The sequence below is a fragment of the Clarias gariepinus genome, chromosome 9 (genome assembly GCF_024256425.1).
Source record: "Clarias gariepinus isolate MV-2021 ecotype Netherlands chromosome 9, CGAR_prim_01v2, whole genome shotgun sequence".
Taxonomy (NCBI): Eukaryota; Metazoa; Chordata; class Actinopteri; order Siluriformes; family Clariidae; genus Clarias; species Clarias gariepinus.
The window spans coordinates 7,293,654-7,437,832 of NC_071108.1; positions in this window are offsets into that span (position 1 = coordinate 7,293,654).

Below are 144,179 nucleotides of genomic sequence, written 5' to 3' on the forward strand. Positions count from 1 at the left end.
GACTGAAGGTACATGGTTGAAAGATTCTCAAGAAGCTAAACGCCCTCTCAAGAGCACAGTCTAATTATATGTGAGATACCATTAATTATCAGTGATTAACTCTACCATGGAGACAAAACAATCTGGGTCGAAACTAAGTGATGGTGACTGCTCTTCCTGAAGACATTATAATCTGTAAGAAAAACTCAGAAGTCACGTACATAATGTAATACAGTAATACAATTAATACAAAGGAACTGTTGCTCTGCTTCACCGCTACTGTACATGATTTATCAATGTCATTCGCTGTGAGTAATTATTTACCTCAGTGTCATGAACTGCGTATAGTTTTATTATGACTTAATCTGGTGATTTTATATTATTACGGTGCTCAGCTGATCAGCAGGCTCTAAAACAGATGGGATCAACTATGTCTCCATCAAGATCAACATTTTATGAATTCAGTGAACTAGAAGGAAACTTGCATTAGTTGTGGTTCTCTGGGCATTAACCAAAAGGATGGGTGGATAAAGCATTTCCTATAAACCCACCAGCCCTGTATCTGTTTGTCATTTTCATTATCATTTTTTAAAAGACAACCTCAATTTTAAGGTTTGGGTTTACTGCCTAGTAAAAAAAAAAAAAAAAAAGAAATGCAATTTTAAAAGGGTAAAATGATTGCCCTCTATCATGCAGCACAAACATTGAAATTGAAGAGGAAGAAATGTGGTTGAAAAAAAAAGAGATTTGACTCTTTTTTTTTAATATTGTTGCGTTTTTACGCCGGAAAGAATGCTGGAGAGACGAGTGAGCTTATTTGCTGCCCAATGCAATGGCTGGGAGTACATCCAATTCAGCGTCAGCCTGAACTGGAGCACATTTCACACGTCACCCACCCCCAACACACACACAACAGGGCCGAAGCTACTAACCCAAACACCTTTCCCCATCATGGTGAACACACCGACATCCCCGCAAGGCATGCTGGTCGTCAGCCGCCGCCCCGCCCACGCCACACTATGAAATCACTTAAACGCCAAAGTCAAGTCAAGTAGGCTTTATTGTCATTTCAACCATATATTGTACGTACAGTTTAGTACACAGTGAAACGAAACAACATTCCTCCAAAAAAGAAGTAGAAATCACAACTAAGTTGAATTTAAGAACATTTTGACATACACAAGAGCATAAAGACTTTAAAGCAATTAAAAAATGTCATGTGGTCTGATGAGTTCAGATTGACCCTATTCCAGAGTGATGGCTTTGTCAGGGTAAGAATGAAGCGCGTAAAGCAAGGCATCCATCATACATAGTGGTCACTGTACAAGCCTCTGGTGGTAGTGTTTTGTTCTGCGGTTGCTTTAGTTGCTCAGGTCTCGGCTCGGCAACATTATGTGGCAATAAAATGAAGTCAGTTGACGACCTGAATGTCAAGAGTGAATGGCAAGATGATCACATTTATGAAGATGTTTCCTTCTTGATGACACAGGCATACTGTATGCCAGGATTCAAATTTTACAATTATTGTTGCTTAAATCCTTGTCATTATACTGTACTTAACAATAAACTCCAATTAATAGTTCCATTTATCATAAATTATTATTTTATCAAGGAGCACAAAACCCAAAAAGATTTAAGCTGAATATACTGTACTGTAGTTAATCACCCTGAAGCATATATTTCTTTTAGGAATTAATTAAATATAGTAAGTTAGTACAATAGGAAAGTAGTTGGCAATTGTGAGAGTAAAGTTGTCTAAACTTTACTAAGTAGAATTTAGTTATTATATATCTGGAATTGGTTTACAAAATGTGTAGGACTTAAACGTATACAATTTAAATAATAATTAAAAAAAAACTTCTTGTGAATTTAATTGAGTGCTAGCATTCTGGCACTGAACTTTATTTTGTATTTTATTGTGTATTGTACAGTACCACGTATTTTGTCTTTCCTTTTTTTAAATACAGTATAACCTTATTGTACAGTATATGACTATTCCCTGTTGTGTTATGCTCAATATTGAAACTTTTAATTTACACCTATACAGTACTGTAGGTATAAATTTGCTTTGCCTTGGACTGTCTAACATGACCAAGGGAAAAAAAATATGTATGTAAAAATGTCAAACTAAAATATATACTATGACTAACAATTGACAATTTGTGTTGTTCTCTCTAAACTATCTGGATCCAGAATGAACTGTATACTGTAAATCAGTGCAAAACATTGCATTTGATTAAATATAATCCATCACCAACAATGGTTTAATCTAAACCATAAAGTACTTTAAAGTTTATCTAAAAGGAACACCCTAAGAACAGAGAGCTTCGCTTTCAGAGAAGGTTACAAAATCAATTGTTCAAGAATTTCGCTTTCCTAGAATTTGGTACCAATCTCTGCAATGTAAAGCCTTTACTGGCAGTGTTACTTGTGGCCCACAAAAGGTAGGCATGATGGTATTTTCCCTGAGGGGAAAAAAAAAATCAAGTAAATGTACTATTTTCCTGAATCTTTGCTTCTCTCTTATCGGTTCAAGACCTATCCAGAGTGAGAGAAATTTATATGGATGAAGGGAATAATGTGAAACTCCACACAGACAGTAATCCAAACTCAGGATTGAAACTGTGACCCTAGAGGCACCCTATACTTAAAGTTCTATGTTATATATAACTATACATACTGTAAGTAAAAAGTAAAAAAAAAATTCCCAGTATAATTAAATCTAAGGATGACACTCAGTTAATCACCAGGGCTCCACCTAGAGCAAAGACAACACAGTGCAAATAACATGGTTCTATTTTATATCACTGTTTTTCTGCTGTGTTGTTGCACTGCATCTTCTAAACTGGCATTCTAATTCTTTTTTAACTGACCTCCTTTCCACTCTTCCAGAAAGTGGAAAAGAAACAGCAGTGATTCAGCAGTGATCGATTTAGCATCAGACTTGACCTAATGTGGGGATCAGTGAAGTTACTGAGTTACATCAGGTAGGCCCGGTGTTTTGAGTGTCTCCAAAGCTTAGCCTTGATTCCACAAAGGTCAAATCTGAGTCGAGATCAGACATGCAGGAGTACTTATTATATCCTCTAGTTAATTATCAGAGTGGCCTCATTAGAACAAGCTCTGTGGGAAATTATCTGGTGAGTCATACCCTGTGAATCCCACAAATGCCTAAGAGAAAGAAAGATAGTTTGTCTAAACTTTCTCTAACCTCAGTAATTGTTGGGAGACCACTAACAAGCTGGAATCCTAATTGTTCTCTCTGACAATTGCAGGGAAGCTTCAGAAAACAATCATATTGAGAAAGTCTAATTTTCAAAATTGAAGTAAAAGAATCAGCTTGACTTATTGTTACGAACCGTACACTGTTTTTCCCTTGTGTGTGTGTTCTATGTTCTTTTTAGCGCTTCTAGGTGCCGCCTACTTCAGGACACTATTGGTGGTTCTCCCTGTCAATCATCGTTGGTCACTTGTGACGTCGTGTGGTCTCCGCCAATGGTGATCTGTTCTGATGCCTTAAAACGGAAGCGGCAACGGGAAGATGGAGGCTGCTTGACTTGGCGTGTCGCTGTTGTGTTGCGTGTGTTGCGTTGTGTTATTTTATCCGTTTCTGCTACTACTTTAATCGCTTGTGGTTAAAATGATCCGGGTCACGGCACCACATCTCAATGTTACTCCTTTTTAAATTCCTAGACAAAAACTTCCATCAAAGGTCGTAACATTTAATGGGGGCTCTTCCGGGATGTTTTAATAATTTTGGGATAGATATTACCGGATGGATTGTTAAACCCTTGGGAGGTAAACTAAAATGACCAAGGATATAGCTACGGTGGTGGCAATAGAATTGGTTGACTGGTTAGTAGGGTGTCATAGTAAGTACAGTAGCAGTTTTTTGTAGCACTTTGAGCACGTGACACATCATTTTAAAAAATGTTCAGTTTAGAGGAATTTGTTAAGAGTCCGTCCTTGGAGCTGCTTAACGTTTGTCGGAAACAGGACCTGTTTTTGGTGGCTGATCATTTTAAATTGATGATTAATAAGCAGGATCGTAAAGCTGAAATTAAGCAAAAGATAACAGACCAGTTACTCGAGCTTAATGTACTTCTCACGCCAACTGTTGAAATGGAGGAGGCGGCTGATCGGCAAAAACCTGGTGATGAGGTGTTTGCTCCTTTTGGATTAGGAGATGAGAACGTATGTAGTGGCAGAACTGAGGCAGATGCAGGGGTGGAGGCCGTTGCAGATGCTGGGATTGGACTGCCACCCTTTGAACCGTTCTCTCCGCTTTCTGTGGGTTCACGAGACGATGCGCGGCTGAAAGTTCGTTTGGCACGTCTATATTATGATTCCCAAGAGCACACCTGTCGGGCTGAACTTGATCTACGTTTGCAGATACGCAAACTTGAAATCGAGGCTGAGACGCAAGTGAGGCTGCGCCAGCTCGAATTGGAGGTTTCAAAGAAGGCTGCGGAGGCTAATCAGCCAGATCCAGTTTCTCCTTCAAATGTTCCTTCAGTGTCGATCTCACCTCGTCCCAATTTTGACGTGAGTAAGCACATTGCTCTTGTTCCACAATTCCGAGAATCAGAAGTTGACTCGTATTTTAATGCGTTTGAACGGATTGCGACTTCTTTGCATTGGCCACTCGAATTCTGGTCTCTGTTACTGCAGAGTAAACTTGTGGGGAAAGCTTTAGAGGTGTACTCCACTTTGTCACTTGATGAAAGTTTGAAGTATGATTCAGTCAAATCAGCGATACTTCGTGCATATGAACTAGTTCCAGAGGCATACAGACAGAAGTTTAGGTCGCTCAGAAAAACTTCTAATCAAACTTTTGTGGAATTTGCTAGAGAGAAGGGCATGCTTTTTGATAAGTGGTGTGTAGCTAACAATGTTGCAGATTTTAATTCGTTGCGTGAGCTGGTTCTCCTGGAAGAATTTAAGAATTGCTTACCAGAGAAAGTGGTTGTTTACCTAAACGAACAAAAGGTAAACTCTTTATCACAGGCCGCTGTTTTAGCTGATGAATTCATTTTAACCCACAAAAATGTCTTTGTTCATTCACGTATGGAAAATACACCCGCTGTTTTATCTTTATCTAACACACAATTCGTGCGTTCGAAAAGCATTGCACCTAGAGTTAGTGAGGATCGTGACTGTTTTTATTGTCACAAGAAAGGACACGTTGTGGTGGATTGTCCCCGACTTAAACGAAAACAAAACTCGCAAGCTAAGCCGGTAGGTTTTGTAAAGACGTGTAAACAGACTACAGCTGTATGCTCCAAGGTGGATGTGGATAAAACGTTCCGTCCTTTTATTCTTAAGGGGTTAATTTCTTTGACTGGTCGTGATGAAGATCAAAAAGAGATCACAATGCTTCGTGACACAGGTTCTATGCAAAGTTTTATTGTTGAAAGTGCAATGAAATTTTCTGATAAGACTTCATGTCATTCCAGCGTATTAGTGCAAGGAATTGAAATGGGATGTGTAAAAAGGCCCTTGCATAATCTGCATTTGAAAAGTGACTTGTGTTCTGGATTTGTCCGTGTTGCAGTTTGTACTTCGCTGCCGATGAAAGGCGTAGATTTAATCCTAGGCAATGATTTAGCCGGAGGGAAAGTGATGCCATTATTGGAGGTTCTGGACAAACCGACAGAATGTGCATCTGATGAGGTTGGTAAAGCGTATCCTCATGTTTTTCCTGCCTGTGCTGTTACTCGTGCACAGTCGCATAAAGAGATTGCTTTGAATGACACTTTCTTTTCTTCTGTCATAGACGGAGAGGAAAATTTGGACTGTGAGAAAAAGAAACCGGAAAGGGTGAAAAATTCTTATTTAAATGACACGAATTCGTTGATTTTAAAAATCACACGGGACGAATTAATCACTGCACAGAAAAAAGATGAAACTTTGACTACACTTTTTAAATCTGTAATTCCGCACGATTTGGCTAAGACAAAACAAAGCGCCTATATTTTAGAAAATGACGTGTTGATACGTAAGTGGGGTTCATCACCTGACCAAGCCGAATGGGATGTTTTTTATCAGGTTGTGGTTCCTGTCCCATATCGCCCACATGTGTTGTGCTTGGCTCATGATCATCCACTGTCGGGTCATTTGGGCATAAGAAAAACTTACAGCCGGATTTTAAAACACTTTTTCTGGCCTGGACTAAAAACTGATGTAACGCTCTATTGTCGATCTTGTAACGTATGTCAAATTGCGGGAAAGCCAAATCAAGTTGTTCCCCCAGCGCCGCTAAATCCAATACCTGTTCTTGGTGAACCATTCGAACATGTCCTCATTGACTGCGTAGGTCCTTTAAAAAAGTCAAAAAGTGGTAATCAGTTTCTACTAACAGTGATGTGTCTAGCCACCCGATTTCCTGAAGCAATTCCTTTAAGAAAAATCACTACACCCGTTGTTCTTAAGACACTAGTTAAGTTTTTCTCGACATTTGGTTTGCCTAAAGTGGTGCAAAGCGACCAGGGCACAAATTTTACGTCCAAGCTTTTTAATCAAGTCATGCAGATTTTAGGAATTACACATCGTACTTCCACTGCGTTCCATCCAGAAAGCCAAGGCGCCCTGGAACGTTTTCACCAAACGTTAAAGTCGATGTTGCGAAAATATTGCATGCAGACTGGTAATGAGTGGGATGATGGCATTCCCATGCTGATGTTTGCTATCAGAGAAAGCGTTCAAGAGTCGCTGGGTTTTAGTCCAGCTGAACTAGTTTTCGGACACCAGGTTCGTGGTCCGTTGAAAGTTTTAAAGGACCAAATTTTGGAAAAAGACAGTTTAAAAACGAATGTACTGGAGTATGTAACGAAGTTTCGGAAGCGGTTGCATACAGCTTGCTCAGTCGCAAGAGAGTCTCTTGCCGATGCGCAAAAAGGCATGAAACGAACATTTGACAAAAAGGCTGTTACAAGATCTTTTAAGCCTGGTGACTCAGTTCTGGTTTTCTTGCCTATTCCGGGTTCTTCACTGTCAACTCGATTTTTCGGCCCTTATGTGGTGAAGGAGAAATTAAATGAAACTAACTATGTTATTTGTACTCCTGATCGAAAACGAAAAACTCGCGTTTGTCATGTAAACATGCTGAAATTTTATCATTCGAGACCACAAACTGATGTAATTGACAGAGTTCCAGACACTGCTGTTGTTTCTGTTGCGGTCGTGACGGAAAAGCCCATTACTGATACTGAAGAAGACGGGGTAATGTTTCAGAATATTTCTCAGACGACGGTGAGGTTGTGCAATTCTGAAATATTGAAAGATCTTGATTCACATTTAACGAATTTGTCTATTGATCAGAAGAGTGATATGGTGAGGCTCATTTCTGAATTTGAGTGTCTGTTCAAAGACGTACCTGTGCTAACTAATGTCATTCAGCATGATATTGATGTTAAAGATGCTAGACCAATCCGACAGCATGCATACAGAGTGAATTCGGTTAAGCGTTCAGTTATGCGACAAGAAGTTGAGTACTTGTTGAGGAACAATCTTGCTAAGCCTAGCTCTAGTCCATGGAGCTCTCCATGTATTTTGGTACCGAAACCAGATGGTTCTTTTAGGTTTTGCACCGATTTTAGAAAAGTAAATTCACTTACGGTTCCTGATAACTATCCACTTCCTAGGATGGAGGATTGCGTAGATAATGTGGGATATGCAAAGTTTGTGAGTAAGTTAGATATGCTTAAAGGCTACTGGCAAGTACCACTTACACCCAGAGCTTCTGACATTGCTGCTTTTATCACTCCAGATTCGTTTGCACAATATACGGCCATGGCGTTCGGACTCCGAAACGCGCCTGCTACCTTTCAGAGGTTGGTAAACACTGTTTTAGCTGGCATTCCTAATTGTAGTGCTTATTTGGATGATGTTGTTGTTTATTCCAGGGATTGGGTTGAACACATAAAGTCATTACGTGCTGTGTTTGAGCGTTTTGCGAGTGCTTCCTTGACCCTTAACTTGGCCAAGTGTGAGTTTGGTCAAGCTAAAGTGAGGTATTTGGGAAAAGAGGTAGGGCATGGTCAAGTTCGACCAGTTGAAGCGAAAGTTGAGGCTATATCGAAGTTCCCAGTTCCCACAACCCGACGTGAACTCCGAAGGTTTCTCGGAATGGCTGGATATTACCGCAGCTTCTGCAGAAATTTTTCGTCTGTGGTTAATCCTTTAACTTCACTTTTAAGTCCTTCTACTGCTTTTGTGTGGAATACAGAGTGCCAATATGCATTTGAGAGTGTGAAAACACTATTAAGTAGTTCACCTGTTCTTGCAGCTCCTGATTTAGAACGTCCATTTAAGCTTGAGGTGGATGCAAGTAATGTTGGGGCTGGTGCTGTCTTATTACAGGATGATGAGCAGGGTATAGCTCATCCAGTAAGTTATTTCTCTAGGAAGTTTAACAAGAATCAGTTAAACTATTCAGTCATTGAAAAGGAGACGCTTGCTCTAATTTTTGCATTACAGCATTTTGAGGTTTATGTTGGATGTAGTGTGCAACCTTTGGTAGTTTTTACGGATCACAGTCCTTTGACATTTCTTTCAAAGTTGTACAATCATAATCAGAGATTGACGCGCTGGTCACTCTTTCTGCAGAGTTACAATTTAGATATCAGACACAAGAGGGGCGTTGAAAATGTCTTAGCGGATGCTCTTTCAAGAGTATAAACTTTTTTGTTTTTCCAAAAGAGTTTATTCTTAAGTGGGGGAGTGTTACGAACCGTACACTGTTTTTCCCTTGTGTGTGTGTTCTATGTTCTTTTTAGCGCTTCTAGGTGCCGCCTACTTCAGGACACTATTGGTGGTTCTCCCTGTCAATCATCGTTGGTCACTTGTGACGTCGTGTGGTCTCCGCCAATGGTGATCTGTTCTGATGCCTTAAAACGGAAGCGGCAACGGGAAGATGGAGGCTGCTTGACTTGTCGCTGTTGGCGTGTCGCTGTTGTGTTGCGTGTGTTGCGTTGTGTTATTTTATCCGTTTCTGCTACTACTTTAATCGCTTGTGGTTAAAATGATCCGTGTAACGTTGTCTCTGGTGACATCGGTGTTCTTGTCAAATGAGTGCTTTCGATACTTTTAGCCCGCTTAAGCTCCACTTAAACTAACTGCCGTTTTTCAGACAACGGAGACGTGGAACAGCCTAGTAAGTCACGTGACATACATACCTAGCACGCAGGAGTTTTCTTTATGTATTAGACACACTAGTATAGCGAAGTGCGCTAACTATGTACTTTTGTGTTTTTAGTTAGAGTAAGTTCAGGGCGCATTTGCGCTGAAGACCTTTTGTTTCACATTTTTGTTTGTTTATTTAGAGGATTGGGAGGAGATAGTGGGGATTCTTTTTGTTATGTTTATTTCTTTGAGTTTCTAGCGCCACTTCTCGTTCCCTCTCCCGTTTGTCTTGATTATCTAATTTATTGTTGTTTATTATTTGTGTTTTCAATGTTTGTTAATATTCATTTAATGGGAGCAATAAACCTTTTGCGGCGCTAATTTGAGTGTCTCATGTTTCTTTTTCTCACAGTCCAAATTTTCCTAACACTTATACAGAACTATGTAATTGTTTGTTTGTTTTTCAAACTGCAGGTGACAAGGTGGTGTAGAAGTTGTCACTGTGGCCTGGCACCTCCAGGGCAAAGTCTGTGTGCGTGGAGTTTGCATGTTCTCCCTGTGCTTGGTGGGTTTCCTCCCACCGTCCAAAGACATTGCAGGTTACACTACAAATTTCCTTGTAGTGTTTATGTGTGTGCCCTGTGATGGACCGGCACCCTATCCAGGGTTTACCCCGCCCTAAGTCACCTGGGATAGGCTCCAGGCCTCCTGCGACACTGTACATAGAATGAATTAATTAATTTAAAACTGCCAAATAAATATATACAGTAGTAGTGTGATTCTTCAGAGGAATAATAAATTGAATGTTTTCAAGCGTTTGGCTGAACCGAAATGAGAAAAGGTGCCCGATAGGGGACAGCACACTAACAGAAAACAACATAAGGAGTGAAATCGTTAAAGGTTTCATGGACCTCATTACAAATACCTCATACACATTATATGTCATCATATGTCCTCGGTACCTTGTAGGATGTTTTGACGAAAGGAACTGAGAAAAGCTGCAAAAATGTAGGACAGCTCTATAATAGAAACCAATATGAAGAGTGAAGAAAATTGTGTGAGCCTAAATATACAGTAAGAGTGCATACGTGTCCAAAAAAACAATACGAATGAATCCTTCAGACATATACAATGATGTGCATGTGTTTTTCATTTTTAATGTACTGTTAAATCAAAATGATATTCAACTCCACATCGTTTTTTGCAGGAAGCAAACAGTAAGAGGAGAAAGGAGCAAGGTCAAACTGTAAAAAAAAAGAAAAAAAAAAAGAAAAATCTATTCATGCATTGTTAATAATGTATGCAATTGAACTACTGTACAAGCTGCTGTTGTGTAGGTTGTATAGATGAGTTTCATTAGACTTCAGCATCCAGCAAGCAGCCCTTAAAAACATGCACACACCTGAAGGTCATGCTCTACATGCAGATGCTCACTCTATTACTGTACAACACATCATTTACATTTGAACTGATGGCACTTTATGACACCTTTATCCCGAGCGACTTATATTTATCTCATTTTTTAAATAAAACTGCAGTTGAGGGTTAAGAGCCTTGCACAAGAGCCCAGCAGCAGCAGCTGGCCAGTGCTAAGATTTGAAATCATGACCTCAATCAGTAGTCCACCTTTTTAACTTCTGAGCTACCACTGCCTTTACTGAATACGTGTGTGATTTATGGATTAAATAACATCCACGCAGCAGGAAAGGACATCAGCGAGACCTGCTTTATAAAGTCAATAGTCCATTTACGGAGTAGACCTGACCACCCATATCAAATGCATTAAGGTACATTCAAAAACTCAAACTGATGCATGCTTGATTCCTTAATCGTATGTTCCTTAGAAAAAGATCCATAAATCTGTCATTTTATGAAATTAACAATAAAGAAAAGAGGATGAGGAGATCAAGGAAAAAAGATTACAAGGAAAACTATATGCAAATAAGCACCACAAGTAGATTAATAATAATAATAATAATAATAATACAATGAATACAACTTAAAAAACCTTGAATAAAACTCAGCTGATAAGCTAATATTTAAGGGTGGTATTAGTTCCATGTGAATACCAATACCAGTGTCGGGTATTGGTCTGATGCACTGAACATATCTATTCATACTGTACATGTACTCTTAAAACTTTTAAAATAGGTATGTACCAATACCACTTTAACTATGGCAAAAGTACCTAAACTTTGATTTGAAAAAGAAAGCTGAACTATCTTTCTGGGCAAAGTTTACTGTCCACGTTTACTGTCAGCAATTTAAAGTAAGGTTAATTTGATGCACTAGCACATATTGTGTATATCTCTCTCGCTCTAGTCTGTCTGTCTTGCTATGCTTCAGTAGCTTAGCATCTTATCTCTTGGTCTGTCTGTATCTTACTTGCTTGCCAGCCACTTCCAGAGCTGTGTTCTGTGACAACATTGGCAAAAATGAGAATGAAATGAAACTATAAATGCAAACAGGTGACAGTGTTATAAAAGTTTCTCCATATGCGCCCACACGAGATGAAACTAGCGTCCGTGTATGAGAAACAGTGTTACCATAACTAAGCCAGGCCTTTTCAATACTGACTGTCATGTATGCCATCCCTAATTAAAGACAGGGCGACTGAAGATGATTCGTGCTTTAAATATAAAATATGTTTGCGTAGTTTACGTTAAGACTTTAGCAGTGACGTTGCAATGCAGATGTTGTTTACAAGCAGTTGCCATGGTACTGAAGGACCACAAAGAGAAGGAGGTGATTTCTTGCTCAGTGTAATGTATTTGCCGTTTATTAAAAAAATCAGATATGTAATAAAAGCTTTATTTTGGTGTAGTTGTTGGCCTCACATCTCCAGGTTTAAGGGGTTGAGTCCTACCTCCCCGTGCTTGAATGGGCTTCCCCAGGTGCTCCAGTTTCCTCCCACAGTCCAAAGACATGCAGATTAAACTAACTGGCTTTCCCAAATGGACCCATGTTGTGAATTTGTGCATGTGATGGATTCTCGCCCCATCCAGGGTGTACCCTGCCTCATGTTCTATGTCTCCTGGCATAGGGTCTGAGATATCCAAACATATAATATATGGATCAGCAGTGTCAGTCCAATTTAACTGCACAATGGATTGATGAGGATTTTACTCTACAGAGGTTCATTCTACATGCAAAGCCATAGAGAGTACTTGTGCTTGATTTTTCAGTGAGCAACAATGCGTGATTTGGGAAATCTTTATTTCTCCCACCCTTCATTTCTTTTCTTTTCTTCCTTTCTCCACTTTCTCAGTAGAAGGAGCTAAGAACTTTTAAAAGAGCAATTAAACAAATGTGACTCACCCTTTCCCACAGAGGCAGAGAACAGAGTATAAATAAAATATTGTGTGCTGATTCCTGTTCCACATTCTAAGGACTCGAACTGCTTGAAAACACACATTGCTAAGGCTTTTGATTTTACTTAAATGAGCGTGTAAACAAGTTCGACATTTTAATTACGCTTGATGGTATTTACAAGCTCTGTTGTTACTGTAGTTAAATTGATTTGTCAGTTACAAAGATTCCTAATTGGAGGTTTATTAGGACAACACCCCATCATTAAACTGCCTGGCTGCGAAAAGTACATTTTCACAAATTTATTGATTAAATATTAAATTATTTGCTAAATAGAAGAAGCTTTGTAAGCTTCAAAGAGAGAAAAAGTTTGCCTGCATTGTGTTATTATTTTTAATCATACAGTGAATTACCTCTGATGCTGCAAGTCACATCGACACCTCACAGGACTTCCAGATTTACCCTGAGCTCAGGTTTCTGTCATTTCTGTCTTTTGCATTGCCACATAGTTCCTTCAGGTTCTCTGCTTTCCCCATACCTTTCAAAAACATGGCAATAGGAAAATGCATATATTGTACCCTGCACTGAAAAGGCATAACATTCATGGTATAGTCCTGCTTTTCAACCAGCATTCCTGGGTTGTGCTCAGGATTCAAAGTGGTGCTGTCCAGGATAAAACACTTTTAAATAAAAATAAAAATTAGATACCTCTATGTCATAGATTTTGAAGGTGGGGGAGCACCTAACCTCTGCTCCCCCACCGCCCAGCACTAAGTCTGTGGCTTCCAATTTCTGTTGCAGCATCTGAGGGGTCTCTGCACTTAGCACCATGATTCTAAAAGGGCTCACCCATTTGGCACTAATGTCCACTCCCAGTAACATACTGGATGTAATCAATCTTCCCAACCTTCGGGGGAATTTTGGAATCTACAGATCTACTGGGATTTTCATGCACAGCCATCTCTGAGTTCTCTGAGGAGAATGGTCTGTAAAAGAGCAGCCTTGTTGATGCCAGAAATCGGGGAGAATGGGCACATTATAAAGGTAACATTAACACAAATAACATCTCGTTACAACCAAGGTATGCCAAGGAGCATTTCTGAATGCACAATATGTCAAATGTTGAAGCAGATGGTCTATCGCCGAAGAAGACCATACCAGGTGCCATTCCTGTCAGCTAAGAACAGGAAAGTGAGACTACACTTCACATATGCTCACCACAATCAAGAGAAGAGAACATTGAAGAAACAAGAGAAGATTGGAAAAACTTTGCCCAGTCTATTTCTGCTGTGACATTCGGAAGGTAGAGTCAGAATTTGACATAAACAACACAAAAGTTTAGATCCATCCTGCTTTGTAATAACATTTCAGGTTGCTGGTGTAATGGTGTGGGGGATAGATTCTTGGCACACATTGGGCCTCTTAGTATCAACTGAGCATGATTTTAATGCCATTAAATTGCCTACCATGCCAATCCCTTTATGACCACAATATAATAGACCATGTCACAAAGCTAAAATCATCTCAGACTGGTTTCTTGAGCATAACAATGTACTCAAATGACCTCATCAGTTACCAGATCTCAATCCAATATAGCACCTGTGGGTTGTGGTGGAATGGGAAATTCAGCTCATGGATGTGCAGCTGACAAATCTGCAGCAGCTGCATGATGCTGTCATGTCAGTATGGGTTGGAATGTGTAAAGAATGTTTTCTTGTTTTCTTTTAAGAAAGGTCAACTTTTGTTAGGCATAAATGTGTAGCAAACTAAAAGTACTATATAAAAAAACAAACAGTTACAACTAGGGATGCACCGAAATGAAAATTCTGGGCCGAAAACGAAACCGAAATTTTTGGATGTACTTGGCCGAAAACCGATACCGAAACCGAAACCGAAAATGGCTTCATTAAAAAAACATGTTTAAAATATTTTCTTTTTGTTTGTATTAAAAAAATGTTGCATATTGCAACTTTGCTGTCCTCATCTGAAACTTTGAAGTGCTTCCAAACCGCCGACATACTCCGTGTTTGATGCGTAATGACAGCGCGAACGAGACAGGAGGATGGGAGAGGCGTGGCGACAATTTCGGCTTTTATTTCCGGCGCTTTCTTACGTTTCGGCCGAAACCGATAATGCTATTTCGGCCGAAAATTTTCGGCGGCCGAAATTTCGGTGCATCCCTAGTTACAACATCTGGTGGCACATGGTGTAGTGGTTAGCACTGTTGCCTTGCGCCTCCAGGGTCCGGGTTCGATTCCCTGCCAGATTTAATTTCCATATCTGTTTGCATGTTCTCCCCGTGCTTGGTGGGTTTCCTCCTGTGCTCTGCTTTCCGCTTAAAGACCTCCAGATTAGGCTAATTGGTGTTCTTAAATTGCAAGTAGTGTGTGTGCCCTGTGATGAATTGGCACCCTGTCCAGGGTGTACCCTGCCTCGTGCCCTAAGTCTCCTAACATAGGCTTTAGGCCCATCGCAACCCTGAATACAGGATAAAGCGGTAAAGACGATGTGAGAGTAAATTACACCAACTGACTATTTTTGGTTGTTCAAGGCTACTACAAATTTTAAGTTTAAATTCAATTATCATCATCATCATCAGTCGGCTGCAAATATTATGAGTTTGCAGGCGTCAACAAGCTTGCACCATTCCGTTCTGTCTCTTGCTGTTGTTCTCATTTCGTCGACTGTTGGCGGTGTCTCACTGTTGATCAACTTTTCCCTCTATCAATTGAGGCGAATGCCTTCTTAAAATCTATGAAGGTGATATAGAGTGGCAGATTTTTTTCACTTCCAATTAGTCTGCGTACGATGTGTACTCGATCAGTGCAACTTCTCCCTCGTCGAAAGCCAGCCCCATTGGATCTTATTGGTCTATGGGCTCTCGTATTCTATTGAAGAGGATTTTGTTGTACACTTTCGTTGCCATGGACGTGAGACTGATTCCTCTGTAGTTTGTCATTAGAGTAAGATCACCTTTCTTGACAAGAGAAACTATGATATTCGTTGTTAGTTGTCTTGGCGTGGTTTCTTGATTGTATACATCATTGCAGATTTGATGAAGGATTTCAATTATTGCTGGTCCACCATATTTGAGCGCTTCAGGTGTTATTGAGTAGTCGCCTGGTGCTTTGCCGTTTTTCAGCTCTTGAACAGCATCATATGTCTCTTGATATGTGATGGGACCTACATTTATGTCCAGGTCTTCTAACTGGTGTTGTTGTACCAGTTGCTATTGAGCTGGAGACTTTGTTGTGCAATTTGCAGAAGTAGTTTTTACATTCTTTGCGCAAGTCATTTTTGTTGTTTTATTCGACTTCCGTCTGCTCTTTTTATCTTATGCTGTTGTTAAGCCATGTTCTTACCGCCAAGTTCAGTGACGATCTCCCATGTAGTTCTTTGTCGACCAGAGGCTGCTGCTGATTTAAGCTGTTGTAGCTTGCCTTCTAGACGTTCCACTTGGTCATTTACATAGGATGATTCAAGCTGTTTGTTGAGCTCTTGCCAGACTTGTTTGTCTCTCGGGTCACGACTGCTTTTAAAGGTTTTCTTTGCTTGATTTCTCGCGCAAGAAGGTCTATTGTTGACTTGGAAACCCAGTGCTTTGTTTTTGGTTTCTTGAGCTTGCCGAGCAGCTCGTTAGCTGTTTCTTCAACTGACCTCTTGAAGCTGTCGCATTTTGCTTGCAAGCCACTGTCTCTGCATTCTTCTTGGAGCGCATCGAAGAGATTCCTCATGGCTACGTTGAACTGAGCCTGTCGCTCTACTCGTAACTTGATCTTGATTCGGCCGCTGACAATTCTGTGGTCTGACCCACACTCGACCATATTGTAGGCTTTTGTATTTTCTACCGACATGATCCACTTTCCGTTGATAAGAATGTGATTAAGCTGAGCCCTATTTCCGTCATCTTTGTCCCTGTTGCTTGGATGTTGCCAGGTCCAAATTCTTGGGAAACAATTCTTGGTCCAAATTTCTCTGCGGAAATCTTGCTTGCACTGGTCTCATGTTGGCCATTTCACAAAAGTCGACTAGCCTCTTACCGTTTTTTGTTGCTTTCTTCGTGGAAGACGTGAGGCCCGATCATTTTGGGGTTGGTCAAGTGGTTGTCTTTGCCGATACGAGGATTGAAATCCCCTAGAATGATGAGGACGTTGTGAATGGGGATGTCTTTGTTACACTTTTGAAGATCACGATTCGTAGAACTTGTCTTTCTCAGAGTCGCTTTTGTCCTCGGTTGGTGCGTAGGTCATAATCAATGTTGTAACTGGGTTTTTCAAGTTTGAGTATTTCAAGATGGATGTCGACTTGTTGATTTGTTTGCCACCGATGTTCTTGTATGGCGACAATTTCGAATCCTTGTTCGATACAACCGTGGGTTAGCTGGTGTAGTTTGCCCGGATTCCTAAGTGTTCGAACATTGTATGTTGACATGATTGTGGCCGATTTCTGTAAAAATTGGGCCTTGATGTTTTGGTCTACTTGTTGTTGTTGTTGGTTTTGTTTTCGAATGACCATTGCGTTATCGAGAGCATTTGAATGCCCTGTTATAGGCTGGAATCTTTGGTGAGCGCTTTTGTTGCCCGTAATAGGTGCTTCATTTGTTGGTTCCAGAATCATTTATTGTTTTTACATGGACCCCGATGATTAGCCCTGAGTCCACAACCTGGTGCTAGGAAGAACTGGCTGTACCAGTTGCACTCCTATGGTAAGGACAAGATGTTCAGTCGGCACATGTCTGGCCGAATTTTTAAAAATATTAAATTTAATATTGAAATAAAATGGTTCTAATCAAAACATCGCTTGCTCTGAATATCTAAATCATGCTTTCAAGTTTTATGTCTAGTGTACATGTTTCTAATATTGTGAAATCAAAGCTTTTATAATTAGCACTGTTGCAGTATGTCGCTCTGTTCAGTGTTTTCGACCCCCCCTCTCACCCCCTTGAAAAAAATACAGCACCCATCAAAAAAAAATGTTGGTCCCTGCTTTATGTAATCCCAGGACATGTGGACATCTAGTCGTATGACCTTTTAATCTAAAAAGTGGTGGATTGTTTTTATTAGTAGTTCCCTAAGAACTTAGATTTTTGCTGCTTCACAGGGTTCTTTGGAGCCCATAACTGTCAAGGGTGTAGCTTTGAAACATTACAGTACCTTTTAGGCATTTATCACAGTCCAGTGTTTTTTTTTAATTAAGGTCCCTCACAAAAGATGCATTTGTGGATTTTAAGTGTTTTTTTTATGTCTTTTTAAACTGGAAGATTTTCCAATTGTGTTTTTCCTTGAATCGTTTTTGTAGGCTCTAGAGAAAAAAAAAAAATCTTAAGAGGCATTGACTTGATGCCTCGATATGCCCTTTTTATCTTTTAAAGTGTACTACTTTTAGACAAGTAAATGAGCTTAGTGACAGAAATAACCACAGCCACAGGTTTAACCCATTTCTTTTTCTCTTCCTGCGAACAACCATTACAACCTCCATGTGACAGTATACTAATACAAAATCCCCCCTTTGTGCATCTTATGGGCTGTTTTGTATACTCTGCAATTTATTACATTATTCCTAATAGTCCATTTCGCTTATAAGCAAAATATAAGTCAGGTCGCTGTCATCCTATATGGTGTGTTTTTGGTTGGAGAAGCGTGTGTGTGTGTGTGTGTGTGTGTGTGTGTGTGTGTGTTTGTGTGTGTGTGTGTGTGAAGTGAATTCGTGCTGAGAGTGCTGGTTTCCCCATGATGACCAGAATGTCACCTGCCATTATCATCCACATCAACGAGGTGTGCACACAGTAAGAGGTAAATAGTCTGCACACCAGAACATATGTACACACAGGACCATGCAAACAAAAGGTCAGAGGTACTAATATGTGCCTGTTTTTAGGTGCAATCGGGGTGCATTCTGTGTGATTTTGTTTTCAGAAATGGCGGACAAGCTTAAAAGTACAGTATCATCAATGTGCACATGGCAACATGCAGAATGCACTTGTCGACTAAAATTGCATGGGAAAGATGCATGGTTGTGCATTTCAGGTTAGTGTACAAGTTTAAAAAAATGGGAAGTTCAGCTGATTACAATAAAGTAAAGCCATTTTTAAAAATATTATTACAACAAATATTTTAATAATTAAATTATGAGATTCTTAGCTGCAGTAAAGAATTTGAGTAGTGCAAGTGTTTTAATGTACGTCATTGGATAATGATGGTGACACCGAGCCCACTGCAGTCATAATTGTAGAATTCCAAGGCCAATTTGTCGAAGAGACGCATTTGTCTGTGCAAACTGTTCACACAATCATTCACCAACACCACTTGCACCTTACAAGTTCTCCTATGGGAGTTATTTCTACATCTCCTATACAGTCCTGACCTCATCCCAAGCCATTTCCACATGGTTATGGTGTTAAAGGAGTTCCTGTGAGGCTAGTGTTTTAGACAGGAAGTCAGATCATGGCTCCGGCTAAGCACTAGTGAAACACTGGGATAAGTGCATATGTGTAGCAGGGGATTATATAGAGAAATAAAGTCATAACTTTATTGTTCTGTTGTTCTGTACGATCAAAAGTCCTGGTTTGACTTGGGTCCCATAAGTGTTTTGGGGATCCTTTTCATTTAGATCTGGCAACCCTTGTACAAAGTCTGAAACTTTCCTCATATGTAACAAATAAATCCAACAGTACTTTTGCAAAAGTGACAGTCTTTTTTTTAAATATTTTTATTCAATTCAATTATAATAAGATGATTAGATGTATTAATCCCCTCTACACCAATTTCCTTACAGTCTATATGTAAAAAGAAATAAATTGACACATCATCTTCATCACTACATATTCTTGTTTGTCTTGAGGTTTTTGACATTTCTCTGATTGACCACTGCAGTTTTGTTAATCACACATAATGGAGTTAGTAGGTGGTTCCTGTTGACACACTAATGCAGAAAACCCTAAGATAAGACATCAACAAGTTGTTGAGAACACAGTTTTTCCTGGTTAAAAAAAAGGAATTAAAATAGACAAGACTAAATTATATGCCTAATTACATTTACACATGATTCTTTTCACTTTTTTTTTTCACCCGAGCCATTAGTCAAAGAACCAAATCAATATGTCAAATGATGTGAAGTTGATGATGTAATTAAAAAAGCATATGTCTTCTCAGTCTAATAAGTGTCAAGTACCTGGCATTTGTCAAATAATTGTCAACTAGATGGCTTATGCAATGCTAGCTAGCGTACGTGCATTGTGGAGAATTAAAAAGTTATTCTCAGGCTTGCACAGTAGGAGTTCATTACACGGATATTTGATGGATGCCTGAACATTGGCACATAGACACTCTCCGTATGTTCTGTGTATTAACAAGCGCAAATATACCTGATCTAAAACAAAGCAATGGAAGAAAAAAAACCTTAGCTGCTTTTAGAAATTAGGTAGTTTGTATGACGGGTGACCACACTTCTAAATGTGATCGTAAATGTGTTTAAATGTAAAAAGATCACGAAACTGAGAAGAAACTGAGACATGCATAAAGTTCTTACCTAAACAAAAAGTATTGTTATAAAGTCCTCAACTAATAAGCTTCGGGAATAGATAAATATATTGTGGCGTTTTTACGCCCGAAAGGATGGTGGAGAGACGAGTTATTAATTTGCTGCCCAATGCAAATGGCTGGGAGTATTTTATTTACTCACACAGGGTAACCAGCAGCATAACAACACACACACACATCACACATATCCTGGCTGAAGCCACTAAACCAAATACCTTTTCCCAACAGGGTGAACACATAACAGCCCCTCCCGCAAAGCATGATGGTTCCCAAGCGAAACCCCGCCCCCGTCACACTGCCCCCACCCGAGCTGTGACCGTCCCCGGTCACCATGGCTCAGTCCAACAGACGTGACGGTGGTCGGCGCCGGCGTTGGGAACGCCGGAGTCTGGTTGCGGAGGAAGAGGGCCCGTCGCCCTCCTCCTGAGGCGGACTGGCCTCCACAGCATCCGACGATGCCCTGGCGTGGGGCTGATAAGGAGCCAGACGATCCCGGTGGAGCACGACCAGTCGCGACCGCCCCGACAACCGCACCCGGTAGACCACGTCAGAGAGCTGTGCGACGACCGTGCAGGGGCCCACCCAGTGCGACATAAGCTTAGGTGAGAGCCCCCTTTTCCTTCCGGGGGAATACACCCAAACTTGCTCCCCAGCAGCAAAGTCTCGCCCCCGGCTGTGCGTATCGTACACACGGCGCTGCTTAACCCCAGCGTCCGCCAAGTGTCTACGCGCCAATTCGTGGACACGGAACAGTTTGTCTTTTAATAAACAAAAATACTCCACACCTGGTTTCGTGGGTAAATCCACTTGTGGAGGGGACCCGAACACTAGATCCACAGGCGTGCGCAACTCGCGACCGAACATCAACGCAGCTGGCGTCAGCTGCGAGGACTCCTGCACCGCTGTACGATACGCCCAAAGCACGAGAGGCAAATGCTCGTCCCAATCTTTTTGCCGGTCGCTGGTAAGCACGGCGAGTTGGGTGGTGAGTGTTCGGTTGAACCGTTCCACGAGGCCGTCACTTTGTGAATGCAGGGGCGTGGTGCGGGTCTTTTTTACTCCGAGGCGCTCGCACACCGCCGCAAACACCTCCGCCTCGAAGTTACGCCCCTGATCGCTGTGCAACTGCTCCGGGACGCCGAATCGACTGAACACCTCGTCCACCAGCACTCGAGCCGTGGTGGAAGCGCTCTGATCTGGAACAGCGAACGCCTCTGGCCACTTCGTAAAATAATCCATGGCCACCAGCACATAACGATTCCCGCGATCAGAGACGGGAAACGGCCCCAGAATGTCCACGCCCATACGTTCCATGGGCGCCCCCACCCGAAAGTCTTGCAAGGGTGCTCGTGAGCGCTGGGTAGGGCCCTTCTTTGCCGTGCAGACATCGCATCTGTGAACAAAAAGTTCGCTATCAGTATGACAACCCGGCCAGTAGAACCGAGCACGCAACCGCCGCAGTGTCTTAGTTACCCCAAAGTGTCCCGAACCTGCGTGCCCATGAACCATCCCCAGCACACATGCCCGCAAAGTCCGCGGCACCAGCAGCTGAAAAGATTCGCCAGCGCCACACGGCCGTTCCCACTGGCGGTAGAGTAAGCCCCCCCGCAACGCTAGTCGGTGAAACTGCGAGTGGAGAGCTTTTTCTTCTGGACCCAGGTGGGCAATGGCGGCATAATCCGGTCTCTGGCCCGCGTTAACCCAACCTAATACCCGCTGCAGCGCCGGGTCCTTCTCCTGTTCGACCATTAGCTGCTCGCAGTCCATCTGTGGCACAGGCGAAGCGACCACCGGCGATGGTTTAGGTGCCGCAGTGACTCGGCTGCACGCCGGCTCGGACGGCCGATTACCGACGGGGGCTTCGGAAGACTGCGCAGGGAGAATGTTCTGGTTCACGGGGGTCGGGGTGTGTTCGCTGTCGTGACCACCCACACGCTCTTCAACCCGCTCGCAGTGTCGACAACGCTCTTTGCTACACGGCCGGCGGGATAAAGCGTCCGCGTTACCATGCAGTTTTCCAGCTCGGTGCTGGACGGTAACCGCTCTAACCAGCGCGCCAACTGCCCCTCGGGCTCTTTAAAACTAAGTAGCCACACCAGCGAAGCGTGATCGGTCCGCAGCGAGAAGGATTGCCCGTATAAATATGGCCTAAAATGTTTTAGAGCCGCGACGACCGCTAGCAGCTCGCGCCGCGTGACGCAGTAATTCTTCTCCGGTCCAGACAACGCGCGGCTGAAGTAAGCGACAACACGCTCTTCGCCCCCGGCAACCTGAGACAGGACGGCTCGCAGCCCTACATCGCTCGCGTCCGTGTCGAGAATAAACGTACGAGCTATATCAGGATACTCGAGAACGGGCGACGTAACCAGAGCTTTCCGTAACCGAGTAAACGCACGCGCGTGCTCCCTGTCCCAGCGAAACGGCTGGTTCTTTCTCGTGAGCGCGTGCAGCGGGCTGGCGATCATAGCAAAATCCCTCACGAACCGGCGATAGTACGACGCTAACCCGAGAAAAGTGCGCAGCTGCGACACATTTGACGGCTCAGGCCAATTCCGTACCGCGGCAATTTTGGCTGGATCGGTGGCAATCCCTCGAGCGCTAATGACGTGTCCCAGAAAGACAGTTTCTTGCCGCAACAACTGGCACTTTTTGGGATTGAGCCGCAAATTCGCCCGCCGGATAGCTAGAAACACCTCCCGTAGGTTAGCTAGCGCGACCGCAAAATCCTTGCCGTGCACCAATAAATCGTCTAAGTAGACGACACAACGGTTGCGAGGGATCTCTGCCAATACTCTCTCCATCAACCATTCGAACGTAGCGGGAGCGTTGCAGAGGCCGAACGGCATGCGCCGAAATTGCCATAGCCCTTGTCCGATAGAAAACGCGGTTTTGGGTCGTGCTTCCGGGGCGAGCTCTACTTGCCAGTACCCGCTACGCAGATCCAACGAGCTAAACCACGCCGAGCCCGCAACGCGTTCCAACGCATCATCTATTCGCGGCAACGGATAAGAATCTTTACGCGTCACCTCGTTTAACCGCCGGTAGTCCACACAAAACCGCCACGATTCGTCCTTTTTACGCACAAGTACAACGGGTGAAAACCACGGTCCGGATGCTGGCTCTATGACGCCCGAGTCGGCCATCTCACGCAGCTGCTGCTCGGCTATAGCTCGTTTAGCTAACGGGAGGCGTCTCGGATGTAACCGAACAGGAGCGGCGTTACCTGTATCGATGTGGTGCTGCACCAAATCGGTATTCGTGCACTCGCGCTCATCCACTGCGAAAATATCTGCGAACTCGTGCAAAAGGGACTTCACAGCGTCGGTCTGCGTCTGATTTAGCCCCACACTGCTACGCTGCATCAGCTCGGCCATTATTCTCGCTCGGACAGCTACCGGATGTTTACACGGCGCGTCCACCGGAAGTTCCGCCCCCTTGGTGCGTGCTACTAACCCGTCCGGCTGCGCTTTGGGCACTAGCAACCTAGCTAAACCGAAACTACCACGCAGAGTCCCGTCCGCGAGATTTAGTACCGCACCCCACCTTTCCAAAATGTCTAATCCCAAGATACAATCATCCTCTATATCCGCCACAAAGAATGGGTGAAAAAGAATGATTGCACCTACTTGTATTCGCACTGTGCGACAGGCCCGTATCCTCAGATAACTCCCCGACACGGTGCGAATGTTCACGGCCGGGTCCGGCAGCACACGACCGCGCTCTCCATGCTCCAACAATCCCCCGCGCAGCAGCGAAACTGTAGAGCTGGTGTCCACGAGCGCCCGCAGCGAAACGTTGTCCAGGCCGCAGTCCACATAGACCCCCGCGCGATTTCCGACACGTCCCGACCGGAAGTTAAATCCGGCAGTTGGGGAAACAAAGATGGCTGTGGGAGGCGGTTTCCCCTCGACGCCCCCCGAAGCTAGTTTAACGGCGGCTGGGGTACGCTGTCCTCCGGCCGGAGAACGTTGCAGCGGTGGTCTGGCGGTCCCTGGCCTCGGCGTCGTCGCGGAAACTCGGAGGCTGGGTCGAGGCCTAGCCGTGACGGGTAGCCCTGTCCCCGGCTAGGTTCACCTACCCAGCGGCCGCGAGCCACCGAAGATCGCTCGGCTCTCTCTCCGCGGTGTTCAGCCAAGATGGGCTCGGCGCGCTCGGCCTCGCGCAGCGCCTCGGACAGGAAATCCGGATAGCCCTGGCGCGCGAGAGATCGCAGGTCCATGGCGAACGCCCCTAGTGGCTCAGAGGCGCTCCGCACGCGGGTTGCCAACTCCTCGCCCGCGGCCTCGTTACGATCCCCTGCGCCGAAGCGGAAACAGAGCGACTGCTGCAGCTTCACCCAATCCCCCCGCTCATCAGCCCGGAGATCTTGCAACGCCCGCAGCGCTTCACCCTCCAACGAGAGGGCCACCCGGACAGCTGTTTCCGCCGGGGACCAGCCCGCGAATTTGGCGGCTAGCTCTACCTGGGCGATGAACGCGTGGGGGTCGCCGGCGCCGTTGTAGGCCGGCAGGCGTAGCTGCAGGTCGCTTCGCTGGCGGACGGAACACGGAGCTGTAGCTTGCTCCGGCGTCGGCGCCGTGTCACTGGAGGAATCCGCTCCGAGGTCCACCTGGAACGCGCCGCTCCGCTCCGGTCGCCGCTCATTGCCCGCGCTGGCCCCGTCAGGGAGGGTCTTCTTCCTCCTCAGCTGCTCCGCCACTCGGCGGCCTATTTGGATCCTCCGGATTTCCTCCGGGGTGCGCTCTAACTCGCGACTCTCCATCCCACTTCTGACACCAAATGTGGCGTTTTTACGCCCGAAAGGATGGTGGAGAGACGAGTTATTAATTTGCTGCCCAATGCAAATGGCTGGGAGTATTTTATTTACTCACACAAGGTAACCAGCAGCATAACAACACACACACACATCACACATACCCTGGCTGAAGCCACTAAACCAAATACCTTTTCCCAACAGGGTGAACACATAACAGCCCCTCCCGCAAAGCATGATGGTTCCCAAGCGAAACCCCGCCCCCGTCACAATATATTTTAAAACAGCTTCAGATCAACCATCTACTATTAAACCTATATTCACACCACCTACTAAAGTAGTTCCCTTTGCTGTTGCTGAAGTAGAGGATAAGGGCTAAAGATGAGGGTCCTATAATAACTTTTAGGACCCTCATCTTATCTTTTCATTTACTTAATATAACCTGAGACCCGGATTATTCTGTTGGGTTCATTGTATTTTCTCCTCAAATTAAGGGCAGAATTTGAATTTTAGTTACAGAAACAGAAATAAATAATGGTACAATTGGTATGTTTATATTAAACTCATTCAGAGTGCATTACACATTTAATTTATTTTAGTAACATAGACATAACATCAATTAAAAATGTAAAAACCACATAAGGGCCAAAATGACTTATCCCTGGAATCCGGTTAACAGAGCTAATATTCCAAGGCAGAATAAGTGGAAATATAAATAATTTTAACTTACTTTAACTTTAACTTAGAGAAACTTTCGAAATTTAAGAGGACTGTCTACCATGATTTATTCTCCTCACCTTTTGGATACATACAGTACCAGTAAGAATTTAAAACAACTTCACACTCACAACTCTCAGTCACCAGCTCTCCCAGTCACGGTGTGTTTAAGTCCGCCAGTCCCAGGAGGATATATACTGTCAACTGTACAACTGGAACCTAAGTGGAGCTGGGGCTCAAACAAACAACCTTTCGATCAGTAACTCAAAGCTTTAACACACCGAGCCACCATCGCTTGACCACTGACTTATATAAGTCTATCTATAAATATATAGTTTATTTATAATAGTCTATCTATTTTCTATAACACTAAACTTTCATTTTAAACATTTCCTAAACATTTCGTTTAAGAGTTTTATTTTCGAGTTCAAGAATCATTTCGTTTTGCTGAAGCAATACTTCTGTCCACGTTTTAATGGCCAGATTTTCATTAAGAAAGAGCAGTTAACTTCCAACCAAGCAGAGGTTTGGGGGCAAACAAGAGCTTACATTTATCCAGCTTAAGACTTACATCACTGGTTTGCAAATGCAGCTATACACTACTGCTTGAATCCCATTCCAGAAAAAGTGTTTCCAGTGGTCTTACACACTTGATTTAGCACACGAAGGGCTTGATAATTAACTTGATAATTAGGTTTCTGCTGCAGGGAAGACATTAAGCTGTGCAGTTCTCAAGGACTGTAACCGAGATATGCTCTATAATGGAACAATTTCTTCGCTTCACATTAGATTACAAGTGATACGTAAAATGAAACAATGACGATGGGGTCAAAGAGTAAAATGTCAGCTGTAATTTGAGGGTAATTACATCTATATTGGGTGAGCCTTATAGGACTCTACATGTTCTTCTATCTCTTCTGTTGAAAATCTTTTTGCATGTTGTGAAATGAACATTTTACTGTGCTGTCTAATAGACTGTTGTTCTATTGGTTATCGTTCGATGCATGTTTTACTGTATTTTTATTGTCGTAGCGGAAGTTCTTTTCAGGGCTGAGATTGCAATAGCCTTTTCCGGATTATTCACCAGGGTGTTGAAAAGGAATTTTACTTCTGTCTAGGGATCTTTTTTTTCTTTCCCTTTTTTAATGCATGGTGTGATGACACAACCTCCAGGAGATTCTTGCACGCTCTGACACATTGGGTTTGTCACAAGCTTGCACCTCTGCTGAGCTGGGCTAATAGCATGACCATCTCCTACTGCAATATGGGATACTCTGACATTTGGAGCTTCAAAGCTCATTTAGCAAGGAAGGTCACAGAGTCTTTCGTATGCTTTCTGCTTCTCGAACATCCTAGCAACCTTTGAGTACGTTACATTTATTTAAAACAGAAATAGAAGATTTTAAAACAATGGCGAGTCATAATATAATTATATACAGTAATACACTGCCTGGCTGGAAAAAAAGTCACTATTTCCAAAGGGTCAAATTATTGGGCTGTATCAAGCAAAGAAAACAAGTACACTCTAAAAAATAAAACTGTGCTGTACTCAATTTTTTTGGTGAAACATTTTTACACTTAAAAATATTGAGTAAATATAAAAAAATATAAAAATCATGTAAAATATACTTCATGAATTGAGTACAAGTCAGTAAAAAAATTAAGTAGACCTGAATAACTATATTTAGTACAATGATGTACAAAATTGAGTAAATGTAATGAAAATTAGAAGTTAATGAAAAGTGAAAATGAGTAAAATAATTGAGTAGATATAATTGAAACGGAAGGTAGAAGATACTGAAAATTATACTATTATTTAATAAACAAATGTGCTACATTTACTAAATATTTTAACTAAATGAAAGAAACAATACACACATTTTCATTTTAATTAAACATTTATTTGCCAAACTTGACAAGACATGAAGTCTAAACTCAACCTGGTTTACTTTGCAAATGACATGTAACAAGATCATAAACAAAGAGCTGAATTTATGTTATTAGTAAACAGTTTCAGAAACAATACTCCTGCCACAAGTATTATACAGTTAACACATGGAAAGTAGACTATTGTATTAGAATCTAATAAGTCACATTTTACATCTGAAAGATTGCACACCTTCACACTTCAGTTTCCTGCAAACTGTGGGATCCATACAAATGTATGTGCAGACCTTCTCAGGTCTTAAAGAAGCAATGACAGTCTAAATGAAGACAGGACACTAAATATCCATGACCAACAGTCCCATGCTTCACTCGGTAATGATCGAAATTTCTTTTGATGATACGACAAATGTGCAGAGCCTTACACCGCCATCCCATAAGCTGGCACCTGAAAAAGGAACAATAGTATACAAGTAAGTACAAGTGTGACTGTTAATATAAAGTCTACCAGACTGGTAAAATAGTACTTCCATTCAAATACATACTTTTTGGACTAATAGTCTATTTCTATCTTTGATTCAATGGTTACACATTTAATACTTCTGTAACATTTAAAAAAGTTGACATTTACCTCCTGTTTTATCTCTATTCAACTTCTCTTCATTAGTGGTGTTGGTGCTGTGAAAGAGATATAGAAAATATATAACATGTTTCACACAAACACACAAACACCAAATCAATCAGTTTTAGGTTCTTTTACTTACATATCAGAACATACATAATGTTTCACTTCAATATTTTAATTTCATATTACTTTCTCCCAATTCTAATTCTGAGAGAAATGTTGTATTTTCACTAAATCTTTATATTTCATAGCTTTAAGTATTAGTACAGTACTTAGCACATTTATTTTATAACATCTGCTGCTGCTTGCTCGGTGTTTATTTATGTTAAAAATACTTATATACAGTAACGTATAAAACAGTACCAGAGTCCGGACACTGCACCTCATTTCTGCTGTTTAAACCTGCTTTGTTCTGAGTTTCTTTCTTAAAGTGTCGGAGTGAAACGAGCAGACTCGCGGTTCATTGTGTGAGGTGGACCGGTACACATGCGTTAATTATTTGAACATGTTAGTTTTATATCCTCTCCACAGTGGCGGTAGGCTGCGCAAAATCACCGCATTTGGCGGGAGAAATTCAAATATTGCGGCACAACCGCCGCCGTTTACACCGAGAAACCCGGAGGAAACCCGGACATGCACGCGCTGCTGCTCGGTGTTAAATCTCTCCTTTTACACCAGAGTTTAAGTGTCTGTATTAACGCCGCTTTAGCTGAGCAGTTTGGTGGTTGGAACAAACAAGCTAAATCACACTGAACCCCAGGACTGGCCTGTTGCTAGCTATCGTTAGCTCTGGAGCTCGGCTGTGACAGGATTCAGAACAGTAACTCACACCCTATAAAGTTGTGTGTGCAGGCAGACAGAGTCATTATTACAGTAACTTGTGTTAGCTGTTTACTCACCAGGATTTGTAAGGAATGTTCCAGAATGTCCCAGATGCTTCATGTCCATTCTCACATCTTCACAGCCTTCTTGTCTCTGATGTTACACCAGACTTCCCATGAGCACTTGCACAGGGCAATTTACTCAATTATTTAAGTTTTTGTTGTTAAAAATAAAGAATATTGAGTTGGAATAATTTATCTTGAAACTAATCAGTACAATTACTCCATTAACAGATATTTTGATTGAAATGTATCAAAAAATATTAAGTGCATGTTAAAAATATAATTCAGTTAGTCAAATACTGATTTTTACTAGTGAAGTAAACTTAAATTATAGTGTAAATTTAAGACAAAATGAATAATTGTTTTTTTAAGCATTTATTTTGATTTGTCTAACTCAAACAATCATGTATGTGACTTTTAGAGATTTTATTAAGGTAACATAACTTTTTTATAACTGTGAAATTTACAAGGCCACAGAATCATTTTTTAGAGTGTAAGGAGATTTAAGAACCCTTTAATACATTATGACATAAAAATTAAAACATGGAATTTAAAGCATGGAATTATAGTGCTGAAGTGTAAATGAAAAAAAAAAAAGGCATGAATGGTGATCACTTGGTAAAGTTCCATGCTAAAAAAATCAACAGTAAAACCTTTGTTTAATAGTGCAAGTAAAAGCTTTTCCATATGCACATAATGTGATGAGGACTAAATAACTATGTGGCCATTAGAAAGCCAATTGTTATTGAGACTAATCAGAATAAAAGGCTTTAACATGCTGGGAAGCAAAACAGTCAGTCAAGTCTAGGCTCAGCATCCTTATGGGGCAACAAAATGGAGTCACCTAATGACCTGAGTGTACTGAATGACCAGATTATCACATCTATGGAGTTTTTCTTCCCTGATGGCATGGGTATATTCCAGGACTCACATTGTGAAAGGTGTTTTTTTCTGGGAGCTTGGGGAATCATTTTCACATGAACTGGCCACCACATTGTGTGCTGTAATTAAAGCTAAAGATGACTAAATGAAATCTAAATGAAACTAAATGAAATCTATACTTTTTTTGACCAGACAATGAATAACTATTACACAATAAATATTAGATGAGAGCAGTTAGTAATATTCATTAAAAGCTTGGCAGTAATAAAGATCCAGACATCTACTATCTATCAGTAGCATGCCAACAATAGCTATTAAGGTTGGGCAGTGCATTTTATCAAAGGAACATGATCTGAGGTGATAATAAGAATGATCTGAGGTGTCATGCATAATAAGTCATTAATTCAAGAAATGGTCATTGTAAAAAAAAAAAAACGATTGTAAAAAAAAATGCGTACTAAAATTTGTCATTAAATTCTCTTTTTTTTGTTGCAGAAAAAAACCCTGCATATTTAAAACTGCTTGAAAAAAATTTGAGTATATTTGTGTTGTTTATTGTAAATTTTAAAGATGGTAGAAGAAACAGAAAAGAAATTCTGTTATCATACTGTACATGTGGGCATCTGGAATAATTTGAAGGCTCAGGCTTCAGTCGAAATGCTCCAGCTTCATGGGTTGTCAGAAAACCAGCCTGACATGAGCTCTGGTCAAACCGTTAGAGTGGAAACGGCAGCAATAGTATTGTCTTGCATGTTAGGAGACGAAGAAAGATCTGGCATGTTAAATATATCAGTCTAGTTTCCATTTGAACTGGGAATGTTTTTTTTCACGCTTACTGCCTTCCGTTAATGCTTTTCTGTAGGTCTTGTCCTACAGTAATTGCCGTATTTTTCTTAGATGCTGGTGAGAAGAAGAATGGAAAATTGGCTCTTGTTTGCTGGTGGAACTTTAAAAGGTGATAACACATTAAAGTTATATTAGTACTAGAGAGGGCAGAAGTCATACCTGGCTGGAATACCTATTTCCTATTTTTTTTTGCCATTTCAACATTTTGTATTTTGCAGGGCTATAGCTCAAAAATTTCAGGTCATTGCCCTGTTTATATTCAAAGACCTTCCACAACAAGCCTGTAGTTTACGGTCGATTTAGAATGCCTAACCTCTGCATACATAATTAGACAGCCTTGCCCCTGATCGCTCACAAAATTGCTGTTTTTGTTATTGTTAGTGATTTATCATATCGTAATTACCTCAGATGATGTACAAATATGTCATTCCTCTTGGGTTTGGGGACATTTTCTGTTGTTGGCTCATTCGTGTTTTTGTTCAAGAGGATGCTATGGAATATGCTTTGCCTTACACTTTATAAAATGATGTGCAAGTAACAATTTCAAGCTTCCTAATGAAAAGCTAACTAACTGGTCCAGCACTGAATCCCAAATAGCATAAAATGGAATGCTAGTGCATTATGTAGGGTATAGATTCCCTTGTTCCACACACCAAGTGCCCTTGATTAGCAGTTAGAGAGGGATTTAGGATTTCTATTTAACTGTAGTAATTGGGGAATGTGAAACATTCTGGATTTTATTTTGACATGTCTCTTCCTGCTATTCCTTTGGGTGTTGGGTGGATGGTGGTGGCTGGGGTTCAGGAGGGGGGGGGGTGTACTACATGGATTGAGATCCCAACCCCCAATGTTGAATCCGATAATCTCGACCAAAGAGCAGTACACTACACCCAACTGGTTGACAAAATAAATAATAATAATTAAAAAAAATAATAATAAAAAAGCTTTAGCTCTACAAAACCATGTCATTAATGCACTCACATTTAGACATGTCCAAAAAAATGGTAGTGATGCAACTGGAATATTGTTGTACACTTCAATGAGAAGAAAAGTGCTTGTTAAACACATTCGTTCAAAGTCAGATTAGTTTGCCTTTAGTTTTACATGATTGAAATAGAGTATAAATTATGTATGCCTAAAAAGCTCTGTAATTATTAACAAAAAATCCCCTCTCCATTGTGGACAAGAGTTTTAAAAAAGTTAAATTTGAATAGCTTTGAGTAGACTGAATTTATAGTGGAGTGTTCCACATCTGGTCGTCACAGTAGTGTTGTGGTTAGCTAGTCAGTATTGGGAGTTTAATGAAGCAGGTCCGTGTGCATGGAGTTTGCATGTTCTTCCCATGTTTGGTGGGTTTCCTCATGGTACTCTGGTTCCTCCAACAGTCCGAAGTCATGGGGTATAGGCTTAATTAGCTTTCCAAAACCATTGTATATTAGTGAGTGTGTGAGTGTGTGTGCATTGTGTTGGATTAGCATCCTGTCCACGGTGTACACCACCTTGTGCCCAAAGTCTCCTGCGATAGACTTTATTTATTGTGACCCTGCACACAGAATAGATAGTATAGAAAATGAATTAATGACTCTTCTAAATCTGCTTTACAAGACAGATGTAGCGGTGTGCACTTTGTCTAGTTCTTTTGGAGTAGCAATAGTACAAAGATTAGAACTCTTCTTTAAAAGTGCCCTTGGGCTTGAGATCGTCTGCTTTTTTTGTGAAGGATGTTCAGTGCTTAATAATAAGTTTGGGTTCCAAAATAAATTTGTAGGCCTTGAGGACAGCATTGCTATCCAAAAAAGTATTTATCACTAGTGCCAGTTTTCTGGATTTACCTTTAACAGCTCCATTAATCCTGTAAGACATTAAAACCTGAGCTTTTAAGGAGTGGCAATGATGTGAAGGAGCTTTAAAACTCTTTTGGCTCAGATAATTACCCATTAAACACAATTGTGCATTTTCAATGGAGATTTCCTAAACATTGCTCATTAAAATAAAAAAAACAAACAAACAAATAAATAAACTTAAAGACTTTTGGTCTTTAAGTAATTCTGCAATCCAGGTTTAAAGCAGTCAAGTACCTTGTTAAACACATAAAATCTAAAAGCACATGGGAATTTATCACAGTGATGTTGTTCGTGTTTATTGACATTTCAATAAGTGCAGGCAGCCAGCTGATGAACCTAGTTGAGAGATGATTAACCTTTATAATCTTCCTTTTTCCCCCCATGATTTTCTCCCTAATTTAGTCGTATAAAATTCCTCTCTGCCACCAGGGGGCTCCCACATTAAGGCTACTACTACCAATTAGTCAGGGAGCGCCAAAAGTCAGGAAAGACAAACGCGTATTTCAGCCGACCACTTCCTTTCGAACTGCTCGGCTGTGCACCGTTGGGGGCGGTGTAACACACTCAGAGGACAGCGCTGTCCATTGCTTCCGCTTGCGTGAAGACTCCCATGATTGGCTGTAGATTGATGTGAGAGCACTGTGTGCCTCGCATCCCACGCTCCTGAGAGAGCTCGGCCAATCAGCTCTCTCTAGGCCTTCAGCTGCGAGAGGCTACATCATCGCCTGGGAATCAAATCAGCGATCTTCAGATGATGTATTGTGTTGATAAGTGTGACACACCACATTTTGGTATGTGTTAGATTATGGTAAAAGCGGTTTGCTAATAAACAAATTGCACTTTCATTATATTAGAGGGCTGTCACACTGAGCCAGAATGTCCTCAAAAAAAGTGGATGCAGAAGAACTTGTATAACTTGGCAGGAATGCTGTAGAAATTGTTTAGGATGTAGTAAGCACATGTTAAGTGCCTGGTAAGAGTGTAGTGCGATTTGATCAGTACTAGTAATAACTCTGTTCTCAATAGATCTAATAACCACAATATTATGTGATTGATATGAAGTTAGTGACAGTACGATGGACATATTAAGAAGCTTACAGGGGCATGGCTATAGGACGTAGTAGGAAGCAGTATGAACTTGACAAATGCACCATTTTCCATTTTGACACTGTTCCCGCTGTGTCCTTCTCAGCGCAACAGCTTGTAGACATCAAACAGTTATTAAAAAAATTAAGGAATATGCTTGTTTCAACCCTGGGGTGGTACAATAAGAAGCAATTGTAATGACTAAACACGATAATAGTGCAATAATTGCACGAAACAGTTATTTATTGTGTTATATTTGGGTGCATATACATACTCACAAGATCTCCAGTGTTCTGCCTCAATGACTGTGTCAGTTGCACTCACACCTGCCATAATAAAGTGCTGGTCATTGGGCATGTCAAGATCCCTCTGCCCCCCTCACTGGACCCCCTGCAGTGCACTTGTCGTGCCAACCGTTCAACAGAGAGGAGGTGCAGCAGCTTATATATAGTAAATGAATAGATAAATAGTTGTTGACTTCAGTGGAGCACATCAACAGTTCCTTCATGGAGATCAAAATTATTTGATGGTCACCTCAAAAAACCTCATCTGGTCACTAAACACCAGCTCCAGAAACAGGAAAGCCCATTAACATCTCTACGTTCTGGAAAGGCTGATAAAAGCCTTCCTCCCTCTTCCCACTTCACTACACCATCTAGAGATGAAAAAGAGAAAGCATCCTGAACAGATGTATTGCTTCCTGGATGAGAACTTCATTGCATTAGCTTGGCGGACCCTGCAATTGGTAGCGATGACTGCTGAGAAGATCATCGAGATCTCTCCTCCCTACATCACACGTTGCATGTGCAAGGCCACCAGCATTGTGGATGACCACACACTTATACCTCTCACACACTCTTTACTCTTCTGCCATCTGGAAAAAGTGAAAAAAAGATACTAAACAACCAGGCTGTGCAATAGTTTCTTCCCACAAGCCATCAGATTCCTGAACAACCAAGGACTGAACTGAGACACACACTCACACATGAACACACACTAAACTGGATGTTTTTTTCATGCAAGTTCACTTTTTTCACATTATTGAACATGAAAATACTGTACTTCATTAGTCTGCACTATGGCTGCCAAGCAGCATGTCATGTCAATAATCATCACATTTATTAAAAAATATATTGCAAAATCTTGTGGTTGGTGTCTTATTTTTATTATAACTCCATACTAGTTGACGCTGCACTGTTTTTAACTGTACACGTTGTCCCGTACATTGTCTTAATGTTCAACTTGCACTTCTGCACTTTATGTTTTTAGAGTCTTAAGTGTTTAGTGTTGTTTTTATGTAGCACTATGGTCCTGGGGAAGCATTGTTTTGTTTCACTGTCATTTCTGTTGAACTGTATATGGTTGGAAGGGCATCAAAAAGTGACTTTGATTTTGACACTGAACAGTACATAGTTAGCTGTTCTGTATGTTTTGCTAACCACCAACACCTCATAAATACATGTGGAGATAAGTACATATTGATTGGAACATATTGATTGGAACATTAACCATCTGAAGATTAAAACAGAAGATATTTACAGTCATGGATGCCATCAAGGTAGAAAGTTTTCTCAGTTCACCAGAGCCATGATTGGATGGGCTGCATCATGTCTAGGAAATCCTTTAATGAGCCAAACTTATGGAAAGCGAGGTCAGGACCGAATGCAAGTTGACGACAAGTAACTGTTGATTTTCAAGGACTGCAGTGGACTCCGAGCCACCTCGGCTGGGTCGTCATTCACAGAAGTACAGCCTGTTTAATACTTTTGCACTATTAAAATGTTTTACTGCGGCTAAAAGTCTTATCATTGTACTCTTCTAGAAGTCTTCTCTAAATCCCGAATAGTTTTACGCTTTAATTATGTCCTGGATTGACTTGAACGGCCCTCATAAAAACAATAAAATCAGAGACCAAAGATTAAGCAGCCCAGTACTGACTATCCACAAGGACATACTACAAACCTTATCTGGTTATCTTACAAATACAAAATATTCCATGGAAAAGCACGAGTTCTCTTGTAAATTACGTTAAAATGTATTAGAGATGATTTCATTATGCTAGGGCTAGCTAATCCTCCCAGATTAACGCTAGTCTGTATTCACTAACTACACATGCTAGCTACAGAAACCAGAGTGGAATGTTATGTCAAGTATATGTGCAGGGTCACTGGTTACAAAGAAAATCAGGTAAGGAATTTATGATGGTTAAATATCTCGAATTTTATATTTAAGATTTAAATTTGTTAATTCATTACCTTTACTCACTCATCGTCTATACTGCTTTATCCTGGAAACAGGGTCGCGGAGGGCCTGGAGCTCATCCCAGCAGACTTGGGCATGAGGCGGGGTACATCCTGGAGTGCCAATCCATTACAGGGCACACACACATACAGTACACACACTCATTCTCCCACTGCGAACAATTCAGGAACACCAGTTAGCCTAATCTGCATGTCGTTAGACTGTGGGAGGAAACCCGGAGGAAACCTACCAAGCATGGGGAGAACTTTGGGAATCAAAACTAAACCACTAAGACACCGTGCTGCCATTGATTAATTATAAAAAAATATGTTTTATATAATTAAATATTTTTAAGGTCAGGTGAATACAAGATTTTTTTTACAGTGTTTAATGTAAGAGTCCTGTAATGATATTACACCATTTCCACATACTGTAAACTTAATACAGACTGAATCGATCATAAAGACAAAGGAGCCAGATAGCGGCTCAAGTGTACCAATGCAGGCTAATAAAAAGAATAACAAGAGCCATGTCAGATACTCCAGCTGACAGAATCGTGATTTCTCTCACACAGTCCATCCTAAAAAAAAAAATGCCACAAATCCACATATATTTGATGATTGTAGCTGCAGAGATACAACTATTCTGTGAAAAAGTGGTGATGGGACACAGCTGGTATTTGTAGCTCCTCGCCCCAGATGGTATCTGTATAATTCTGTACAGCCAGACTGGCTTTTATCGATTTGCTGTAGTCCAGTACCACAATTCAATTTGAAGGACATTATGGGTGTTAAATTGCTGATGGGCTGCAGATGGTTCCAATAATTTTCGACTGGCCCCTTTCCCCTCTCTGATTTAATTGCACACTCTGCATATTATATACGTATTTACAAGATTATGCTGCGAGGATTAATAAATCTACAGTGTAATGTTATAACAATTCATTATTTATTTAATACCGACATCTCAGAGTCATATGTCTGCCAAGCGTTATTAGAAGACATATTTCCAAATGGGATTTAGAATTATAAATCATGGATGACATATAGTGAGTTAAATTTACTTTATGAATATTTTCTTGTCTCAGTTGGAATGAACAAAAGACTGAAAGAGAGAATCGTTATCTTAGATGTAAGATCTGTTGTATGTATGCCGTTGTCCAAACATGTTGCATAAAGTAATAGGAAATGAGCTTGCATTGAGTGCATTGAGTTTTTCGTGAGAAGGAACTCGGTCTATTCTCTCTCTCTCTCTCCTTTATGGCTTCTCATGTCAGCTGACTTCAAAGCCTGCTATCTCCAGGTTTCGGCTCTGGATTAAGGGCTTGAGTTGATTAGGTGTGAAATGGCTTGGAAGTCTACATAAGGCTGGCCCTTTGAAGTGTGTGTACGCTGTCTGAACAGCATTGTGTTTTCGGTCTCCTCCAAATAAAAGACAAAAAGAAAATAATGCTCACAAAGGAAACTCACAGGGTTGATGTGCACACAATTTTACGTCCTGCTATAGTTGATGAATGAACCGTGTATGTCCTAGGGGAAAATTGTAAATGTTTCTGATATCTTGGCTTCATCAGACATGGTTTCAGTATGCACGTTTTTTTTTTTTTCAGTTTAGCTTTAAAAATTGAATGTTTTCTTTTAAAAATTCTTAATTTTCTCTGTATCTGTAAATTGTAAAGACGAGATGGTGGCATAGTGGATAACATTTTGGCCTCGCACCTCTAGGATCATGCCTGTGTGTGTGGAGTTTGCATGTCCTTCCCATGCTTGGTGGGTTTCCTCCGGGTACTCCGGGTTCCTCCCACAGTCCAAAGACATGCAGATTAGGCTAATCAGCGTTCACAAATTGCCTGTGGTGTGTGAATGATTGTGTGAATGTGTGTACTGTATGTGTGTGTTCCCTGCGATGGATTAGCACCCTGCCCAGCATGTTTCCGGTCTCGTGCCCCAAGTCTCCTGGGATTGGCCTCAGGTGTGTTTTCTTGCTGAAAGTTGACTGTGACTGGTTTTGAAAGTAGACTGTGACTGTGGTTTTTGGCATCCACTGGTTTTTTTCTCAGTACTGTGGACAGTTAGTATAATTAACAGTTATTAGAACACCTGGGACATGGAGTGATACATACATATAGTTAAACGTTTTAGTGGTGTTACTATCTATTATCACTATTTATGGAACGTCTCTCTTCCGATGAGACTGCTCAGTCGGAACTAACTGTTGTATAATACATGGCATATTTTATCTTATTATGTTTTGGTCTCTCTCTCTCTCTCTCTCTCTCTCTCTCTCTCTCACACACACACACACAACAGAGAGAGAGAGAGAAAGAGAGAGAGAGAGGCGTCTGGGCACATATGTCTTCCAGTTTTAATTACTTCCTCCTCCTCTCGTTGGGACACTACTGAGTGCAGGTAAAGCTCTGCTCTGTAAGACTCTCTAAACCTAAACTCTCTAAGTCTGTCGGACACTTTGTTAGAAAACATCTTCACCTTAAGGAGAAAATATTCAGGGCTAAGCTTAAACTATTCAGGGCTAAAGCAGACAGTATCAAGGAGGGATGATCTATAATCATGTGGAGATTAGGAATAAGGGAATAAAGAAACTAATTAACCAATGAAAATTAATTACCAATGAAAAGTGACTTTGCAGTCATCGAGAAAAAGAACACGTAGGTATATAAAGATAAATTAAGAAGATTTAATCCTAACATATATATTTGATAAGAAAGCAGATGACACATCCGGTTCTAAAAAATTGAGCAAAATGTGGAAATGCCAAAATGTCCTTCTTAAAAGCGAGTCAATCTCCATAAACCTGTGTTAAATTGCCAAATTTTGCAACATAAATAAACATAAATCAGCCTGAACAAGCCGCACCTGGCAGCGTGTTTATATAAAGGGTCCTGATACCTCGGCACTTCGTGTGATCATTAGGTAGCACCGGTAAAAGGTATCAGGGCCAAGACAAAGACAAAGAAAAGACAAGCCCGCAAAAAGTGAAGAGACAGAGGCAAAGCCCAAGCTAAGACGCCGGCGAGAGAGAAAGAGAGAAGGTGAGAAAGTGAGAGAGAGAGACACTCATCAGTTTAGCGTGCCCTCTCAGGTTAAAGTGCACCAAGCACAGACTCTACTCTCTCTCTCTCTCTCTCTCTCTCTCTCTGTATATATATATATATACATCCTCGGTCAGGGCGTACGTTCCGAGAGGATATAGTTTTTGTTTTGTCTTCTGTTCTCACGTTGACGGCGGAGCTCTGCTTACTGTTGTGTTTTTAGTTTTTATTTGTTTCCTTTTCAGTTCTCTTAATTAATAATCCCACGCTATGTCCAAATGGGAAGGTCTCCCTGTGCTTGTCATAAGCACTCTCACAAATCCTATTATATCGACCCCCTCTTCTAAAGCCCTGCGTTATGGCTCTTATCATTACAAACATTTTGTTGTGCGGCTCTCCATACCGCACCTCCATAACACCTAGCTTGTGGTAACTGAGGTAAATAAACTTGTTGCAAACAAACCACCACTTTGGTTTGTTCTGCCCATTTTCCCGTTTAAGGATTACTCGTGGTTTAGGCAGAGTCAGCTCCTAATAAGATGGCTTCAACCAGAGCTTCCAAAGTTGAGCTTCAAAACCAGTTGAGCTTTACTTTTCTGAAATCTGTGCATAATAAAATAAATAAATAAATAAAATAATAATAATAATAGTATTATCTAAAAATTAAACATCATACTGCTTCAGATACCAATATATACAATTATATATAATATTTTCAGTGTGTAAGTGAATGTATAAAATGTCTGAAGTCTGCTATATACTGTAGTTTGTGTGTGTGTGTGTGGGGGGGGATACGGGAGAAATGAGTCGGCCTTACTGGTTTTGATGAATCAGTCCGTAAGCATGATGAAAGAAAATGGCTGTCCTGTAAAGCTGTCTCAATACTGAATAATCCTAATTTTTAAAAATGTGAAAAGAGTTCACAGTCCAATACACTGGAAAACAGCTCTGACAAATTGTTCCAGAGACAAAATGCCATCTGGGATTCCCCTCATGATTTAAAGGCACAGAGACAACACTATTACACGTGAGATAAATTTTCTTAGGTGATTCATTTTCCTATGATGGTAGTGTGGGAAAAGAGGACAAAGATTTAGTTAAGTGAGATGTTATGCTTTACATTTTATATTCATGCACTTAAGAACAAATCGGACTTATAAACTCCGAGCTTCGCCAGACTGACCAATTTTTCTACTTTTTCGTCCCCTTACGAAGAGTAAACATATAACAGATAAGTATTTCATACTACCTTATAATATATTCACTCGAAACGCGTGTTATATCGTTTTCGTATAAGTTTATATCGTATAAGTTTTAATAGTTTTGCAGCACACCGCTTCTAGCCGGCTTTTCATTAGCATCGCTAGCCCGTTAGCCCGGCTATCACAAGTTTGTTTACGCTCTTTCGCACCGGTTATTTCTATTTTTAGACACCATGTCGGTTGGGTCTCTGCCCCTGTGTGCAGGTGAGGAGACATTGGAGCTGCACTCGGTGGACTTGGAGATGGAGGCCGTGGAGAAGCTGATCCGCGACCTACAGGTGAAGCTGGCCCGGCTACAGCAGCGGAAAGCCACGCTGGAATCGTCGCGGACCGACGCTCACCTGTCCCAGGTAAATTCTCGGCATGAGAATTCTCCGACAACCTCTACTCCGCGTGCTTCTCTGCCCAGGTCCAACGCACCGAGAACGCAGCCTGCCCAGCTTTCCTTTACCCCGGCGCCGGGATACCACGAGGCCTGGAAACTTCAGCAGCGGAAGACGCGCGCCAAGCCCCGGGCGAGGACCTCTCCTCCTCCGCCACCACCCGTCTTCGAGATCTCAACCCGAAACCGCTTCGCTCCTCTCCGTGAGACGGCACACGACGCGCTGGTCATCGGAGACTCCATTGTCCGGCACGTGCGTGCTACCACAGCTAAAGGTAAGGCGTACACGCGCTGTTTACCTGGTGCACGTGTTCTTGATGTTGCTGCACAGGTGCCTGCGGCCCTGAGGAAGAACATTCGAGCTGTGGTTCTCCATGCTGGCACCAACGACATCAGGCTGAGGCAGACGGAGATCCTAAAGAAGGACTTCAGGAGCCTGGTTGAGAAGGTCCGCAGCACATCACCCACGACAAAGATCGTCGTATCTGGACCACTTCCGACATTTCAGAGAGGAATCGAGAGGTTCAGTAGATTATTTGCCTTCAATGAATGGTTACAATCTTGGTGTCAACAACAGAGATTACCCTTTGTTGATAACTGGAATGTTTTCTGGGAGCGTCCTAGGCTCTACCGCACAGATGGCCTGCACCCTAGCAGAGCTGGAGCAGCGGTCCTCTCTGACAACATCTCCAGGACATTACGAACCATCTGACTTGCGGTAAGTCATACCTCAGATTCTTTAGATATCAGCCACAATACAACCCACCATACTAATAGACGCACACACATAGCTTGTACTATAGAAACTGTGTCTATTCCCCGATTAGTGAGAAAAAAGAATAAATTCGTTAAATCCAGCCGAAACAATCTGGTAACCATTAAACCAGAAAAAGCCCAAATAAGTAATCGAAGTCTACCTCTAAAGTTTGGACTTCTCAACATTAGATCCCTTACGCTAAACCAACCGTCTGCTAGCTGCATAGAGTCGTCACTCAGGGTTCACTCTATTGAGACTGTGTCTGTTCCCCGAGCTAAAAACAAATTTAGAAAGACTCAGAAAGTCTGTTTTAGTAATTTAATTAGCATAAAGACCACAAACTTGGATCAGACTGAATGCGCAGCCGGCACCTCTGATCTGAAGCTAGGACTGTTAAATATTAGATCTCTCGCATCTAAAGCAGTTATAGTTAATGAAATTATCACAGATCAGGAGTTTGATATACTCTGTTTAACAGAAACCTGGATTAAACAGGACGAGTATGTAGCTCTAAATGAAGCTAGTCCTCCTGGATACAGCTACATACACCAGCCTCGGTTAACTGGTAGAGGAGGAGGCGTCGCAGTTATTCACAATGATAATTTGACTATTGTACAAAAACACGGACACAAATTTAATTCATTTGAAATTCTTTATAGTAACATAAGTGTATTTAACTATATTAAGTCAGCTCAGTCGATCCCGCTAATTGTCATTTACAGACCTCCAGGGCCGTACTCGGAATTTCTTAGTGAATTTGCAGATTTCCTCTCAAACCTAGTCATTTCTGTAGACAAAGTGTTAATTGCTGGAGATTTTAATATTCATTTTGAATACCCAGAAGACCCTCTGAGAACTGCATTTATGTCTATACTGGACTCGGTAGGAGTAAATCAGTGTGTAGTAGGACCCACTCATAAAGCAGGTCACACTTTAGATTTAATAATATTATTTGGATTAAGTATAAGAAATTTATTCACAATACCACTATCTGAAGTTATCTCAGATCACTATCTTGTCTCATTGCAAGTGTGTCACAATAATAATGTACACACAGCGCCGCGCTACCGTATGAAACGTACATTCACATCAACTACCAAACAGAGTTTTATCAGTAATCTCCCAGAGTTCCCAACTTCGATTAGATCACCGTCTGACCCCACATAACTCGATCAGGCGACTGAATATTTAGAGTCGACATTTCGCTATACCCTAGATAATGTAGCTCCAGTCAAAAGAAAAATTATTAGAGATAAAAAACTTGCTCCCTGGTATAACGATCACATGCGCACTTTAAAACAGACCGCTCGGAAATTAGAACGTAAATGGCGTCAAACTAAATTACTAGTATTTCAAATAGCATGGAAGGAGAGCATCCTGAACTATAGAAAAGCTCTTAGTGTAGCTAGATTAACATATCTCTCCACTCTTATAGAAGAAAATAAAAATAATCCTAGATTCTTATTTAATGCTGTAGCCAAATTAACCAGAAATAAGACCACTGCAGAAATCTCCACAACAACATCATGCAATAGTGAGGACTTCATGAACTTTTTTAATAATAAAATTGTAAATATTAGGCATAAAATTGAGGTTTTGAAACCGAACAATGTAATTGATGCAGATGTTAATCTAGCCATGTCAGACCAGAACCTAGAATACTTTACTCCCCTTGAAGAGAATGAACTAATTTCACTCATCTCTTCTTCAAATTCATCAACCTGTATATTAGATCCTGTACCGACACATTTTCTTAAACAGATAGTACCAGCAATAATAGAACCCCTGTTGAGAATAATTAATTCTTCACTCAGCATTGGATATGTTCCAAAATCTTTTAAATTAGCAGTTATCAAACCAATAATTAAGAAACCTGACCTCGACCCCTGTCAGCTGTCCAGTTACAGACCAATATCAAACCTCCCCTTTATCTCTAAGATCCTGGAAAAGATAGTAGCGGAGCAGCTATGCTCATATATACATAGGAATGGCATACATGAACTGTATCAGTCAGGATTTAGGCCTCATCACAGTACAGAGACGGCGCTCGTTAAAGTAGTAAATGACATTCTATTGGCCTCTGATCAGGGTTGTGTAACTATGCTTGTATTACTTGACCTCAGTGCAGCTTTTGACACTGTTGATCACGCTATTCTTCTTCACAGATTAGAAAATGTAGTGGGAATTAAGGGTACAGCCCTCTCCTGGCTCAGATCCTATCTGACCCATCGTTATCAGTATGTAGACTTAAATGGTGATTATTCTGCATGTTCTCTAGTGGAGTTTGGCGTTCCGCAGGGTTCAGTTTTAGGTCCACTGCTTTTTTCCCTTTACATGCTTCCTCTGGGCAACATAATCCGTAAGCATGGTATTAGTTTTCATTGTTATGCTGATGATACACAGTTATATGTCTCAGCAAAACCTGATGAGAAAAAACAGCTTACTAAAATTGAGCAATGTGTGCAGGACATAAGAAATTGGATGCTAACTAACTTCCTTCTGCTAAATCCGGATAAGACAGAAGTTCTAGTCATAGGACCGCATACAGCTAGGAGTAAAATTTTAGATCATACCGTAACTTTAGATGGCCTTTCTGTTCCATCAAATGCAACAGTGAAAGACCTTGGTGTGATTATTGATTCCAGCCTTTCATTTGAAGCACATGTAGATAATATTACCAGGATAGCATTCTTTCACCTCAGAAATATTGCCAGAATAAGAAATTTATTGTCGCTAAACGACGCAGAAAAACTAGTTCATGCTTTTATCACCTCTAGGTTGGACTATTGTAATGCCTTACTGTCTGGTTGTTCAGCTAGATGCATAAATAAGCTTCAGCTAGTCCAAAATGCAGCAGCGAGAGTCCTCACCAGAACCAGAAGATATGAGCACATCACCCCTATCTTATCTTCACTCCATTGGCTCCCTGTGAAATTTCGCATTGATTTTAAAATACTACTCTTGACATATAAAGCATTAAATGGTCTCGCGCCGCAGTACCTGAGCGAACTGCTAGTGTCTTACGATCCGCCACGCCTACTTCGATCAAAGGATGCAGGCTGCTTGTCAGTACCGCGTATTATGAAAAATACAGCTGGGGGCAGAGCTTTTTCTTACAAAGCCCCAAAGTTATGGAATAGTCTTCCAAATAGTGTTCGGGACTCAGACACAGTCTCAGTGTTTAAGTCCTGGCTAAAAACCTATTTATTTAGCCGGGCATTTTTATAAATAGATTTGCCATAGGTAAAGGAGCAGATCTGGGGGACTCATGGACGTAGAGTATTATGGTAAACTGGTATGTTTGGATGCTGTCTTCCTCACTCTCATTGATCACTCAGGTTTGCTGACGGTGAGGTGATTGTTTGCTTTACATGTCAGGAAGCCCTCATGTTTGTGTTTCCTTCTGGCTCCTCCCTTTTAGTTATGCTGTCATAGTTAGTCCTGCCGGAGTCTCTGCTTGCACGCTACAGTTAATATACATTCACATTATACATTGTGTGACTGTGACCATACCTAACTGCCATCTCTCCTCTTCTTCTCTTTCCCCCCCTCTTTCTTTTTCCTCTCTCCTCCTGTCCCCCCCTTTCACTCTTTCTCTCTCTCTCTGTCGAGCTACACATGTCGTTCCTGAGCTGCCAGTGATCCAGACTCCCTCTGCCCTCCGGACCTGTCTGACCCATCCTGGTGCCCCGCTTCTGGCTGAAGATCTCGTCACATGGATGCCCCGTGTGTCTCTCTGGGATGCGTCTGGTGTCTGGGAATGATTCTCTCTACCTAGAAAATGGTTCTGGCCTTGACTGGTGTTGGCAACTGTTTCTCTGGGGACTTGACAGTTCGATAGTTCATGACTGGAACTTCTTACAAGTCTACCTGGGTCTTCAATAACTACCTGGACTCCATATTAACATCAATTAACATCAGCTATTATAGCTGAACTGCCTCCCACCCTACACACTGTATAAATGCAGATCATTTACTGCTTTTTGTTTCACCCAAATGAGGATGGGTTCCCTGTTGAGTCTGGTTCCTCTCAAGGTTTCTTCCTCTTACCATCTCAGGGAGTTTTTCCTTGCCACTGTCGCCCTCGGCTTGCTCACCAGGGACAAACTGACCATTTTGATTCATACAAATTCACATTTCATACAAACCTAAATAATTCTTTTGACTATGTAAAGCTGCTTTGCGGCAATGAAAATTGCTAAAAGCGCTATACAAATAAAATTGAATTGAATTGAATTGAATAAACGTGCTCCCAGAATGGAATTCGTTCGTAAGTCAGGGACAATTATTATTATTATTATTATTATTATTATTATTATATAATATAATCATTCAAATTGAAAAAAGTGTGTGCATTAACACAAATTTGACAGCAGAACACATATTAACACACCTATAAACATCTACTAACAGCCCCAACCTCTTTACAACGCTATCTGTTTATTTTAAATAATATGTGTGTATTCAGTTACATATTATAAGTGCAGTTATGTCAGTTCCGAAGTCTTCCTAAAGAGATAAAGAATTATTTGTAATAGGATTAATAGCACAGAATCTATTGAATACTCAGACATTCTCTCTCTCTCTCGAATAAGAATTTGGTTGTGGTTCACCTCACTTGACCTCTGTAAAGAATTGAGCAGAGACTGCTTTCTCTTAATCGTCACCCCACTGACCAATCACAGTTGTAGATCAAGTCCTTAATTAAAGCTTCGGACTGGGTTGTGGCTGCTCATTAGTGTCTTTACTTGAAATAATTGATTACATGGATGTTTGTTTTCAGGGTTTAAAGGAGCACCAGAGGTCAACTCATCTATGCCCCTGTTTAAACAGCATGACTATAATCCTCACAGCTGTAATCCCACACTGTAACAAAGCATTACAGCTGTGAGGCAAAAAAAAGGCACAGATTACTGATTGCTCAAATGAAAATCAGTGCAAATCTCATATTATCTGGTAGCTTTAGAAGGGAATATCATAAATTAAAACATTGGGTAAGTGGGAAAATTTGGCTTCAACTTATTGACTAAAGTACTTCATTATAAACCTGGAGATACTCAGCTGGTGTACTGATCAATCTGTTTTTACATTATTAACCACGCTGCATTTTTAAAAAGATATTCCTTGATGAAAATTATTTGGTAGCTTAAGGTTGTTTAGCTCCCCATCATGTTTTTTTTTTATTTTTTTTTAAAAAGGGAACCAAAAAATAACAATGATAAATAATGCATTTTCTCCTGTTCTTAGTGGGTTTTCACCAGGTACTTCGGTTTTCTTCCACAGTACAAAGACATGCAGATTAGGTTAACTGCTGTTCCCAAATTTCCTGTAGTGTGTGAATGTGGACATTTTATGACCAGAGGTCCTACTATGGTCATAAAATGTGAATAAATAGTATATAGAATAATAGAATAAAATAGAATAAAAAGTGAAAACATGGAAAACACTGTACATTTCATACATGCTGTACACTTTCCTTTTTGTACAAATGAGATGCATGTGGTTATTGTTTTATCTGAAGGCATATGATATTGCCATATTATTAGTAGCTTTTTTCACTGTTACGCATTTTGTTCAACTTCTAGTTCAAAGCCCGGGGCGGGAACTGTGGAAGAGGACAGGAGACCTTAAGCCAACAAACAGGGTTGCCCCGACCGATATTTGTGTCTAATTGAGTCACGGAGTAGCTTGAGTCCCACACGGATCATCTTGGTGTGCTAGTCCAAGATTGAAAAGGTCGTTTTAGTATGATTTCAATCGGACTAACACAACATCATGTAATTATATACTGAGTTAAACAAAGACCCAACTGCATGACTTTTACTCCTCCTTCTTTATCATTTCTTTATCCTTTACTCGTCGAGGTTCGCACCATGACGGCGGGAGCAGTGCTGATTTGACTGACTGTCCTCTGGGAAACTGACAAGTACGTTCTGCTCTTGGCGCTCATGGTCACTGCTGATTGACAGGGTGACAGGAGGAGGCCGTGTTTGTTGGCTCAAGGTGTCCTGTCCTCTTCCAGCCCAACAGATTTTTATCCTCTCACAGGATCACCCTGCTGGCAAGAAATGACAGAACTCTATGATTTGATTTCAGCAGGGTTTGATTTATTACCTTTTTTTTCTGGCTTCTGGCTTTATAAAACCAAGCTGGACATTGCCCAATAGCACCCCAAAGAAATAAAGAGAACATACACACATACAAACATGTTGTGCTTGTGGTACATGTGCTTCCCCCTGCTCCCCCTTTGTTTTATTTATGAATCTGCCAGAGCAGGGATTTCTTAAAAAAATTAATAAAACGTTAAAAATAAACTAACTGGGATTTGTTATGAGTTATTTAAATGTATTCGGTGCTATTATTACCGAGATTAATATATTAACAAATGGCATGAAAGTAATGTACATGTTCATTCATCTTCATTAATAACTTCTGTTCAGGGATACAGGGAAGCAGGAGCAATTCCCAGGCACATTGAATGCTAGTCCATCACAAGACACCATAGTACACACGCATACTTAAATACTGTAGGTAGTGTAACCAATCCACCAACTTATATGTTTCAGTCGTCCCTCTGGATTAAAGCATACAGTATAGATGAAAGTGGGCCAGCCTACGTGGCAAAGCTGTGCAATCTGCTGCTCCTGAAGCTCGTCTGCTCTGAAATACTAGTGCCTGTTGTTTTGTGCTCTCCCTCCAGTGGACATTCATTACAGTGAGAGAAATTGCTTTGTGGACACACTGTATGAAGGCTGAAGCAGATTCATGGTAGGTACAAAGCAATATGGAGGGAGGGAACATCACACACCCACTCTCACTCCATCTAATGCCATTATACATATGGGACGGTGCAGTCAGCAAGTTTATAGCAAAGTTATTACCCGTAGCCATGGCCATCAATCACACCCTATTTATAATCTCTCTAACTCAAAACTGCTCAGAGTATCATTTTTTCATATACCATCTAAATGCCTTCTTTTTTATTTTATATAAATCAAATCCTATAATACCCTGGTGAGAAGGCTTTTTTTTTGCCCCCCTTATCTGCGCTTATGAGATATTTATCGAAACATGAGAAATCCGGCGTATTTTAATGATCTAACTTAATTCTCTAGGTGCAGTAAAGATTTAGATCTCGCTGATGGAAAGTAGTTACCAAGATTCTGGTGAATAATTAAAATCTCTTTGGCTGCTTAGTGGATTCGAGGAGGATTGAGGGACGGGATTTTTTTCAGAATCGAGCCATTCATATTAAATGCAGCCCCAAGCACCTGCATGTTTTATTAAAAGAAGCGCTGTGTTTTCCAAGATCTCATGCCTAAAAGGTGCAGCTCCCAGGCCTTACTTTGGGATCTGGGTTATATGCTACACAAATAAAGACAGTTTTACTTACAGCTAATCTACCATAACAAGGTTTTTGATTAAGCACAGGCAGTATCTTTTAGAAGATTTACATGGAAAGGAATGGCAGGTGACAAGGAGGCTGTGAAGTCATGATATGCACACACACACATATGAAAGGGCCAAATTCATTATTTTTAACTCAAGCTAAAGGATGTTTCTCCGTCAGTGTGGGTTTATTTTGGCTAGTGTTTGGAGAAGGATTGCTGCGTGGGAATCGTCTCCCAAGGCGTTTGCCATCGTCTGTCAAAGTGTGTGTGTTCATGCGTGTGTGTGTAGGTTTTTTTTTCCCTTTCTTGCAAAGCCATACTGAGAACATGAGCAAGCACTATTCTTCCCTCATTTACACTGATAGCCAGTTTTTTTCTCTCTGCTGGCATTTTCAGCGGTCATTGATCCAATGCCTGCCTGATTAATGTTCTATAAAAGCATCAGAAGTCAATTGGTGCCTGAATTACACTTTAAATTCTGTCCAGGTTTGGTCGGTTCACCTTTAGACTGATTCCTTAGCAAAAGCCTGGAACATTGCACATGGTTTCAACGTTTATCATGTACGGCAGACTAGAGCAATATTTATAAATTTATAAGGTAATGGCACATTGTGACGGCAAAAAAATTAAATAAGGTATGGTTTGCTTTTTATGTGGTTTCAGGATTCTAAAATTAATTGTCTGTGAGGATTTATAATAATAAAATGAGCCGTGTAGTATTCTACATTTTTGCTTTGATGTGAAGATTCTGCCAGTTTCATCACAGAACCACAAGAAGTCTTGTAGAATCCTACAATTTGTTTCTGATGTGCCATCCATCCATCCATCCATCCATCCATCCATTTAACCTGACAGTGGTAAGCTAAGGTCAGCCTTTGGTGATGATGTTCTGTAAGTGAAAGTTATATTGCTAAGAAACCCCAACTCTAGTACATCTACAAGCACACACACACTCATGGACCCAGTCACACAATATGGGCAATTTGGAGGGAAAGGTGAAAATGGAGTAACCGAAGGAAACCCACCAAGCACAGAGAGATCAATCAAACTCTATTCAAACAGACCGGAAGCAAGATTTGAATCCCAAATTCAAATCTTGTGAGACTGAAATGGCATTTAAAGTAAAGAAAAAAAAAAGATATATATTGGACAAATGCTAAAAAAACAAAAAAAAAAAAACAACGCTCGTCACAATAGAAAGGCATAAGAACATCTGGTGCACCATAGCCCACTAACCCAGCCTCCAAACTTAGATTAAATCCTGATTGAGCACCCATGAGGTGCACTGGACAAACAAGTCCCATCCATAGAGTCCCTACCCCTGAACCCAAGGGATCCTATGCTAATTTCCTAGTGCCAGAAACCACAGCACACCCCCAGTGGCCCTGTCGAGCCACACCCAAGGGGCCTGAGCTGCAATGATGGCACAAGGCAAATCCAAAACCTATGGCTTTCATTTTTATGGCTAATTGGTGCATATGAAAAGTAGACGGCTTCTATCTTTGTCCTTGCCAAGCTTTACATCTCAATAGAAGATCCCCTTTTCAGATGCAATTTTAAACAAAACAAATGGCCTCTAGATGGTCCAGTGCAAATAAAACAACTCTGTACACTTCTACAGGGACTTGCTTTGGGATTTGTGATCAGCTGTAAGCCTCAAGCGTTCCACAGGGGGCTATTTAAAAATATAAAGATGACGATGGTAGACCATACGCATAAACAACTAGAATGCAGGAAAATCAGCTAAAAAATAATAAGTACTCAACTGTGACTATAATTACCTGTCTCATTTTGACTTAGATCAGTTTGCTACATTTGTATATGCAACACTTTCGAAATAATAACTCATTAGGCGAAAGCAATCTAGAGAAATGATTGTCCTCCTAAATGATTGTTGTCAATGCAATGCACTGAAAACAGACTAACTGCAATTACTGCCTTTGAAACATAGTCGAGACACAGAAAAGCTTGTATGGGGTACATTTCCTGCCTCCTCACTGAGCAGTTAACAGCATGTCAGTGTTGATAATTGCTTTAAATGCATACCTGCCAGCATTCAGCGGTAGGAATGCAGCAGATTTCCACACCACTTAAAAGTGCATTTAGAAAACAAGTGGGATTTGATCCCTTTAAAATGGCCATGCAGTATTCAATTACTTTTTCTTAAATTTCAAGCTTGTTAACGTAAATATCTAATCAGCCAATCACATGGCAGCACATGGTAACTTTGAACCGGGCATGCTTGTTGGTGGCAGGCGGGCTAGTCTGAGTATTTCTGAAATTGCCGATCTACTTTTTTTACACTAAACCACCTCTAAGGTTTACAGAGAATGGTCTGAAAAGAGACAATATCTAGAGACCAACAGTTTTCAGGGCTAAAATGCCTTGTCAGTGCCGGAGATAACTCAAATTACTCGTAACTCAAATTGTTACAACCAAGCTATGCTGAAAAGCATCTTTGAACACACAACACATCTAACCTTGAAGCAGATGTGCTACAGCAGGACAAGACCACACCAGGTGCCACTCCTATCAACTGAGAACAGGAAACTGAGGCTACAATTCACATGGGCTCACCAAACTTTGACAGTAGAAGATAGAAGGAAAAATGTTGCCCTGTCAATCCCTCTATGTCCACAGGATGACATGCCATGTCACAAAGTCTCAAACTGGTTTCTTAAACATGACAGTGAGTTTACTGTACTCAAATGGTCTCCATAGTCACCAGGTCTCAATCCAATAGAGCACCTTTGGGATGTGGTGCAACAGGAGATTCACATCATAGATGAGCAGCCAACAAATCTGCAGCAACTGTGTGATGCTATCATGTCAATATGGACCCAAGTCTGACTGGTCCAACCCAGTACTAGGTGTACCTAATGAAGTGGCTGGTAAGTGTAATAGAACCATACTGTACTTTACCCAAAACTGCTGACTTGCCTGTTTTGCTTCCTGCATAATCCTGACCATATTTAATGACATCCTTTTATTATTATTTTTACCAATGTCAGCATTTTAGAGGGAAGTATTCTGTTACGTTATACAGACAGAGATATGTATAGATTTTCAAACGAGAAACACTAAACAGAAATAGTGTGTCATAGTTTTTGCTGATATTTAAGCTATTTCGAAAAGGTCTATTAGCATCTGCAATAGATGGCAAGCACCTTGTATGTTTTTGTAAAATATTTTGTATGAAATAACAATCAACCAAAGTAAAAAATTATGTACCATTATATAAAAACTCCATATAGAATCTAAAGCTTATTTTTAAGTAAATTATTAAATCTGGTTCATAACTGTTCATAACATAACATGGTTTGCTGTAACTTCTGCAAAATTCATTAAATTCTGTCCGGGCTAATTTTGCATGATTCTGTGACAAAATCTGGCAGATAACTACTGTACTGACGACATCACTTCTACTCAACATTTCAGTGGATTATTTTAGTAGATAACACCAGGCTCTTAGTTCAGGTTTTTTACCCACCCTCACCTCAGACTGTTCTGGATATGTTTGTTCTAACGACTCATGTTTTATCTCATAGTGACGCTTCACATTACTGCTTTTATTAACTCCACAGTTTCAGAACATATGAGACATCTCTGCCCATTCATCTTTGCGGTTGTGTTTTCATAATCTACTTGTTTCTTTGTTTGAGTAAGCCATGCTATGTCGCGCTTTCATTAGTTTCATGAGGATTTTGGCTTTGTGTAGGTGCATTATGTATGCATTTATATCACGTTGCTACGCCCACCTCGATGGAAAAAGCACTGGATGTTATGATGTAATCTGGCACATAACTGATCACAACATCACTTTTACTCAACATTTTAATTGCATTTATGGTGCAAGTATTTGGGGTTGGAAGTTGGGGTCAGAGTGCAGGAACTTCAGGCAAATACTGAAGGAAGTTCAGTTTAATTAAATTCTGTCCAGTTTTATATGATGCTGTGACAAAATCTGGCAGGACAGACAGACAGGAACTTTTTTTTCACATCATCAAAACAATGAAGGGCACATACAGTGGTGGCCAAAAGTATTAAAACGACATATGTTAAATCAGCTGGTTTAGTAAACGGATGGAGCCAATATGTGGCAGGACTTTTACGTAAAAAAATAAACATGGTGTCCAACACTGCACCAACTAGGGAATTCTCCAGCAAATTGCAAACGTCTGTGTCAAATTTCTCTCCATAATCTTCAGTAGGCAATCAAGCAGGCATGAACCGAGCAAGTGACACCAGAGTACTGCAGATGTCTTTTTGACTTTATGCCCAGACGGATGAAGCAGATTTTTGGAGAATAAAGGACTTCATAGTAAATATAGATTTTTGTATAGCAATTTCACTGTATAAAATAACAAATTATTCTCATTATCTTGGTTGTCATTGTTTAAAAGAAGGGAGAATTTCATTAAAACATTGAATTTCACTTTTGTCTCAATACTTTTTGCCACCATTGGGCACAGTAAGTACAGATCACAGCAGGCAAGCGGTTTAATGGACTAAACGTACTTCATGTTTAAATGCAGTGAATTATTTTTCTCCCAGATGATGAGACAAAGTTTTGACAGTGAAACTGGTTTCACAGATAAGATAGGAATGATGGATATTTATTGTGTTGGACGAGAAGAGCTGGCTTGCAATCTTGATTCCAGTTCATTTCAAAGGTGCTCGATGGGGTTGAGGTCAAGGCTCTGTGCGGGCCAGTCAATTTCTTTCATACTGAACTCATCCAATCATGTCTTTATAATTCTTGCTTTATGCACTGGGGCTCAGTCATGTTGGAATAGAAAAGGACCTTACCAAAACGGTTGCCACAAAGTTCAAAGGCAAGCGTTTTTTGTTTTTTTTTTCTTTTTGGATTGTCCAAAATGTCTGGTATATCTGTTAAGATAGCCCTTCACTGGGAAAAAGGGCCCCGATTAAAACACCTGAATTTAATTATTAACAGGTTTCGCTAAAGACTTTTGTTTATATAGTGTAGATGGATAGATAGATGGATAGATAGATGGATCGATAGATAGATAAATACTCTAGCCATAGAGAATAGATAGGCATGTAAAGAATAAAGTATCACTGTTAAGAAGTTTTACAGCACAACTAAAATAGCACTGTGTATGCTGCATATTTAAATGAGGAATATTTTAGTAGTCTGCTAGCTATCATCAATGAATACACAAGTGCATAGAAGTGTAAATTGAATATTGGGGAAGTAATGAATATTAATAAGACACAGTGTATTTTTGTCATCAGGAAGGCATGAATTACCATGCTGTAATTTCCGTTGTATTCAATTTGCATGTGTATGCAAAATCAATCAAAGGTGGCAACATCAATAAATCTATCCATAGGTCAGTGTTGTCTTTTATTAATAATGCCACAGAAATAAACTCACTGGACATGGTTTCAAAAAAACAACAACAACAAGTCCCAGGCCCCATACAGAGCACTTATTCAAGTCTCGAGTGCTCATGAAAAGCTGTTTCTTTCAGATCCTCTTATGTATGCACTGACGCATTGCATATAAATAGTGCTGCATGAATCTTTTGTAATAAGGGGGCTTTCAAAAAGCCTAGCTTTATTTGAATTCCAGTAATGAAGTTGCAAACCTGGGTTTATAATAAACACCTTGGATTTTTTTTTTAATGGAAAGAAGATTTCTCTTTATGGACAAGCGTTTTCAGTGGTGTTAACCTGATATTAGATGCAGCGCTCCTGAAATCCGGGCTAGTCCTGATTCAGCAGTTTTGCCTGAAATAGCCAACCCTCATCCCTCTGACAAACCCAATGATGATGTCAGAGGTCACAGCACAAAGTCGTTTGAATATGGAGTTTCCACTGGAAGAAAAGCGCTGTGACTTAAGTTCTGAAAGAATTCTCTCATGTTGGGGGGAAACGTTCTGGTTGAGGAGGCAAAGTGAAAGCAGTTATGATAATGAAGGTGTGCAGTAATGACACCAGTGATATTTGTTGATGTGTTGCAGCATATTGAGCCAAAGCTAAGACGTGATGCCTCATTGCTCACTAGCTACTGTAATAAATTTTATTACAGACTATGGTAGTGTATACCATGATCTTTGATATTACCAATTATAAACCAAGTACACAGATGGAGCTATTTTGTGAAGTAGTTTTGCGGAGTTATTACACCAATGGAACTATTTTGCGAGGTAATGTAGTGGAATATAATCACACCAGGCTGCTTTGCATGATGCCAGGGACTGATATCAATAAGAGTGACTTTGCATATTGGGTGCAGATGAAACTGTGCAAGTATTCTACCTCTTGGACAGGATGTAACAACAGGCTGATACACGCATAGTCCCCTAAACTTAGAATTATTTGTTAACTGTTTTATAAATTCTGTGTCAGAAATGATTTTCAAACTTCTTGATTCTATCCTCCCCTAATACACCACTCAAATTATAGACTACAAGCATGCCATGTCACCAGGTTTCCTATTGGCTTATTGCCCCCTGCACAATTACAGGGCACCTGGCAGCTTGATGGCTCTAACAAACTCCTTATGTCACTATCTAGAAATAGCCTGAATAGCAAGTGGAGACGTTTTTGTTTTTCTTCACATTCTACACATTATCAGTCCAATATGACCTGGACGTTTATTGCCACTGGTGCCTCTGGCTTGCTCATTTAGGCTTAAATCTGGAAGTTTGCTAATTGAGTATCAAGAAGGCATCTAGCCACCCATCCAGCACCTATCTGCCTATCCATCCACCTATCTATCCATCCTGTATATCCATCTACACTATCCAACCATTCATCCATCCGGCCAATAATGGATTTTTTTCAATCCAGTGTTATAAACCCTTTTCCTCTTGCTCCTGCTGACTTCAGCAACCTTTCTATTAAGGTTCCCTACTGATTTACACTCCACAAGTAAAACAGTGTATAAAAATATAGAACTGCCCCTGGGCTGTTCCTCTCCCGCCTGCTAAATCATTCCATTAAAGTGAGCTTCAGTTAAAACACTGCTGTACATCCTAATAATAAAATGAGCCACAGTACCATGGTGACCCATGGTTTATTTCAGATTCTATTTCTTCTGTGTAAGCGTTAAACCCCAAAAGTGTGAAAAAGAGAAAGGAATCATCCTTGCTGTATTTAGAGTGTGACAGATTGGGTCTCAGTGGTATAGCACAAGACCCTCTCCCACTACGGCATCAGATATGCCAAAGCTGTCGGTGATCTTTCATGCCAGAGCATGCCTTCTCGCTCTTCCTATTTTTACTCTGCTCCTCTGCTCTATCACTTTTTATTACACGACATCCAGCATCTGATGTGTGTCACTTTATGCTAGCAAGGATCCTGGCCACTCAACGTGAGCAACTCTTTATCCTTTTATCCGCCCCTCTCCATTTAAGTCTTCTCCGTTCCTGCACTCCCTGTACTGTACGTGCGTATGTGTTTGTGAAACCCCACTTGACGCTTTACTATTGTTTACTTTCACAAAATTCAGCGGCCGGATCCTGGATGACCTTCTTAATATTTCACAGCCTGAGAGTTTCAAAGAACCGCTAGAATCCATCAATGCTCTCTTTTGTACTGAGGCACAAGTGTGATATTTCTGCCAGAATGTGTTAATACAGCATAAATATTTTAGGTGTCTTGTGAGTGGTTTCTTTCATTGTTGTCTAAAATAGCAGGCAAGATAAAAAGGCAAAGGGTCTTTGTAGTGAAGAAGGGATAGATATGTTCGAACAAAATTCTTGAACCATAGTGATATTTTATTAATTTCTCCTTAATGTCTTATCTAGTCAGCATACTTTATATGTGAAAACCCTATTGTCCTCAGCATACTCTCACCACCAACTACTAGACTAAAGTAAAAAAAAAAAAGTAATCCAAGACACATGGCACCAAAAATGCCAAACCATTTCACGCTAACAGAAGTGTGAATAATGCCCTGAAGTTTGCCTCGGGGAATCCCGGCACTTCTATAATTCAGTTTCCACTTTCACAGAAACATAAAAGACCCAGAATTGTCTCTATCATGGGTAGTGTATCGGTAACCAGTGAGCATGTAACAATTTACCCTCAAGGTAGACTGTATACACATAAGGCCTCATTTAATAACCTTGCATATGCATAGATCGTGTACAGTATATAGGGTCGCAGGGGGCCTGGAGCCTATCCCGGGAGACTTAGGGTACATGGTGGGGTACTTCACAGGGCATACACACATGAAAAAACTCACATGCTCATTTACACACTATGGATAATTTGGAAATGGTAATTGGCCTAAACCCAGAGGTTAGGAAACCGGCGCACTCGGGGGAAACCCACCAAGCACTGGGAGAACATGCACACAGACCCAAGGCAGGAATCAAACCCGGACACTGGAGGTGCAAGGTGACAGTCCTAACCAGTAAGTCACCATGCTGCCGGATTGTAAAGTTTTGTTCTTGCATTAGAAAGTGTGTACACTCCTTCGTAAAACCCCTTGTGGTAGAATTGCGTAATGTTGCAGTGCTTACAAGATGCAAACAGATCAAAGAATTAAAGGGACTTTGGGAGATTGATTGGGATTATGCCTTGTTTAAAGCTTTGGTTCTTGCAGCTTTGTGGAGGGAATGTTTCTTAAGCAAGCAAAGGGAACTTTGTGTAAATAATGAGGCGTAGATCATCAGTCGATTTTGTTTACTCAGTGCAGTTGTAGTTGATTTCTGGTGTTACACAACCAACTACTAGTTATAAGAATAATGACAATGTTACCCTCATTCATACCATGCTGCAAAAAAAAATATATTTCTACTATGTATATATTAAAATTTATAGTCCTAAAGGAAGGAATGTTGTTGACATATAATAATACAATAAGTGGTCAGATTCTTACTTGTGCCTTGCTCTAGCCCCTTCCACCCTCTGCCAATTTGGTCTGATTTGTTCCCACCCACTCGCTAACTTATAGATGACAACTTCCCCATTCAGATGACAACTTCCAAGGGTGGAAGTTCCCCATCATTTAGGCCAGTGTATGTTACAGAGAGGAAAATGCTATCTGGCTTGCTCTGCACTCAAATGTTCACAGAGGCAGTCAACAGAAAATGATTGATAGAAAATAGACGGGAATGCCATCCTTTTCACATCATTGATGACAGAACGACACATGATACATTTTATGAGTTTATAGTTACCTTTAATGTTGTGGGATATTTGCAATAGAAGTTCTTACAAGCAGTGTTCAAGCCAATCCGGGATTCATGCTGAAATTTCTTGTTAATGAATGTTTTAAAAGTGATCTAGCACAGTATAGTGATGAGACTCCTGCAAGCATTTGAATGTTGCACACTTTATAAAGAAGGACGTCTATGCGTGAATGATGATCCCACCTCAGAGTTAAAATTAGTCAGTCTTATAAAAATTCATGAGTGGAATGCCCAATCTCTAAAAATCAACTGTCACCAATTTTTGGGAGAGACACAATTATTTATAAATACCACTTGCATATTACATGAACTTCGCAGTTCCCTGTACAGTCCTGAACTAGCTCAAAACCATTCCCCTTATGTTTGGGCCTTTAAAGCAGTTCCTGTGAGGCTAGTGTTTTAGATGTAATGCAGGAAGATCATTGCATATATATATATATTTATATATATATATATATATATATATATATATATATATATATATATATATATGATATTAGTGATTTATTTTCTACGTTCTACAACAATACTGGGGATTTCAAAACTATAAAATACCACATATGGAATTGGGTAATTACATAACAACAACAAAAACAACAGTTAGTTGTTATTTTAAGACACAGAGGTCAGCCTTTCTGTAATAGTTCTTGCAAGAACAGTATTGTCAAGTACATTTGCAAAATCCGTCAAGCACCATAATGAAACTGGCTCTCATGAAGGCCATCCCAGGAGGGCGAGACCAAAACCTACCTCTGCCGCAGACGAGAAGTTCATTTAGAGTATCAGCCTGAAAAATTACCAATTAACAGCACCTCAGATTAAAGGCGTTATGAAGTCTTTACAGAGCAGAAGTAGCAGAAACATCTCACCATTTACTGTTCAAAGGAGATTAATGCATTTTTTGGACGCCTTCAGCATTCCTTTATAATGTAGAAAGAAATAAAAATCAGGAACGAGCATGGAGTTAGAAAGTGACAACAAACTTTTAAACACTAGTGTGTGTGTGTGTGTTTGTGTATATATATATATATATATATATATATATATATATATATATATATATATATATATATATAAAACGCAGGACACTAAACGCAGGACACTAAAGAGACTTGTCTACCGACTGTGAAAAACACCCAAAGAAAGACGCCCAGGGTCCCTGCTCATCTGCGTGAACGTGCATTAGGCATGCTGCAGGGAGGCATGAGGACTGCTGATGTGGCTAGGGCGATAAATCGCCATGTCCGCACCGTGAGACGCCTAAGACGGCGCTACAGGGAGACAGGAAGGACAGCTGATTATCCTCTCAGTGTAAGACCACGTGTAACAACACCTGCACAGGATCGGTACATCCGAATATCACACCTGCGTGACAGGTACAGGATGGCCACAACAACTGCCCGAGTCACACCAGGAACACACAATCCCTCCATCAGTGCTCAGACTGTCCGCAATAGGCAGTCCATGAGGAGGAGATGCACTGCAGTACTTCAAGCAGCTGGTGGCCACACCAGATACTGACTGGTACTGACTGATTTTGAGCCTCCCTTCATTCAGGGACACATTGGGAAACATTTTTAGTTTATGTCTTATGGTGTTTACTCTTTTAGTATTCAGTCAGAGGACGTTTCTATTTTTGCTGAGTATATATATATATATATATATATATATATATATATATATATATATATATATATATATATATATATATTACCTAATGTAAATACAGATTAATATATATTTTATAAAGAAATTACTGTATAATCATATAGACTACTTTTTTTTCTTTTTTATTATTCTTTTTTATTATTCTTAAAAACATAACATTAGTTAATGGCCTTTCAAGGCCACACACACACACACACACACACACACAAACATGTTGCATATTGTGGGGACTGAATTTTTATTCAACATCCCTGATTTGGAAAACCAAAGATCATGTTCCTTTCCTCCTGTGCATTGTGGATTAGTTGTAGCATCACAAAAAGCAAAGACAGAAACACAACACCTCTGACATCCCACCTGAGACATAGTGTGTTTATCTGTGGTTTATCTGTAATCCTGGTCTTCCTGAATAAACCATGACTGTGTTTAACATCCACAAATGCTTGCTCTCATTAACCACATTGTGTGCTAATTCTGTTTGCACGTGGTTTCGGTTTTTCTCTTCTTTTTCATTTTCTTGGTAAAGTGAACCGTACTACTATTTTAGCTAAGATTTCTACTGCATGCTTACATTTTGAACTTATATCCCTCCAAAATTAGATGCTTAGTACCATGATGTACGAATCAAGGTGCAGTAATTACCAAGCACAGTTCAGACTGTGACTGATTCACTTGTCCTCTTTACACATAAAATTTTGCTTTGTTTAAAGCTTACCTTACCAAACCCCCCTAAAGTTTGAAGTTTTCAGGTCCAGATGCAGAATGTGCAGCAGTGAGATATGAGCTCTGTTTAAGGGGTAACTGGTTGCACTCCATTTCAGGATTCAATGGTATAATTGGAGCAATTTTTCAAAGGCAATTTTCTTAGACTCTGCTCCTTCCTCAATGCACCAAAGGTTTCCTGGTCCTTTGCTGGCAATTCTTTTAACTGGACCTGAAAGCAGTAATGAACAGTAACATGTAAAATCATTCTTTTTTTATAGTAGGAAAGAAAATGAGGTAGCCAGATGGAGAGAGTAAATAAGGTCAGAAGTATGAAAGTTAAAGCAATGAAGGTAATGTACTAATAAAATTTGCGCTGGTGGTGATGTGAAGCTGCCTCTGATGCTATCAAAACATTCATTTAGCTTCATTTCTGAGAACAAATTGCTACATGAAGAGCTCTCTTGATATGGAGGAAGAGCAGGAATTGATGCAGAATGGACTAAAATATTGGCCGTATAAAATGTCATGTGTAAAATGTCACCCGATCATATCAGGGCTTAGTATTAGGCAAATACAACCTCATAAAAACAAAAGATTTTTTTCACTGTGCTATTATTTATTTAACAAAAATGAAGCCAAAAAGAGAAAAAAAAAATGTGGGCAATAATAAGTACCCCCATTATTCAATAGCTTGTAGATACACCTTTAGCAGCAATAACTTGAAGTTATTTTTTCCAATGCGGCTTTATCAGTTTTTTACATGTTTGTAAAGGAATTCTTTTATACAACATTGCTTCATTTTTTTGGAAAATTCACTTACAGTATGCACAGCTCCCTTAAGGACCCACCACAACATTTTACTTCAGTAGTTTAGACTTTGACTAGGCCATTTCCAAACCTTAATTCTTTTGTTTTTCCCAGCCATTCTGATGTAGATTTACTGGAGCGTTTTAGATTCATTGGTTCATTTATTTTCCGGTTGCACAATCCAATTTCGCCCGAGCTTTTGCTGTTGGACAGATGGCCTCGCATTTGCCTCTAGAATACTCAGGTATACGGTGGTGTTCATGGCCGACTCAATGACTGCAAGGTGCCCAGGTCCTGAGCCCATATCATCACACCTTGACAGTAGGTATGAGGTGCTTCTGCTGAAATGCTGTTTGGTTTTCCACCAACATGGCACTGCGCATTAATGCCAAACAACTCCACAATGTCTATAGGCACATTGTTCCAGAAGCTCTGTGCTGTGTTCAGATGCAGTTCTTTCTCCTGGCAACCATTCCAAACAAACCGAATATGTTAAGTCTTCTTCTAGTTTATGTTGTCATAGACATTTAACATGCTTAGTGAGGTCTGTTGGGTTTGGGATATACTGAAACTGGTTTTGATTTGGATTTCTCAGTATTGGATTGTCTGACCTTTGGGTGAATGTGCTGGAACGTACAGTCCTGGAAATATTGGCTTGTTTTCCCACTGTAGGACAAAAAAACTTGAAATAGTTTTATAACTCTTTACAGATTAATTGACAGCATTTGCCTTTCTAAAACCATCGCTTATGTCTTTCCTTTTTAGCACCGTGCTAACAAACACCTAAATGCTCCAGACCTGCAAACTGCCCAAACTTCTAGCTACAACCTACCCTGTTAATTCCTGTGGAATTAAATAAGGTGGCTTGTAAATATTAGCTTTAACTTTATTACTAAATAATGGCATGGTGAAAAAAAGTAATGTTATTCGTCTGAGGTTGTATATTGCTAGGACTAAAATATGTTAAGATCAGCATATTTTCATTATGTTTTTGCAAAAAAAACGGCATAGAATTAAAAGGTTGGGTACTAACTTTTACATGTGACTAGATGTTGATATTTCTAATTTAGGCACAAGACTTATGACAACAACAAATGAATTGTCAAAAGAATCAGTTCATTCAAGTTGCCTGATTTTCCCCCAACATTGGTCACCTGCAATTCCCTTTCATAAGCAAACTTTCCTCCATTACACCACACACAACTATGTCAGACAAATAACAAATGCTTCCTCCGAGCCAACCACAGATTCTTTTCAAACTGCTATTCATTGGGCATTGTAACACACATGAAAGAAAGTGCTATCTCCCCTTTATCACAAGCATTGGACTCAAAGACATCCATAATTGTTCCTGTGATCGACCAGGAGGAAGGAGAATGACATTCCACCCAACCACAGAGCATGGACAATTGAGGTCTTTTGGCTCCCATCTGTGGATGGTCTATCATTTTTAGGATACATTCTTACAACATCTTAATCTCCAGACAACAGGATTGACAATTTGCATTTATAGCATTTGGTACTGTATAGGACTCATATTTATATTAATATCCAACTGAGCAGTTTGGGCCTTGTTTATGTGGCCAACAAGGACAGCTTGGTGATGCTGGGGTTTAAACTCATGACCTTTGGATTGGTAGTCCAACATCTGACTGAGCTACCATTGGCACTTTAAATAAACTATATTTTTATTTAATAAAAACCTAATTGAGATTACTGAGATCTCTACATAAAGAGTCTCCTGTCCAAGACAGGCTGAAAATGTCCGGACAAACATCGCAAATTACGTTTAATACATATAATAATACTGTAGTATGCAGTGTCAGAGCACAACAATCTTGGAGATGAGCTAGACTAGTACAGTATGTGTGTCTGTATGTGTGTTGGTGTTTTGAATGGAATATTGGCCTGTTATGGACAAGTAATCCACCTTGATTCACAAAGTTCTGTCAGTTAGAATCTAAAGTGTTCAAAGACACCATACCAAGACCTGAAAGATGTGTGTGTATGTGCTAGAAGGTGAGGAATGATTTATCTTTGTAAGAGTTGAAGCTGTTATCGCTATAATGCGAGGCCTTCAAAGACCCCATGCCAAGACTGTGATGTGAGTGAATGTGTGTGTGTGTTTGCGAGTGCTGGCTAAGAGTGTGTCTGAGTGCTAGCAGTGGTTGCTAGGTCCATACAATGATGACAGTAATATAAGAATCGATCTTGCAGTACCATGCTGATCATTTTAAGGTTTAGATACCACCAGGCTTGCGTGTGCTTGTGTGTATGTGTGTATGTGAATCATCTTATACAGTCACACAATTTATACATCTACAGTACTTGTTTTTTTTTAACATATGTATTCCAGATGCACACTCTGTATATGGGACTAAAACACACTACCTGCTGTAAGCAACTGTTTTTGAAATAAAGAAAGATCATCACCAGCCTGGTTTCTTGTCCATATTTATAATTTAGAGCTGTAGATGTCATGCGCCATAATCTAACATGAAAGCTTTTTTTCTTGTCTCACTATTTGTCTCTTGGGCACAAAAAAATGTGAGGTACAAAAATAGAATTCAATACAATTCTTAACAAAGCTGCAATATTCTGAAATATTTAGCATTTGATTCAGGGCTTCATGCTACATGTGAACTCATTACTTCTTTTAGACTTTAATGTCTTTTCATTTGTTTGTAAATCAATTTAATTTGTAAATTCAAATTTTCCCTTTTTACGCAATAAACAAACTATTTTATCACAGATTGTAATACTTATTTCTAAAATAAAAGATTAAAAGTGGAGATATCTCATTTTGCAGTCAAACTGTTCAGTCTTGCATACTTAGTGGTTTTAGATTATTGTCATGTACACCTTCAAATTTATCCTTAAACCACTCTACAAAAACTTACAATAAAACCTCTAATATATTAAATATAAATTCTAGTAATATCACAGTTTGAACTTCACTTTATGTGGACTATATTGATAGATACGTTATTTTTTTAAGCATAGATAAACAGTTTTGTTGAGAATCCGTTGACATGCCGCTACATACGATTTTTTTTAAAGGCTTGTATACGATCTAAAGTAGACTAGCCAAATAAAATGATATCAGTAATTCACCAGGGCTGTGTCTTTTCACAGTAAAGTTTTAAAGTTTGATAGAGATACCCATATGAAACTGTGGTACTCCAAATATGACATATTTGCTCTCCAATTTGACTTCATTTCATATATATTTTGCGTGAGAAATGAGTTTTCTAAAGAAGTTTGGCTTCTTGACATCATCATAAAAACCATTATTCTGGATTCTAGGAACATTCCTTTCAATGCATCTTAGAAACAGAAGAAGAAAAAAAAAAAAAACAATTGTGTCTATGTCTATCCATTTGGAACCTGATTTTATTCAGGCCATTTCCAGTACTGCTACTTTCCAATTTTAATCTTAAATCGATCTGGCACCTCGTCTGATGCGGATCGCCCAGCTGGAAATGTGCTGTGAGATGGAGAGTAAGTATTATCTTCAAAGTGTGATTTAAAAAAAAAAAAAAGCTCTTCTGGCCCAAATGCATTCTTGTCATTAATCCCACAGTTAATGCTAATGACAAGTCTCTCATCTTCTTGGCATCTCTCTAGCATCCTGTAAACACAATATGTTGTTTTTAAAGTGAGAAGCTCTGCACTTAGCAAATCAGGCACCCTGCAGATGGAGTGCAATCATTTGATACGTGGAGCTGTGTTTATCCTGCTGTATACAACCAATTCAGAGGAACAACAAGTCACGATTATGGCCAGCAGAACCCAGCTGTATTGATTTTCTGTCCTGATTTAAGACACACAAACTCACGGTGCATGGTCTGCAAGAGGAAATTTATATGTGGGCAAATACATTAGTTCCCCGTCAAGCACTGTACCTGCTGCTAGCTGAGAAGCCAGGGTCAGAAAGATTAAATGTGACAATGTACTGAGCCTTTTGTAGATATTTTCATCCTGAATACAACTGTTGAATTTAAATTGAGTGTTGCTTTGAACAAAAGACCTTCAGCTTTGGTCATTTGCAGCTCTGAATAAACTCACTGAGGCCATTTTGCGTGAGTCAAGTGACTTGTTGCTTGTTTTATTGCGGACAAAATGTAGTAGATGGATGTGGTTTAAGGTACTAATGCCTTGTTCATAATGACTTGAATCGGGTAAATTGCAATCTGTGACACTGTGATTTCCCACCTCTACACATTCATGGGTGGAAAAAAAAAACATGGATGCATCCACAAAAGCATGTCTTGGCAGTTATTTTTTCCGATCAGTGTTCTAGATTTAACCAATAATTGTGGCTGTATATTAAACAATCCAAAGCCAATATTGCCTTTTTTGTATACTAGTAGTAGCCAATTCTCAAATTAACAGTAGAAGGTTTATCACATTGATCTGTTATACCTACTGTCAGACGTCTAGACACGGTACTGTGCTAGTTAAGTTTTGATCCACACCTGATTTCTTTATATTTTGCCTTCAAAGGGCCTAACTTTCTTGTATTTTCAAATGTAGACATAATCAATAGTTCTCCATTCCTCCCAATAAGTGACTGGTTATCATTTTCCTTTTTTAGTGTAATCCCAATAAGGGATTTGTTTCAGTGAAATGTTTTTTTGTTTGTTAAAGAACACAGTGACCTATGAATGACTCACTCTCTCACTCATCGTCTATACTGTACCACTTTATCCTATCTTCAGGGTCACAGGAGGCCTGAAACCTATCCTTGGAGATGAGGTGGGGTACACTCTGGACAGGGGGCCAATCCATCACAGGGCGCACACACATACTGTACACACACACACTCACAGGCAATTTTGGGAATGGCTAAGCATAATCTGCAGGTCTTTGGACTGTGGGAGAAAACCGACCATGCATACACAGAGACAGGAATCGAATCTGGCTGGGAATTGGACCCGGACCCTGGAGGGGCAAGGCTACAGTGCTAACCACTACATCACCTATGAATCATTCAGGCATTAAACCAACCAACTTGAGGCATGACCCAGTGCTAAATAGGTGCTGATGATGACAGTCCGATGATTATCTATCTTGCTGTTTCTTAGATATGCACTAAGCTCCTTGGACCATCCCATTGTAGTGTATGTTGGTTAATCCAAATGTGTGTTGTCAAACCACCTTTTTTATTTTGACGTAGAGATTCTACCAGCTGTAGTCAATTACCATCAGTAACAGAAAGTTGAGATCCCTTGGACTTGACAGCTTTAAAGACATTTTGTGACTTTCAGGACAACTAAATTAATAATGTAAGTAGGCATGTGCAGAGGTGTCAAGTAACGAAGTACAAATATTTCATTATCTTACTTAAGTAGAAATTTTGGGTATCTATACTTTACTGGAGTAATTCTTTTTCAGCCGACTTTTTACTTTCTACTCCTTACATTTTCACGCAATTATCTGTACTTTCTTCTCCTTACATTTTAAAAATAGCCTCGTTACTCCTATTTCATTTCAGCTTGTCATTCAAAAAACAAAAACAAAAAAAAAAACATCCAGATAAATCGCGCCATCCGGATTGAGCGAATTTGATTGTGGTTGGATGAGAAGTATAAACATACCATTCCGACACGCTATTGGTTGGTACGCGATCCATCGCACCTGCACATAACGTCACGTCACACACTCCAGCAAGGACGTTTGAATTAAATAGCATTTTCGATTGATAAGGTTGTAATTTTATATATATATATATATATATATATATATATATATATATATATATATATATATATATATATATATATATATATATATATATATATATATATAAAGGGTATTTTTTTTATTAATCACTTGGATTAATCATTCATTCTGACAGCACTAATGTTTATTGTAGACAACCATACAAGGGTAATTGTTACTAAGCCTGCCCTGGGTACACTCATTTTCTTGTATGTTGCCCTCACAGATTCCTGCAGCTAAGCTTAGATGTACATTTACATTCCAATAAAGGTTACTGATGACATGCCTCTGAAGTTTGACTTTTTGCACCATTAAAATACTTATAGGCAACTAGTTATTATATCTTCTTCTGTATAAAACATGTTAATGCTCAGTAGTACACAAATATGGTTCTATAATTTATTTGCATTGCACTAAAATGCATTCTTTTTCAATTGCCATATACAGTATCCCAAATCACTATGGGCGTTAAAAAAAAAAAAAAAAAACTTTTTTTTTATTATGAGGTGTTAGTGCAGTATATAGGCCCGTGGCACAGCCTAAGCTTTTATCCTTAATGCTTTTTTTCCCCCTCACGTTACTTTTACTTTTATACTTTAAGTAGCTCTGAAACCAGTACTTTTACACTTTTACTTGAGTTAAAAGCTTAAGTTGATACTTTTAAACCCTAGTATCTATACTTCTACTCAAATAATGAATGTGAATACTTTTGACACCACTGGGCGTGTGTGTATTTTTAATAATCTAATACTGCTCCAAATTATTCAAGTTTTTTTCTATCAAACATAGATAGTACAATTATACTACCCTTAAAATATTTGTTGGCCCAATTTCACTGTTCATCTTCATAATAAGAGTAATTAAACTTCTTACTGTAACTGTAGGACAATTAGCTTATAGGATGGATGCATTTCCCAAACATATTTATTTTAAATTTCAAAGTAGGAAAGCAGAGTGAAATGCAACTTGGTTTGCAGCGGACAGTTATATAACAGTGAGGAACAGACATAGGATGTGATCCAACTGCCTTACTTGCCATATCCTTTGAAAATAGTTACAGAACTGGACAAAAAGGAACCTTGAAATGTATCATGTTCACAACACCCTTCTGTGTCATTACATAAATGCAACCAGCTGAGTGCTGCAACAGAAATGCGTCCGTCCTATTGCTGAAAGATCACACGTTCCCATCTCGATGATGACACAGCAATGACTGGGAGGCTAGAAAGCAAAATTGGCTGTGTTTCTGAATGAGGAGGATGGCATTTTCTCTCTTTCGTCTGCCAGTCACAGGAGACAGCGCTTTCCTGTCAGTGTCACACTGCCCTTTGACTTGCTTAGCTTGGCTTCACATGACTTGAAGAAAGTTCATTTTAGCCTTTCCTGGCCTAATTTTGCCAGAACACTGCCTATATAGAAAGTTGATCTGATCATCTTGGTCGAAAAAACCCAAATCCCAAACCCTAGACCACAAAATGAAAATAGGACAACAGGGTCAGAATGTGTTAGGACTGGTAAGTTTAGAAGAGCTACAGTATTCAAGGATGTGCAAAAATTTGGTCAGGCTACTCCTTTGGCTAGATTATCAAGAGGACAGGTCAAGCACACTGCCAGATAACATATGACATATTTGATATTGGTATTGGCTTGCCTTAATTGGACTTTTTTTTCATTAACACATTTACATGTCCTACATACCAGAATCCTGGTCTCACTATTGTGACCATTCAGGCTAACCACGTGCTAAGGAATGACCTGGAGGTACATTGAGAACAGCACTTTCATTTGTGCCTTATTGATCCTTTAAAGTGAGTTTGTTCTCTGTCAACCCTGATGAAGACGGCTACCCACAGAGCATAGCAGGCTACTCTGGCACTTTGGCACACTCTTTATTGTGTCTTTAAAGAACAGGAGCTTATCTTTTTTTTCTCTTTCTAACCTCTGTTCAGGTACATTTAGCATACCAGGAAATCCAACTTTATAAATTAATTACATCCCACATCACATGGAAATAAGTGAACAGTATATCTATATGCTAAACCTCTAGTAGCATGAATTGACAATATGGTAATTCACCTGGCCTTACAGTATATCCCAATATATACTAGTACAGTGTGTTGAAATAATTAAATAAAATAATAAATAATACATTTCAGTTCTAATATGATGCATAACTGAAAATATTTTCCCACCCCCCACCTCCCCATCCCCCACTTCACTTACACTGTCCTTGAGTTGTCTTTCTGGAATTAATTGGTTCTCTGCAGTCAATCTGTCCCAAGTTCTGTCCTCTGCCTCTGGCCTCCTCACCAGACCACATTTATCGAACTGACCTTCAATACAACGAGCAGCAATAATGAGGCAGAATAACTATAGCAGTGCAATAAAGTAAATAGTTTGCCTATTATGAGAGAAATAAACAATGACTTAACATTAAGCAGGAGGTAAAAGCATCTTTCATTCTCTTTTAATTAACAGGTTCCATATGCACTTTAAGGATTCTTGTTATCCAAGAGGAAACCTCCAGTTCTGAAAAATGCAGAAGTGCAAAGTGTGCAGTTCCTCAAATGACAGCTTTAAAAAAAATAAAAATAAAAAAAATATTCGTTCTCATGCCCTCATTCTCTATAACGCTTATCGTGTACACGGTCGTGTAAGGCCTGGAGCCCATTCCAGAGACGGGGTGCACCCCGGACAGGGTGCCAATCCCTTACAGTTAAAAATACATTATGCCATACAATTATGCTTAATTAAAGGCATGGTCAATTTGAGTGACAGGCGCATTGCAGGTGTCAAACTGCTAGCCTGCTAGCTATACATTAACCACCTTAGCATTTAACCTGTGCCATAGCTAATTTAGCTAGCTTGTGGTACCTAAGGCAATCAGCCATGGTCCAACCAACAGCCAGGCCCTGATCGCTCTGCACAGCTGCCCATTTTTGGATTAACCAGGGGTTTAAGTTGAGTCAGCTCCTGTTAAGATGGTAATGACCAGAGCTCCCACAGTTTTAAAACCGCTCTTCAGAAAATATGTGACATCACAGAATGTTTGTCCAGTTCTTTTTATGCAGTCTATGGTCTTACCAGCTCTGCTGTTCCTCTTTTGTTTGAGTTTTGATTTGTGAATTGTTCAAAACACAGGTAAGCTTCTTTTTGCTTATTCATAATTTGCATTCAGCTTTTATGAAAGTGATGTATTACAGCTTTAAGCATGATTTTTGCCAGGATTTTGCTGTTGTTATTTTATGCTGCATCTCAAAATCTGTCCCATACACTTGGGGGCTGGAATTCATTGATGTAATTATTTGAAGTGATGAAATGGCAACCAACCATGCAGGTAATTATTCTCACATTTCCATGCTATAATTTCCTAATTTTTATAAACAAACTGCTTGTCCTTATATTCGTCATTGATTTCAATCTGTTTCTCAGTCATCACAGGTCTAATAATGTACTACATTAAAAACGTGATATATATTTAATACAACATAAACAGAACACTTAATAGTATGTTCCAAAGTCCCCTGTTCCCCAATAAATCTTAATGGCAATCTTAATGCTTTAGCATACCAAGACATCTTGGACAATGATACGCTTCCAACTTTGTGGCAACAGTTTGGGGAAGGCTTTTTTTCAATTCCAACATGAATGTGCTCCAGTGTACAAAGCAAGGACTATACAGACGTGGTTTGATGAGCTTGATGTGGAAGAACCTGACTGGTCTGCACAGATCCCTGACCTCAACCCCATCAAGCACCTTTGGAATGATTTGAAATAAAGATTGTGACACATCAGTGCCTGACCTCATAAATGCTCTACAGAATGAATTCCCACAGTAACACTCCAAAATCTTGTGTTTCAAGAAGAGTGGAAGTTGTTATAGCTGCAAATAGGGACCAACTCTATATTAAAGTACTGTATATGTACCTGGATACAATGTCATTGCAGCTTTCGGCAAATAATTTTGTCCATACTGTATCTATCACTGTCCATCTTCTTAACCAATTGTAAATAGTCGGGTAAGCCAGTCCACATTGTATCCACAGATGTCTTTTTCTGGATCAAAGTAACTGAAAGACTAATCCAATGTGGTCATCTGCTGCTGTAGCACACCTGTTTTAAGGTTTTAAAGTGTTGGGTATCTTGAGATGCTTTTCTGCTTATCATTTTTTGTAAAAAAAAATACTGTAGTTAATGGGTTTACCACTGCCTTCATGTAAAGCTCAATCCAGTGTAGCCATTCCCTTGTGACATTTCACAACAACAAGGTTTTCCCACCCACAGCACTGCTGCTCACTGGACGTATTTGCTTTTCACACGATTCTGTGCAAATTCTAGAAAATATCATGTTTGAAATTCCCAGAAGCAGTTTCTGAAATCCCCTCAAACCAAAATGTCAGGCTCCAAGAGCCGTCTCAAGGTCACAGTCACAGAGATCACATTTATCTCCCATTCTGAGTTGTAATGTGAACATTAACTGAAGCTCGTGACCTATATCTGCATGATTTCATATTTGAGTGCCAAGATTTGAGTGCTGAAAAGCTAAGTTGCAATCAAAGGAACTCAGAATAGAAAGTAAAGCACTCAGACAAGATGACAGGTTCTTCAAGATTAAGACACATTAGATTTGCAAGTGAAGCCTGGGGTTGGGCGCCCAGGCATTGATGGAGTGGGGAAGTTGACTGTTACACAGGAAGCTCCTACATAAATCAAGTGGATGTGACAGACTGAATTTTTAAACAGCTAGGGTTTTAAACTTAAAATTCTAAGAACATAAAATGAAGTACATGAGGTGAGTGAATGAGTGATTTTTTTTTTTTTTTTTTGCAAAACATTTATTTACACCCAGCAACTATTAATGGAAATGTTTACTTAACAAGGCACTAAATGCAATTTCTATATATTTTTTTTAAAAGAATCTATACGCACTTCAGGAAAAGAAAAATAGTAATAATATATAATATATACGTATAATCATATCCCTTTTGGACATTTTGGACTTGTACTGCATTTGAGGATGCATAGGATTTTATCCTTTTTTTTTTTTTGGTAAAACTAAAATGCACTGTAACAACCCACTTTTTTTAGTGTGTTTATTCAATTTCTTTTCAGCTGTATTATTTATATGTTTCAATATGGCCAAAATCAAATAAAAGTAAAAAAAAAATCAAATACTTAAGGTCCTTTGATTGAATATTGTAATTTAATAAAGTTACATAATTGGCCTGCATCAAGCAAAGAAAACAACTTAGAAGATTGACCCTATTCCAACGCTATGGGTGTATCAGGGTAAAAAGAGAGGCGCACAAATCGATGCACCTACTGTGCCTAGTGGCCACTGCACAAGCCTCTGCAGGCAGTGTTATAATCTGGGGTTGCTTCAGTTGCTTAGGTCTAGGCTCAGCGTTATTAAATTGCAATAAAATTAAGTCAGCTGATGACCTGAATGTACTAAATGACCAGTGTATCACATCAATAGATCTTTTATTTGAGGACTCAGATTGTACGAAAGTAGTTCTAGCACCATAAAGAATCATTTTCACGCATGAATTGCCAAAGAGTGTCCTTAACTTAACCCTATTGAAAGTCTTTGTGACATGTTGGAGAAGACCTTACAAAGTGGATTGATTGGGTGAATGTGCACCATAATCATGGAAAAATGTTGGTCTAATGAAATATCAGAGTGTGCACCTTTTTTATATGGTAAAGTGTAATCCAAAGACATAACATATGTAATTATAGTGTGTGTACAGGATGTTTTAATTTTTTTTGGTGTTTCCTCCAGCTACTCCGGTTTCCTCCCACAGTCCAAAGTCATGCAGATTAGGCTAATTGGCGTTCCCAAATTGCCCGTAGTGTGTGAATGAGTATGTGGGGATGTGTGCACTGTGTACAGGGTAAAGTGGTATAGATGATGAGACGACGACATACATTAAGGTAAATATGATTTAATTATGTACAGTATGGTTAGTTTCCTTTGGGAAAAAACAGACCATGAAAAGGGTGGTACAGTAGGCTACTTTGGGAAAATGAAAAAAAAAATGTGGCTTAGAGGAGCAAAAACTCAAGGAGTGTTTAAATAAAGAGGCTGGAATAGGGAGGATGTAAAAAGAATTACATGGGATGTGGGTGGATAAGGATCTACAGACAATAATAAATAAATGAGGAGTATCAGGTAGTGAACCAGGATGTCATTAAGGGTCATTAATAGAATAAAAAAAAAAAACACATTATCCAGTGGAACAACACTAGCGATACTACTATGTATTAGAACATTTTTATGTGTATTTATTTGATATGAATGAAGAGGTTAATTGTAGGATATTTGAGATTATACTTAAAAAGCACAAATCCTGAGACGACTGAATTGGACACAGCTTTGGCTCACTGACATTTAATGTGACAAAATGGTTGAGACTAAACTCAGGATGGACAAATCAGAAATGTATTACTGTAATTAGACCATCAGGCAAATAAAAGTTTTAATGTGCTGCCCAGTGGGCAATTTTCTCAGTTGTTCAATAACTTAAAAGTATGACAAACTAACTGTGCATTAATACAGACTATGGAAAATGAGAAGCATTTCACACCCTGTTAGATTTATGTTGAACAATTGTTTTATTTTATCTTCTGTAGTGGTGAGACATTGTTTTTGTGTCCTTGACAAAAAGGTAAAAAGTCTGTCTCTATTATTTTTTGTCTGAGCTGTGGTCTCCTTTTGTTACATACTGTACATCATAGAGACATTACATGATCTACCGTCTTTGTTTTCTTTTGATGAAGTGCTTGAATGCGAGGTGACTGGATGTCGTGCTGGCTTAAATGCTACACTGCACTGCATTTTGCCTGAAACAAAGGGTTCTTTTCGGTCATTCCATCACAGGACACTGTACACACAAAGTGAATAATTAATTAAAAAGAATTTAAAAATAAATTCTATTTGATCCATATAGCCAATCTTTTTGTAGTGACGAACCATATATATTTTGTTTTATGCTGTACAGTAAGATGCTGTTATGCATAGAATCATGGTGATTTCTGATTTATTGATTTTATTGACAAAATGCTGTAAAAGAAAAGCTGCACTCTGGCTTCACATCGAAGTGGATTAAATAATCAAATGATAAAAGAAATAATAGATTTGCTCTTTATAATTCATAACCCCTTGACTTATTTGCATTTCTATTTAACAGATAATTAACAAGGTATCTTAGTTATTCTTTACAGTGATTATTTCCTCACGCTGTTTATTATTTAGATTTCATATCAGCACACTCAGGCCTCCTAAGCTGTCAGGCTCCTGAGCTGAAAATGAGCATGTCCTTTTAAAATCCAACACCTGTGTCATTTGATATGACTCATTCGGGCAGTTTCACCTATGTGCAGCCAAGGCATCTACAGCTCTGACTCACACGCCCTTTCCACAACGGTTCTATAGCGTATAATACTATGACGTATTAGCATACAGGACCAAAGCCAAATTCCGTCTAGACAGGTTTAAATGGGTAAGTTCTTCAAAAAAGATTAGAGTTGGTTTATAAAGTGTGGGTTGATGTGCAATGTTTAAAATGATTTACAGCCTATTTGAATGCAGTGATTTATTCAAACACCCTCACAATCTCTGATTTGCATACTGCAGTCTTCTGCAATATCAGTATTTCAAATGCCAATCGTGCAGTAACGATTAACAAATGAAATATGGTGCAGCTTTTAGTTGTCACTGCATTATAAGTGATTTATGAATAAAATATAAAGGAAAGGCCTTTGGTTTTAGTCCTCTTACTAAAATTAACAAAAATACTATACCTGATAATGTGCTGTATGTGTCGAAAGTACCAGAAGAACGTAATATGAACTTAATGCGTTTTTTTACAATGTGGCACGGACCTACTAGGGTCATAGCACAAGCCTGAAAAAGGCGTTGTGAGAACTTCATTGATGTAGCACAACTCAGTGACATCCCAATCAGTGACGGGTCAGTCAGAAGATCTTTCCTGTATGCTTGTAGTACTGTACTGTACATTAACCCTTACAGGAAAAAATATGGCAATATATTGTAAAATATAATGCAATATATTAAATTTTACATTTCCATGTATAGGAAACTAGTGATTTTATTAATTTATATATTGCAATATATAAACCGACCATACAGTATATGGATATTGCAATGAAGACAAAAACCATTATATTTATACTTATAATTGTTTTATTAAAACATTATTGAAACTTTATGCATGACTAAGAATAATACACACTTTTAATTTGTCTGTGTGCTCTGATAATGCATATAAAGTCCATTTTGTTTGAACTACGTTAACATAAGCATATTGTAAAAAAATTAAGAGATAGATATATTTAATCAAATTCAATATACTATAATGTATATTGTTAAATATAAAATTACATCCATTAATATATTTGATCTCAATATATTATATTTAGGCATTTGGCAGAAGCTCTTATCCAGAGTGACTTACATTTTTATCTTCTTACACATCTAAGCAGTTGAGTGCCTTGCTCAAGGGCCCAACAGCGGCAACTTGGTGGTTGTGGGGTTTGAACCTGGGACCGTAGTCCAAGGCTTTAACCACTGAGCTACCCCTGACCCCTATATGAAAAGCAGCAATTCCTTATGTATTTTTCAATATATTGTAATATTTCAATACAATATTATTCTGTATATTTTAAATATACATTTTAAGTTTTTTTCTGTTTATTATTAGTTAGTATCAGTTAGTGTAGCAATGAGGAATATTAACATTATTAAATCTTTTAAATTCACCAGTAGATCAAAACACTAAATCATTTAATATATTGACAGTTAACATATAGGGAAATATATTTTCTTTGTGTAAGGGAATGTCGTACATCCCTAAGAGGTGATAATTTTGTCAATCCCTAAGAGGTGATAATATTGTCATTACTACATACTAAGAATGTTCTTCCTGTGTCTTGCTTCGACAATGTCCTCACCAGGCTGTGGTCCAAAAAGGTGTGCTCCACATAAAGGGAGAAAATACAGTATTATAGTTTTATGGCGTTTTTGCCAAGTTGTAGGTATTCTTACTCATTATTTCTTTTGTGGACGTAGTGGAAACATGACCCAGTATGACAATCCCTAAAGACTGTATCACTCATCACGTCTAGATGTTATTGGTCTTTCGGCTGCTTTCATTGATGGGTCGCCACAGCGGATCATCCAAGCCGCATAATAACTTGGCACAGGTTTTACGCCAGCTACTCTTTCTGATACAACCCTCTGGTTTTATCTGGGCCTGTGACCGGCACTGCATTTAGTAGTTTCGACATTGGGTGGGAACCAAACCCATGCGTTTCACATGGTAGACGAAAAACCTACCACTGAGTCACCAATGCCCTCATCACCTCCAAATGTCTCTATTTATTATGTGATGCGTTTCCAATGCTAACATTGGGCCATAAGCATCTGAAGCTAAATGGTAAAGGCTACAAAAATTTACAGATGACTAGATAGTTCATGATGTTTAAGATTAAAAAAAAAATGGCAAAAAAAAATGGCAATTTTTTTTTTTTCCCAGTGTGGCTATTATGACTGCAGATACATACTTATGTTCAAAAGTCAGTACCCAGTACTCAGTAGTATCAAAATCTGATAACTGAGTCTTAGTACTAGGCAAAAACAACATCAGACAAATAATCTTTTCACGGTGCCATTATTTATTTATTAACATGTAAAAAAAAAAAAAAAAAAAGTGCAATAGTAAGGTACTGCTGCCACAGGATTTAAGAGAGTAAGTTGCAGCCAGGTGTTGCTGATCATCAGACTTTGATTAACTGATCAACAGCAGCCATACAGACCTCTACAAAAGCAGCTGTTTTTGGCAGTTTGCTGGTCTGAAGCATTCTGGGGTGTGTTAACACAATGCTGAGAGGAAAAGATATAATAAACCTGGAAAGGGTTATAAAACCAAATCCAAACATTTTGAAGTTCAGCAATCTACAGTGGGAAAGATTATTCACAAGTGGATAACATTCAAGACAGCTGCTCATTTTCCTATAGGAGAGGACATTAACCCAAATCTTAGACCATAAAATGATCTACCATAAAACAGTTTGTTATAGATAAAATGGTAAAACAAGAACAGTTTGTTTAGAGGGTTTGCCATGAGAAACCTCTTCTCTCCAAAAAGACAGATGAGACCAAAGTGGAGTGATCGAAATTGGGTCATGCAAAAGGACAGTGGTCTAGAGCACACTATAAATCTACATGAGATGCCAAGAGGAAAAATAAACAAATCAAGGTTTTGGTATGGCCTAAACCAGACAAAGTCCAGACCTTAAACAAATTAAAATGCTGTGGCACAGACTTAAGAGAGCTCTGCATAAAGGAATACCCAAGATCCTTAATAAACTGCAGCAATGTTGTTTAGAAAAATGAGACAAAGTTCTCCCACAATAATGTAAGAGACTTATACTGTAAAGTCATATAGAAAATTATTATGTACTTCAAGTTACTGCTGCCAAAAGTGTATCTACAAGGTATTAAATTATTAGTATTGCTCACATTTTTTTAGCTTAATTGTTGTTAAATAAATAATGATAGTTAAAAAAAAGTTGTTGTTTTTGTCTGAGGTTGTATTTGTCTAATATTGCCTAACAAGAATATCAGATTTTTATTATATTTTTTATGCAAAAGTTATGTAATTATCATTGTCAGGTTTGCAGGATGAAGGGCGAGGCATACGTGCAGAGGTTAAGACTTTAGATTTTTTAATAAAGAAAAACAAACAAACAAACACAGGCTAATAAAACATTAACAAACTAAACCTAAAGCTCTGGCAAAACAACATAAGAAAACAGTTACCAGCCGAGATGAACTTAATCAGAACAAAACAGAGTCACTTGGCAGTACTGTATAGCAACAGATCGGAACAGATGCAAGACACCAACTAACTCAGAACCTGGGTATTTATGTTCAAACTAATTAGCCACACCGGTTCAGGTGGGTGCTCCCATTACCTGACCGAGGTGCACTCTGGGAAATGCAGTTCCAGGGGAAAAAAAAGGCACAAGCTCAGCAAAACAAATCATTACAGATGACAAAATAAAAATATTGTTTATTAGGTTGTACTTAAATATCTCAATAACTTTCAGAAATTAATAAAAAAGAAACAAATAGAAAAAAAAGGATAAATAATTAGCAGAATTTTAGTTATAAAATTCTTATTTAATTATAACACAATTACCTTAGACAGTGTCATACATGTGATTCCTCCCAGATTTTGTGGTTTTTGCTTGTGATTATGTTAGTGTCACTTAGTGATTCTTTTGCAAACGCAACAATGCTATGGAATATGCTGTGCTTTACGCTTCATAAAAGGATGTGCAGATAACGTTAACTAACACTGACATTAAGCTTTTTAACTACTAGTTAACTAACTGCTACAGAGTTGAATCCTAAATAGCGTGAAATAGAAAACTAGTATGTTTTGATAAATGTACAATCACTTGTATGAGTAGTGCCCTTGATCAGGGGTTGAGAATAAGGATTTGGAATTCAGTCTTGTAGTAGACGCTAGTTAGCTGGGTTGTTTAGATTAGCCATAAAAACACTATGGACAGATCAGAGGCAATGGCTTAGAGATGATTACTATAAAGATAATGTGTTGTTTAAGATGCCAATGTTATCAAATTCAAATAAAATTCTAAAAAAAAAATTATTTGTCATGAACAGTCATACACAGTATACAGAAAGAAATGCTTGTATTACCGCTCATGACCTAAAATTAAAAAAGGAAAACAGTATTTAAATAAAAAAGTATAAAATAAGAATATAATAAAAAAAAGAAAATAGAGTATGAAAAAGAAAATAAAGTAATCAAATAAAGAATGTAAAATATTAAATAAGAGTATAATGAAAATTATACAAATGTAGAAATGACAGAAAACCTATGTACAAATAATAAAATCGAAATTTAATTGAAATAGAAAAGCAATGTCCAGTCCAATGTGCAAAGTTCCAGGTGTGAAAAATGTGCGTTCATGTGCAACGTGATGAGTGATGTATAAGTGGGGAGAGTGTTATTGTGCTATTTTTGAGAGAACAAAGGAAGCAGATCAGAGCGTTTAGTCAGATGTGTTTTCTTGATGAAAGACTGACTGGTGATTGGTTCCGTATATGGGTCTTGGCACTGGCATCTGGTAAATAAGGTTCCTTTTGCCATACAGAAGTAGGCATAACATATTCGTGTGGTATGAAATTTTTAATTTCCTTAATTTTGGGATTCAAGGAAGCTTGCCACAGTTACAAAGTGCAATTAATAAAACCACTAAAATGTTACACAAACTAACTTTGGAATAATTTGTGATTTTTTTATTTTTTATTTCTTGTTTACCTGGAACATAACTGTATACTAAATTTATTCGACCACATATACAAATTAACACTTTTTACCCAGTTCTTTGGGGAACTCAAAATTTGCTGCAGGGCCTAAAACATAAGGCTTTAGTGGTTATATAGTTCATCAGTGCTGGCATGCTGTACACTTTTATGACCAAATCAGTTTCAAGTATGAAAGACCGAGGCCTATAAATTTCACGACCGATATCAGTCAACTGGCATAGTGCTATATTGTGCCTTAAAAAAGTGTTCACACACTGCAACATTGAAATGAAAGTAATTGGGATTATACATCATGAAAAAAACAGACTGTAGTATTGACTGTAGGGAAGATCAATACCATTTGGAAAAATTATGTATATAAATTTACGCGCCTGCCTTGACATGCATATGAACTTGAGTAACATCTAGTTCTTACTCCATAGGGTTTAATATGATGTTGGCCCAGCCTTTTCAGCTATAACAGCCTAAACTCTTCTGAAAAGGCTTCTCAGAAGGTTTATGGGATTTTTTTTTTACCATTCCAGAAGCGAATTTGTGAGGTCAGACACTGATTTTGAACGAGAAGGTCTGGCTCGCAGTCTCCACAGTCATGTTGGAACTGGTGTAGGGTTGTTTTTCAGGAGTTTGGCTTGCCCCCTTACTTTCACTGAAATGTTCTCCTAATGATACAGCATATAAAGACATTTAGGAGCATTTTACGCTCCCAACATTGTGGGAGCATAAAATGCCCCCATCCTGTTCCAACATGACATGGATGAGCAAGTTTAGTGTGGATGAACTTGCCCGGCCTGCCTGACCTCAACCAGATAGAACACCTTTGTGATGAAGTAGAGCAGAGACTGTCACTTGATCTTGTGCTGGAAAAAAAGTACACCAATCTCTACTTGAGTAAAAGTAGGTAACCCTAAGTAAACTGTTATTCGAGTAAAAGTAAAAGTTCTCCATTTAAATTTCTATTTAATTAAAAAAGAACTTACATCATACAGGAAATATCTGTACTTTTACCTCACTTTATTTCTGCATGGTCTTGCATTAAACAACCACAGTGGCGTGTGGTAGTGATGGAAAGTTTGGATCATTTTAGTGACTCGGTTCTTTAATTCTTCTTCATCAAAATAAACAAAATTTTTCGAGTCATTTTATTCTTTTGACCAGAAATAAAATAAAATGTTACATTTTTAATAAACAGACTCCCAACCCGTCTACACCTCTAATTTTGGCTATAGTTCCAGTGATGAAAATATTACAATGCAGCTAAAGACATATAATTATAAACAGAATGAGCTGCTCACCCCTCATATCTTCTAGTCCAAGTCATTCCTTTTTTTGTCACCAGGTTATGGGTGTGTCACGTGACACCCATAGACGCTATGAGGTGCATTACACATGTTTTACTATAACTTAAAGGACCATTAAATTAAGTACTGAGCTAGTGTTGACAATATATTGGCACACTGCATGTATCTACAGGTTCATATACCACATGCCACATACAGTAGGATATTTAGAACCATACTGTAAATAACAAAAATGCTCACACATAACATAATATGTAAATGTCCTAGTCCCAAACAATAAATGTTCTCTTTAAGCGAACAAATACATAAAATATGAGCTATCGGCCATTTTACAGAAAGTGCTTTTTGGATAATACATAATTTCTGGTATATACTGTAAATTAAGACTGTTTGCTGTCCGTTACTGTTTAATCAATCCTTGCATACTTTTTTGACAGCACAGTAGTGTTGTTTTGAATGCAGCCTCTTTTCACTCAGCTGTACTACAGTTTGATGACCTTCCACAGATTGGCCACACAAAGTGAAGCCAAATAAAAGCGAAGATGAGCAAGAAAAACGAGATCCAACTACAAGGTCATGGATTTTTATATCACGGTGGCCTTGAATTGATCTCTGGTGATTTGCTTTGCTACTTGTGAGCCCTTTGTTTGTGCCCACACAGTTTGTGGATGTCTGCTGCCCTGCAATATTGTAACCATGGCAATTTGGTCATTTTTTTATAAAATTATGCTTCCTGCCAAATGTGCTGCGCTTCCTACGGCTTTTCTGCCAATGGCAAAAGGTTGTTAGCACAGTCTGCATCAATAGCATCAAAGTTCAGGAGATGAAAACACGTTTACAAGACATGTTCATTCTCTTGTTGGGAATGATGCATACAAGTGTGAAAAAAATCAGATGTTAACACTGGAGAAAATCACTCAAGCTTGGACACATATGTCATCATGGCTGTTAGAGTCTCCAAAATCATTTCCTCTTTATAGGTGCAGAATCAAAGAATGGTTCAGAAGCAAACATTTTCATATTTAAATCTATCATTTTCCTTTTTTACCATTACCACACACAAAAAAAATTAATTTTTATAAAAACACAATGTAAAAGACTAAGCTCAAGTCTAGAGAAACCTCAGAATGTAAATTGGGCAAATGGTATAAACTAGACGAGATGAGATTGGTAAACTTGAATTGGACTGTGGTCAAAACACTAATCAAGACAGGCAGGTAATAAGGGCTTGGAATCTTCACAGACATTATGCTGAAGCAAGACTTTGCAATGTGACACTAAGAGGTAATTGCAAAGATAGTGACATTACAAACCAGTAAATAGAGAGGTTGCAAACGATTTATATATATTTATATATATATAAATAGTTTGTATTTGTATTTTTATCAGTTTCTAGTTATGAAATTAATAAATGTTAATATTAAATTAATGTAAAATAAATGCATTGATTAAATAACAGCAGCAGTTGTTCCTATAAAAAATCTATCAGAAAAAAAGGTTCAGCCTTTATTTATCACATATGCATTTCTGCACAGTGTTTTTTTCTTCGCATATGCCACTTTTTTTGTTATTAGGCTGGGGTCAGAATGCAGGGTCAGTCTGTATATGGCCCACCTAGACCAGACAGGATTAAGGGCCTTGCTCAAGGGGCCAACAGTGGCAACCTAGGCTCGAACCACCAACCTTCAGATTAAGTCAGAGCCTTAACACACTGAGCCACCACCGCCCCAAAAACTGCAGGTTAACTGCCTTCCGCCTTAGAATGTCAGACCTGCTGTTAGAAAAAAAATTATTTGCCATCTGAAAAATCAGAAAACATGGATATATATTTTTTGTAAAACAATATCTCCAAAAATGTTTTTAATATAGATCTATTTACCCAATTTAGACCTCTAGTTTCAGGTCTAGTATTGAGATTTCTATATTTTAAATGAACAATAGGTGTGTATACGGAACAAATTCACCACTACTGCTTAAATAGTCAGTTCAGTAATTTTTAAGACACCATGAACACTAAATTGACCAACCAAAGTGCAATTTAAAAGGAGTTACATGGCATATATACTTCAGCTGATTAAAGCCTGTGTTAAGCCTGACTGTCATACTGTGCTCAATCATGGTCTACCTCATGAACCAAATCTTGGCCCAATCACATTCCTCAACTCAAGAAGAAGTTATGCTAGAGGTTTCATTGACAAGTCATTTTCACCAAGGGACTCATCTTCTGGCAGCCTCTCTTCTGGGAAATACTTTCTTTCCTTAAAGTCAAAGAGCACAGATTAAAAAATAGAAACTAGGCTTGAGTCTGGGGGGGGAAAGAGTGACAGAAAAAGTATTTACGGAGACAGGAGACGAGTGGCTGTCATTTGCCTTTAAGTCTGACAGGAAGGTCCTCTGGAGGGGCAAGCGGAATTAAGAGGTCTGGTGCGAGAAACTTCTTCCACTGTGAATTTTAGCTCATTTATCTGGAAAAGCCTGCAAAGATCTTGCTGTCAGCACGTAATACAGGGAATAAATCACTGTTAGACATTAAAGTGCATCTGTCAGGTTTTTTTAGCATTTCCCTGGTATCGTCAACATAATGAAAAATTTACAGATCTTCCCACAGTCTGTGCTTACAAAAAAATTAAGCCTTTTGTATAATACAAAATTAAGACTCTTGGAACAAAAAATCATGATTTATAGTAGCTTTTATACTTTACAACGGTTCTGTTAACTGTAATTTCAGTCAAGCTCAATACATACAGTAGAGACCTGCTGAATCAGAGTGAGTGCATTCTGCTCAGGAAGTCACGAACTTTACTCAGCTCTTATCAGCAGGCTTATTATGGAGGACCTTTCTAACGTGTTAGAGTTCAATTTCAGTCTTTTCACATTTGCATGCCTGATGCGTTGTTCTTTTAATAGCATGCAAGTTCGTGGCTCTTTCACTAACCGGCCTCTTTAGAGGGCCTTTAGACTCCCTGCTGAGAAAAAGCCATATATCATGTAAAGTCTCAGCTGCCCTGATTGTCCACTCAGTAATGTGGCCTATAATCCAGGTTGCCTAGATACAAGGAAAGAGCTCATAATGTGGTCAGATCGTCTTTGAAGTGTAAAATCACACTTCACTTTCACATTTGGGGCATTGATAAAGGAACCTGCCAGCATGTTAATGAGTGCATTTACCTCTTTACAGTTCTGTTATTTTTTGGGTGGGTTTCTCAAGTTGAGCTAAATTTGCTTCTCAATTCTTCTTTAAAAAGAGTAATCAATTATGTGATCGATAATTAATCAATCCGCTATGAATTGACCAGACAATTGAAGATAATGAGATGTCGTTTAAATCTGTCCTTAATGTTCCACATTTTCTAAATGGTTATTTAAGCTTTTTCGCCTTCCTCTCGGCTTGAACCAGTCTGTCCAATCTCATCAAACTTTACTCATTAACAAAGTGATTTCATGTGCTTGTCATTCAATGATTGTTTTTTTAATATATATATTATTAGTATTTTTTGGGCAGTGATGGCTCTGTGTGTTAGGGCACTGAGTTACTGATTTGAGAGTTGGCGGTTTGACAGGTTGCTGGTGTTGGGGCCCTTGAGAAAGGCCCTTAACCTTGTCTGGTTCAGGTGCGTCATATAATGGCTGACCCTGCACTTATATGACTCCAGCCTACTGTATTAGCAGGAAGCTGTGATATACAAAGAATAAACTATTTTACTGTGCAGTAATGTACAAGTGACAACTAAAGGCTAAACCATAAAATATAAAAAAGTTTTAGTTTTTTTTTTATTATTATTCAAAGAATTTTGAATTAAACTCTAAAACCTGTTCAATTAAAAATACCATAAGATCAGATATTTCAGAAATACTTAAACCAGCACATCTGGCACAGACAACCATGCAATTATTAAAATCACTAATAATAATTTATTTTTTCAAATTCTGATGTTTGATGTGAACCTTAACTGAGGTTCTTTCCCTGTATGTGCATAATGTATCCTCTGTGCTTCTGCTAAATCATAGGCTAATTGAATAATTGCATGAATGGACAGACAGAAAAAGAGTAAAATACAATGCCATAGATCGCAATACACGACAAAACAGAAACCCAATAATAAAATCTAGACAATCCTTCTACAGGCATGTTTAAGGGAGCTTCTAGGAAACTGAGAACTTGGAGGAAACCAAAGTCCACATAGCACATGAAACTCCACATAGACAGAATCAAACATGGCTCGGGATTAAATCGAGAACCCTGGAGCTGCACTACCTCAAGTATAAGTGAACCAGTAAATTATTGTTCAGTTAAACCTTATCATGATCTGTAGTGTATTGTAAAGTCACTACACTACAGAACAGTCTGTTTTGTTGTATATTGAACCTACTGTATGTGCACTCTGATATGGTTTTAACCTTCCATTACTTCATCTCAAACAAATGCTCCTTGATCTGGAAGGGTGACAGAAGCCAAATTTTTACATGAAACTGCTCATTCAGCTTCAGTCAGGAATTCATATCTTGGATTATCCTAATGCAACATCATGGCATCCATTTGCATCAATATAGATATTCAGGGGTGGGTAGTAATGAGTGAAATTTACTCTGTTACATTTCCTTGGGTAATTTTAAAAAAATACTTTTTTGCCAAAGAAATGCAATATGACTGTGTTTTAGCACTCAGACATAGCAACAATAATCACATGACCTAGTTTGACCAATCAGTCGCAATAACAATAACCACATGAAGTCAACTGACCATGCAGAAACGCTACATAGCAGGTCGGGATCTTTAGCCATGGTAGACAGTGAAAAAATGTTGCGGTTAGTTAAGTTGTTTGATTTAATGTTGCAATATTAACATAAATAATTAGCAAATAAGCTAGAGGCTAAAAAATACAAGTTTCTTGCATTTGTTCTGCTGGACACAGTTTATAGTAAAATAAGACCTCTGAAACATTTTCTAATGTTATTTTCTATCTGCTGAGCCATTTGGAGGGCGACTGAATATACAGTATATCTTACACTCTAAATAGTTTACACTGTTTAGACATACATATGTTACCTACAATAGGTACTGTATTTGTTACAAAAGCATGTTGTGAAAAATGTGAGATTAAGAAATTTGTGTTTCTTGTTCCCAAATCTGCTATTTTGTAAAGATCTTAGTTTTATTCATTTATTTTATTATATTTATTTCATTTATTTTATTACTTGGAAATGTCACAATTTGTACATTATTTTCATCATTATTCTAAAAATAATAATAAATCGGACATTATGATGAAACAGTTACTATACCAAATACTTTTTACTCTTACTTAAGTAATATTTTGGATGATTCCTTTTTACTTCTACTCTTACTTGAGTACAATTTTTGGCTACTCTACCTACCTTTGTCGATATTGATAAAAAATGCAAACTTCTAAAATAAAGTTCATTATGATGACAAGCTTCAGTGAATGCTTTGCTCTTTGCCATAAGCATTGTCATTGCTTACTAATTTTATACTAAAAATAATGCTATAAGCCATTGTCAGCAAAAAGAGGTTAATGTTGTTTTCAGTATTTAACATTTTTAATGCTTAAAATTATTAATAATAAGTGTGAGTGATAGCTAAAAAGCAATTTGATTGTCAATCCTGTGGATGACAAGGCTGTGAATAAATAAATGCAAAGTCTATAATGTTGATTTGAGTATTGAATGGAACATCATTTTTATTCTTCTACCCATAAAATAGTCTTGCTAATAGATCACTATATTAGATTTTGGAATATAATTAGTCCTCATCCATCACTGTATGTAGGATGTTTGCATAACAAAAGTCACTATCTTCTATCTAATAGGCTAAACCACACACCCTCAGCCATCCTGAGCATCTGGGGATGAGCTGACAGAATATTAACTAAGGATGCAATTCCACATTACAAAGCTTATGAAATATGCATCTCAAGCATGAATTATACAAATTCATACCTGGCCTAGAGGGTCATTACGTGGTCCGTTGACAACCCGTGAAGCACTTTAAACTTGTGTTTGAACTTTAAGAGCTTGTGACGGATCTTGACAGGCATCACCTAGACAGCACAGCTGACATCTGTCATCCTGAGGCATTCGAGCACCATTAATAAATAGAGAAGAATGGAAAGTGACATTGTTGCTCTAGCCACAGCCAAGTGGGGTAAACTCATCAAACCAGGAGCCTTGGAGGCTCAGTACTATGCTGGCATGTGTTAATGAAGACTGCAAAATGTTTGTCTCACTTCTTTAGGATGGGATCACAAAAACATGTGCCGTTCATGTGGAACAGTTTTCCTATTTCACAGCGTGCCTTAGGGTGCTAAAATATAATAACAATGTATTTATTTTCAAACACAGTCGGTTTGCAGGTGACAGGTACATTGCATTTAAGTAACTGGTGTGCTAAAAAGCAATAAAATAGAAAGGTTGCTCATCTTCAGGTAGACAGTTAACAGGGGAAAAAAAGTGGTTGTAAAAGAAATATGTTTGTCAAAGAAATGCAAGGACCTTAGAAGGAGAGGAAGATAATTTATGAAACAAGAATGATGGAAATAAACCAAGACACTAGCTATCATTCATGCTTGTGTTTCATCAGAATTCTGTCTGGGCAGTTCTAGCACTTAGTAAATAAAAAAAAAAAAAAAAAAGTGTTTTTATACTGACAGTGATAATGTGAAAAAAGCTTTGGAAAGTGGCACAAAGGAAGCCTAGCTACAAATGAGAAGTCAACGTTTTTGCTAGCAGTACAGCAGCAGCTATAGCTAACAGCCTAGTGGCTAACTAGCAATCGAGCAGGAGAGGAGACACAAATTTGAATTAAATATGTTGTTAACTTGCTTGCTAGCTAGCTTAACCAAAGCTTTGGGAGTTTTAGTAGCTTGCTAGATTCGTTAGTGCTAAGTTTCAAAATAAAACTGGGCAGCCCACAGATAGTAGTTGGGCTGATGATGTGGCTCCACTGCTTTCCAGCCGGGAGAGAGACACACACATACACATACACACAGCAAGGTTCTCTTTAGTTTATTTACAGGAAAAGAGTTTTTTAAGTCCTAGGTCATTGCAAGATTTAAGATTCGAGATTGCATAAATTTCCTGAGTAAATACAAAGTTCATACATATTAAGTCCATAGAAGTCTAGGAAAATAAAAGAGTCTCGGTCATAGGAAGCACAACTATATAAGGAATGAGGGAGAACTCAGAGAACAAAGAAAGAAATTTAGAAAATTCAACACGTCTAACGTCTAAAATAAAAGACCAGCTGACCCACACACCCAAACCCATACTCAAATTTCGACATGAAGGACAGGTCATCCACGGCATACTGACGGAGTTATTGGTAGATTTCTATGTGATCTTTCTTCTGATACTTGGTCAGCAGGAACAAATGGTTTCGTCATTTTGAGACATTGAAGGTCTTCCTGATCCCTTGCTGTCTTCCAGTCATGTTCTTCCTCTCTTGAAGTGCACGTATAACTCAAATAACCTCAAACTAATCACTATAAACTTGCCTAATCATCTCAGTGGCAAATTTGCCCAGTTTCACATAGAATGTCATATTTGCTCTAACTTGCTGTCCATGATAAAATAACAGACGTGGTAACTCACAAGGTCAGAATAGCAGCAGTTGCACAGCTCCCAATATACACAGGATAATGTCTTCTGCCACACTGATTTATGAAGGTAGCCGATCCTTGTGACTGTGTGTGCAGCTTATGCTGCCATCTGTTGGTGCATTCCAAAATCAGTCTTGAAACTTTTTGACACCACTTCATATCTAGCAGACCTGCCCATACTCGTTATCCTGAACATGACCTAAACTGTGTAGATGTACAGCAATTAACATAACACTGTAAAGTAATTACATTTAGTTTCATACATAACGTTAATACTGTAACTCCACAAACATTCTGGCTAGCTTGTCTAGATGACTCCCCTATCTAATGGCTCTCAGGGCCTGTGGTGGACAGTAACCTGTGAAATGCAGATGTCCCCACAGTAGCTGGCTCACATTTGCACATTATAATGTAGTTTCCTTTCAAGCATTAAAACTAAAAAATGGCTGATAAATTGCCACTCATGCTCATCTGTCTCCATTGTGTCAGACATCGCTGCAGCTGACTAAGCATTTGGCTCCTGTAGACTGTCAGCATTAAACTGCTTACTTTAACTGGGTCCTGAAATTGAATTATTTAAAATTTGCACATTATACTGTAAAAAGTGCCATTACAATGAACCTGGTACCATAATGAGAGTATGTTCATTTTCATCCCTTGAAATAAGATAAGCCAACCAGCTAATGTAACAAATGCAAGGCCATGCCAAGAAAGATATTATTATAAGATTTCTTAATAAGACATCTATATCAAATTCTTTGCTGTTACCAGATGACCTAACACACTATGGAAAATTAACCTTTTCCTCATTGCTAGACCATTACAAATTCCTGTATATATATTTATATCCCTTACTCACTCACCTTCTATAATACCTATCTTTTATACAGTGTTGCGGGTGGCCTATCCCAGGAGACTTAGGGCATGAGGCAGGGTACACCCTGTATGGGGTGCCAATCCATCACAGGACACACAGAAAAATACACTCTCACACAACGGGTAATTTGGGAACAACAAATTGGCCGAATCTGAATATCTTTGGACTGTGGGAGGAAACCGGAATTTCCAAAGGAAACCCAACAAGCATGGGAAGAGCATGGAAACTCCACAGGCACAGACCAGAGACATGAATCAACTCCAGACCATGGAGGTGCAAGCGACAGTGCTAACCACTCAGCCACCCTGGTTAGCACTGTCGCCTTGCACCTTCGGGATCTGGGTATACAGTGGCTTGCAAAAGTATTCGGCGCCCTTAAACTTTTCCACAATTTGTCACATTATAGCCACAAACATGAATCAATTTTATTGAAATCCCACGTGAAAGACCAATACAAAGTGGTGTACATGTGAGACGTAGAACAAAAATCATACATGATTCCAAACATTTTTTACAAATAAATAACTGAAAAGTGGGGTGTGCGTAATTATTCAGCCCCCTGGGTCAATACTTTGTAGAACCACCTTTTTCTGCAATTACAGCTGCCAGTCTTTTAGGGTATGTCTCTACCAGCTTTGCACATCTAGAGACTGAAATCCTTGCCCATTCTTCTTTGCAAAACAGCTCCAGCTCAGTCAGATTAGATGGACAGCGTTTGTGAACAGCAGTTCTCAGTTCGCAGTTTTCAAATCTTGCCACAGATTCTTGATAGGATTTAGATCTGGACATTGACTGGGCCATTCTAACACATGGATATGTTTTGTTTTAAACCATTCCATTGTTGCCCTGGCTTTATGTTTGGGGTCGTTGTCCTGCTGGAAGGTGAACCTCCGCCCCAGTCTCAAGTCTTTTGCAGACTCCAAGAGGTTTTCTTCCAAGATTGCCCTGTATTTGGCTCCATCCATCTTCCTATCAACTCTGACCAGCTTCCCTGTCCCTGCTGAAGAGAAGCACCCCCAGAGCATGATGCTGCCACCACCATATTTGACAGTGGGGATGGTGTGTTCAGAGTGATCAGATATGCCACACATAGCGTTTTGCATTTTGGAGAATTGGTCTCATTTGACCAGAGCACCTTCTTCCACATGTTTGCTGTGTCCCCCACACGTTTGCAGTTGGCTTGTGGCAAACTGCAAACGGGACTTCTTATGGTTTTCTGTTAACAATGGCTTTCTTCTTGCCACTCTTCCATAAAGGCCAACTTTGTGCAGTGCATGACTCATAGTTGTCCTATGGACAGATTCCCCCACCTGAGCTATAGATCTCTGCAGCTCGTCCAGAGTCACCATGGGCCTCTTGGCTGCATTTCTGATCAGCGCTTTCCTTGTTCGGCCTGTGAGTTTAGGTGGACAGACTTGTCTTGGTAGGTTTACAGTTGTGCCATAATCCTTCCATTTCTGAATGATCGCTTAAACAGTGCTCCGTGGGATGTTCAAGGCTTTGGAAATCTTTTTGTAGCCTAAGCCTGTTTTAAATTTCTCAATAACTTTATCCCTGACCTGTCTAGTGTGTTTTTTGTTGCTCCCAATATTCTCTTAGACAACCTCTGAGGCCATCACAGAGCAGCTGTATTTGTACTGACATTAGATTACACACAGGTGCACTCTATTCAGTCATTAGCACTGATCAGGCAATGTCTATGGGCAACTGACTGCACTCAGACCAAAGGGGGCTGAATAATTACGCACACCCCACTTTGCAGTTATTTATTTGTAAAAAATGTTTGGAATCATGTATGATATTTGTTCCACTTCTCACGTGTACACCACTTTGTATTGGTCTTTCACGTGGAATTCCAATGAAATTGATTCATGTTTGTGGCTGTAATGTAACAAAATGGGGAAAAGTTCAAGGGGGCCCAGTACTTTTGCAAGCCACTGTATATATTGACTGGGTATAAATGTATATATATGGCGGCACGGTGGCTGAAACGCCAATCCTTATAAGGCATATAAAAGGGCTAATTCGATTTTCTTTGAATTATATTAAATATATCCTTCCACAGCTTGTTACTCTGCTCTGTTCAGCTCTGTTAGTGGGGTATGGCTCAGCAGTTGTTCATTTAACTGAAATGGCTTTGGAGAAAGAGATATAAAAATAAATTATCTAAGGGGATTTTAACTAGGGCCTTAACAGACACATGTTGAGAGATCTGTGTTTTGTAAAGAAATGTGACCTGTTGCATTGTTTAGTTTGATCTATTGTCAATAGTGAGCAGTAGGTCAATCAAACAAAAATTGTTTGATCAATACTTTATTTTTCCCATCATGCAACACAATAAATATTTTTTTTAAATCCTTAACATTGTTGTAAAGCACCGTTTCCTCTTTTTTTCTGTTTTAACAGAACAGAAAGTAATAATTTATGTTTGTTTTTTATTGTTTAGAAAGTGGTACTTATTGCTAATGGCACTACTAGATTACACAATTACAAAACACTATACTTTCAATCAACACAGACAAAAATAATGCATGTTTGCCGCATTTAAGTCACCTTCTGGACTGAAGTCAGTAGCAGAGTAGTTTGTCAAGAAATAAATATGAGACTGTCACACTTTCAGTATGACCGTTATTGAGAAAGTCAATTTCCCAGACTGCTGTGAAGCCTAGAATCATGGAAGGCATAGATTACAATGCCTAATAACACTGTTCTTTGTTCAGGATTACTAACCTGTAACATCTGTTTTTCATTACAGAACACCTGTTTAAAAAAGACTCTAATCCTCAGTTCAATGCGAACAATTTCAGCCTTAGTCTGATGTTACCAAACTGCTGTTTTTGCTTTTGTTATTCTGATTTTGACACTGATGGTTTCTGACTGATACCTTGTTGTGCTTATGATATTCTGATCACTCCTTGCCTGACCTCTGTATGTTTTTGACCTTGATTCAGCCTCATGTTTTGGATTGAATACTCGGTGTAAATTATTAAAACACTCTCACTAAATCTCATCTGCACCTACATTCCTACAACTGTGACAGAGACATGGCATTTAAACAATCAACAAAACAAGTATTAAAGCATTTCAATGTTTATAAAATACTTTTAGGAATTTTTAATACTTTAAAGCCTGTAAGAAAAAAAAGCTGATCACAGAGACAAATCAGACAATAAACAATAGTGTTATTGAATTAAAATAAATGGAAACTCACAATGCCCAAAAATCTAACTGAATGCAATTGGCAGTCCATGTATGATTCACAGCTCTATTGATCAGAAACAATAGTGATCACTAATTAGTTTGCTTAAGCGCAACTCAGCCAGACTTTCTCAACTATTTTAATCAGCATCAGTGACATGACCTGGGGATCTGTATCGAGTGCAGGACAGACACTACCGTCTCCATAAATAGTCATTAGATTACTCGCTAGCCTCTTTTTTTAGTAATAGTCCTGTCGGGTGATTTATAGCGTCTTAAATGTTGCCTACTATATATTTAATAACTGTTCGACATTATATTTAGTTGTCAGCAGTGACTACAAAGAAGCAAGTCAAAGACACCCCATTTTTTTGGTGTTTTTCCCCCAAATGCCTTTAGAGAAGGAACACATTGTACATTTTGTTCCTCTATCTCAGACCCTCTGTAGTCCAACTAGGGATCGTGGACGCCAATGGTAATTATAATTTTTTTCCCATATTCAACATTCACACACGCATTGACACACTACAGACAATTTGGGAATGCCACTTAGCCTGTCTTTAAACTGTGGAAGGAAACCAAAGCCGCAGGAGGAACCCCACCAAGTACATAGTCCCTGAGGCGGGAATGGAATCCAGACCATGGAGGTGCACGATGATGCCTCTAACCACCGTGTCGCCGCATTGTACACTGAAAGCACAAATTGCACAAAAGTACAGATGACAAAACTGTTTACCGTTTTTGGATGTCAATAGAAACATGACATAAACCCGGTAGAGCATAACAGAATCAAAACCCTTAAAAAAAAAGGAAATCACGAATTAGAAAACATGAATGCAGCTGCTATCTAATATCATGACAAGCTGTCACTGGTCCCAATGTTTCTGAAGCCCTAAACACCCACCCACATGCACACACATTATCATATCTTGTTGCTACACATGAAGGATTGCAGCAGCTGCCTCTAATTTAGGATGAGGCAGACAATAAGAGCGTAATGATCTCAGGGAGAATCAACTCGCTGGTGTGCTTTAAGCATAGCGATTAACACAAGCAGCTCCATGATACTCGGTCGCCAAGATGTTAACTGTTGCTCTGTGTCTGTTGCAGATGTCGTTCCGTATCCTGCTCTAAGCGATCGAGTTAATGTCAGAGGTTTTACTTCTGTTTCTGCCAGTATTTCTAGCGTCATGAAACAGCTGTCAGGCAGGTCAGCACTAGAGCAGATTTGGGATGAGCTGTAAAAACAAGCATCTGTTTAAAACACGCTGCAGCAGATGTACCTGTTTAACAAGGCAAGGGAACATATTCATGAAAGTAGCTTCGGAATGCCATATAGTATGAATTAATCTGGGTCTGATTCCTGATGGTGTGTCTGAGGGTTTGGAGCACACATGATGAACCAGCTTCACAGTTGCAAGCTCACTAACTTGCACATTGTCTATACGGCTTTATTCTGTGTACAGGGTCACAATGGGCATGAGGCAGGGTACACCCTGGACAGGGTGCCAATTTATTGCAGGGCACACACTCATTCACACACTACAGGTAATTTGGGAACTCCAATTGGACTTAATTAATCTGCATGTATTTGGGATGAAACTGGAGTACCCGGAGGAAACCCACCAAGAACATGCAAACTTCACTCAAACCTGACGCAGGAATCAAACCCGGACCCCAGAGATGCAAGGCTACAGTGCTAACCACTAAGTCACTGCGCCGCCTGGTTTCAAGCCAACCCAAAGAAAGAAATAAAACATTGTGGAAATATTTTTTAGTGAAGGAGAATATTTATTCATTTATTTTTTTTGTTTTGTTATGGTTAAAAAATTAAATAAACAAATAATGAAATAAATGTGTGTTTGTTCTAGCTAGCAGGTGGCTTTGTGATCTCAATAGCCCAGTTTTAATTTTAGTGTTTAAATAGGTCAGATTTAACAAAAGTCACATTTAATTAAAGTTGTTTTTTTTAATACATAAAATGCAAGGGGTGTTCGAGTCAAACCAGGACTTTTTTGTGTGCAAAACAACAAAGCACATTTATGAGAGAGAAAAAAAACTCCATTTATTTCTCTCGATTATTTATTTCCGCTACACTAATGCACTTCTCCTAGCATTGCACTAGTGTGCACTAGCATACCATCAAGGTGGAACGTTTTCTCAGTACGCTGGAGCCACGATGAGACTGCCTGCTTCACCTCTGAAACGCTGGCCTCCCAAGAAAAGACCACTAAATGGTGTTGGTGAATGATTGTGTGTCCAGTTCACACAGAGATGTGTCTCTTCTGCAAGTTGGTGACAAGTTATCCTTCGATGTTGAATGATCAGGCGTTCCACTCACTGAATATTTACAGGAAAGACATTTCATTTATGGACATACGGCCTTCTTTAAAATATTTGCGCCATCATCGTACTGTCAGATTCATGTCTTCATTCACAAGAAGGTTTCATCACAAGTCCACTTTTGACTTGAACACCCCTTATATTGAACCACTTTTTAAGTAATAATAACTAAAAACAAACAAATCCTTATTCCATTTAAAAAGCCACTGACAGAAATAAACAAAACATTAAACACCAGAGTACTAAAAATAAATAAATGAATGTTCTGTGTTTTTAGTGTTGACATGAATCAATAGCCTTGAAAATGGTCTTTTTAATAGCTTGTCTGAGTAAGACTTAACACATCACGGTGCTTCTTGTGCACAAATGCACCTTATTCTGCAACTGAAGGACTAATGAGATGATTATCAAAATCATTTTAACTGTTGTTATTTATTTATAGGCTAATAGTCTACTGGATCTGATATAATTACTGCTATTACTGTTGATTTTAATACTGTTTTTGCTTTTTAACAAATTCAGTACAGTATTTCCTCATCCCCCTGTTAAAATGGTATGGTCTAATTAACAGGCACTCTGACCAGACATAAATTTGATTACATAGATACACCAAAGGATGAAAGAAATTGGTAAATGAGTAAAACCGAATATAGGACTTGTGCTTGATTTGACCGTTGCAGCTGTGATGAATAAGTACCAGTCTGTCTTATTAAGCCTGAGTAACTAAGGTGGCTTGCATGGTCTATAAATAATTCATGTTTGAACACTATCTGTGTAGCTTAAAAGACTGATTAGGGGAGTGTAGTCTAGTCTAGGCTCTTTTCTTTTTCATGGTTTGGCCTGAGCAGAGCAAAAGTGCATTCATTTCAAAATTCTGCCAAAACTTTTGACAATAGAACTCTTGGATAACTTGAGTATTGATAATTTCCTGTGCCATTATACCCCCTCATTCCCCCTCTAAATCTTTCACCCTCCGCCCCCGCTCTCTCTCGCTCCCTCTTTCTCTCTTTCTTTCCCTCCTTCTAACATGAACACTACCATTTTACAGCACAGGAAAAAAACAGGAATGGAAAATGTTTGTTATATAATTGATGTAGATGTATTAAGTGCTTAATGTTCAAAGAAGGGAAATTAGATTCCAAGTAAAGTATGTTTTCATTAATGTTTAAATAATTGCCAAAAGCAAACAAACAATCCTAATGATAAGTTATATACCAGTAAACTAGTGACCTGATTATGGGCACCAAGGGCTCACCCTTGCCGAAAGCAAGCCCACCCAGTCCAATACCACAGAAAATGCAATGAAGCACAAAGGGCCCAAAAAGTCAATCTATCATGGAAAGACGTCAGAACAATCAATGCACCGTAACCCACAGTCGGCCAAGACTGACCAAGCCTCGAAACCGCCCAGATCCCAAACCAGTTGAAGATCTATGGAATGAGCCGGACAATCAAGTCTGATCCACTGAGGCCCCACCCCACATTCCACAGCACCCAAAGGATCCACTGCCAATATCCTGTTGCCAGACACCACAGCACACCCCAGAGGTCTTGTGGAGTCATTCTCCGAAAAAACGAGCATTAAAAAAACATTTTACACTTTTGGAATTGCTTGATAACTGGCTGAAATGTAACTGAAATTAAGGCAAAAAAGGAAGCAATTACAGTATGTATGTCTCAGCGGACAGAAATTCTGTTGGAAAGCTGCCGGCCCCAAAGTGTCCTTAAAGATGGAAACCAGTGCTTTTATAAATGCTCGTACATTTTAGACTTTTCAATCTACATTTTAAATAAGATTTGGCAGAAGACGCAATGCTTACTGACTGGTGTGTATGTGTACAGTATGTGTACTGTATGTGTGTGTGTGTGTGCATGACAGGATTGAAACAAACTATAGATGTCATTTAATGAAAATATAATATTATGATTGCTTTACAACTATTTATAGGACATTATTTGGTATCAAGCTTTTCCAGTATACAGTACAAGACGACGTTGTAGTAAAGAGTGTCACAAAAACTACAATTCGGGACTAATTACTTATGAAATTATTATTTAACAGTGACAGTGCTGTTAAATTCCCAAGTCTGAAGGTAATAATTCATTGTCTTTGATGGCAGCTCGGACAAAGTGTCTATCACAAACCTAAATAACAGGTTTACATAAAGCACTCATAATAGTAACATTTAATACTCTGATCAGCCATAACATTAAAACCTTAAAACCTTAATTCTGATTATTAGTTATGTAACAGTAAACTGGTGACAGGATCATTTATGACTGTATGGGCCAAATGCTAGCCCGTCTGATCCGATCTAACAGAAAATTATAATGCAAAAAGTTATTGCTGTTGATGATTGTAAATTACCAGAACAACCGGTGCACCACATCTCGCTGTGTATGTGGCGTCTCATTCAAAGAGTTTATCGGTTGTTTATCCGGCCTCAAAATTCCCAGAGATCTCAATCCAATCAAGGCCCCACCTTACAAGTTATAGCACTTACAGTAAAGGATCTGCTGCTAACATCCTGGTCCCTGAAACCACAGCACACCGTCAGAGATCCTGGCTAAAGGGGTCAGAGCTTTAGTTTTAGTTGCACCAGGGGAACCTACACAATATTGGGCTTAATGTTTTGAGGTATTAAGGTTTGGCTGATCGGTGTACAAGGACTTGTATGGCAGATGCTTTAGTTACTTTCACCCTAATTACTGTATAAACAAATAATGTAAGTTGTTGTTATTTAATAAAGGACGCACTTAATGGTTGTTTAGTTGCAAAATATTTATTTAACATTCATGGAAAGAGTTTGCCTGGCCAAAAAAATATAAAAATAAAATCACACACTGGAATATTTCACTGGAGCAACCCCAACACCTCAGGACTCTATGGTAGCCAATTCATGTGTGAAAATGAGTGCATGTGTGTGTGTGTGTGTGAGAGAGCTGTTTATTGCTGCTATAATGTAATTGATAACAAGAAATAACATTTTATGACATTCCACCAAATTAAACGTGACTGTAACTCTAAAACCATAAACAAGCATAATGAGTTGGGAAGCTGGGCTGCATAAAATGTACTAACTTAAATTTGTACATATTGCCTCAGAGAGTATGCAATCCTTTGCATTCAGATGCATGCATGTGGGTCAGAATTGTATTTTAGTGTTTTATATTCCGCCGTAAGAACTGAGAAGTGAGTGCAGCCTCTCCTGTAGACAAAAGAGAACTGTCGATGAGACCCACTTCGTTGAAAATCACATTTCTAGGTCACCAGCCAAGCAGCTTGGAATCCGTTATTTCTGTCAATTCCCTCTTCTGGAAAGCTTGCGCTATCCCGACACACTTTCTCCACGCAGACAGGAAAAATGTCTCTGTGATATTTCCCATGCTTGGAGCAACTTTACACATTTGGTTTTATGCAGTGCTTTTTAATGATGTGCTAATTGGTTAAACAGAGACTAGATTTCCCTTTCCCAGGTTTTTAGCTCGCGGCCTTCTCACACAGCGAGTTCTGGCAATGTGCTCGAACTCAGTGAGGTGCTCTAGGTGATCGGGTTTCATTCAAACATGATTAGAAACAACACAAGAGAGGGAGCAGATTAGCAATTTAAATAAAAAATTAGCAAACCATCTTTGTGAGGTCCCGATCATCAGCGTCAGGTCACAGTTTGTGAGTAAATTTCGACTTGTAAAGTAATAAATATCCCACCGCCAAAATGTGGATTTTTTTTGAGAACACAGTGACATTGATTATATTTGTTTATTTTCAGTAACCGGTTTATTCTGATCAGAGTTGCAACAAATTCAATGCTGCTGTAGAACTTTAACTTTCATCTGCATTTAAATAATTTTATGAACATAAATTTGCCATATTATCTGCTTGTTGTGTGAGCTCAGAGACGCCTGTGATTGGCTATACAGCCGTAATTGAACTAAAAGCGCCCAGATCCTCCCATCCCTCCCCTCTGAGAGAGCTTGGCCAATCAGCTCCTTCTAGGCCCCGGCTGCGAGAGGCTACAGCATCACCCGGCATTTAAACTTGCGATTTCTGAAATATAGAAAATAAAATAAATAAAAAAAACTTTATCCCCCTTTTTCCGAATTTTTTCCCGGTTTTCTCCCCTAATTTAGTAGTATCCAATTCTACCCCCGTCGCTAGAGGCTCCCACATTAAGCTTCCACCGCCAATCAGTCGGGAGGGCCGCAGATCGACCAACATGTTTCCTCTGATCCACGTGGCGCCACCGAACTGCGCGATCAGGCACCGTTGGGGGCGGCGTAACACACTCGGAGGAACAGCGCTATCTGCTCCCTCTGTCTGTGCGAGCTCACAGACGCCCCTGATTGGCCTGTAAAGCCATCATTAATGTGGGAGCACTAGTACCTCTCATCCCTCCCCCCTGAGAGAGCTCGGCCAATCAGCTCTCTCTAGGCCTCCGGCTGTGAGACGTTAACAGCATCACCCAGGGATCGAACCAGCAATCTCCGGATGATAGGGCGAGCGCTTTACCACTGCGCCACTCGGAGACCAAGAAAATTACATTTTTAATGTTGATTCGGTTGATTAGCTTCAGTAACACATTTTTTCTGTTTGTTTTTGTTTTCCCGTTTTTCTTTCTAATTTAGCCATATCCAATTCCTCCCCATCACTAGGAGACTCCTACTGTAAATTAAGGCTACAACTACCAGTCAGTCAGGGATATAGTGGGAAAACCACTTTTTAAGTGGTTTTCTTATGGCCACAAAGATCCTTCCAAAGAAGGAGAACTTCTTTTGAAGGAGGCACAGCATTTAGCATTGTGGCCCTGCACCTCCAGAATCAAGAGTTCGAGTCCCACCTTAGGTCTGTGTGCATGGAGTTTGCATGTTTTCTAGTTTCTCAAATAATCCAAAGACAAGGCATTCCCAAACTGCCTGTAGTGTGCATACTACTCCTATGATGGACTGGCTCACTATCTAGGGTGTGTCCCGCCTTGTGCCCTGTGTATCCTGGGATAGGCTCCAGGCCCTCCATGACCCTATACAGGATAAGCAATATAAAAAGTATTGAGTGATTATATGAAGTACCCTTATTCAAGTACACTGTTACTATAGAAATGGTAGCATATAAGAACAACCATGTTAATACAAATTGAGAATTTATCAGCACTGTGGTATAATGCAGCACAATAATGCGCTATGTAGGTCCTACTGTGCCCCACATCTGTCAGGCACCACCTAACTGACCCACATTGCTCATATTATATGCTGGTCATAAACAAGTCAGAAGCTCTCTGTGACAAGGGCATTTTTATATCCACAGATCCTTGTCTGGATTTACAGACTGTAACTTGTCATTTCAGCACATTCCTTCATCCTCCTATTTACCCTGATCGTCTCAGGGTATTCGTATTTCATCCCTCAGCTTCTTCTTTTAGCCGTCTCCGTTTTCAGTGCCTGGCTCTAAGGACGCATACAGTACGCCACAGGAAGTGGGAGCACAGACAAAAGTGAAATGAGATACAAACGGTATTCTGGTGTACTCCAGCTAAATGAATATGGCCCACATTAATCGATGTGTCACGGGGTCATACTGAGCTATGCATTCAAGCTAAAGTTTCTAGAATCAGGCCGTGAACTCAATTAGCAGTTATATATTCATATGAGAAAACATATCTTTAACCTATATCTCTTTATAAATGCACCACATAAAAATTTGACTCACAAAAATACTATTCAGTATGTTCAAGCACAAACAAAAGATGCAAACACATAAGCCTGTATGCTTAGCACATCCTAATTTCTAATTTAAATACACCCATTACATTCCTGAAAAAAAAAAAAATTGACTGTACTATTACAGTTCTCTGCTTTCCTTGACCTTACTTTCTTTCTCAGCAGAGTCTTTGTCCCAGTTTATCTCTTGAGACCTGGTGTCTATTATGTTGCTGTTTTTGCATTTTATCCAGCCTTTGCCCAGGGGAAAAGTTGTCACCTCCTAAGCGTTGCTACTATTTTTTGATGAAGTGGATCGGCAATTTAGAGACTTTTATTGCACTTCGGGTTAGTTTGCCATCCGTGTGGTTGCTGGTTAATTTGTGAAATGTGGAGATAAACTACACTAATTATAATTTTTTTTAGCATGGCCACTAGGCACATGGAAACTCAAGCGTGCTGCACAGTCTCAGGTTTTGGTTATGGTAATTATGCTAAAAAGTGTCAGCTAACACAAGTTTTGAATTTAGCACATACTATTTCAGCTATGAGCTGTGATTTTTTTATATATAAAAACTTTGTACCTTGGTCTGCAATTGTTTTTCAAGATGAGGAAAAATGTTTAATACATTTTAACTCGATAAACAAGTGATGTCTTGAAATACGAGTAGTACGCATGCACTTTGTCTGCTCAGCAATGTGTTTACAACTGAGCCAGTGGTGCTTCTCTCTCTTACACTGCGGGATTGTGGGCATTTGTGCTCGGTCTTATGTTGTCCTCGATAATAATGATAATAAGTATATAAATCCTTTTTTGAGCTCACACTCCACTTTTTTCATTCCCTTTTCCGGTAAAGTGAATGTGTGTGTGTGTGTGTGTGTGTGTGTGCGCGCTTAATATGGAAGCCTTGTATGTTAATGGGGAGGGCTTAAACATCAAAATGTGTATTTAGGTTTTCGGATATGTCAGGTAGAATTAAAGTTCTCATTACTTTTATAAAGTGTGGGAAAATATATATGTGCACATTATTCTTATAAGTAATTCCATTAGTGTGATTGTGTGTGTGTGTTTCCATTTTTGTAAGTGCTACATTTTTGTGACATCATTCCAATATTCTGGTAGTGGTAAAATGTGCATGTTGTAAAAGTAATAAATGGGCTTTGGCTCTACATGACATGTCCATGAAGCCTCCGCCATTGACATACAATGGTACGAAAACCATATAGGGATTTTTGTTTTCAGTATGGATCCATGGTGCTTGAGACTTAAGGCTTAATGCAGTTTTGCCCTAAAATATCATTAAATCTTGGTAAGTAAGCTGCTAGAACTGATGCTAATCTAACCTGACATTATCAAAGAAAACAGGCTTATGTCGTTAACAGAGCCAATTAATATTTGCAACTTAGCAAAACTAAACTACCCCTTAATAAGCTTTTTAAATTTCAGATGCATTCATGCTTTCCATGGAGGTAAAGTAAATGCCTCATTTTATGAGTTTTTGATGAGTCCAGCACAAGGGGCATTGGTGGCTCAGTGGTAATGTTTCTTGCCTGCCAGGTTTTAATTCCCACCCAATGCCCAAACCCCAGCCACTGGATGCAGTGTTAGTTCCAAGCTCAGATAAGGAGCGTTGCATCAGGCGTAAGAGTTGTGCCAAGTTGTTGTGTGGATCGGATGGTCCGCTGTGGCGACCACTTAAAGGGAGCAGCCAAAAGACTAACAACAACTTGTTACAGTACTTGATTACTCCAGCATACTCAAACCTTTTTTTTTTCTAAAGTTCAACATTGCAGTCTTTTGACTTATCCAGCTTCATATATTTATAGCTATAGCATTACCTATATTGGTAGTTTTTTTTTTGTATTTAAGCAATAACAATATCACAGGATAGAGTTGTAGTGAATATCAGAAAGGCTTTGCTGCGGAGGTAGGCACAAGGGTGCAGACCAAGTGCTGAAGATATTACAGGTATGCTGATATTCAGCACAACAGCACGATCTTGAGTGTGATACTGCTTTTATACAACAGCACTACAAATGGCATTTATTATTAACAGATTATGATCTGTAGTTAACTAGTTAAAGTATTTTGCTCTGCAAACATGTATCCTTTTGCATTTGGTGGAAACTAACAGTTAACAACCCACATTTAGTGTAGCTAACAGGAGTGAAGGTAGTTTAAAATTCTTACTGGTAGTATGTCCCCAAAAGATGAAGAGAATAAATTATGGATGTGGATCCCTTTTTAAAAATCAGCTAACTTCCTGGATTCTGGGGTCGAATTTCACAAAGCATTAAATGGAAAGCTAGTGCACCAGGGTTTACAATCACTTGTTTTATACACCAAGTAGTGCCCTTGATCATGACTTACATTGGATGGGAATGAAAAAACACAATTCAGTGGCAATTTAGAACAACTTAACGGCAGTTACTAAGTAGACTTGTTTAAAATAACAAAAACGTTATCAGATGTGTTTTCTTACTGAAATTGATTCCTTGACTGGTTTTGAATGTGGCAGCTTTTCTCCCCTCTTTTCACTACTATGGACCGTACTGGCCTACTTTTACCCATGCTGGCAACTGACAGTTAGAACACCCTTGATGGGGAGCAATACTGTACATATATTTAAACATACACTTGCTGTTAGACTTCGTTTCCCCGCTCATGGAATGCCATTCGTCCAATCAGATTACTCAGTCGGAACAATATTACTCAGTTGATATAAAAGTAAACATGAGTGGCTGCTAAACTAAAATAATTATTTACTGAACTGAGCCCATTTGATTGACGAATGTTGTACAGTAATTGGTGGGTGGAGAATAGGGTAAAGCTTAGAAGCCTTTAGATGCCTGGAGCATATCCCAGGAGACTTAAAGCATGAGGCGGGGTACACACTGAACAGGATGCCAATCCATCACACACACACACTATGGGCAATTTGGGAACAGCAAATAGCCTAATATGCAGGACTGTGGGAGGAAACCGGAGTACCCAGAGAAAACCCACCAAGCACAGAAAGAAAATATAAAATCCATGCATACAAAGATGGGAACCATGGACCCTGGAGGTGCAAGGCAACCATCTTAACTACTACACCATCATGCCGCCTGGTTAAGTTATAGTACGCATGTAAAATTCAGTGGCATTGGTGGCTCAATGGTAGGTTTCTTGCCTACCATGCGGAAGGCTGATGTGCAATTTCCAGCCACTGGATGCTTGGATAAAATGGGAGGGTTGCATCAGGAATAGCATCTGACAAAATCTGTGCCAAGTTGTTGAAAGCAGCCGGAAAACTAACAAATACATGTAAAACTCATAAAGGAGTAAGTTTAGTTCTTGATGTGGTTAATGTACCTATCTATCATGGCTTAAGTTGAATATTGTTACCAGTACATACAGTCCTACTGTACATGTAGCATACATGATTAACTTTCTTAAACTCACATGTTGTGTATCTTGTCATTTCTTCTCACTATTTCTGCTTATTAGCACCTGATCTCTATTCAACTTGATCAATGTTTCAAAAGAGTAATACCCAGTGGTCCTCACATGAGGATCTTACAAAGAATATACACCCAATTTTGCATAATTAATCCCCTTTAATAAATGCAGAAGTACCATATATGACATTCATGCCTCACCAGTGCCATCCTGTGCAAAAACATCAGCGTAAATGTACTGTATAATAGAGAATGTCATCAGGTCAAGGCTGCAGTTTTAACGCACAATAAAAAAAAAAAACATGCATTTTTTAAAAATAAATTATATTTCATTAACCATAGATTCGCTGCCAAGATGATGCAGGAAATATGACAACTTGGTGGAATTTATAGACCTATATAAAGTCCTGGCTAAATTAATCATTAAATATAATTAAGAGAGATAAACTAGTTCTTTTTTCGTTTAAGAGAATGAAAGTGTTGCAAAACTTTGCAGAAAAAATAAAACCTGTCTGAAAAAAGGGAAGTCGAAAAACCTTTAGTTCCATTCCACAAAGCATCCAAGCAGTTGTATCTATTATTTGTCGATTTATGTGAAATTAAATATTTGAAAAGATTTAGACTTAAAGGGTTGTGTATCCTTCTGCAATCCTTCTGCAATAGTGTTATTGTATTAAAATATTTTTGAAATGGTATTGTGAAGCTCTTTAATGCCATTGCAATTCCTTTCACCTTGAAATTTTAAGCAAAAGCAGTTTTTCACATCAATTCTCTGAGGCTGCCAGACCTTGGAATGTTCTCCACACACAGTCTTTACTTCAATTTTTTTTTTTAAAAAAGAACCTTCATACTTTTCCTGTTTCAATTTTTTATCCTTCAATCCAAATCCAATCGGAAAGCAGGAACGAACTATTCATCTGTGCCCACCTTGTTTTCACTGCAGCATGACCTCGACTTAAGCTTTAAACACAAGGAGTGTGTACTCATGTAGTTACACTATGGTGTGCATAGTGAAAAAGTGAAAAAAAAAAAAAAACATGCTATCCAATTATAAAAGAGAAAGCTGGGATTCTGATCCACAGGAGAACACATTATGTACATACAAACATTATTATTGTACATTTGGCAGTTTGTGGAATCTAGGGACTGTTTGAATGCATACTCACTGAGGCTTGGAGCTCATTAATGTTGGAGGGATTGTAGTTTTCTCAGTGCTCTGATTTCCTCTGATTGCAGATAGCAGAACATACGTATATGGACTAATATGATTTGGCTCCAGGGAATAACTGGTTCCAAGAATGCTCTTTGTTAGGTTCTCTATGTGATTTCAGAAGGCTTTTACAAAGCTATCCCTTTAGCATTTTACTTTAGGAATGATATACTGACATACTGTATAAATTATACATTTTCCTAAAAAGGAATTGGGATTATGATTTGGTAATAGCCAATAATATCCAAGACTCATTTTAAGTTGAAACCATTTTTATTATTGTGTTGGCTTGTGTTCTTTTTAGTTCTTATTTCCTTACATTATCCGCAATGCCACTGTATTACTTGCTGATAATGGCGGCAGTAGAATTAAGCTCTTAAATGATCTCAACTTAAAATTATGATTTAATTGTACCTTACATCACAGTGAATCAATATTAGGAGGTTGGGGTCAGAGCACAGGATCAGCTAGGATAGAGTGCCCCTGGAACGGATAGGGTTAAGGGTCTCAAGGGCGGCAATTTGGCAGTGCTGGGACTTGAACCTCCAACCTTCTGATCAGTAACCAAGAGCCGTAACCACCAACTTCAGTCTGAGCCACCACCAACTTCAGTCTGTCCAGCTCCTTATCTGTACACTTTTTTCTAAACAGGCTAGGTTTCCTGATAAAGAAGAATCTTATTAAATAATGAAAAGCATAAAGTAAACTTAATAATAAAAAAATGCTGCTTTATTTGTTTCTATACAGTTAATATTATGAGAGCTGAGGTTTGCACCAAATATACAAGTGTTGCAAAGTGGCCGAGCAGTCCACTACACTGTAATGTCATAGACAATACAATTCCTAAAGGTAGTGTTACACCAATGGATCACACACATGCTGTACTAGGTGGAATTTTATATAGAAATAAGCCGCCAAGCTTTAAGTGAATAATGGATCAGACTACTTAATAATCCTTTAACATTATGCTCAATTTGTGGTAGAGCACATTTTGAATTATGATATCATACTGGAAAAAGTGTTCAACCTAACCTGATTGAATTATCTTTACCACTCGGTTGAGGTATGCAATACCAAAAAAAACACTAGGTGATGCAATGTCCTTAAATGTCTTTTAACTGTTTCGTAGCATTTCATAAGAAGTAAAGTGGATTGTTGCCAAAAGTCATCAATTTATATGACGTTTTATGTTTTATTTTATATTTTTAAATATATCGGTGTTTTTACAGTGAAGTGGCTTCTCAACCATTTGGAAGAGGCCTATACTAAGGTATGTTTAATTTTTTTTTTAAATGAATTGCCTTTTTCTTAGTGAGAAAGTTCAATTGTTAATTTGTAAATCAGTTAATGTAGCAGGTTTGTTATAAAGAGTTTGGAGAAATGCTCATTTATTAAGGGAATATTCTTAAGAAAAAGACCAGAAAGTATTGTGAAAAGGAAACCCACCCAAACTCACTGCTTAAGCCTCACCTTTCATGCAAATTCTCTATCAACTCCATCTCCATCTCCATTTCATAAACATACAAGTTGAGTCTCTACAATACAAAACATGTACTACTTTTATGTTGGATCTCTCGTTGCCATGTTGCGATTAATCACATCACGCTCACATGTCACTTTTCTGTAAGCGAACACGTACTGCACATTTGAAGTTCCCTGTTAGCGACAGTAAGGAAGCCGCTCCTCTTTCTTGCTCCCCATGAGTTCTTGTTGCCATTTGCCAGATGGCATCTTTCCCTCGCCAAATAATTAACACTCCCTTCTGTGCTGATCCAGGCACATCTTCACTCAGTCTGCCAGTAATCTGATTCACTCAAACACAAACCACATTATTTGTCCCAAACCCACACTGATGCTTTCCACATCTGTAGCTACACATTTACATGCACATTACTCCAATTGAATTACCATTGCTAAGACCTGTCGCTCATTCTTTGCAAAACATACAGTCACATACGTACATGTGTAAATATATTTCACCATTCCTGGAATGCTTTAAATATGTGCATTTTTATTCTATTTTGCTGAGGTGTGATGGAATGGCACATTCTGCCTTTTTATTTCTATGCATATCTGTATTTGTAACCAGGTTGGCTCTGATCTTGACTTTTAGTTAAATATGAACTTTCTCAATTTTTCAATGGCTAAGAAAACCCCAGAATTAGAAATACAAGCACTGTTAGCAGGATGTGTGAAATATGGCTTTGTTCTTCAGTTCTTCAACCTCAGCTACATCACCACATGTCATACCTAATCTTAACTTAAAAGTTCTGCAAGACTGCTTTCTTTAAATCCCACTTGTACAGTTGTTATATTAGTGTATACCCACCTATTGTGTTTATTTAAAAAAAAAAAAAACATTTCAATTGTTTGATTTTTAAATAATTAGCTACTTTCTTTCGGCTGTTTTCGTCAACGCGTCACCACAGTACACCATCCGATCCACACACATAAATTGGATGCCCTTCCTGACACAACCCTCCCACTTTCTCCGGGCTTGGGACAGGCACTGTATGCAGTGGCTAAGTAGTATAGGGTGTGAAAACCTGGATCCTTAGATCCCCGAATCAACAACCTAGAGCCTCAGCTGCCTGAACCACCACTTCCACTGATTTCCAAATAATTATATTTAGTAAATATAATGATGAATTGAATGCATTATGCAATCTCACTGTTAAGAAAAGTGATGTTTCTTTGTCTCACAAGCTGCTTATCTGACTGCTAGCTCCATACTCCAGCCTGGAAATCCCAGTCATGCTGTTCAGTAAAAATTCCTGTAAACCTGAAGAAGCAAAATAAATAAAAAGATAAATATATAAAAAACATTTTAATATTGATTGCATATGAGTATGAGTGCGGCTCCTATTCATATCTACTACAGTATGTATATATATATATATATATATATATATATATATATATATATATATATATATATATTCATTTAGAGCCCATAAATGATTTCTATTCATGCTTAGTTGCTGAGGATAAACAGATGCTAAATAAAAGCTTTATTTCTATCAACCTGACCATGTTGTTATCATGATTCAACGGTGAATCAATATCAACACAATGCACTGATCTTGCCTGCTATTCTGCTTCACTCTGGCACATCTGTCAGACATTGAATGACAGATCAAGGTTCCTTGATATGAAGTACATAACAAATGTATGGCACAGTCAATCGAAAAGGTGCAGATGCAGCCTTTTAAAACAAGCTGTCCTTTCAGAATGGTACTGTACATATCTAACTATCAGAAAGCAAGTAAAATAAGGGTTTTACTTCATTCATTCATTCATTCATTCATTCACTAGTGTAAGTACCTGTCATTGATTGGAAAAGAGTGCTTACAGTAGAAATGGTTAAAAGGTTAAAGCTGAAAATAATCTGATCAGCTTTAATGTAATCAGTGATATTATTATTTCAATTTGAAGCCTACGTACATGTCTGCCTGTCTTTCTTCTTATTAATACAAAGTAATCAAATTTTTTATCAGGTTGAGTATCTTAGCCTTGTTTTTTTGTTAAGTTGTACTTCTTTCGCCCCCAGCCAAATACACTCCCTGTTTGGTAATCGGGGAATGAAGGACGGAAGAGAAAATGAAAAAGTAGATCAGATGAAGTTTAATTATATAACTTCAGCGCTGTTATTTTACCATTAAAAACATTTACTTATCCCAGTAAAAATATTCAGTTCAGATGTTCTAATTAATATTTGTTAGTTGCAGTTGTTTGTTTACATTGAGCAAGTAGCTTATTAGTAGCTTATTTTAATTTAGATTACTAGATATAGTATTAATTATTTTGATTTCACTTATGTTGCAGGTTAAATGGATATCAACATCCTGCAAAAGTATAATTAAATTCTGTCCAGCAGTCGCGCATGTAAGACACGCCCACAGATTCCCGCGTGTGCAGTACGCCGTCGAAACTTAAGGTTTATAATCTGGCACATAACTTCTCATGAACTAACTTCTGCTTAACAGTTTGATTTGACAGACAGACAGAAACTTTTCTGAGACTGGTATTGGGTCCTCCAATGTATGAAACGTAGAGATATCATGGAAAGAGCATGTTCTGATTAAACCTTTCTTTTATTCATATGGATTCATTCATTCATTCATTCATTCATACATTTGTTCACATTATCTGTCATTAGTTCACATTTGATGACTTGTAAAAGCTGTCTCGCAAACAAATTCTTCACATAACTCTGAATGTCTAATAACCCAGAAATACAGTACAATAATATTCTATTCCACACTTTTGAAATCATAACACAACATGCTAATTATTTTTATTTAATTTTTTTTGCTAAACCCTTGCTGTTTTTTCTGCTATAAAAGCAATCTATTTTTTCAGTCTAAAATGCATTAAAATAAGCCCTTGCTAGTGAAAGTGCATCGCCTTATAAAAGCTCCCGGCCCCTTATTATGCACATATATGATTGTATACAGAAAAGACAAAGCAACCCAGTTCTTATTTCAGCCCAATTAAAGGAGTATAATGAATGTGTCCTCGTCTCATAAAAGCTTTGCAGGAAATTTCTTCTCAACATAATAGCGGTAAACCAAGTTGCTCCTGCGTAGGCTGAACAAAACGAACATTAAATATGATCTGTGTGGATTCTGACTGATTGTGAATAGAGGTCTTAGTAAAATATTCTAGGGGAATTGAAACATACTCGCATTCTTTTAGAAATTCCTCTCACACAAAACACTGGTAAGAAATAAATAGTTAGACCAGCTAAGGTAAACAGGGGTGTAAATAGGCTGTGTTTAAAGGAGGAAAGGTGATACTTTTAGTGCTGTCTGACTTTTTGAAACATTAACTGTCATACAGTTGTTTTCGGAGTGTGACAAGCAGTATTATGTCCAGCACCACTCTGTTTACACTGCAATAAAATTATATATTAGCAAGTAATATAGGGGGAAGTGCCCTTAATTGGCTGATCCTTTAGCCTTGATGGTTGACTTTAGAACTTGGTTGTGTTTCCAAGTGTACCTGCCTTGAGAGAGGCTCACTTCACAGGAAGTAAGGATGTGTCTGAAGGTAGGCCAGCGATGAGCACAGGTGGCATGTGGGATTCTGATGGAGTTGCCTTGTTCCATAGCGGTTTGTCCTGAGAAAGGCTCAGCCCTCCCCTTCCTTGCTGTAACTGGCCCATGATCTCGGCATGCTACAGGGCTGACAGCCTGTAATACAGCTTTATTGGGTGTCCATTTACGGCCTGTTGTTAATGCTGGTGGAACACTTCCTAAGAAGTTGAGGGTCAACTCCAGGCCGGCCTTGAAACATTTAAACTCTTCCACAAGACTTGAGAGTGGCAAATCGAGAAAGCCATGCCCATATAGGCTAATGTTGCTCAGGCATTTTGGGACTCCTAACCATATCCTTACAAAGGAGCCGACCATTTAGTTTGACAGGTTTAGTTTGATGCCTGAGTATAGAGCAATCTATTTTCTCATGGTCCCAGTTTAAATCCTGCTTAAGCTATTTTACTCTGATTATTGTTTTTAAGACCTGATCATAGTATCTTCCAAGGCTTTTAATAGGTTTTTCTGACACAGTGTCAAGAACTAACCTGGAGTGACCAGAAGACGTAGCTTTAGCGGTTAGCCCTTTGTTGCGTGAATGGTAAACCCAAACGCGGACGAACACGAGTGAGCAGGATAATCACGCTATTTGATCTAAGGACTCTCACGAATGGGGAGCAAGGGAAAGACACAATCTAACCCGCGTCCTATAAATACACACTCGATCAGGATTTTAAACCAAGAAGGTGAGTACTCACGGTTTGAAGAATTCCGACGTAGCATCGGCGACTCAATGACTGAGCGAGGTGCTATGGTTTGTTTACCTCTTTTATACTTCCTGGTTCGCGACCGCTTAACTTCCGGGTCCTAGTGCTGGTCGCGTTCCGAGTGTGCATGACAGTACCCCCCTGTCCAGGACCGGCTCCGGACGGTCCTGCGGTGGAGGATACCCTGTGACGGTAGTCCCGGATGAGCTCGGGGTCGAGGATGAAGCGTGCTGGAACCCAAGACCGCTCCTCGGGGCCGTAGCCTTCCCAATCGACCAAGTATTGGGTGCCTCTGCCCCGAGGACGCGAATCAAGGATCCGTCGCACGGTGTAGGCGGGACCGCCGTCAATGATTCGGGGAGGAGGAGCAGGGCGGGTGGGTGGAACCATGGGTGAAGTGGTGAAGGGTTTCAGTTGTGAGATATGGAAAACCGGGTGGATCCGGAGCGCCGCAGGCAGCTGGAGCCGGTAGGTGACAGGGTTAATCTGTAGATTGACGCGGTATGGTCCGATGAATCGTGGGGAGAGTTTCCGGGATTCTGTGTGGAGATGGAGATTTTTGGTTGAAAGCCAGACCTTGTCACCTACTTTGAACAATCGTCCCGGAGGGTGTCGACGGCGGTGTTGTGTGATGTAACTGGCGTTGGCGCGCTGGATGTTCCGGTTGGCTTGCTCCCATAGCCGTCGACACCTACGGACCAACTGTTGGGCCGAGGGTACGTCAACCTCCGGTTCCTGGTGGGCGAACATCGGAGGCTGGAACCCGTAGCATACCTCAAATGGGCTCAAGTTGGTGGCTGAAGAGACGTGAAGGTTATGAGACAGTTCTGCCCAGGTGAGGTAGCGGGCCCAGGAGCGCTGGTGGTCGGACACGAAGCATCGCAGATAGCGCTCCAGTTGTTGGTTGGTCCGTTCCGTCTGACCGTTAGTCTGGGGGTGGTAGCCGGAGGACAGACTAGTGGTGGAGTTGATCAGACGGCAGAAGGCCTTCCAGAACCGGGCGGTGAACTGGGGCCCTCTGTCCGAGACGATGTCTTTGGGGAACCCATGCAGGCGGACTACGTGTTCCAATATCAACTCAGCGGTGTCCTTAGCTGAGGGGAGTCCGGCGAGGGCCACCAGGTGGGCTGCTTTTGAAAACCGGTCGACGATAGTGAGGATGGTGTTCTTCCCTTCGGACACCGGCAGGCCCGTGATGAAATCCAAGGCGATGTGCGTCCAGGGCCGGCGAGGAACGGGAAGAGGTTGAAGCTCTCCGGGGGTTGGTCGATTTGAGTCCTTGGCCCTGGCGCACACCGGGCACGCCTGAACGAACTCCTCGATGTCTCTCTTCATGGAAGGCCACCAGAATGCCCGTCTCACGAACTGCAGAGTTCTTTTGTTTCCCGGGTGTCCGGCGACGGGCGAAGAGTGACCCCACTGGAGGACCTCAGCTCGTAGTGGTGGTGGAACGAAGAGTCGTCCAGGCGGCGCACCTGCCGGCCCGGCCTCCGCAGCCTGAACCTGGCGAACCCTCGTTTCAAGATCCCACTGGAGGGGTGCCACGATACGTGAGGATGGTAGGACAGGCACGGGGTCCGCCCGGGGGACGTCTTCCTCCTGTTGTCGTGATAGGGCGTCTGCCTTGGTGTTCTTGGACCCCGGGCGGTATGACAGATGAAAGTCGAACTGTTCGAAAAATAATGCCCACCGTGCCTGTCGTGGATTCAGCTGTTTGAGGTTCCGGATGGTGATGAGGTTCTGGTGATCCGTCCAGACGACGAATGGCTCACTGGCGCCCTGGAGCCAGTGACGCCATTCCTCCAAGGCCCACTTTATGCCCAGCAGCTCGCGGTCCCCTACACCGTATCGCTGCTGAGTGGGATTAAATTTCTTGGAGAAGAAGCCACATGGGTGTAGCTTCTGGTCTGGACCTCGTTGGGAGAGAACAGCGCCAGTGCCCACATCCGACGCGTCCACCTCCACAACGAATGGTTGGTTGGCATCAGGATGAAGGAGGATAGGGGCGGTGGTGAATCGGTGGCAGAGTTCTCTGAAGGCCGTGATGGCAGCAGGAGTGAGTTGAAAGGGGTGAGATGCAGGCCTGGTCAGATTGGTCAATGGTGCTGCAACTGTACTGTAGCCCCGGATAAAGCGACGGTAGAAGTTCGCAAACCCGAGAAACCGTTGAAGCTGTTTGAGCGTCCTGGGTAGGGGCCAATGGCGCACAGCATCTAGTTTCTGCGGGTCCATGGCCACACCCTGGGGCGAGATAACAAAACCCAGGAACGTGGTGGAGTGCTGGTGAAAAGCACATTTTTCCAACTTACAGTACAGCTGGTGGGCGAACAATCTCTTTAGTACAGCTCGGACATGTTGGGTGTGTTCTGTCATGGTGCGGGAGTAGATCAGAATATCGTCCAGATAAACGAACACCCATCGGCCTAACATGTCTCTGAGGACATCGTTGATAAATTGTTGGAAGGCCGAGGGTGCGTTACATAGTCCAAACGGGATGACCAAACTCTCGTAGTGTCCTGTGGGTGTGATGAAGGCCGTTTTCCACTCATCGCCCTCTCTGATGCGCACCAAGTTGTAGGCGCTCCGGAGGTCCAACTTAGTGAACACGGTGGCACCAGAGAGGGCGTCCAGGGCTGAGTTGGTGAGCGGCAAAGGGTGACGGTTCTTGATGGTTATCTTGTTTAGCCCCCGATAGTCGACGCACGGGCGAAGTTCCCCCCCTTTCTTTTTCACCAAGAAAAACCCTGCGGCCGCAGGAGATGAGGAGGGCCGGATCGTTCCATGTCGCAGAGCGTTGGTGATGTACTCCTCCATCGCCTGAGTCTCGGTCTTGGACAGAGAGTAGAGATGTCCACGGGGGGGAACGGAACCCGGCTGGAGCTCTATCGCCAGGTCATAAGGTCGATGAGGTGGAAGGTGGGTGGCTCTCTTCTTGCAAAAGACTCCAGCCAGGTCTCGGTAGGCAGGCGGGATGGCGTTGATGTCGACATCGGGGGCCTCGGACTCCGTGGAACACGTCCCAGCCTGGGCCCGTAGGCAAAGTTCAGTGCAGGTCGGTCCCCACTGGAGAATGCGATTCTGATTCCAGGAGATGAGGGGGTCGTGCTGCAGCAGCCACGGGTAGCCGAGGATGATGGGAGGAGATGAGATGGAGGTGAGGTGAAGTTGGAGCTGTTCCTGGTGTTGGTCGATGGTGAACGTGATTGGTTGGGTCTGGTGAGTGATAGGGCTGGAGGAGAGGGGCCGACCGTCGACTGAAGTGATCTGAACTGGCTGGGATAACGCCTCGATCTTCATCCCCAATTTTTTGGCATAAGTTGAGTCAATGAAGTTACCAGCGGCACCGGAATCGATGAACGCCGTACCTCGAACTCGTTTGTGGCCAATTTGGAGAATTACCTGAACCGTGAGACGTGAAATGGTGGCGTTGGTCGTGGTGGAGAGGTGGAGAGGGCCCGGTGAGTCTCCTCTCGAACTCACCGGGGCTGGGCGTTTCCCGGGCGAAGTGGACAGATCGCCCGGTGATGTGCCGCTGACCCACAATAGGCACATAACCCCTCTCTGTACCGTCGTTCTCGTTCCGCCACGGTCAGGGAGGCGCGTCCTAGTTGCATGGGTTCCCCGGCTCCGGTGTCAACCACGGCAGGAGGTGGAGATCCGACAGATCCAGTGGTTGGGGCGGTGAAAGTAGTGGATGGTCGTGGTACAGTGTAAGAGAAGGTGGGTGCAGGCGGCAGGGTCCTCGGGGCTGGCTTCGGGCGAGAGAGGATACGCTGGTCAATACGGAGGGTGAGCTGGATCATCCCCTCCAGGGTGGCAGGAAGCTCTCGCCCGGCGAGCTCGTCTTTTATGCGTGGAGCCAGTCCCTCGTAAAAGGATGTCCGGAGCGCGGCATCTCCCCAGTCGGTCTGCACAGCGAGGGTCCGGAATTCAGCTGCATACCGGCTCACGGACGATCCTCCCTGCCGCAGGTGGTAGAGTTTGGTGTCGGTCTCCACCTCGCCCGCTGGGTGTTCGAAGGTAAGCCTGAGTTGGCGGGTGAACTCATTATATGAATGCGCGGTGTCTGTATCCGCCCGGAGAACTGCCGTGGCCCACTCAGCTGCCTGCCCGGATAGCAACGAGACCAGAAGCGCGATGCGTAGCCGATCGGTGGAGTACCTGGTGGCATTAAACTCAAACACCAGATCAAGCGATGTTAAAAACACATTACACTTTCCGTCCGTGCCCTCCCATTTATCAGGAAGTGCCAGAAATACATCAGAAGAAGGGGGGGGAGGTTGGGGCGGCGCCGCGGCCGCCGCGACGGGAGAACGGCTAGCCGCGCTATCTACAGCCGCCCGGAGATCCGCGTTCTCCTGCCGAAGCTCCGCGACCTCGCGGCGCAAGGCCGCGACGTCTTGGAGGTCCCGGCGCAGATTAGCGATCTCCCCGGTTAGCGTGTTGATAAGCTTGGCATGCTGATCTACCACGTCGCAGAGGTGCGCGTAGTCCGCTGGGTTCACCGCGGAAGGCTCAGTCATTCTGTCAAGAACTAACCTGGAGTGACCAGAAGACGTAGCTTTAGCGGTTAGCCCTTTGTTGCGTGAATGGTAAACCCAAACGCGGACGAACACGAGTGAGCAGGATAATCACGCTATTTGATCTAAGGACTCTCACGAATGGGGAGCAAGGGAAAGACACAATCTAACCCGCGTCCTATAAATACACACTCGATCAGGATTTTAAACCAAGAAGGTGAGTACTCACGGTTTGAAGAATTCCGACGTAGCATCGGCGACTCAATGACTGAGCGAGGTGCTATGGTTTGTTTACCTCTTTTATACTTCCTGGTTCGCGACCGCTTAACTTCCGGGTCCTAGTGCTGGTCGCGTTCCGAGTGTGCATGACACACAGTTGGTTTTTGCTTGCTCTCAATGAGAAACCTCAGCTTTACTATCTTCACTTTAATGATGGAAATATTTATAGATTTTGATGGCTTGATCTCCATTCTAGCCCAGGTAATGTTTTCATTAATTAGTTTTTTTGAGCAGGCGTCTGGTGCCGTGGTAGTCAGTGTTGTTATATCATCCATGAAAGCCCTAATAGGTTTTAACTGAGCTCCGGACTTGAGTTGTTTTTCATCCACCACCCATTGCCATGGTAAAACCAACATTGATTTCATTTGGATTTGGTGCCAAATCATGCTGGTGTGCTTCAGACATCCTGAAAACCCTGGAATTCCAGCTTTTGAAACTTTTGTATCAATTAGCTTATTTTCATCAGATAGCTGGTCATCCTTTGGGCTATGATGCTGAAGAAGATTAAGCCCTCAACATTGAGAAGACTTATAGGCCGGAATTGTCTGATGCTATAGGATTCCTCCTCTTCAGGAATCAGTATGCCTCCTGCCCACCTTAGATGTTGTTTGTTTAACCCATACCACCTTCACCAGCTTCCAGAGTATACAAAGAATGTCAGGGGCGTTCTTATGCATTTTATATAGGACATCATTGGGGCCAGGTGCTGATGATGCTCTTGCTTGGCTTATGATCTTCTCTACTTCCTCCAATTTAGGAGGGCTCAGATCTATTTGGTATTTTGGGTGCTCAATTGGTGGAATGTCAGGAGGGAATGAGACTGGTCTATGTCTTTGTGGATCTGAGTGTGATTTTTTTAAAGGTGCTCCTCCAAGGCCTGCTTTGTGGTCTTCAGAGTCCCTGCTTTCTTCTTAATGAAGAGGGATTTCACAAATTTAAAAAGATCTTTCTTTTTCTGAGCCAGCCACAGCCTTTCTGCTCTGCTTAGGGATGTCAGCTGGCACTTGATGTTCTCCTGGAGCATGTTAATTTTTTTTTTTATGTTCTGATGCTTTTCTCCACTGATTTTTAGCTGCCTTCTCTGTTATAACAGGCCTCGTATCTCCATCTGCGTCCTTGATTTGTATTGGGTTGTTGGGGCTCTCTGCTGCTTCTCTGGTCCATAGTTGTACAGTAGATTATATTTCCCATCATATCCAGCTTTTGTTTAGCTGTACCCTTCATCCTTTCTAGAGTATTAGATCAGCGTTTATGGCACTTTTCTTTTTTTTAACCTCCATGCCAAATTTCCTTTGATTAACTTTGTAATGGTCTTTTCTCCCTTACAGGTTTTCCTGGCTGGATGTGTTGTACATGCACCTTAGGACCTTCTTCTAATTTTAAATGTGCTGCTTCAAATATAGGGAGACTGATATCCTACAATCTTTAGTTTGTCTCTAGTTGCTGATTTCACACCACTGACTTGAGTTACTTCTCAAAAAGTAGTAATCAATGCAAGGTCCCTAATCTGCCACTTTCAAGCATCTTTTCCTTGTTCTTTTACAGATGTAACTTTTTTCCACAGGGGCATGTCTGGAGCTTCCTGAGCGGTTCATAATTGGCTTCCTGTATGTTTTTTTTTTTCTTTATTGTAGTCTTAGCCACTTCAAGGTCAATTGCCATGTAGTCCATTGGTCCTTCTCTATAGTTCTGTTTGTAGCTGTAAGTGGGTGTCCCCAAATACGTTTTGTATTGGATCCTGCTGACATGGGTACCTAACCCATGCCAGCCTCAGGTGGGGTTTATTCCCTCCGTCAGCTGTCCCTCCACGCTGTCACAAGGTCTTTTCTCCTGTTGTCAGCTATTCTATCCATAGCAGTCACTGGATGCTGGATACAACAGTCTTATTATATTGACAGACCATTTTGCTTATTTCTAAGAAAAGAAAAGAAAGGAAAAATTGTTTACTAAAATTAGTGTGTAAAAGGGGCAGCACAGTGGTTTAGTGTTCAATCTGTTGCCTTGTACCTCTGGGATCCGAGTTTAATTCCCGCCTCAGGTCTATGTGCATGGAGTTTGCAAGTTCTCCTCGTGCTTTGGTGGGTTTCCTCCGCGTACTCCGGTTTTATCCCACAGTCCAAAGCCATGCAGATTAGGTTAATTGGTGTCCCCAAATTTCCCATAGTGTGTAAGTGAGTGTGTGAATGTGTGTGTGTGTGCCCTGCAATCGAGTAGCACCCTGTGCAGGATGTACCCCGCTTTGTGCCCCAAGTGTCCTGGGATAGGCTTCAGGCTCCCTCTCTGTGACCCTGTATGCAGGATATAGTGGATTAAATGAGCAGTGAGCAAGTATTTAAATGTATGTGTACTACCATAATTTAGAAAACAAAATACAGTGGAGTGGAACCTCAGATCGTGAGTAACTCCGCAAGATGAGCTACATTTTTAAATAAATTTTCACTTCTGGAACTAATTATACTCGTAATCCATGCTCATAATCTGTCTTACAAGGTTCCACCGGCTTACAAGGTTCCACTAAAAACCAGCTGCATAATCTTGTATACAAATGCCATGTAAGCAAGTAAAAATACGGTATATATTTTTACTCTCTGTAAACCAAATATGACAATTATTATACACTACCTGGGCCAAAAAAAAAAAATCAGTATTTCAAATTATTGACCTTCTTCTAGTAAGAGAAACAGCGAAGATTCTAGGTTAAGTTGAATCATAAACAAATGACAAATAGAAATCACAGCTATATTTTAAAGTGACAATAAGAGCAGTTCCAGGAACATTATGCTACCAAAACTTAGACGATTGAGTCTTAATAGCTTTGTAATAAGAAAAGCACTTGTTAGTGCTACTATTCAGAAAAAAGGCTTTAATTTGCTAGAAATTATAAGCCTTCATCTTGTGTCTTCTCTCTCATGTACACAAATTGCTTGTGTGTTCAAACAACATCCAAATCACATAAGGTCCTGTTTTGCAGAAAGTTTCATGGACATTAAACGACAAACATACCTGTCATTTTTTACTGCTGGGGTGCTATACTGGCAGTATGAGTGTGACCATTCTATTTTTTGGCTTTAATATTCTCCACAAATTCACTAAAACCATTTAATTTACTTAAGCCAGCTGCTATTTTGCACAGCAAGTAGTTCTGGTATACTGATCAGTTGCCTGGTCACAATGAATCAGATTTTGCTTAAAAATGGGGCCGCTACCTGTCGCAGGTTGCCTAAAATGTGGGCTTCTAAAAAAAGATTATATTGTGGTTTTTAAATTTAATATTTTGTTATGGACAACCTGGTGTGTCAAAATATAACAATTTGCCAAAATTGAGTAAAAGTCTGAAAATAGTGTTTATCATGCTTTGCACATACTGTATACATGTTCGAGTCAAACCAGGACTTTTGATTGTGCAGAATAACCAAACACAATCATAAGAGTAAAATGTACTTTTAGATTAATTGTGTACACAGCGACCACAAACAGTTGTGTTCCTTCCGCAGGTTTACCACAAATTAACTGTCGATTTTCAAGGATCGGGCAAAAGTCTTATCATCACACTGTGCTTGAAGTCTTTTGTAAATACACCAGTCTTCTGTTTTACACATTCATTCACGAGAAAATTTCATCACAAGTCATTTCATCACAGTTTGATTTCAATGCCCCTTATATATATATATATATATATATATATATATATATATATATATATATATATATATATATATGTAAATGCAGTGATCATGACATTATCATAAAATTCTCACATTCACCTCCATGCAAGAAAAATCTTGCACTCTTAGAAATGGTTATTTTCTTTTTGGTAAAAGGGCTCCTAGAGGTTTAAACCTCTGGCTTTTATAAAATATCATATAAGTTTTTAAGGCAGCAATTCAATATTTGGGACAAGATGATGAAGTAAACAAGTAATATTTTATACACCAGAGTTATGCAGTCACAGTGCTAGTATATACAGTAGTGATAAGCACATCATTTTATTATTCTGATTTATTTTATATACAGTATATGCCCTATTCCAATAAAATTTTTCTTATTTTTTCTTGAATGGTTTAAGGCTTTTTGAAATTTTATTTTAATAGTAACCTTTTTATAATCCGGATTTCATATATTTTTATTATCTATCACAATCACTAATTATTGAATTATAATTCTTATTTTATGTATTTCTTTGCTTTTTTACGCATCAATCATAATCTGGCTTACATATTATAGGGCTAACATACACACTTTGGCTCACAGTGATTAATAAGTAAAATACAGAATTAATGATTAGTCACTCAAATAAAAGATTTAAAACGGTGTGTTCGATCTTATTTGCAGGGCCCTAGTATGCCTACAAGGTTACATTCAGACCAGGAGGGAGTTACACATTATCTGAATTCTTTTAGTCTCAGTCTGTAAAAGACTGATGAATTGTATCAGGTGAAGCCTCTGCTCCGTTCTTTGGAAGGTGAGTAGAATATTTATGAGTTTTCACACAAGGCACTTCTAATGGGTCTGGCCATGGCAGACATTTCTAGTCCTATTTAAAACTTATGTAATGGAAAACTTGTTATTTCTCCTTTTAAATTATCACTTTTTTTTTTAAGTTTTCATTTATACCAAAATAACTTATTTACAGTAAATAATTAAGCAAAAGCACCACATAAACAAAATAGAGCTTTTTATTTTAAAAAATGATTTAAAAACTGCAGTCAAGGATTTGAAGTAGATTTTGTACGACAATTATTATTTATAGTAACATTTATGGAAGGAATCTTCAGTAACTGTTTCATATAAAAGTTTTCAGGCTCCTTTCTATTTCTTGTGAACATGACAAGCTCTCTCACTCATTCTCTATAACACTTATCCTGTTCAGGGTCATGGAAAGCCTGGAGCCTATCCCAGGGGACTCAGGGCACTAGGCAGGATTGGTACAGGCATACTATCACTCACAAACTACGGGCAATTTGAAAATGCCAATTAGTTAATCTGCATGTCTTTGGACTATGGAAGAAAACCGGAATACCCTGAAGAAATCGACCAAGTACAGGAGAACATGCAAACTGCATGCACACAGACCCAAGGCGGGAATACATGACAAGCATTTTTTTTTTGTTTTTTTATTTGTTGTTTTTGTCTTATTATTATTTTAACAAAAGAAAGAATAAGGAAAGGCTGGCAAGCGTATGCTGGTTTAAAATTTGTCTTTTGGTCAAAGCTCGTTTTGTTCATCATATCTTTTTACGTTTCATACATTGGAGGACCTGAAACCAGTCCCCCCAAAAAAATTCCTGTCGGTATGTATGTATATCTGTCCACCCAGATTTTGTCATAACATCATGCAAAACTGGCTGGAGAGAATGTAATGAAACTTTGCCAGTCCTTCGATATAGATGATACAATTCTTTACTCTACAGGTCCTTCTCCTGCTGCAGTTTTGCAGCAACTTCAACTTAGTTTTAATCGATTGCAACAGACCTTTTCCAATTTGCATCTTCAGCTAAATACTTCCAAAACTAAAGTCATGTGGTTCGGAAAAAAAGGTCATGTTCCATCAAGCTTTCCAAGTATCTGCTCCCTTGATGGGACACCATTGGATCAGACTACTGAATATAAATATCTGGGTATTTGGCTACTGTAGATAACACTCTGTCTTTTTTTAAAACACATTGAAGTCAAATCAAAATTCGGGTTCCTTTATAGAACGCGTTCTGCATTTACATTATCTGCTAGGAAAACTCTGGTGCAAATGACCATTCTCCCCATGTTTGATTATGGTGATGTTATTTATAGATCAGCATCCAAAGGCCTGCTTCAAAAGCTTGATGTTCTTTACCATTCTGCCATCCGGTTTATAACAAACGCTCCTTTTAAAACCCATCACTGTACCCTGTATTCTTCTCTCAACTGGTCTTCATTGTATAACCGCCGCAAAATCCATTGGTATATGGTCATTTACAAAACGCTCGGTTTGTCCCCTCCTTACTTACAAGAATAGTTGCACTCTTTTTCTTCTGGGTATAACACTCGATCTGCTAACCTGATTCTGTTGACAGTTCCTAAGGCTTCTTCTGTACTTGGCCTGTCGTCTTTTCAGAACGCTGCTGCTAGAGACTGGAATGACCTGCAAAAAAACGTTAAAACTGGACAATCTCTTTCCTAAGTCTGCTTTTCAATCTCGGATCTCAGCTCACTTTAAAGACGTGTGTAGCTGTTTAGACTAGCTAATCTTATTCATTGCTGCTCCACTGTTCACATTGTTTGTATATGTATGTTTGTATACGAGTGTATGTGTGTGTATATGTGTATATGTATATATATATATACATGTGTGTATATATATGTGTGTATGTATGTGTATGTATATGTGTATGTATGTGTATGTATATGTATGCATGTATATATATATATATATATATATATATATATATATATATATATATATATATATGTATGTGTGTATATGTATGTGTGTATGTATATGTGTATGTATATGTATGCATGTATGTATATGTATGCATGTATGTATATATGTATATATATGTATGTGTGTATATATATATATTTATATATATATTAAAAATTTAATTTATTTAGCCTATTTAATTTTTTTAAATATGTAACTTATTTACTGTTTTTGCTTATATTTTCTTTTTTCGTAATTTCGTTTATATTTCCCAAAATGTTTTATTTTTATGAGTTCCCCTACTTTCCCCAAAAGGCTCAGCCTTTGCCAGGCCACAGTTGTAAATAAGAAACCTGTTCTTAATCTGTCTTGCCTGGTTAAATAAAGTAAAAAAAAAAAATGCCTGAAGTTAAACCTGCACCTGAAATAAAATAAAAATGTTCAGTAGAGGTGACATTATGAGCTGTTTTGTTCCAGACTACAGTATAAACCACAAGTTTTGATAGTGTACTCCACATGCGCCAAACTGTGGGCGTGTCTTAAATCAACCACTGGACAGAATTTTTTCAAACGTTTGCAGTTCTTGCATATCGGCCTGAAGTTTAACATGTACTATAAGTGAAATCTAATTGTTGAGTAAAAGCAATGTTATGAAAAGTTAGGCTGTTATGATTTAATAATCTATTTTAAAATAAGCTACTAATAAGCTACTTGCTTAATGTAAACACACACCTGCACCATGTCACGGTTGAACACCAGAAGGCGCCATACTCCCGGACTCCTTTGCTTTGAGTCCGTTTTGTTTTCATTTGTGTCTTTTGAGTTTTGTATTGAACTTCATTTCCCAGAGTGCACCTCGGTCAGGTGATGGGAGCACACCTGAACCGAGGTTGGCTAATTAAGTTAGTTATAAATAGTCTTGTGTTTAGTTTGACCTTTGTCTGGCATCTGTTTGGGTTGCTGTATATCTTTGTCTCTGAGTCATCCTCTATCTTGTTTAGAAACTCCTAGTTGGTAAATCTCCTGTTCTGTTCAGTTAAGTGGGTGTGTACGTTTCCTTATTCTTAGTGTCATGCCACTTCCCTTAGCTCCTGGTTTGTTTTATTCCTGGTTAGTTCTACTCCTGATTCTGTACTGTTGTGTTTAGTTCATGTTTAACTCCCTGTCTTAGTGTGACTCCCTGTCTTAGTGTGACTCAGGTTTAGCCTAGCTCTTGTTTAGTTTGGTTAGTGTATAATATAGATCCTGTTTGCTTAGCTTTGGATTTCTCTTATGCCTTGTGTTGCTGTTCCTTAGTTCCCTTATGTAGATGTCTATTTATGTTCGGTTTTTCTTTATTAAAAGACTTTTCCCACATGATCTCCTCTGCCTATATACCTTTCTAAAAGCCCACACACAGCACCCGTGACACACCAATAGATATTAATTAGAAAGGCTTAATTTTTTACTGGGATTAGTTCTAATTTTTACCACTGAAATAACAGCAATGAAGTGTTATATTGTAAGGGGACGTTGAAAAAATAAAGTTGTTTTAACACAAAAATTAATCTTCATCTGATCTTTTTTTTTATTTCTCATCTGTACTTCCTGTTAAGTAATCAGAAAGTGGAGTGTATTTGTCTGATTACGAAAGAAGTAAAACTTAAAGTTAGATAGAGTTCTGCCGTACAGAAAGACAGACATGTACTGGGCCTTCAACCAGAAATAATAATATTATTGATTACGTTAAAGCTGATTAGATTACTTGTAGCATGAACCTTTTAATCATTTCTAAAAACTCTTTAACCATCAACACCAGGTACTTCTGCTAGTTGATAATATCACAACATATGACGTAACTATAAACAGATAAAATGTAAGGCATGTCATTCTTTAATGAATACTTACTGGTATATTACTGTGATCTAATAAGAGCCCAACACATCTCACATAATAATTATTTTCATGTTTTATGCTAAACTTCATCATGCCACCATGTCATTGATTTTTTTTTTTTAACCTCATCTTATTTTTTTTTCATAAATAGTCAGCTGTAATTAAAATCATAAACCCACACAAGTAGTGCTGGTGATGTCATTGACACAGAATAAAGTTTTTTTTTTCTCTCCTTCTCTCTTTTTCCTCACATAGTTATCGCTCTGATTTTTCCAGTTCTTTTTTTACCTCCTCAGCTACAACACAAGTACAGTAACTACAGTGCACCCCAATGCAGTGTATAATGTCAATAAAAATAGCATAGCTCTGTTTTAGCAGGATAGTAAAAGAAAATGCGTTATGGTTCTCAGATACATGAAAAATAAACTGTAAGAGTTTAACAATTTTGTTTTACATTGCTCAATATTTTATACTTCTCTCAAATTAGGGTTATTCTCCTAGCCTCTTATTTTTTTCTATAATTTTTTTCCTGGATTGTATGTACCATTATTGCATCACTGCATTCATAATCTTCCATAATTCATAATCCTCAGTGAGTCTGGGTAGTCAACAACAGCTCACCCTGCATTACGTGATTATTCTCCCTGTGTGCTGTGAATAATAAAAATACTCTTTTCAAAGATTTCCTGATTTCTTGCCCAACAGTATTATAAAACACCCTGCAGACTCACAGGTGTTTTCTAGATAAAATTGGGCACTGATTTAGAAAAAAAAAGTATTTAAAAAAAATATATGTTTTTGATCCGTTAGATTCATTGATTAGTGCTCTAGGAGACTAATGTGTCTGCTCAGCTAGTAATAGAAACCCTAAAAACATATATTCATCATTTCTATTAGTTATACTGATTTACAGTTATATCAAATCATGATATGTTGAGAGAACTCACATATCATCTATACCCCTTTTTTCTGTATACACCCCAGTGGAAAAAAAATACACTTTAGTGTATTACAAATATATTGAAATCCTTGATAGTATATTGCAAATATACTAACAAAAAATGTTACCATCAGTTAATGTATAAAAAAATAATTGTATTATAGTACACTTTCCAAAAACATATTATTGAAAAATATACTTTAAGTGAAAATAAAAAAAATATATATATTTTTTTGTTTAATTTCCAAAGTTTACTTATTTAAACTTGTTTTTCAATGTGTTTTTGGTATATATTTTTTAAAATATGCTAGAAATAATCATTGTACAAATGTACAGAAAGTACAGAAAGTACTCATTATAATAAAATTTTTAATATACGGTAGTCTCTGTATATTAGCAGTTAAATTTAAATATTCTTATTCATATGTACTTATATTTAGTGCACTACTCTCTCGTGCGCGCGCGCTTTTAGACTCGTTTTTGCACACTGAAGCTCTCTCTTCCGCGCGCGCCCTCAAACTCGTTTTTGCGCCCTGAAAATCACTTTTGCACGTTTAAGATAATTTCTGTGTTCAAACTTTCTTATATGCGCTCACTGTTATAAAGCGACACTTGCACAAACTGCAGCAGTGTTATAGCTCTTCAACTATTCCAGTCAATAAAAGACTAGAATCAGCACAACACCAGCCAATCAGAAGCGCGAGGCGGGCAGATTCGGACTGTCTGATTGGCTGCCCACTCCGCCGCTTCTAGTTTGAATTAACGGCTGGAAGCTGCATCGTCGCGTGCGTTCGTTGGTATCGTTATTATTTTATTTTCATCGACATAAGGTAAATTTTATGGTTTTTGTTTGGTAGTTTAAAATTAAGTCCATCGTTTAAACTATAGAAAACAAACTATAGTAGTGCTGTTTTGTAACCTTGTGCAAATTTAATCTGTATTAAAAATAAAATCTGCCTCATAATTACTAATGTAATGCTTTTCAAAAACATGTTATAGTGTAGAAAATGCATTTAGCATTTGTAAATTATCCTAAACACTTGTGTACTGTTAATGCATTTGCAATACTGTAGTATAGAAGTTTGTGTGACTGTACAGTATGATATGATAAAGTATATTTGTATTTACTACAAAGTGTACTTTTTTAGTATTTGTAATTGTCCAGAAGTATAACAGCTACTGCTGTAATAAGAATATACTTATAGTATATTAATCATGCATTTGTAACACAGTTAAAATAGCTATAATGTACTTATAATACATGAAATATATACTTACATTTCATTAATTACTGTCAGGTATGTACGTTAGTACACACACAGCCATATACTTTAAGTGTACCAAGTATACTTAAAGTTGTTTCACTTTAGCACACAAAAGTATACTTAATACACTTAAAATTGTGCTTTTGTGCAATTTAACTACAACTTGAATACACTTAGTACAAAATTAATTGTTCCAAAATAGCAAACTTCAAGTATACTAGTCATTAGTCTGGCTGCAAGTACATTTAAGTATGCTTTGGCATGCTAGGATTTAGTATACTTAGCATACTTTTTTTTTTTTTTACCAGGGCAGGGTCACAGGGGGCCTGTAGCCTATCCCAGGAGACTTACGGCACGAGGTAGGGTACACCCTGCATGGAGTGCCAGTCCATCGCACATACACAAACTCACATTTAACACACTATGGGCAATTTGAGAACACCAGTTAGCCTAATATACATTTTGAACTGTGGGAGGAAACGAAGTACCCGGAGGAAACCCACCAAGCACGGGAAGAACATGAAAACTAATCGAACCCAAACCCTGGAGTTGCAGGGTGACAGTGCCAGCCACTAAGCCACTATATTCTTAATTTTTTTTATACTTTTAGACAGAATTTTAAAACAGTATGTGGATGATAAAAATTGTGCTCTAAAATACATATAACCACTGAAAAACTGTGCTCTCAGATACATACACTGAGACAATTTGTTTTTTCAGATACATCCGACTACTAAAAACAATTTCATGAGAGGAAGTGCTGCTGGACTGAAGATCAGCATAGCCTAAGTACTGAAGTTTTCACAGCTGTGCTGATATTCAGTACAACAGCATGACCTCCAGTGTGATATTGATTTTTTGAACAGTTACACAAACACAATTTATAATTAACAGATTATGATTTTTTTGTTTATTTAACCAGTTATTTTGCTCCATTAACATATACTGTATCCTTCCATGATTGGTGGACCCAACTTAGCGCAAGCACCTAGCGGAGCTCGCGCCCGACAGTTATTATAATAATGGACCACTACTTTGTTACTACACTAATTACTGTGCCAAAAAATGGAAGAATAAACCATGGAGGTGGTGGACAGGCCTGTAAATTTTTTTTACATTTCTCTTTATATTTCCGCTTTAGAATATCAGCTATGCTAACTTCCGGAATTTGAATGTCGAATCCCAAATAGCATATGGAATGGAAAGCTAGTGTGCTATATAGGGTCAACAATCCACTTCTGCATATTCCACACAACAAGCAATGCCCTCGATCAGGAGTTAGAGAGAGATTCAGCCCTGTGTTACTGTGGAAGCTAGTTGGCTTCGTAGCTGCTGTTAGCTGTGAACAAAAAAACCCGGAATGTTCGGAGGCAATTTGCAATGACTGAGGAGACAAAGTGTTATTTAGGATTACATAAAAAATCTTACTTCGAGATCCAACAGAATGATAACAGAAAGGGCTGAGATCCAGAGCCAAAGGGAAAATGTTCCCGTTCCTTATGTAGCTGGAGTGTCCATGGAAAGATTTTTTACTGGTACTGGTGATTTTTACTGGTACCCATACTGTACCAGTTCACTTCAGAGACTTGTCCACCCTAAAGACTGGACACTGACACATAATACTGATATTATATTCAGTTCAATGCAGTGGAGATCGTTTAGAGCTCTACACTGGAGGGACAAAACAATCTCTATATAGGAGGATGTACCAGCATAGAAAGAGGGAAGTGGTGGCTCCAATGATTAAAGCTCTCTGTTACTGATTGGAAGGTCAGGGAGCCATTTGAGCCCTTGAACAAGGCCTGTAACCATCTCTGCTCCAAGGGCACTGTATCCTGTCTGATCTTGTGCTCTGATCCCAACTTCATAATTGGGATATGCAAAAAAAAAAAAAAAAGAATTAAAAAAAAAAAAAATAAATAAAATAATAGAATTTTAATCTTAAATAACAACATCTCAGGACCAGAATTAACCGTGTACCTTCACCATATGGACAAAGGACACATATGTGAGGATGGCAATATGCAAATCTTGAGTTGATAGATGAATTGGGAGCAGTGAAAAGGGAAAAAAAAAATTAATCCTTTTCTCACAGAGGTAGAGGTCTTGGGCACAACCTGCCTCCTATTTTTCATGCTGCCCTTTTATTCATCCCCAAGAAGATCAAGATCCACCAGGGAAGCCCCACATGACTCATCCTACTCTCTTCGGTCGTTACATCTTAACGACCCTCCATAATCTTTCTATTACTGGTCTTCTTAACAATTCTCTCCCTCCCGTTCTCTGGAATGATTCTCACCTCTTTCAGTGGTCACCTAACGAGTGTTTCCAGGCAGGGGGGATTCTTGATCCTGGAAGATATTAATATGGGAAATCTTACCAACTTTTCTCAGATTAAATAAGCTACTGTACTTGAATGAGTAATGAAACACCTACCAAGAAAGAATCGAGTTGACATGACTCAACTTCCAGATAACCTCATCTGGATGACTGGGAATCTTCACACAGAAGATGACATAATGTTATCAGATGTGTTTTCTTGCTGAAAGGGCTTCCATGATTGGTGATTGGTTTTGAATGTAAGCTGCCTTTACCTCTTTCCAGTATTGTGGACCGTAGTGTCATACATTCCCACATGCTGGCAACCGACAGTTTAAAAGCTTGAGTGCAGAGCCGTGGTTATACCTTCAGGTTACTAGTCAGAGGGTCAGAGGTTCCCGCACCATCACTGCCAAGTTGCAAATGTTTGGCTCTTGAGAAAGGCATTTAACCTTCTGATTACAGTCTTTATAATTACACCAGCAGGTAAAGGATTATGGCTGCATCCAGGGATGCTGTATAATTGCCAACCCAGCACTTTGCCCCAGCAAAAAGTAACGTATACCATGCTATAATGTATACTGTATGTGTCAAATAAAGGCTTTTGATGAAAGGTTGACAAGTAGTAAGGCTTTAGGGTATCCATGTATGACCTGGGATGTTGTGTCATAGCTAAGATAAGGAAAAATTATTCACTGACTTGTAATGTATATGTGATCATAAAGGCTGCTTAATCAACACAATATGTAATAAAACTTATCAGTGACATATCCTTATCAGTTTCATCACCCTAAAGTTGATGTTTTTTCTCATACTGTAGCAGGATAGCCCTTTCTGTCCCATTTTGTCTGTGCTTGGGACTGGCTCTTTATCTAGTGGCTGGGATTTGGGCATTAGGTGAGATTTGAACCTGGGCCTTCCACATGGCAGGCGAGAAACCTACTGTACCACTTAGCCACCAAACATGTCAAATATTTTATTTATTAGGCAATAAAAATTAATCATTATTTAAAAAGAAAGAAATAAAGCAATACTCTTTTACCAGTTACATTGTCAGGTAATTCCTATTATCCTTTAAGCCGCTATACAGTTGTTCTCACCAGGATTTGTTCTTATTTTATTATTATTATTTAAGTTAAAGATTGCAGCATTAGTATTTACCAAACTTCTGGCACTAGGTCTTATTCGTTTTAATGCAAAGACAACATCATATTAGTTACACTATGACACATTTTCTGTGTTGTTGTTGATGACGGTGCTTTTTAATCCGTCTATGTGGAGTGTTTCTGTGTTAGTTGTTTGTGCAGCAAAATTAAAAATTTCTTTATATACAACAACATTTAGAATTCTACTTAAATATTTATATAGATTTTTAAAGATATTTTTTTTCAAATACTGATTTATTATGTACTCACATACAGTACACAAAGCAAATGACTGTATAGAAAATCTTTGTATGATGTTTCATTACATTGATAAACCTAAGGTATTATGAAAGTGCCCTAGTGCACAAAGAGCCCCAAGAAGACATGGTTTGCCAAGGGTGGAGTGAGGGAAGAATTTAATTGACCTGCACAGAGCCCAGGCCCTCAACTGAACACCTTTGAGGTGAACTGGAATGGCCTCTTCACAGCCACACTCCAAAATCTAGTGGAAGTGCTGTTGTTGCATGAACTGATCTGCACGCATGTATTTGCTAATAATAATGTACTGTATTTGTGCAAACATGCTTGTTTGGTAGCAGTAGCAATCTTTTCAGCTATGTCTTGTTAGTCTAATAAAATACAATGCTAGCAAGAACTAGTTTACCTGATGACACCTTATTAAAGTCCCTAAAAAGAATTTTATTTTATAAAAAGGTTATATGAAGCATTACGACTGTGCTCAGTCAAGTATTAAATTAATTCTCCTCCTCTCCAGCTACTGCAGAATTTTCATTAAGCCAATATACTGCATTAAACAAGGACAAAAGATTTAGTAATGGCACTGTGTACTTGTAAAATAATTATATATGATGATCCATTTAGGGAGAATTTTAAGCTTGGAAAGATTTTACATTAAAAACACTTGTAAGGAAAAATGAATGAATTTAGCGAATCAGCTAATAAACTAGTATAAAGTTAGTAATAATATCATCATAATAAAAAAAAAAATGACGATAATTTTGGAAAGTAAAATTTACAAATTTACTCTGAATTATTCTATTTTATTCTATTATTCTGAGGCTAAATTATCTCCAAATCATTTTCTTTATAAAATAATTAAGACTGCATTACATTACTAATTAACAGGATGGTTTAATGATGTGATTACGGAATTACAATTATTAATTTATTTTTATATATGACTCCACTGAGTGTTGCAATACACTCTTTATTTCCTCACTAATTATTAGTCATGCATGCCTTAGTTCAATCATTAATGTATTCTATTTATGAACAATGTAGTAAAGCATTAATGGATTTTCTTAACAGGATTTTTTTCATAGCAGTGCAAACATTATTAGACAGAAGACAGGTGCCAATTGCAGTTGTGTTGATTAGTTCTTAAACTGCAGCTATGATAACAGTTCCAGCTGGACTCTTGTCAAAGGTTTATATTAATGTATTTGTTTAGTAAATGTTTCCTTAATGTTTATGTATTTAAACAGGAAGTGATAGGGCTAATGCATTGATGTCTGATGTCATTTTTGATAAAGTTTTCTGTAAGGATCTTTTGATTTTGCAGAATTATTTTGTTATTTTGCACAATAAGTCTCAGGAATAAAATGTTGTATGATGGCCTGTTATTGGAGGGTTGTAGCAGTAATTCTGTAACTGTATGCCTCAAGGAGTTTTTTTTTTTTTTTTTTAATTAATTTGAAAAAAAAAAAAATTCTGCCTTTAGTTTAACCATGTGGAATATTAATCTTTTTTTTTTTTTTAATGCAGCAAGCACACTTTTTCCGAATCAGCTCGCAAACAATATAGGCTCTCTGCTGTGACAAATTATAATTAGTCAGATATGGTGAGTCAGATATGGTGAGTAAGTGATTGATTTGGGGTATGTGACACATTAAACTATTCGTTGTTTTAATTTACTTGTTTTAATGATAAGCATAATTTGACAGAATAAAAATATAAATAATCACATTCTGATTTGTTTTTGCATACTGTACTAAATATTTGAGAAAGGGCAATTTATAGTCCATTTTATTAGAACATTTTGTAAAGCTTTTTCATTTTTCAAAGATGTGAATATTCTGTCATTTGTTAAATGTGAAAAATTTGCTTAGCGTTAATAAAATCAAAATCTAATTTTATTTGTCACATACACAGTCATACACAGTACGATATGCAGTGAAATGTTTAATAGTGGATCAGATAGGCTATGTAATGAAATAAACAAAACATGTAAGCATGTCTGCCAAATGCCATAAATTTAGCATGTAGTTGACTGAGATAATGTCTGGAACTGTGCATGAACAATGCATCAAAGTTGGGTGTGTCTAAATGTGAAAAACTAAATTTATTCTTGCTCTAAGAATAATGTGCTTACTTTATTACTATGTCTAAAAACTATTTTTTTTTTAATGTGCCACACAGTAAATTAATTAGCTTAAAACTTTTTTATAGGCACTGGGATAAAATGATAGAGATTTTGTTTCAGACACCACCTGAAGATTCGAACAGCTTGAACAAGATGGATGCCTATAAAAAAAAATGTAGGTCACAGTTCTCACTAATGATGATGGTGTTTAGAGAAGCGTATGCCTTATGGAGAATGATTTCTCACACAGTCTGGCTTACTAAATGTGATCATTTAACCAGAACAGCATTAAACACCTCCATATCTATCAGATGAAAGAAAGGGCATTAAAAATATTGGTCTATTTGTATAACGATGTATGATTATGTCTCAAAAAATATAAAATGAAGAGTTTTTCATATAATTGAAAATAAAAAAAAAACTATGAGAGTTCTGATGGTGAAATCAAACGTCTTCTATCATGTTAGGGTTTTCCTAATCAATGTCCAACTAATTGACAGCCATTTCTTAATTTATATTAAAGCACTAAAATTTGCAGGACAGTCACCCTTTTAGGGGAACGTGGTGGGTCTGGCAGTTAATGCTTAGCCTTATTTGATGAGAGCAGCCTAAAAAATAATTGTCCTCTAGGACTAGGGTTGAGAACCACTGATCCACAATCAAAGAGTTTTCATGAATAAGTAAATGAATATGCTGTTGCTAGCATACTCATGGAGCTGTACTCCAAGTACAAAACCCTTCTTTTTTATTAAAACTGTATTTGATATAACAAAATTGATATTATTTTTGTAATCAGTAGGCTAGGCCATCATTTTGTCAAAGAAGCAAATATCATATTGACCAATGGAATTTGATTTCTTAGATACACTTATATAGACTGTTATTTGTATATTTTGTGCCTTTTGATGTCTGATTTTAGTTTTGTTGGTTTATTATCCTAAAGTCTTTGGTCAGCGTTTGTGCGCTCCAGTATGCCGGGGTTAAAGTAGCAGACATTCTCACACCTTGGTTGGAGACAGCACCTGGTTGACTTCAGCAAGATCGTTACTTTTGTAAAAGAGAAGAATGTTTGCTCTTCTCTGCTTCTTTAAGTCTCAATTTGCCATGTTTGGTGCCAGTCTTGTTGCATTGCAATCAGTGTCACTGTGCCCAGACGCACCACTGGGCTTCGATCTCAGCCTAGTCTGTTTTTGTTTGTTTGTTTATTTTTCCAGAGTCTGTGATTAGGTTATTGTTAAAATGTGTGCATTGGTAAAATGTAAACTTTATGTCAAGTGTAATTTTTGACATTACTTTTATAATCTTCTGAAATGGTGGTGATGACAAAGTATCTAAACATGTTACAGAAAAAGGGAAGAGATGGACCGTGAAGAAAAGAAAATTGAAAGTATATACAGGTATATGACTGTGGAAAGGAGAGAGAGAGAATAGAGAGTGAGAGAGAACCAGCATGTCTGGAGCACACCGAGTGGATAATGATCCAGTAATGATCAGACTGGCAGCTTCTAAGTGAATCACAGCCTTCACTTACTGGAGCTTTTAGCAAGTGCGAAAAGTTTGAAGCTCACTCAAGCCTAAAAAAGGCGGGCGGTGATAGACAGAAAGCCTTGAAAGTGTTTCTTGTAAAAAAAATAAAAAAATAAATAAAAATAAATGAAAAAAAATTTTTTTGCTAACATCCATTGATTTTATTGACTGAAAAAATCTCTTTAATAATCTATTAAAAATATAACACAATAATAATTATAATAATAATAATTATTATTATTATTATCATTATCATTATTGCAGCAATATCACATGAGAGGAAGTGCTGCTGTACTGAATATCAGTCCAACATGGAATGTGGTTGTAAGCCCGAGTATTAAAGATATCACCATGCTGATATTTAGTACAACAGCTTGGCTCTGAGTGTGATATTCTTTTACAAATTGCATTAATTATCTACTAATTCTAATTTGTTTATGTTTTTCTTTAATCAGTTTTTAGCTCTGCCAACACATATCCTTCTACACCCGGTGGAACTAAATAATCATGACTGGTGGAGCTAGTGATCAACAGATTTTCTAGTTCTCTAAATCTTTTTTTTTTATTTTACTATTTTTTAAAATTTTCCCCCAATTTTTTCTCCCTAATTTAGTAGTGTCCAATTCCTCCCAGTCACTAGGGGGCTCCCACATTAAGCTTCTACCACCATTCAGTCCGACCCACGTAATGTCACCGACCATCCTCTCGAACTGCTTGCTCACGCACCGTTGGGGGCGGAGTAACACACTCGGAGGACAGCGTAATCCATTTCCTCCGCTTACGTGAGCTTACAGACGCACCTGATTGGTTTGTAGAGCTGTATTAATGCATAAAGAGTACCTCTCATCCCTTCCCGATCAGCCAATCAGCTCTCTATAGACCTCCAGCTGTGAGAGGTTACTGTATCACCCGGGGATTGAACCAGCGATCTCCAGATGATAGGGTGAGCACTTTACCACAAGAATATATATATTATTATATTCACTTATTCTGCCTTAGAATATCTGCTAAAAGTGCGCTATGTAGGAAGTACAATCCCTTGGTTAGGGGTTAATGATTGTTAGGACACTTATAATGCAGGATGATTCATATAACCGTGCCAGTGCTGTTAGACTCTATGATCACCTCTCATAGGATGCTTCCTATCCAATTAAATTACTTGGTTGGAACTAATTGAATAAAACAAGATGCAACGATGATGATGATGATGATTATTATTATTATTATTATTAGCAGCAGCAGCAATAATAGTAGAAGAAGTAGTAGTAAAAGTATTTTGTACTTTTTCTTGCATTCATTGTCATTTTTTTTTGTTTTTTCTTTTTTAGAAATACACTAGTAATGTCATGCACCATGCATAACAAAATCTACATTTACTCAGCAAACACATCTTTCAACCCCACAGTACATCTTAAAAGGTCAACATTTTTTTAGAATAGAAATTTTGACTTGATTAAACTTCAAATGTAAGATTATATTCATGCAGCATATAAAAGAGGAAAGAAGCCTTTGCTTCTTTATGATGCATCCAATATTTTCTTTATCAGACTCAGCAGCATAGTTATCTCCCCCCCCCCCCCCCTTCATTTCTGCTCAGTCATGCCACTCACAGTTACAGAAACGTTGGAGATTTGAGCTCACAGACAGACAGATTGCTCATTATTAGTCTGAACAGGAAACAGCAAAACCTTGCTCAGGAACAAACCATTTCACAGGAAATGAAGCACTTGATTTAACTAATATGTTTAAGTCCAAGTAATCAAATAGAGTGTCATTATTTAAAGCTTCAACTTTTCCTTCGGTACATTAGTCTTTTTAAGTACACAGTTAAATGAGCTAAATGATAAATGACCCTCGAAAACTCACAGAAAATCTAGTGTCTTTCTGCTGAAATTTAATTATATACCTCCTTAAGACCTGCTGTAAACAACTCGCTAACTTTCACTTAGTCTTAACTCTGAAAAGAGTGATGATTGAAATGTGATGGATGTTTGTCTAATTGTTAAACAATCAGTGTAGTAGGAACAAGGAAATCCATAGGAAACATCACTGAGACTGGCTTTGGGCTATATGACTGAAGAGTGATTGTATTTCATTATGGCATGACCACAACAACTGATGAAACGGACTCGCAATGCTCTGGGGAATTCTATTCCCTTTTGATGTAAGGGGTATATGTTTAACAAAATCAGATTGTTATTTACTTAAGGATATCAAGTGATGAAGCAGCAATTTAATGAAGGTTTTGCATTTCAGTGTTGCATGACTGCCACAACAAACGTAATTCAATGGCGGAATTCTGTTCTCTTCTGATGTGAAGGTAACTGTCATGACCGGGGTGTTGTGGCAGGTGTTGAACGCCGTGGGCGGAAGGAGCAGGCATAGAGGCAGAGGGGTGGTGTAACCAAAAAAAAAAAAAAAAAAAAAAAGAGTCTTTTAATAAAGGTTAAACAAAGTATAAATAAAGATACAAACAAAGGAACAAACAAACTCAAACAATGCTTAACTTTGTGCTAACAGGGGCTCTCTGGCGAAACACAGGCAGGGGGAGACACGCAACACGCCCTGTGGCGAGACACAGGCAAAGGGAGACACGTAACACGCCCTGTGGCGAGACACAGGCAGGGGGAGACACGTAACACGCCCTGTGGCGAGACACTAGAGAGGAACGGGAGACACGTAAAGACTAGAGACGAGAGACCAAGAGAGGGACGGGACGAGGGCTAAAGACATGGCAATCAGCTAGGCATGGCTTTTAGCTAAACATGGTTAAGCTAAGCTTAACCATGGCAGTCAGCTACACATACACCTAGCTAAGCATGTCTTTAGCCCCAACATGCACTAAGCTACACTTACCTAATAGCTTAAACACACTAGGGAATGGGGGCACAGAAACACAGACAAAGGATACCCAGTGGCTAGGCGAGGCAGCCCTCTATGACTAAGCGAGGCGGCACTCACAAGCTAGTCGTTACTCCAAAGCCAGGAGGGACAGCACTCTAAACCTAGGCACACTGGGACACTAGGGGGAGAGGAAACACAGGATAGCTAGAGACACAGAGGGGCTATGGCTAGAAGCATGCTAGTACTGTAACTGTACTATAACTCAACATAGAATTTAGCTAATCATGCTCCTAGCCACACACACACCTAACTACTTACCTGCTCTAGCTAACCACAAGAACACAGGAGGACAGGACTAAATCAGCTCCACAAACACAGACACACAAAACATACACAGAGACATTGCCAATAAGAGAGCCCAAGTCAACACAACTAAAATCAAGGTACAAACTAAACATATAACAAAACAAACAAAAAGCCCACAAAAATGACAGCGGTGGTACCAAAAATGCTCGACCCAGTTTCCCAGTCTAAACAGCTATTTATAGATTGATTGATGGCTACCTCGGTTCAGGTGTGCACTGCATCACCTGACCGAGGTGCCTGCTGGGAAACTGAGTCGGCCAACAAAAACTACAAAATAAAAACAGTGACCTCTAGTGGAGGACCCTTACAGTAACATTACTTTTTTAAAAAGCTTATGATCACTGAACAGCGGTGTAACAAAGGTTTTTCTGTTCCAAATTGTTTTCAAAAGTAATTAGGCAATATCACATGGGAAGTAGTGCTGTTGAATTGAAAATTCAGTGCATGACCTCGAGTGTAATATTACTTTTATTTAACAGTCCTACAAATTTGTTATCAACTGATAATGATTTATTTCTTAATTTAACTCACATACTGATATCCAACAGTTTGCGACTGTGAGTTAGTGTAATTAACAGGGATGGAAGTCAATTTAAATTACCAAAAGTTGAGAGGAATAGTGGACAGTCCTGAAAAACCTACAAGACTTACTTTATATTTCCACTTATTCAGCTTTTGAATATTAGCTAACTACTGGGGTTCCAGGGCTGAAAGTCAAATAGTTTAAAATGGAAAACTAAGGCACTATGTAGGGCATACAATCCATTGTTCCACACATGAAGTAGTGCCATTGACCAGCGGTAAGGATTTGAGAAACAGTATAGTCTTGTTAGACGTTAGCTAGTTAGCTTTGAAGCTTACTTTAGCCATAAGCAAAACAACATAGATATACTGTAGGCAATTCGGAACGACTTTAAAGCAATTACTAAAGAGACAAGGTATTGTTTTACATCACATGGTATTGTTCTCTTGCTCCCATGAATGTTTTGTTAGGCAGAGGATCTCCCCTCTTTCCAGTGCTGCAGTTTGCACAAACTTGCTTTTACCCATGATGATGACGATCAGCAGTTGGTGTATTTCAGGGTACCTTAATTTGTAAGGTGTTGGAGTACTTACCAGCATGTCCCAGGTTTAAACCCCAGCACAACCAAACTAGAACTGTTGGACCCCTGGGCAAAGTCCTTAATTCTCAACTGCTCAGAATGTTTAACGAGATATTAGCTGTGTTTAGAGTTACTGACCAGAAGGTCAGCAGTTTGAACCCCAGCTCCACCAGGTTTCCATTATTGGGCACTGTATCATGGATGACCCCTGAACTCAATATCTGTAAATTTCACTGTGCAAAAATGTTCTGTATATGTGACAAATGAAGGCCCCAGTTAACCTAACTTAATAAGGTTGTCTGCCAAATGCCATAAATGTGCATGTAATTACCGACTGTTAGAACACCTGTGCCATGCAGTTATAAATATAGTTAAACGTCTCAGTGCTGTTATACTCAATATTGCCACTCATGGGAGGCCTGCCATCCAATTCGATTACTTGTTCGGAACTAAGGGTTGTATAATCTGGCATGACTTCAATAACTGATGAAAGAGAGGAGTAATGCATTGGGGAGTGTTAATTTTTACTGTCGGAAAAATCAGATTGTTATTTCATGAGGACATCAAGTGATATAGTGGCAATGTAATAAAGGTTTTGCCTTTCAGTGTGGCGTGGCTGCCATGACTAATGAAAATAATTCAATGGCAGAATTACATTCTCTTCTAATATGAAGTTAGCATTCATTTTTGGAAAAGTTGATGGCTTAAGGGGGACGTATTGTAAGAGCAAAGTAATGGCAGTTTTACTTCTCATTGTAGCACATTCATCTCAAGGGTAATAAGCAATAATATCTATTCATTTCACATTTTCCCCTTAAGTGTGTTTGCTTTTCTATTCAGCACAGAGTCTTCTCCACATCACTGTATATAATCACTACATTCTCCCGCATATCTAGAGACCTGACCATGTTAATGCTATGTTTAAGTTGTTTACATACAGTACAGACTGGATGACTCACAAGCTGTTAGAGACAGTCAGGATAATTAAATACATTTAAACATCATAATCAGCACAAATTGTACAATCAGACTTGAATAGAATGAATCATATGGCATTATAGAAGGAAATAATAGGTTTTCCTTTCTGTAAAACCATCATTGCTCAAGTGGAAGCGGACACCTATAAAGATATCCATGCATGAACCCTGTAGAGGATCAGAAGTCTGGCTTTTAAGGGAGGAGTGTAAATTCACACCCGGAGAATGACTGTAATAGGATATGCCAGTGCTATGGTTTCCACCAGGCAGTGTGATAAATGTTGCTCATATATCCAGGGAGTTGTAGGGGTGGGTGAATGCAGGGAAGCACTCAGGCATAAAGGCTGGATTAGGCTTTAGACAAACTCTCTTCATTTCAAAGAAGTGTGTCATGCACAAGGGATGAATTGAGAGTGTGTAGATCATCTGAAGCCAATGCCACAAACATGGATGGCTATATAAGCTTAAAAAGGTTACTAGGGTAGAGCTTTCAGTACCAATGACAGCTCCCAAGTTGTCATACCTTATCTGGGTGAGTGCTTCTGATACTATCTGCGGCTCCCTTCAATTGTAGAACAAATACAAGCATTTCCCATAGCTTTCTATTCCTTTGCTCGACATTGACATAACACATAATATTTATGCTGCCATTGTTGTTGAACTGCCTTGCTGAATTTTGGATCAAACTCATTAAATCGGGATTAACCCTACTGTACACAGATTAACGAAATGTAAAAACCACAAAACTGGAGCTTATGCTACACGCCCCAGGGGTGCCTGGTCCTCGGAAACACTTTAACATCGTAGCAAAGAACAGAACGCTTCCTTCATGTACTTACTTCTATATGAGCTGTATTGTTGATCCCAATGTGATCCACAAAAATGGATGCCAGGTTGATGCAATCAACAGCAAGTGTTATAGTATATCCACTTCTATGGTGTCTTTTATATTTTTGAGGACCTTTGAACATACAGATAATTACAGAGGTGTCTACCAATATACTGGCACATAATATGAGATGTACATAAGTGGAAGCAGAATGTACAAGAATGAAGAAAACATCTAGAGTTGCAAAGCATGCAGAAAAAACAGTGATGTGAAAAAGAATATTTGAGTTATACTCCACCTGAGCATCAATGTTCTGCTGTTTCTTTTAGATGAAAATGTGCTTTTCATCTAACTTTTCATGTGTTTTCTATATTTTCAAAATATGTTAAAAAAAAAAAAAAAAAAAAAAAAATATATATATATATATATATATATATATATATATATATATATATATATATATACACACACATCTTTTGTAAAGATAAATTGGTCTTACATTGCATTTCATTGGTGTAAAAATTTAGAAGAAAATAAAAAGACTTATTTTAAGAATTTATTGTCCCATTATGGTCAGGTCTAAAGCAAGTATTTGTTTTTGCACTGATAAGCTATTAATTGTACATTTCACATTTACATTTTGACCAGGCCATGTATAATATTCTGTACAATACTCAGTTTGCATACATATTTCTCTGGTCTATGATAAAAAGAATTTTAAGAGAAATCCCTCAATTTCTTTCTTACTGCTCTGTATCTGCATCTCTTATTTTATTCAGAGAAAGAGAATGTACTGACAGGACACAGCAGGGAAGAAACAGCTGGAGTGAACAGTGTAGCAGAGACTGAGGGGAAAGAATGTTGAAAGTACAACATCTGTTCTCAACCTTAAGGAAATAAAAACCATAACCTGATTAACTTTTGGAATGGGTTCTTATTCAATGTTTTTATTTTAGGTGTAAGTAAATATACGGTTTAGAACTTTGCTCCTTGCATTTACAACCTCAGAAATATGCTGTATGAGTTATAATTTGCAATAATAATGTCTGTGGTAGTGTTAATGTTCTGATATGTACAGTACCAGTCAAATGTTTGAACACAACTTCTAATTCCATGGTCTTTTCTGATTTAAATTTTTTTCTAAATTATAAAACAATACTGAAGGCATCAGTTGATATTGAGATGTATCTGCTACGTATGCTTTGTAAAGCCTTTATAACGGCTCTAATCTGAATGTATTAGTTGGTGAAATTCTTGCAAGAACTATTCCAGAACAGCTGACCTTCATGTCTTAAAATAACAACTGACTGTTGTTGTTGTTGTTGTTGTTGTTGTTACTTACTTGTAACTAGTGCCATATGTGTTATGTGTTCCATAGTTAAAAAATTTTTGTTTAATAATAATAATAATAATAATAATAATAATAATGTAAAAGTAAATTCAAACTATTAACTGGTCTAAATTTACTGTAATAAATTTAATACATTTTATATTGACGTTAGTATTGTTATTTAGTCCAAAATATAAATTTAAATGTAAAGCCAGCTGTAATATCCATAGTTAGAAATACATTCCCAAATTTCACAGTTTAGCTCATTCCAACATTCCACAAAATTTTCCAAATTGTGTGTTAAGAAAAAAATTAAAACATACAGTAGCAATGTGTGCATGTAATGAGATCATCAAAGGTATATTATTCTTCACTGGTAAAAGCCTTGGTCTTATCTTGGCTGATAACAATCTTCATTTCAATATCAGCCTTTATTTTAATCAGACTTGACTTTACTCCTGTTCAACATCATGTAATTATATTCAGTTAATATATACAGTGGGGCAAAAAAGTATTTAGTCAGTTTAAGTTCTCCCTTTTAAAAAGATAAGAAAGGCCTGTAAGTTTCATCATGGGTATACCTCAACTATAAAAGACAAAATAAGAAAAAAAAAATCTAGAAAATCTTATTGTAGAATTTCTAAATAATTTATTTGCAAATTATTGTGGAAAATAAGTATTTGTTCACCTACAAACAAGCAAGATTTCTGGCTCTCGCAGACCTGTAACTTCTTCTTTAAGATGCTCCTCTGTCCTCCACTCGTTACCTGTATTAATGGCATCTGTTATCAGTATAAAAGACACCTCTTCACAACCTCAAAGAGTCCCACTCCAAACCCCACTACTTATTTTCCACCATAATTTGCAAATAAATACTACAATGTGATTTTCTGGATTTTTTTCTTTTCTTATTTTGTCTTTCATAGTTGAGGTATACCTATGATGAAAATTACAGGCCTCTCTCATCTTTTTAAGTGGGAGAACTTGCACAATTGGTGGCTGACTATATACTATTTTAGCTTCCTGTATTATGCTTTGCACTTTTTTTTCTGTGCCATACTTTATGATATTGCATAATTACTAGATTAATAAGATAAAGGGCATTCTGCCAAGGTACAGTCCAAGCACAAGGTTCAATGTGAATTATCCTTTGATGCAGTGGTGTAAATAAACAAGCCACAGGCAAGATTGTTTGCCACTCCGCACATAATTGTTCCAGTTTTATGCATTTGGTATGCTTGAAGGGTTCACTTTGGATGAATCAGCAAACACAAGAAGCCAATTTTATAACTTGTGCGTGTGATTTAAGAAGTAAGGAATAAAACATGACAGGGCATGCTGTTACAGGAAAATAAACAACAACAACAATTTTAACAATTGACATTGCAAAATGCAAAGCAGCTTTACATGAGATGTGAACATGTGTGAATCAAAATGATAAGATTGTCCTTGATGAGAAAGCCGAGGACGACGGCGAAAGTGGCAAGAAAAAACTCCCTGAGATGGTACTACAGTAGGAAGAAACCTTGAAAGGAACCAGACTTAACAGGGAACCCATCCTCACCTGGGTGAAACGGATAGCAGGGTTCAGAAGTTCATTGGTATAACAGGAGATGTGTTTAAGTTAAAATGGAGTCCAGTTCGTTATTGGAGGCTCAGGTAGACTGTAGGAAACTCTAGTCCTGAACTATCAAGCGACTGAAGTCCAACCTAGATGTGATAAAAGCATAAACTAGTTTTTCTGTATCATTTAGTGACAATATATTTCTTATCTTGGCAAAATTTCTGAGATTAAATAATGCCATCCTGGTAATATTATCTACATGTGCTTCAAATGAAAGATCTATAATCACACCGAGGTCTTTCACTGTTGCACTTGATGGAACAGAAAGGCCATTAAAAGTTACAGTGTGATCAGAAAGCTTGCTTCTAGCTGCTTGTGGTCTATGACTAGAACTTCTGTCTTATCAGGATTAAGCAGAAGGAAGTTAATTAACATCCAATCTCTTATGTCCTGCACACATTGCTCAACTTTAGTAAGATGGTTTTACTCACCTGGTTTATCTAAGATATAACGAAACGTTGACTCTTAATATTTAGTCGTCTGATCGAGTTCTGTGGAGTCAGATGGCGATCCAATCAAAGTTGATAACTCTCTGAGATTATTAATAAAGCTCTGTGTGGTATTTAATGTACATTTCATTCGGTAGCGCGGCGCTGTGTGTACATTATTACTATGAGACACTTTAATTTAGACAAGACAGTGATCTGAGATAGCTTCAGACTGTGGAATTGTGGGTATATTTCTTATACTTAATCCAAAGGATAATAATAAATCTAAAGTGTGACCTGCTTTATGAGTGGGTCCTACTACACACTGATTTACTTTTACTGAATCCAGTATGGACATAAATGCTATTTTTAGAGGATCTTCTGTATTCTCAAAATGAATATTAAAGTCTCCAGCAATTAACACTTTGTCTACCGAGATGACAAAAGTTGAGAGGAAATCTGCAAATTCACAGAGAAATTCAAAGTACAGCCCTGGAGGTCTGTAAATGATAATTAGTGGAATCGACTTCATATTTGTAGCTACACTTTTTATGTTACTATAGAGAACTTCAAATGCATTAAATTTGAGTCCATGTTTTTGTACAATAGACAGATTATCATTGTAAATAACTGCGATGTTTTTTCCCTTGTAAATGTGTTTTTTCCTTAGAAAGTGTGCTTTTTCCCTTGTAAACGTGTGTTTTTTCCTTAGAAAGTGTGCTTTTTCCCTTGTAAACGTGTGTTTTTTCCCTTGTAAATGTGTGCTTTTTCCTGTTTGTGCGCAACTGCTTTTTCCCGTGTGGGAAATCTCTTTCTTTCGTATTTTGCAAGCTAAATGCTAATGCGCAAAGGACTAATGGGAGTGAGGTCAAAACATAACTAAAGACGGAACCTTACCGGTGTTACGCGCTAAAATGCCCCCTCGCCCCCGGATTGTCCCCCTACAAAATCTCTATCAAATATTATATTAGAACATAAATCCATAGGTTTATGATTTACAAATCACAATTTACACCCATTTTATGTAATTATAAAATAAGCAATATACAAATCCGTGGCAGGGGGTTGGGGGCATTTTAGCGCATAACCCCGGCTTGATTCCGAGTGTTCAATTTGTCCGTGTTGGCCTCAAAATCTCATAGTCCTTTGCGCATTAGCTTTAGCTTGCAAAACACGGGAAAAAGTAATTGCGCACAAAAATCATACACTTACACGGGAAAAAGCACACACAAGAGAAAAAGCATACATTTTCAAGGAAAAAAACACATTTATAAGGAAAAGGGTATATTTTCAAGGGAAAAGCACACATTTTCTAGGGAAAAAAACATTTTCAAGATAAAAATCATATATTTTTAAGGGGAAAAAACACACTTACAAGGGAAAAAACATACACATACACGGGAAAGATGATTTGCCCTTCTTACCCTTCTGACCTTCTTTTTTTTTTTTTTTTGATTGATACATTGTCTGGATGGCATCGATTCAGAAGAATTAAATCATTGACCTGCATCAAGCAAAGAAGATATTAAAA